The sequence below is a fragment of the Stomoxys calcitrans genome, chromosome 5 (assembly GCF_963082655.1).
Source record: "Stomoxys calcitrans chromosome 5, idStoCalc2.1, whole genome shotgun sequence".
NCBI classification, from domain to species: Eukaryota; Metazoa; Arthropoda; class Insecta; order Diptera; family Muscidae; genus Stomoxys; species Stomoxys calcitrans.
In genome coordinates this window covers 162,191,902-162,293,032 of record NC_081556.1, presented here as the reverse complement: position 1 = coordinate 162,293,032, position 101,131 = coordinate 162,191,902, and the positions used below count along the sequence as shown (strand labels likewise).

The 101,131-nt window shown below is 37.9% G+C and overlaps 4 protein-coding genes, 3 long non-coding RNA genes and 1 pseudogene across 15 annotated transcripts; 3 read left to right on the top strand and 5 right to left on the bottom strand.

Annotated features, from left to right (window-relative positions):
* Nucleotides 1-17,251: 17,251 nt before the first annotated feature.
* Nucleotides 17,252-22,812, bottom strand: LOC131998028 (eukaryotic initiation factor 4A-like). The gene is made up of 5 exons (XM_059369988.1): nucleotides 22,807-22,812; nucleotides 20,514-20,654; nucleotides 17,779-18,002; nucleotides 17,446-17,719; nucleotides 17,252-17,388 (listed from the first exon to the last, which is right to left on the bottom strand). The coding sequence occupies exons 1-4, from the start codon at nucleotides 22,810-22,812 to the stop codon at nucleotides 17,575-17,577; spliced, it is 516 nt and encodes a 171-aa protein (XP_059225971.1). The 3' UTR covers nucleotides 17,252-17,388; nucleotides 17,446-17,574.
* A 557-nt stretch (nucleotides 22,813-23,369) lies between these two features.
* LOC131998027 (long-chain-fatty-acid--CoA ligase 4-like) lies at nucleotides 23,370-33,313 on the bottom strand (annotated as a pseudogene).
* Nucleotides 33,314-33,406: 93 nt separating this feature from the next.
* Nucleotides 33,407-48,150, bottom strand: LOC106086152 (probable lysine-specific demethylase 4A). Of its 2 annotated transcripts, XR_009398307.1 has the most exons (6): nucleotides 47,817-48,150; nucleotides 46,890-47,750; nucleotides 39,188-39,510; nucleotides 38,848-38,972; nucleotides 38,617-38,748; nucleotides 33,407-33,541 (listed from the first exon to the last, which is right to left on the bottom strand). XR_009398307.1 is itself a non-coding variant. In XM_013250698.2 (3 exons), exons 1-3 carry the CDS (start codon nucleotides 48,053-48,055, stop codon nucleotides 39,120-39,122), a joined length of 1,491 nt encoding a protein of 496 aa, XP_013106152.1. In that variant the 5' UTR covers nucleotides 48,056-48,150; the 3' UTR covers nucleotides 39,012-39,119. The 2 variants fall into 2 exon arrangements, 1 of the variants encoding a protein (XP_013106152.1); XM_013250698.2 differs by lacking the exons at nucleotides 33,407-33,541; nucleotides 38,617-38,748; nucleotides 38,848-38,972 and having other exon boundaries at nucleotides 39,012-39,510.
* Nucleotides 43,833-51,271, top strand: LOC106086154 (uncharacterized). 6 transcript variants are annotated; one of them, XM_013250699.2, is made up of 9 exons: nucleotides 43,833-44,076; nucleotides 49,037-49,182; nucleotides 49,481-49,830; nucleotides 49,919-50,110; nucleotides 50,167-50,318; nucleotides 50,404-50,502; nucleotides 50,565-50,683; nucleotides 50,799-50,993; nucleotides 51,070-51,271. In XM_013250699.2, exons 1-9 carry the CDS (start codon nucleotides 44,054-44,056, stop codon nucleotides 51,165-51,167), a joined length of 1,374 nt encoding a protein of 457 aa, XP_013106153.2. In that variant the 5' UTR covers nucleotides 43,833-44,053; the 3' UTR covers nucleotides 51,168-51,271. The 6 variants fall into 6 exon arrangements, with proteins under 6 accessions (XP_013106153.2, XP_059224642.1, XP_013106156.1 ...); XM_059368659.1 differs by having other exon boundaries at nucleotides 51,049-51,271; XM_013250702.2 differs by lacking the exon at nucleotides 43,833-44,076 and adding an exon at nucleotides 48,616-48,687 and having other exon boundaries at nucleotides 48,984-49,182; nucleotides 51,049-51,271.
* Nucleotides 44,086-47,171, top strand: LOC131997619 (uncharacterized). Its single transcript, XR_009398309.1, has 2 exons — nucleotides 44,086-44,193; nucleotides 46,658-47,171. It is a non-coding gene; the product is annotated as an uncharacterized LOC131997619 (long non-coding RNA).
* A 190-nt stretch (nucleotides 51,272-51,461) lies between the features above and the next one.
* On the top strand, nucleotides 51,462-56,596 carry LOC106086155 (uncharacterized). 2 transcript variants are annotated; one of them, XR_009398308.1, is made up of 5 exons: nucleotides 51,462-52,717; nucleotides 52,848-53,090; nucleotides 55,593-55,701; nucleotides 55,765-56,184; nucleotides 56,352-56,596. It is a non-coding gene; the product is annotated as an uncharacterized LOC106086155 (long non-coding RNA). The 2 variants fall into 2 exon arrangements; XR_001221091.2 differs by lacking the exon at nucleotides 52,848-53,090.
* A 5,750-nt stretch (nucleotides 56,597-62,346) lies between these two features.
* LOC106086142 (transcriptional coactivator yorkie) lies at nucleotides 62,347-90,898 on the bottom strand. 2 transcript variants are annotated; one of them, XM_013250687.2, is made up of 6 exons: nucleotides 89,569-90,894; nucleotides 78,653-78,726; nucleotides 78,407-78,586; nucleotides 78,244-78,347; nucleotides 62,812-62,980; nucleotides 62,347-62,732 (listed from the first exon to the last, which is right to left on the bottom strand). In XM_013250687.2, the coding sequence occupies exons 1-6, from the start codon at nucleotides 90,423-90,425 to the stop codon at nucleotides 62,605-62,607; spliced, it is 1,512 nt and encodes a 503-aa protein (XP_013106141.2). In that variant the 5' UTR covers nucleotides 90,426-90,894; the 3' UTR covers nucleotides 62,347-62,604. The 2 variants fall into 2 exon arrangements, with proteins under 2 accessions (XP_013106141.2, XP_059224870.1); XM_059368887.1 differs by lacking the exons at nucleotides 62,347-62,732; nucleotides 62,812-62,980 and adding an exon at nucleotides 74,595-74,814 and having other exon boundaries at nucleotides 89,569-90,898.
* LOC106086143 (uncharacterized) lies at nucleotides 88,756-89,319 on the bottom strand. The gene is made up of 2 exons (XR_001221087.2): nucleotides 89,155-89,319; nucleotides 88,756-89,088 (listed from the first exon to the last, which is right to left on the bottom strand). It is a non-coding gene; the product is annotated as an uncharacterized LOC106086143 (long non-coding RNA).
* Nucleotides 90,899-101,131: the final 10,233 nt, after the last annotated feature.

Below are 101,131 nucleotides of genomic sequence, written 5' to 3'. Positions count from 1 at the left end.
TTTTCATAGCAAAGGTTTTGCGCTTTGGCAAGACCTTATTGTTGTTATGAATATTGTTGCGGCTTTTGTTATTCTGATGGGGGTGACTGTTATCACATTTTTGTCCCCTTGTGGATGGTTGCGGATATTGTCAGGGCACAGGATTATGACAATTTTTGTTGTTCGATTCTTCGGGGGTACTGACTTCTGGTGCCAGTTTGAGGGACTTGATGATTTAGGGCGTTTGCTGTGACAGGGCTATTGTTGTCGTTGTTGGTGCGAACACTCTCACCGTTTGTGATGCAATTTGACAGCGAATGTTATTGCATTTTTACTACGGTATGGCTGCAGATGTTGCTGATATTTGTTGCCATTGATATTGCATTTTTTTTTGTCACTTTTTCTACTACTTTTTCGCTGCGGATGTTGTTACAATAGATATTGTGGCAACTTCTTGCTGCTGTGGATGCGGGGTGACCACCCGGAGGGCAATTTTGCGGGATTTGATGACGGGGGACGTTTATTTATTGCTGTTGTTGCTGCGGTTCTGATCTTCAGATGTCGTTGTTGCAATGCAACTGTGTGATTGGCGTTGCGGATTGGCATTGATGTTGCAGGCTTTTTGACTGTCGACATTGCGTCCGTTGACATTGCAATTTCTTGAAGTGAAGGTCCATGTTGCATTTTTCGGGCCGTTCCTGACACTGTTACGGTTTTCATTGCGGCTATGCTGCGGTATGCCATTGAGGGAGGGCTACTACAGGTGTCAATGCTGCTGTTTTCGGGATCTGTCAAGATGTTTTCGAGATCTGTCGGGATGTTCGCTGACGAATTGTACTCCGGCAGGTCTGTTGACATTGGTGGCCTTATCTACGAGTTTTGTTATTGGCAGTGTTTTGTTGCTATTGTTGCTACGATTGTTGTTACTGATGTTGCAGCGGTTCTGTCGTTTTAGATTGGTATGATTGGTTTTTTGCGAGATTACTGTGGATATTGCTGTGACTCGTTAGGGGTTTCATTGACATTGTTGTGACGGGCGGATATGGGGACGTTGACATTGCTACGGTGATTGATGCGACGATGGAGGATAGCGGCTGTTGATATTGTGGTCAGTCAGCCCATTTCTGAGATTGGAGCGACATCGCTGCTGTTGGATTGTCATGTGGAGACCACACGAGGGCCAGACTGTGATACGACAGCACATATTTCCACTTTTTGGAAGTCGATTATTGGACGGTCTCGACATTCAAGATTTTCGCCTTGTGGAAGACATGTTTTTCTTATGTTTTCTGTTTTGTTTTTCGTTGGAATATAGGAATTGACAAGACAGGCTGGTGGTGGAGGGCTTCTTGGGTACTGTTGCGGCTGGCGGACGACCTGGAATGCTGGTTGGTGCCACGATATACTGAAGGGTTTGTCCTGTTGGTGGCGGTTTGGTGTTTTTTTACGGATGTTGGGTCTTTAGGCTGGCAGGGTACTGCCATGCGGAGATGACAGCGATTGGGTCACTGATGTACGGTGCGTTGTCTGATGGCAATCGAGTCTGCGGATGGGTGTGACTGACTCATGGATTGCATGATTTTCATCTTTTGATGTTGTGGTTTTCAGAATGCTCACTCTTGATGGCAATATCCTGAATTTTCATAGCAAAGGTTTTGCGCTTTGGCAAGACCTTATTGTTGTTATGAATATTGTTGCGGCTTTTGTTATTCTGATGGGGGTGACTGTTATCACATTTTTGTCCCCTTGTGGATGGTTGCGGATATTGTCAGGGCACAGGATTATGACAATTTTTGTTGTTCGATTCTTCGGGGGTACTGACTTCTGGTGCCAGTTTGAGGGACTTGATGATTTAGGGCGTTTGCTGTGACAGGGCTATTGTTGTCGTTGTTGGTGCGAACACTCTCACCGTTTGTGATGCAATTTGACAGCGAATGTTATTGCATTTTTACTACGGTATGGCTGCAGATGTTGCTGATATTTGTTGCCATTGATATTGCATTTTTTTTTGTCACTTTTTCTACTACTTTTTCGCTGCGGATGTTGTTACAATAGATATTGTGGCAACTTCTTGCTGCTGTGGATGCGGGGTGACCACCCGGAGGGCAATTTTGCGGGATTTGATGACGGGGGACGTTTATTTATTGCTGTTGTTGCTGCGGTTCTGATCTTCAGATGTCGTTGTTGCAATGCAACTGTGTGATTGGCGTTGCGGATTGGCATTGATGTTGCAGGCTTTTTGACTGTCGACATTGCGTCCGTTGACATTGCAATTTCTTGAAGTGAAGGTCCATGTTGCATTTTTCGGGCCGTTCCTGACACTGTTACGGTTTTCATTGCGGCTATGCTGCGGTATGCCATTGAGGGAGGGCTACTACAGGTGTCAATGCTGCTGTTTTCGGGATCTGTCAAGATGTTTTCGAGATCTGTCGGGATGTTCGCTGACGAATTGTACTCCGGCAGGTCTGTTGACATTGGTGGCCTTATCTACGAGTTTTGTTATTGGCAGTGTTTTGTTGCTATTGTTGCTACGATTGTTGTTACTGATGTTGCAGCGGTTCTGTCGTTTTAGATTGGTATGATTGGTTTTTTGCGAGATTACTGTGGATATTGCTGTGACTCGTTAGGGGTTTCATTGACATTGTTGTGACGGGCGGATATGGGGACGTTGACATTGCTACGGTGATTGATGCGACGATGGAGGATAGCGGCTGTTGATATTGTGGTCAGTCAGCCCATTTCTGAGATTGGAGCGACATCGCTGCTGTTGGATTGTCATGTGGAGACCACACGAGGGCCAGACTGTGATACGACAGCACATATTTCCACTTTTTGGAAGTCGATTATTGGACGGTCTCGACATTCAAGATTTTCGCCTTGTGGAAGACATGTTTTTCTTATGTTTTCTGTTTTGTTTTTCGTTGGAATATAGGAATTGACAAGACAGGCTGGTGGTGGAGGGCTTCTTGGGTACTGTTGCGGCTGGCGGACGACCTGGAATGCTGGTTGGTGCCACGATATACTGAAGGGTTTGTCCTGTTGGTGGCGGTTTGGTGTTTTTTTACGGATGTTGGGTCTTTAGGCTGGCAGGGTACTGCCATGCGGAGATGACAGCGATTGGGTCACTGATGTACGGTGCGTTGTCTGATGGCAATCGAGTCTGCGGATGGGTGTGACTGACTCATGGATTGCATGATTTTCATCTTTTGATGTTGTGGTTTTCAGAATGCTCACTCTTGATGGCAATATCCTGAATTTTCATAGCAAAGGTTTTGCGCTTTGGCAAGACCTTATTGTTGTTATGAATATTGTTGCGGCTTTTGTTATTCTGATGGGGGTGACTGTTATCACATTTTTGTCCCCTTGTGGATGGTTGCGGATATTGTCAGGGCACAGGATTATGACAATTTTTGTTGTTCGATTCTTCGGGGGTACTGACTTCTGGTGCCAGTTTGAGGGACTTGATGATTTAGGGCGTTTGCTGTGACAGGGCTATTGTTGTCGTTGTTGGTGCGAACACTCTCACCGTTTGTGATGCAATTTGACAGCGAATGTTATTGCATTTTTACTACGGTATGGCTGCAGATGTTGCTGATATTTGTTGCCATTGATATTGCATTTTTTTTTGTCACTTTTTCTACTACTTTTTCGCTGCGGATGTTGTTACAATAGATATTGTGGCAACTTCTTGCTGCTGTGGATGCGGGGTGACCACCCGGAGGGCAATTTTGCGGGATTTGATGACGGGGGACGTTTATTTATTGCTGTTGTTGCTGCGGTTCTGATCTTCAGATGTCGTTGTTGCAATGCAACTGTGTGATTGGCGTTGCGGATTGGCATTGATGTTGCAGGCTTTTTGACTGTCGACATTGCGTCCGTTGACATTGCAATTTCTTGAAGTGAAGGTCCATGTTGCATTTTTCGGGCCGTTCCTGACACTGTTACGGTTTTCATTGCGGCTATGCTGCGGTATGCCATTGAGGGAGGGCTACTACAGGTGTCAATGCTGCTGTTTTCGGGATCTGTCAAGATGTTTTCGAGATCTGTCGGGATGTTCGCTGACGAATTGTACTCCGGCAGGTCTGTTGACATTGGTGGCCTTATCTACGAGTTTTGTTATTGGCAGTGTTTTGTTGCTATTGTTGCTACGATTGTTGTTACTGATGTTGCAGCGGTTCTGTCGTTTTAGATTGGTATGATTGGTTTTTTGCGAGATTACTGTGGATATTGCTGTGACTCGTTAGGGGTTTCATTGACATTGTTGTGACGGGCGGATATGGGGACGTTGACATTGCTACGGTGATTGATGCGACGATGGAGGATAGCGGCTGTTGATATTGTGGTCAGTCAGCCCATTTCTGAGATTGGAGCGACATCGCTGCTGTTGGATTGTCATGTGGAGACCACACGAGGGCCAGACTGTGATACGACAGCACATATTTCCACTTTTTGGAAGTCGATTATTGGACGGTCTCGACATTCAAGATTTTCGCCTTGTGGAAGACATGTTTTTCTTATGTTTTCTGTTTTGTTTTTCGTTGGAATATAGGAATTGACAAGACAGGCTGGTGGTGGAGGGCTTCTTGGGTACTGTTGCGGCTGGCGGACGACCTGGAATGCTGGTTGGTGCCACGATATACTGAAGGGTTTGTCCTGTTGGTGGCGGTTTGGTGTTTTTTTACGGATGTTGGGTCTTTAGGCTGGCAGGGTACTGCCATGCGGAGATGACAGCGATTGGGTCACTGATGTACGGTGCGTTGTCTGATGGCAATCGAGTCTGCGGATGGGTGTGACTGACTCATGGATTGCATGATTTTCATCTTTTGATGTTGTGGTTTTCAGAATGCTCACTCTTGATGGCAATATCCTGAATTTTCATAGCAAAGGTTTTGCGCTTTGGCAAGACCTTATTGTTGTTATGAATATTGTTGCGGCTTTTGTTATTCTGATGGGGGTGACTGTTATCACATTTTTGTCCCCTTGTGGATGGTTGCGGATATTGTCAGGGCACAGGATTATGACAATTTTTGTTGTTCGATTCTTCGGGGGTACTGACTTCTGGTGCCAGTTTGAGGGACTTGATGATTTAGGGCGTTTGCTGTGACAGGGCTATTGTTGTCGTTGTTGGTGCGAACACTCTCACCGTTTGTGATGCAATTTGACAGCGAATGTTATTGCATTTTTACTACGGTATGGCTGCAGATGTTGCTGATATTTGTTGCCATTGATATTGCATTTTTTTTTGTCACTTTTTCTACTACTTTTTCGCTGCGGATGTTGTTACAATAGATATTGTGGCAACTTCTTGCTGCTGTGGATGCGGGGTGACCACCCGGAGGGCAATTTTGCGGGATTTGATGACGGGGGACGTTTATTTATTGCTGTTGTTGCTGCGGTTCTGATCTTCAGATGTCGTTGTTGCAATGCAACTGTGTGATTGGCGTTGCGGATTGGCATTGATGTTGCAGGCTTTTTGACTGTCGACATTGCGTCCGTTGACATTGCAATTTCTTGAAGTGAAGGTCCATGTTGCATTTTTCGGGCCGTTCCTGACACTGTTACGGTTTTCATTGCGGCTATGCTGCGGTATGCCATTGAGGGAGGGCTACTACAGGTGTCAATGCTGCTGTTTTCGGGATCTGTCAAGATGTTTTCGAGATCTGTCGGGATGTTCGCTGACGAATTGTACTCCGGCAGGTCTGTTGACATTGGTGGCCTTATCTACGAGTTTTGTTATTGGCAGTGTTTTGTTGCTATTGTTGCTACGATTGTTGTTACTGATGTTGCAGCGGTTCTGTCGTTTTAGATTGGTATGATTGGTTTTTTGCGAGATTACTGTGGATATTGCTGTGACTCGTTAGGGGTTTCATTGACATTGTTGTGACGGGCGGATATGGGGACGTTGACATTGCTACGGTGATTGATGCGACGATGGAGGATAGCGGCTGTTGATATTGTGGTCAGTCAGCCCATTTCTGAGATTGGAGCGACATCGCTGCTGTTGGATTGTCATGTGGAGACCACACGAGGGCCAGACTGTGATACGACAGCACATATTTCCACTTTTTGGAAGTCGATTATTGGACGGTCTCGACATTCAAGATTTTCGCCTTGTGGAAGACATGTTTTTCTTATGTTTTCTGTTTTGTTTTTCGTTGGAATATAGGAATTGACAAGACAGGCTGGTGGTGGAGGGCTTCTTGGGTACTGTTGCGGCTGGCGGACGACCTGGAATGCTGGTTGGTGCCACGATATACTGAAGGGTTTGTCCTGTTGGTGGCGGTTTGGTGTTTTTTTACGGATGTTGGGTCTTTAGGCTGGCAGGGTACTGCCATGCGGAGATGACAGCGATTGGGTCACTGATGTACGGTGCGTTGTCTGATGGCAATCGAGTCTGCGGATGGGTGTGACTGACTCATGGATTGCATGATTTTCATCTTTTGATGTTGTGGTTTTCAGAATGCTCACTCTTGATGGCAATATCCTGAATTTTCATAGCAAAGGTTTTGCGCTTTGGCAAGACCTTATTGTTGTTATGAATATTGTTGCGGCTTTTGTTATTCTGATGGGGGTGACTGTTATCACATTTTTGTCCCCTTGTGGATGGTTGCGGATATTGTCAGGGCACAGGATTATGACAATTTTTGTTGTTCGATTCTTCGGGGGTACTGACTTCTGGTGCCAGTTTGAGGGACTTGATGATTTAGGGCGTTTGCTGTGACAGGGCTATTGTTGTCGTTGTTGGTGCGAACACTCTCACCGTTTGTGATGCAATTTGACAGCGAATGTTATTGCATTTTTACTACGGTATGGCTGCAGATGTTGCTGATATTTGTTGCCATTGATATTGCATTTTTTTTTGTCACTTTTTCTACTACTTTTTCGCTGCGGATGTTGTTACAATAGATATTGTGGCAACTTCTTGCTGCTGTGGATGCGGGGTGACCACCCGGAGGGCAATTTTGCGGGATTTGATGACGGGGGACGTTTATTTATTGCTGTTGTTGCTGCGGTTCTGATCTTCAGATGTCGTTGTTGCAATGCAACTGTGTGATTGGCGTTGCGGATTGGCATTGATGTTGCAGGCTTTTTGACTGTCGACATTGCGTCCGTTGACATTGCAATTTCTTGAAGTGAAGGTCCATGTTGCATTTTTCGGGCCGTTCCTGACACTGTTACGGTTTTCATTGCGGCTATGCTGCGGTATGCCATTGAGGGAGGGCTACTACAGGTGTCAATGCTGCTGTTTTCGGGATCTGTCAAGATGTTTTCGAGATCTGTCGGGATGTTCGCTGACGAATTGTACTCCGGCAGGTCTGTTGACATTGGTGGCCTTATCTACGAGTTTTGTTATTGGCAGTGTTTTGTTGCTATTGTTGCTACGATTGTTGTTACTGATGTTGCAGCGGTTCTGTCGTTTTAGATTGGTATGATTGGTTTTTTGCGAGATTACTGTGGATATTGCTGTGACTCGTTAGGGGTTTCATTGACATTGTTGTGACGGGCGGATATGGGGACGTTGACATTGCTACGGTGATTGATGCGACGATGGAGGATAGCGGCTGTTGATATTGTGGTCAGTCAGCCCATTTCTGAGATTGGAGCGACATCGCTGCTGTTGGATTGTCATGTGGAGACCACACGAGGGCCAGACTGTGATACGACAGCACATATTTCCACTTTTTGGAAGTCGATTATTGGACGGTCTCGACATTCAAGATTTTCGCCTTGTGGAAGACATGTTTTTCTTATGTTTTCTGTTTTGTTTTTCGTTGGAATATAGGAATTGACAAGACAGGCTGGTGGTGGAGGGCTTCTTGGGTACTGTTGCGGCTGGCGGACGACCTGGAATGCTGGTTGGTGCCACGATATACTGAAGGGTTTGTCCTGTTGGTGGCGGTTTGGTGTTTTTTTACGGATGTTGGGTCTTTAGGCTGGCAGGGTACTGCCATGCGGAGATGACAGCGATTGGGTCACTGATGTACGGTGCGTTGTCTGATGGCAATCGAGTCTGCGGATGGGTGTGACTGACTCATGGATTGCATGATTTTCATCTTTTGATGTTGTGGTTTTCAGAATGCTCACTCTTGATGGCAATATCCTGAATTTTCATAGCAAAGGTTTTGCGCTTTGGCAAGACCTTATTGTTGTTATGAATATTGTTGCGGCTTTTGTTATTCTGATGGGGGTGACTGTTATCACATTTTTGTCCCCTTGTGGATGGTTGCGGATATTGTCAGGGCACAGGATTATGACAATTTTTGTTGTTCGATTCTTCGGGGGTACTGACTTCTGGTGCCAGTTTGAGGGACTTGATGATTTAGGGCGTTTGCTGTGACAGGGCTATTGTTGTCGTTGTTGGTGCGAACACTCTCACCGTTTGTGATGCAATTTGACAGCGAATGTTATTGCATTTTTACTACGGTATGGCTGCAGATGTTGCTGATATTTGTTGCCATTGATATTGCATTTTTTTTTGTCACTTTTTCTACTACTTTTTCGCTGCGGATGTTGTTACAATAGATATTGTGGCAACTTCTTGCTGCTGTGGATGCGGGGTGACCACCCGGAGGGCAATTTTGCGGGATTTGATGACGGGGGACGTTTATTTATTGCTGTTGTTGCTGCGGTTCTGATCTTCAGATGTCGTTGTTGCAATGCAACTGTGTGATTGGCGTTGCGGATTGGCATTGATGTTGCAGGCTTTTTGACTGTCGACATTGCGTCCGTTGACATTGCAATTTCTTGAAGTGAAGGTCCATGTTGCATTTTTCGGGCCGTTCCTGACACTGTTACGGTTTTCATTGCGGCTATGCTGCGGTATGCCATTGAGGGAGGGCTACTACAGGTGTCAATGCTGCTGTTTTCGGGATCTGTCAAGATGTTTTCGAGATCTGTCGGGATGTTCGCTGACGAATTGTACTCCGGCAGGTCTGTTGACATTGGTGGCCTTATCTACGAGTTTTGTTATTGGCAGTGTTTTGTTGCTATTGTTGCTACGATTGTTGTTACTGATGTTGCAGCGGTTCTGTCGTTTTAGATTGGTATGATTGGTTTTTTGCGAGATTACTGTGGATATTGCTGTGACTCGTTAGGGGTTTCATTGACATTGTTGTGACGGGCGGATATGGGGACGTTGACATTGCTACGGTGATTGATGCGACGATGGAGGATAGCGGCTGTTGATATTGTGGTCAGTCAGCCCATTTCTGAGATTGGAGCGACATCGCTGCTGTTGGATTGTCATGTGGAGACCACACGAGGGCCAGACTGTGATACGACAGCACATATTTCCACTTTTTGGAAGTCGATTATTGGACGGTCTCGACATTCAAGATTTTCGCCTTGTGGAAGACATGTTTTTCTTATGTTTTCTGTTTTGTTTTTCGTTGGAATATAGGAATTGACAAGACAGGCTGGTGGTGGAGGGCTTCTTGGGTACTGTTGCGGCTGGCGGACGACCTGGAATGCTGGTTGGTGCCACGATATACTGAAGGGTTTGTCCTGTTGGTGGCGGTTTGGTGTTTTTTTACGGATGTTGGGTCTTTAGGCTGGCAGGGTACTGCCATGCGGAGATGACAGCGATTGGGTCACTGATGTACGGTGCGTTGTCTGATGGCAATCGAGTCTGCGGATGGGTGTGACTGACTCATGGATTGCATGATTTTCATCTTTTGATGTTGTGGTTTTCAGAATGCTCACTCTTGATGGCAATATCCTGAATTTTCATAGCAAAGGTTTTGCGCTTTGGCAAGACCTTATTGTTGTTATGAATATTGTTGCGGCTTTTGTTATTCTGATGGGGGTGACTGTTATCACATTTTTGTCCCCTTGTGGATGGTTGCGGATATTGTCAGGGCACAGGATTATGACAATTTTTGTTGTTCGATTCTTCGGGGGTACTGACTTCTGGTGCCAGTTTGAGGGACTTGATGATTTAGGGCGTTTGCTGTGACAGGGCTATTGTTGTCGTTGTTGGTGCGAACACTCTCACCGTTTGTGATGCAATTTGACAGCGAATGTTATTGCATTTTTACTACGGTATGGCTGCAGATGTTGCTGATATTTGTTGCCATTGATATTGCATTTTTTTTTGTCACTTTTTCTACTACTTTTTCGCTGCGGATGTTGTTACAATAGATATTGTGGCAACTTCTTGCTGCTGTGGATGCGGGGTGACCACCCGGAGGGCAATTTTGCGGGATTTGATGACGGGGGACGTTTATTTATTGCTGTTGTTGCTGCGGTTCTGATCTTCAGATGTCGTTGTTGCAATGCAACTGTGTGATTGGCGTTGCGGATTGGCATTGATGTTGCAGGCTTTTTGACTGTCGACATTGCGTCCGTTGACATTGCAATTTCTTGAAGTGAAGGTCCATGTTGCATTTTTCGGGCCGTTCCTGACACTGTTACGGTTTTCATTGCGGCTATGCTGCGGTATGCCATTGAGGGAGGGCTACTACAGGTGTCAATGCTGCTGTTTTCGGGATCTGTCAAGATGTTTTCGAGATCTGTCGGGATGTTCGCTGACGAATTGTACTCCGGCAGGTCTGTTGACATTGGTGGCCTTATCTACGAGTTTTGTTATTGGCAGTGTTTTGTTGCTATTGTTGCTACGATTGTTGTTACTGATGTTGCAGCGGTTCTGTCGTTTTAGATTGGTATGATTGGTTTTTTGCGAGATTACTGTGGATATTGCTGTGACTCGTTAGGGGTTTCATTGACATTGTTGTGACGGGCGGATATGGGGACGTTGACATTGCTACGGTGATTGATGCGACGATGGAGGATAGCGGCTGTTGATATTGTGGTCAGTCAGCCCATTTCTGAGATTGGAGCGACATCGCTGCTGTTGGATTGTCATGTGGAGACCACACGAGGGCCAGACTGTGATACGACAGCACATATTTCCACTTTTTGGAAGTCGATTATTGGACGGTCTCGACATTCAAGATTTTCGCCTTGTGGAAGACATGTTTTTCTTATGTTTTCTGTTTTGTTTTTCGTTGGAATATAGGAATTGACAAGACAGGCTGGTGGTGGAGGGCTTCTTGGGTACTGTTGCGGCTGGCGGACGACCTGGAATGCTGGTTGGTGCCACGATATACTGAAGGGTTTGTCCTGTTGGTGGCGGTTTGGTGTTTTTTTACGGATGTTGGGTCTTTAGGCTGGCAGGGTACTGCCATGCGGAGATGACAGCGATTGGGTCACTGATGTACGGTGCGTTGTCTGATGGCAATCGAGTCTGCGGATGGGTGTGACTGACTCATGGATTGCATGATTTTCATCTTTTGATGTTGTGGTTTTCAGAATGCTCACTCTTGATGGCAATATCCTGAATTTTCATAGCAAAGGTTTTGCGCTTTGGCAAGACCTTATTGTTGTTATGAATATTGTTGCGGCTTTTGTTATTCTGATGGGGGTGACTGTTATCACATTTTTGTCCCCTTGTGGATGGTTGCGGATATTGTCAGGGCACAGGATTATGACAATTTTTGTTGTTCGATTCTTCGGGGGTACTGACTTCTGGTGCCAGTTTGAGGGACTTGATGATTTAGGGCGTTTGCTGTGACAGGGCTATTGTTGTCGTTGTTGGTGCGAACACTCTCACCGTTTGTGATGCAATTTGACAGCGAATGTTATTGCATTTTTACTACGGTATGGCTGCAGATGTTGCTGATATTTGTTGCCATTGATATTGCATTTTTTTTTGTCACTTTTTCTACTACTTTTTCGCTGCGGATGTTGTTACAATAGATATTGTGGCAACTTCTTGCTGCTGTGGATGCGGGGTGACCACCCGGAGGGCAATTTTGCGGGATTTGATGACGGGGGACGTTTATTTATTGCTGTTGTTGCTGCGGTTCTGATCTTCAGATGTCGTTGTTGCAATGCAACTGTGTGATTGGCGTTGCGGATTGGCATTGATGTTGCAGGCTTTTTGACTGTCGACATTGCGTCCGTTGACATTGCAATTTCTTGAAGTGAAGGTCCATGTTGCATTTTTCGGGCCGTTCCTGACACTGTTACGGTTTTCATTGCGGCTATGCTGCGGTATGCCATTGAGGGAGGGCTACTACAGGTGTCAATGCTGCTGTTTTCGGGATCTGTCAAGATGTTTTCGAGATCTGTCGGGATGTTCGCTGACGAATTGTACTCCGGCAGGTCTGTTGACATTGGTGGCCTTATCTACGAGTTTTGTTATTGGCAGTGTTTTGTTGCTATTGTTGCTACGATTGTTGTTACTGATGTTGCAGCGGTTCTGTCGTTTTAGATTGGTATGATTGGTTTTTTGCGAGATTACTGTGGATATTGCTGTGACTCGTTAGGGGTTTCATTGACATTGTTGTGACGGGCGGATATGGGGACGTTGACATTGCTACGGTGATTGATGCGACGATGGAGGATAGCGGCTGTTGATATTGTGGTCAGTCAGCCCATTTCTGAGATTGGAGCGACATCGCTGCTGTTGGATTGTCATGTGGAGACCACACGAGGGCCAGACTGTGATACGACAGCACATATTTCCACTTTTTGGAAGTCGATTATTGGACGGTCTCGACATTCAAGATTTTCGCCTTGTGGAAGACATGTTTTTCTTATGTTTTCTGTTTTGTTTTTCGTTGGAATATAGGAATTGACAAGACAGGCTGGTGGTGGAGGGCTTCTTGGGTACTGTTGCGGCTGGCGGACGACCTGGAATGCTGGTTGGTGCCACGATATACTGAAGGGTTTGTCCTGTTGGTGGCGGTTTGGTGTTTTTTTACGGATGTTGGGTCTTTAGGCTGGCAGGGTACTGCCATGCGGAGATGACAGCGATTGGGTCACTGATGTACGGTGCGTTGTCTGATGGCAATCGAGTCTGCGGATGGGTGTGACTGACTCATGGATTGCATGATTTTCATCTTTTGATGTTGTGGTTTTCAGAATGCTCACTCTTGATGGCAATATCCTGAATTTTCATAGCAAAGGTTTTGCGCTTTGGCAAGACCTTATTGTTGTTATGAATATTGTTGCGGCTTTTGTTATTCTGATGGGGGTGACTGTTATCACATTTTTGTCCCCTTGTGGATGGTTGCGGATATTGTCAGGGCACAGGATTATGACAATTTTTGTTGTTCGATTCTTCGGGGGTACTGACTTCTGGTGCCAGTTTGAGGGACTTGATGATTTAGGGCGTTTGCTGTGACAGGGCTATTGTTGTCGTTGTTGGTGCGAACACTCTCACCGTTTGTGATGCAATTTGACAGCGAATGTTATTGCATTTTTACTACGGTATGGCTGCAGATGTTGCTGATATTTGTTGCCATTGATATTGCATTTTTTTTTGTCACTTTTTCTACTACTTTTTCGCTGCGGATGTTGTTACAATAGATATTGTGGCAACTTCTTGCTGCTGTGGATGCGGGGTGACCACCCGGAGGGCAATTTTGCGGGATTTGATGACGGGGGACGTTTATTTATTGCTGTTGTTGCTGCGGTTCTGATCTTCAGATGTCGTTGTTGCAATGCAACTGTGTGATTGGCGTTGCGGATTGGCATTGATGTTGCAGGCTTTTTGACTGTCGACATTGCGTCCGTTGACATTGCAATTTCTTGAAGTGAAGGTCCATGTTGCATTTTTCGGGCCGTTCCTGACACTGTTACGGTTTTCATTGCGGCTATGCTGCGGTATGCCATTGAGGGAGGGCTACTACAGGTGTCAATGCTGCTGTTTTCGGGATCTGTCAAGATGTTTTCGAGATCTGTCGGGATGTTCGCTGACGAATTGTACTCCGGCAGGTCTGTTGACATTGGTGGCCTTATCTACGAGTTTTGTTATTGGCAGTGTTTTGTTGCTATTGTTGCTACGATTGTTGTTACTGATGTTGCAGCGGTTCTGTCGTTTTAGATTGGTATGATTGGTTTTTTGCGAGATTACTGTGGATATTGCTGTGACTCGTTAGGGGTTTCATTGACATTGTTGTGACGGGCGGATATGGGGACGTTGACATTGCTACGGTGATTGATGCGACGATGGAGGATAGCGGCTGTTGATATTGTGGTCAGTCAGCCCATTTCTGAGATTGGAGCGACATCGCTGCTGTTGGATTGTGGTTTTCCGTTGGGGGACTTTTGCTGCAACTGTTGACGTTACAGTTTTTCGACATCTGTTTTGGGAATGCTGCAATTTACGAGGTTGCAGGTTGAAGGATTTTTGATGCATCTGTTGACATTGCGGTTTTTTCGACATCTGTTTTTGGAGATACTGCAATTTGGGATGTTGCCTGTAGGATCTCGTATATGGGGCTATCAGGTCTTTGGATTATTGCAATTTTTGCAATTTTTCACGGATGTCCAGACGGTTGTTTTACGAGTTAATGCGACGGTTGTGGGGATTTTTTCATTATTACAGCCGATAGGTCCCCTATCGATGGTATGGCCTGTTTTCGAGTACCTACGGCATTTGATTACTACAGTCTCTTAGAAAGGGTCCCTGGTTGTCACTTTATTTTCTTCGACCTGTGGTACTTACATCTTACTCCTAAGGAGGTTACGGCCGTTTGTTGTGACAGGTTTCGGAGCGACATTCTGCTGTTTACAGGTTTTTGATGGCCTTTTTTATTGTTGGGATTTCTAAGGATGTCCAGACGGGGACATTTTGATGTTACGACCTCCGACCTTGGGCTTTTACGGACCGCTGCCAATCGTTGTTGTTTTTATTGCGGCTTCCTATTTTTCGAGGATTCTAGATTGCCGTTGGCATCTTTGGTTACAGCTGGGAATTTTATTACTGTTGGATGTTGTTGCCGCTGCTACATTGCGAATTTTGTAACAGGAAGACTGATGGGCTGTTGAATCACAGCCTTGAGGTTGTGCTCTCAGAATGTTTGCCTGCTGTTTGAGGGATACCGGAGGGTTTATTACCTTAGTGGTTAAGATCTCGATTGTTACGATACTTTGGCCTTTAGTGCAGTATCAATTGCAAAGGGAAACCTTCTACTTACTCCATTTAGCCTTCTTCTTACCCTCTTTGATTTTATACTTACCCTAATGAACTTTTTTCAGTCTCTTTTTTGATTTCCTTTATGCTTCCATTGACTTTTCGATCTTCCGGATTATTTTCTCCTACTTTTCGTGATATCACGCTTGTTGGCTAGTTATGAAATAGGAGTCATTGGAGGAGGAAATAGAAGCTAGATTGAGGATGATAATTTGAATCAGAATTCAAATTGGAGATGGTCTGTTGAAGGGCTTTGAGAATCACCACGCGGTCCTTATGACCAACTGGAGATAGTTTTGTGATATGACGATAGGATAGGCGGGGAAAACCGTGGATAGGGGGGTTCTAGTTTACTAATGACTTAATAAGAAAGAGGGGTGGGAGCAGGAGTAGATGGCAGTGAGAACCACAAGAGGTCCGTGTAGTGGGTGGGTGTCTCCTAATCACACATGGAGACCCCCAGAAGGGGACCTCTCGTGGTTACACTGCCATCTACTCGTATTTCATTCCAATTCCTTCGCGCCCGTCTTCCTTTTTCCTACCTCCTGCCTATTTTAATCCTATCTCTCTTATGTACACTTTTGCCCGTCCATTTAATTAAGCCTACAATGCTAGTAATTGTTTCTTGTAAACCTAAGATATTTTAACTAAATCCTGATGCTATTTTTTCTCTGTCGCTAAATTCTAATCTTGTCTGCTTCACTATGTATTTATAGCACTGTTCTTTTCTCCTTCTTTCTACCAATTATCAACTTTCGCCTACAAACTATCCCTTTCACAACTCTGCCTATGGACATAAGGGATACTATACTTTCTTGAATGCTATTTGGAAATATCTGACGATACGACAGGCGGAAAACAATGGACAATCGGACGGACAAATTCTGCTGATGAAGATTCTGGCGAATCAGAAATCACGTTACAGATAGCCGGTTAAATGCTTTTAAGCAACATCACACATTTTGTCTCACTTTTGAAAATACTTACTGTGCTATTCTTTGAATAGAAAGCATTGGACGAAATGGTGTATATCCGGACAATATTCTGCAATAGAACCTAAATAAGATTTAAGTTCAAACAAAGAAAGCGCAGAGAAACCAAACAAAAGGCACGTCGCATTAAGTGTAGATATCACTGTCTATACACAAAAAAAGCACTGGCAGCATCAGTCGATGCCTGATCTCAGTGCAGAGAACAAATAAGTTCGGCGAAATTGTTGTTGTTGTAACAGTGTGTTGTACACTGAAGCGGCAGCCCTTGCCGATGAAGGACTTCATCAGGTCAATCCGGTACGTACAACGGCTGCCATGTGAATCAATTTTGTCGTTCGTTCGTTCAATGGATGGTTTCAATGGACTCGTTTTTTAAAGTATTTTTCCCGCCAAATTCCTTATTTCTACTCTGGGAGCCCCACTTTGTTGGCAAATTCGGACGGTCACTCTAACGATGACAACCTACTGTTGTTGTTGTTGTAGTCACATTTGCATGTGAAGGTGGCGACCCTCGTGAAGCTCCTATAGGCGAGCAAGCTCGTTCCGGCCTATACGACCGTTCGCCGAGGGAATATGATGGCGATTGGTTATTTAAACGCGCCAAAACCTCGCCTTGTCGTATCGAGCATCATTGGCACTCAGTATTTAAGAAAATCTCTGATCATTTAAGTCATGCATTTACTGTGAAATGCAGGTACTAATCTGGCAATGTGACTCAATATTAAAAAGATATAAACATGGAATTCGGAGACCAGGCTTCACGAATGAAAAACAAGGAATGAACTTACGGCCAGACTGACAGACGGGCGGAAACCACTTTATAGACTGAGAATGTGATGACGATCTGAAAGTGATTCTGAGTCGATCGGTATACAGACGGACGGACAGACGGACATAGCTAAATTGAATCAGAAAGTGATTCTCAGTCGATCGGTATTCTTATCAATGGGGATAACTCTTCTCCTTTTTAGCTTTGCAAACATTGCACAAACTTATAATACCCTGTTACACAGTGGTGGTGTAGGGTATAAAAATAATATTGTGGTTGTTGTTTTAGTAGCAGTGTGTTGTGCACTGCAGTGGCAGCCCGTTCAACGGCTGCTATGTGATACAATTTTGCTGTTAAAAGTTGTTGGTGCTTATTGTACATGGAAGGTTTCAAAGGACCCTTTTTTTTAAATAGTTTTCCTGCCAAATCCCTCATTTCTACTCTGGCACTACCTCTTTATTGGCAAATTCGGATGGTCACGCTAACGATGACTAAGATAAAGAGAAATAAAAAATGTATATATTTAGTGCAAATCGTTTTCAATTTAGCTGGTTTTTGTTCTATATTTTGTACACATATGCTCTCACTCATATACGTATTATTGGGAAAGAGGTGCCTTTAAGCAGCATTAAAACAAGTCAACCACTTAATTGGATCTAGAATATCTTAAAAACATGAAGGTTTTTATTATTTCTGATACTTTTAGATCCATGTTTTCTTACCTATTTATTTTCAACTCGTATTGTAGTAAATACCTGGTCATCAAAGTTGGTTTGTTTATATTGTTTTAAATATTTTCTGTTGCTGTTCTTTTTATGAGGAGTAAATTTGGATAACGGCAAAATTTTCGTTTAAATTAGATCAGCGATGTTAGCGGGCATCTCCTCAATAGTTCTTTGACAAAATTGTTCAGAACCTTTAAGAATTCTACGATCGTCGTCTGTAATGAAGTTGATGGCTACACCTTTACGGCCAAAACGACCGCCACGACCGATTCTATAATAAATTTAAACAGTCAAAAGTTGTCAGTTATTGTGATTATATTTTGTATTTACCTGTGAATGTATTTTTCTCTATTTGACGGCAAATCATAGTTAATAACCAATGATACTTGCTGGACATCAATTCCACGAGCCAATAAATCGGTTGTAATCAATATACGAGACGAGCCAGAACGAATTTGTTTCATAATCAATTGACGATCTCGTTGTTTCATATCATCATGCATTGCCGAAACAGTACAATTATGGGCTTTCATCTCTTCAATTAGTTGATCGACCTATATGCTGGGATGACATATTTATAAAAAAAAGTAATTTAATAGCATATAATCGTTCCCTTAGAATATGAATTTTTGTGCAAACTTGGTTCATAAAGGGCATAAAATTCTCCTATGTTGGTAAGAAACAAAAAATTTGGATGGCTCTAAACCACGCATATTTTCTTCTTAGATTTCTTACCTATAATCTTCTATAACGTAAACGTTAACAAAGATTTCAAATAACTTACCATGCGTCTGGTGTTGCAGAAAATCAATTGGAAGTGTGTCGTACAAATCACACAGTGCGACAGGTTTCCAATTTTCTTGCTTGACGTTATATAAAATTGTTTAATACTTTCAAGGGTAAGTTCTTCCTTTAAGACTGTACTTGTTTTCTATTGCGCTTGTGAATCAAGTCGTCTTTAAAAGCCCTGCTCAAATTCAGTTATGTGCTCTGCAAGCTACTGTTGCTGTTGTAGACACATTTGCAATTCTCGTCAAGTCTTATAGGGCAGCATACTCGTTCCGGTCTATATGACCGATTGCCGCGGGAATATGATGGCGATTAATTATTTAAAGGCACCAAAACTCGCCTTGTGGTATCGAGCATCATAGGTACTCAGTTTTTAAGCAAGAGCTGGTGCCACCCGGGCTCTCACTGAGACACTCCACTAGATACTTTTGATTGTCCGCGACCTCAGTGCAGAAGTTCGGTAAGTTCGGTAAAATTATTGTTGATGTAGCAGTGTCTTGTACACTGAAGCGTCAGCCCTTGCCGATGGAGGACTTCATCGGGTCAATCCGGTACGTACAACCGGCTGCCATGGGATTGTCGGCAAAATTGTGTTTCTTTGTTGCTTTTGGCATTGTTGGATAAATAGCATTTGAATAAGGGAAGTAAGATTTTACTTATTTTCTATTGCGCTTGTGAATCAAGCGCCCAGCTCTAGTTGGGTTGGTATATAAAGCACCATTCTTCATTTGACAAATTCTGCTGATAAAAATTCTGGCGAATTAGAAATCGCATTATAGATGGCCGGTTTTTTAAGCAACATCACACATTTTGCCTTACTTTTGAAAGTTCTTGCTGTGCTTTTAAGCAACATCACACATTTTGCCTTACTTTTGTCTTCGCACTGGTAGGATCTTTGTCTACTGATGGAGGTGGTTGTAATCAATATACGAGACGTGTCAGAACGAAATTGTTTCATAATCAATTCACGATCTCGTTGTTTTATATCACCATACATTGCTGAAACAGTAAAATTGTGGACTGTCATCTCTTCTGTTAATTGATCGACCTATATGCTGAGATGGCATATTTATAAAAAAAACAGTCATTTAAATAGGATATAATCGCTCACTAAGAACATGCATTTTTATGCTATTTGGTTCACAAAGGACATAAAATTCTCCTATGTTGGTAAGAAGCAGAAAATTTGGATGGCTCTTAACCACGCATATTTTCTTCTTAGGTATATAATTCAAAGTAAATAACTATAATGTAAAAGTAAACAAAAATCTATTATATACTATTGGATGGCTCTTAACAACGCATATTTTCTTCTTAGGTATATAACTCAAAGTAAATAACTATAACGTAAAAGTAAATAAAAATCTATTATAACTTACCTTGTGTCTGGTGGGTAATTGAAAGTTGAAATTGAAAGAAAGAAATCACACATTGTGACAAATTTCCAATTTTCTTGCTTGACGTTGACATAAAATTGTTTAATACCTACAAGGGTACGTCCATCCTTGGTTCATCCTGGTGCCACCCGGCCTTTCACTGAGACTCTCCACTCGATACTTCTGATTGTCCGCGTTTGCAGGCTGATCTCAGTGCAGAGAAGAAATATGTTCGGTAAAATTTTCGTTGTTGTATCAGTGTGTTGTACACTTAAGCGTCAGCCCATGCCGATGAAGGACTTCATCGGGTTAATTCGGTACGTACAACCGGCTGCCATGGGATTGATTCACATAGGGTATCTAACTCACAAGTTTCTACAACGTAAAAGTAAACAAAAATCTAAAATAACTTGCCATGCGTCTGGTGTTGCACAAAATCAGCGGTTGGGTAATTGAACGTGTGTCGTACAAATCACACAATGTGCAAAGTTTCGAATTTCGAAACATAAAATTGTTTAATACCTACAAGGGTATGTTCATCCTTGGTTCATCCTGGTGCCACCCGGCCTCTAACTGAGACTCTCCTCTCGATACTTCTGATTGTCCGCGATTGCAGGCTGATCTCAGTGCAGAGAAGAAATAAGTTCTGTAAAATTTTCGTTGTTGTATCCGTGTGTTGTACACTAAAGCGTCAGCCCATGCCGATGAAGGACTTTATCGGGTTAATTCGGTACGTACAACCGGCTGCCATGGGATTGATTCCCATAGGGCAAAAAATTCTCCTATGTTGGTAAGAAACAGAAAATGTGGATATCTCTTAACCACGCATATTTTCTTCTTAGGTATCTAACTCACAAGTTTCTACAACGTAAAAGTAAGCAAAAATCTAAAATTACTTACCATGCGTCTGGTGTTGCAGAAAATCAGCGATTGGGTAATTGAACGTGTGTCGTACAAATTACACAATGTGCAAAGTTTCGAATTTTCTTGCTTGACGTTGATATAAAATTGTTTAATACTTTCAAGGGTAAGTTCGTCCTTCTAAGACTGTACTTGTTTTCTATTGCGCTTGTGAATCAAGTCGTCTTTAACAGCCCTGTTCAAATTCAGATGTGTGCTCTGCAATCTACTGTTGTTGTTGTTATAGCAGTTTCTTGTGTTCTATCTTTCGTCTGCTTGGTTCTGTTGAGTGTCAAGATCCACGGTCTCTGCGACTAAGATGGGGTGCGTCCAGAGGGATCTAGGTTTGACTGAGTAGTTTAACTTGTGACGTGTATCGTGTTGTCCCTCGTCTTAATCGGGACATACATCTTGCACGTCGGTATCAATTTTTGCTCTCTGGGAGTTGAGGCGGCTGTATCTGCCGGAACGTAATTGAGCTAGAACTACTCTGGTTTTTTGCCGGGGAGGTCAATTTCTTCGGGTGCAATGGGAGGCGGTCGTTCTCCAAGGACTACATTCACCCGGTAGCTGTTTACCGCATCTGCTACCGTGTCCGCATTAATGTTGTCTAGACCTGCTTGATATGCCGCTCGATCTAGAGGTTCTCTCTTGTAGCGTTGAACCTCACGCTCTAGATAATGTAGATCTATCTTAAGGCTTCTGGGCGGTGAGTATCTATCCATAAGATGATGGTTTGGATAGTCTCTTCGATAACAGCCCAAAAGGTATTGCTCAGACAGCATGTAGTTATGTCTTCGCACTGGTAGGATCTTTGTCTACTGATGGAAGTGGTTCACAGAGAACTATGGAGACAGCCCGTCGCAGTTCGGAGGGCGGCATTCTGACAGATCTGAATATTATTCCACTGCGTGTCACAGAGCTGACGAGACCACACTGGCGCTGCATAATTTACCACAGATCGGCCAACTGCTTTTTACGTGGTTAACAAGGTTTTTTTGTCCGCATCCTAAATGCTGCTGTCAAGTGACTTGAGGACATTGTTTCTTTGCGCTATCGAGAGATGACTTATGCATTTTTATGAACCGAGTCTGATGGTATTGATCTGGACATTGTTTACCTTCAGCAAGACGGCATTATGTGGCACACAAGCAACGACACCATTGCTTTTTTACGGGAAAAGTTTCCGGGCCGTGTTATCTCAGGAAGAGATGATCACAATTGACCACCAGATCTTGTGATTTAACACGTTGCGACTTTTTCCTTTTGGGGAAAACAGCCCAGGGTCAACACCACAAAGATAGGATTAGTGAGGCTCTCGAGGACATAGGTCAGCCATTTTGCGATTTGGTTATGGCAAATGGCATGGAAGGTATGGTCCGGTAAGCGTGGTAGTGGTGCCCATTTTACTGAATTTCTTCTTCATTATGAAATGTGTACCTTTCTCGTTGTTATGAAATAAACATCCGATCAATTATCCCAAAAATTCCATTTTTCTTTGAATATCAAAATAACATATCTTATTGGAAAATCCTTTATTAATTGACGACAATTAAATAGTACTTCAAGCTCATTTCCGACATGGACCCACAATGCCTTGATAAAAACGATTTTTTTTTGGATATTTAGCAAAAAATAAACCATTCTAAAATCCGGTAACGAGTACTTTTACTACTACTACTACTGAATTTTCCATGAACATTTCATTTATGGACAGGGGATACTTCTAAAATCCGTTAACGAGTACCTTTGCAATCTATAAAACAAATAGTCAGTTTTGTCGAGGAAATTTGTATTTTCTATTTTTTTCTTTTTCCTACAAACTGAGAATTGCAGCATGTAAATAAGCGAAATTTTTCATTTATTATATTTATGTAATATTGTGTATTTTGCTATAACTGGCTTTTCTTAAGTCTCCTCTTCTTTAAACAAAAAAAAAAAAAGAAATCCATCAAATGTTTCAGCACTAACCTTAAACTTAAATTTACTATGTTAATACACTTAATTTTATAACAAATTATAACTACAAACTAGTATCCAAAATGTGTTCAAGAACAAAATTTACAAAAGTCGTTTAAATCAAAAATGTTCAGCCGATACTAAATAAGATAGTAAAAATGTAATGAAAGCTTGAAGCAACTCCAAGATGTCTTTATCAAGTAGGATAATTTATGTAAATATTATTTTATTTGTTTAGTTTCTTATCAAACAATAAATCATTTAACAAAAAACATAATACTTAATAAAACATTCGTCACCTATTTTAATCCTGGAATCAATAAAATGTTAATACAAGCATTGTTCTATGGAGGTCTTTCTAATCAAAGCAAATTTTACGACGGCAATATTGAAATTATAATACCATTATTGTGCTTTTATTGCCAAAAAAACAGTATACTCATTATTTCAGTACGCCGTAGGTAGTACTATGATTACAGGATCTGTAAGATTTTTGAGGCATTCTTGAATAAAATAGCTTTGCTGAATAATTTAAATTATATACAATATGTCGGCTCACAAATAAGTATTACAAAACAATAAAAAAAAATCTATTTTTATTATATGTATGCCTCTGACCTACGGCAATTGCAAATTAGATTCTCTATCCCACGACGTACGAATAGATCTTTTTAGTCTGACTATAAATTTGTTACTATCCAGTCCATAATCAATGCTTATATTCAAGTTTTAACATATTTCCAGCCTGTTATTTAAAGTTGCTTTTTAAATCATTAAATTTGCTCTTAATAGGAGATTAGCTACAATATTTAACATATGAATTTTTTTCTGATTAATAAATAATTTGTCTTCCCAATAATGCTTTACTAAGTTATTGGTGAAATAAAGAGCATGATATCAGGACTCTAAAAAGTAAATGATTTATTATTTTTTGCAGACTCTTTTTTTTTTTTGTTTTGTGTGTAATCTAGATCTAATTGTTAAGCCAATTTCATGGGGCGTACATTCGATTAATATCATGCTGATATTTGTCTTGAATGTCTTTGCGTTTGAGCTTGAATGCAGCAGTAACAAGCCCCATGTCGGGCGACCAAACTTCTTTACACAATGTTATAGCGGCGGGTACTTCATACTTTTGTAGTTTGCCTATTAAAAAACAACGCACATTAGACATTGAAAATTAATTACCTTGTGCGTTTGCTTACATTTTCTAGCATGCTCCGCTATTTCCTTAATCACCGCTTTTTCAATCACAGGATTGGAGCAGAGTTCTTCAAATGACTTCCCTTCCAACCCGTGGCGAATAGACAATTCTTCCAAATGCTTTTGATTTGGTACAACTAGAGCTACAGTAAATTGCTTGGTTGGGTCGCCGTACACACATATATTTCCCACCAATGGACATGTTTTCAATTCCGATTCTACTTTGCCCAATGAAACATACTCGCCTGCTTGTAATTTCACCAAGTCCTTCTTACGATCTAAAAATAAAGAATTAAATAAGTAAAATTTTCCATGTCAAAAATAAATCTCCAGAGAAATTTACCTATTATTTTAAGTACGCCGTCAGGATGCATTTCTCCAACATCTCCAGTTTTGAACCAGCGCTTACCATCCTCGTCAAAGAAATCATCAGCGGTTTTATTTGGTAGCTTATAATATCCCATTGAAACGCATTCGCCACCAACAAGAACTTCACCCTAGTTGAGAATAAAATCGATATGGAACCCAGTTTAATGAATCATAAACCAGCTTAAGCTTACTTGCGGATAAGGTTAGGGCTACGGTTTAAGTGAAGAAAAATAAAGAAAAACTTTTCCGCAGGGTACTACAGAATTTTTCGACAAAACAATTTATCCGAATGTAGGTTTAATAGTTAAATATAAATGACACTGTCTCAAAAACAAATATTAATATAATTATTTCTTCTGGAAAACTTGATTTTTTTTGGTTTCCCTGCCACATACAATAATGCACATTTTTAATTTATCGCTACAACAAAACGTATGTAGGTTTTTAGGATTATGTTTCATGGGTAGCCGAACTTGACAAGTGGGCTCACTCGGAGGCCAATCTGACCTATTGGCGGCACATCAGTAGGAAAAGAAGTGTAAATGAGAAGGTAACGGAAAAGTGTGAAATATAAGAAACATAAGAAAAAATAGATAAAGAGAGCGTACTCGGTAAGAGCCAGCAAGTGATCACCTTGCTTCCATGTACATAAACGCGTATTTGAGACACCGTTACCGTTTGACACTTTTTTTTCGACGACTGCCAACTGTGCGACACTTTTTTATTGAACACTATTCGCCATACTTTATAGGGTTTTGGCCAATTTTTCTACTCGACAAGAGCCTGCAAGAGGTCTCCTTGCTTCTTTATACATAAACGCGTATTTGGGACACCGTTACCGTTTGACATTTTTTTCGACGACTGCCAATTGTGCGACACTTTTTATTGAACACTATTCGCCATACTTTATAGGGTTTTGACTCATTTTTCCACTCTTGTATGCTACTTTGCTAAAATTCTTCTTTTATGATGTTTTTACACCTATATAACAGCGCCGAATATGTTAGCACGGTTGCCTATGATAATGAACGCCTTTGTTCGAGTTCGAGCGAGGGCATCAAAAATATTATCAGTGGGTGGTAAACACCTTAGTAACGCTGGAAACTTCTCTCCGAAGATACATCGCTCAACGGCACTCGTATAGGACTTAAGATTGTCCGTTATTCCTTGATTCGATGTTCAAAGAAAAATTTGCAGTTAAATCATTTTATACCCTCCACCATGGCATTGGAGTTTTCTAAACTCATGATTCTCCTTATAATATACCCATTTTTGTTGGCCATCTTATCATTCTGAGTCAACAGTTCGTCTATATTTCGAAGCGCATGTAAGGTTATAGCTTTAAAAAAGATCTATCTATTGATTGGACTAATTTCACCGATGAGAAAACAACTCCTATGCGATTTGGCTTAAATTTTGCATAAAACATTTACGTATATACTCTTGCGGAGTGTGGTCCAAATGGCTTCATTAATTTTGCATCTGGAACGAGTTCTTTCAAATAGCTTTTGCTAAAAGAAAATCATGTTCGATTCGATCAGGATAAACATTGTTTTTCTATCTTTCACCATAGGAAGACTAGGCTTTCGGCTTTCGTCATGCCGTTTGTAACATTTCGATCTTAGAACCCTATAAAGTTTATATATTCCTCATGTCTTTAACATTCAACCTCCTCTTCCATGAAAGTACGCTAATATTGGTATATTTAACTAGAACTTTTGCTGTAGAAGCAAATGCTTTCGGGGCTTGTAGACAATATAAATGTAAACAAAACAAATATCACATAGCTGTAATTTCTAGTTCGGCAGACATACCAATGTGAACTTGGTAACACTTTGCATCAGCTACCCTGTATGTTAATATTACAGCTAGATGTTAGTCTTATATCATGATTTAAAACAGTTATCGATTTGCACGTGTACAGAAAGCATTGAATTGAGATATTTGAGGTGAAACTTCATTTAATTTTATTTTTTTAATAAATTTAAATTTTACTTCCACACATTTTTGTCATTTGAACAAATAAAAAATATTTTCACACATAAAAGTGGTCGTTTGAATTGGTACCACTTCGTATCAGCTTTCCGGTATATCTATTGGAGCAGGGGAGAGCAGGTTTATGCAAAAAAAACTTGCCTGTAAATTAAGTAAGCCAACTTTTTGAATACCGAGCAGCTGAAGAAAGGGAGTTAACGGCGACATAAAATGGACTTTTACTTGTAAGGAAATATAAAGAAAATATTTAACGTAAAACTTAGTCTAGCAGCACCTTAAATGAAATTTAAAATGGGTATTCAGGAAATTTCATAACTCAGCTGAAGAAAGGGAGTTAACGGCAACATAAAATGGACTTTTACTTGTAAGGAAATATAAAGAAAATATTTAACGTAAAAGTTCAGTAGCTCCTTAAATAAAATTTAAAATGGGTATTCAGGAATTTCATAACTCTTTGTCTTTTTTCGTTGATCTACTTTGTTTGTTTGTTCACATTTCTCTCATTGCCGGACGTAATAAAAATTTTTATTTTGTTTGCATTGTCAGACGGTAACTTAACTGCACGAAAAATTGGGGAAGAACTTTCTTTGATATGGCCAGTAACTTTGTCGACCTGGATGCCACACAGAAAGGACGAGTCTTTGATGGAAATCGAAAATCACCCCCTTCACCTTTACACTTGATTTCAATATATTCATCTGACTTACTCTACTAAGTTAAAATATAAAACTAGACAAAAGGTTCTGTGCGAAACCCACGAAAGTAATAATTGCTCAAAAATGCCATGAATAAAACAAACAATCATTTCGGTATATAATCTGCTATTTCTACAGAAAGGACGAGTCTTTGATGGAAATTGAAAATCACCCCTTCACCTTTACACTTGAAATCAATACATTTTCTGACTTACACTACTAAGTTAAAATATAAAACTAGCAAATGGTTCTGTGCGAAACCCACGAAAGTAATAATTGCTCAAAAATGCCATGAATAAAACAAACAATCATTTCGGTATATAATCTTCTATCTCTACAGATTTTCAAGCCCAAAACCACCAAGACCTACATAATATATAGTAAGAAATTGATACTATTAAATTCCAACTTACCAAACTTGCTGTCTTGGCCTAGTCGTGTTACTTGTGAAATTGGAATAATCTTGACTCCATCTTTAAAGCCTGATATATCGGTTTTGTGCAATTGGTCCTCCATAAAGATAATCGTATTAACGAGAGGACATTTTTCCAATAGCTGCTTGAATTTTGGTAGTAGATCATGAGATGTTATAACAGTTGTCACCTCCGTTTCACTTATGCAATGAGCAACGCCCTCGTCTCCCAACGTTGCGTAAACAGTAACTATGGACTAGACTGTTTAAAACAGCCATGAGCCGCTATCATCCACTCAGCGCGAGTTTCCGCAAATATAACAATATTCTTGCGAGGTTCCTGACCGCATTCGCGAAGACCGCGTCCAAATGCTGCAGCCATACGTTCTGATTCGATAAAATTTTTCCATTTATAATCTCCCATATTATACTTTTTAAAGACACGTCCATTAGGCTGTACCTCATCTTCTTCACTTAAGATTTGGCGTGTGCCCAGGCAACGCTTAGACGAATGTGTTTTTGCGACGTAATTAAAAACTTTTTCAAGTGTGTCTATGTTGTCCTGCAACATTTTAATGTGGACATCTCGGGGCGGTTCTATAGTCCGATAAGCTAAAGTTGATTCGTCATTGGACACAATTTTAGCCTGAAATTAAATAATACAAATATACATGTTATGTTAATTAGACTTGTTGTAGTTAAATTCACACAAATAGTTTCACTTTTTAGCTAGGAGCCACCGGGGCCAGCATGACATGCAGGTTAGCATGCCCACATAAGACGGTATTATAGACAAATCCTGACGAGAGTGTAAACAAAATTTTGAAAGAAGGGGTATCCCCAAACTTATGCTGTTGATATTTGTAATGCCTGTAGCCGCGTAAAACTTCTCCACACGGAGAAGTCGCACGCAATTAAAGCAATAGCTTTCTTGCAATGAAACAAGGAAAAACAAACGACAATTTAGCCGTTGATCGATTTCAATAGTCGAATAGCAACTTAAGAGATTTCCCATAACCATCACAGATTTCCCATATCCATGACTTCCACCCGACTTATGTTTTAGCTCAATGATAAGGGCATTAAAAACTATTTTTTTTTCATTAATAACTTCAAGATTTGGTCGTGCACTAAATAATTGCATACTATCAACCTTATTTTTAAGAGCTGAATTCTTTCGAAACCAATTTCGCGCGGCTACCGGCATAACAAATATCAACAGCATAAGTTTGGGGATATCCCTTCCTTCAAAATTTTGTTTACGCTCTCGCCAGGATTTGTCTATAATACCGTCTTATGTGGACATGCTAACCTATATGTCATGCTGGCCCCGGTGGCTCCTAGCTGAAAAGTGAAACTATTTGTGTGAACTTTACTACCTATAGTTTTGTATACCTACGTTGATATTTAGCTTTATCTTGTTCTGATATAACTTTGTGATTGATTCGCATCATGAATATTTTTATACTGACCTTAACACGCTTGGCCTCGTGCCTCCTTTTCCATGGTCTTTGTAGCACCAAATAAACCGGTAAAGTTATTATGTCACAGACAAATGCAATTGCCTTAATTGCACCAATGGCGCTCTGTATCCAGAAGCTCTCCATCCTATATAAAAGAAATAGAAAAAACCACACGTTCTAAGTTAGAGATTAAGTAGTATCTCACAAAACTGTAGTGAATAGTTTTTGCAGTTCGCTCTATTTCTTAAACAACTTAAAATTAGTATTCAAAATAAATTAATAATTGAACATTGGGGAACATAATAAATAACAAAAAGGATTGATGCTCTAATTGCACCGGTTCTAACGATCTGAGGCTATAATTCCTCAGCTACATTAATGCGACATAATTTATATATTTAAAACACACAAAATATGATATACTCGTAGACACTTGTTTATGCAATATATGTGAAATTCTACCATCTGGAACACATAAATACAATAGACGAAACATGTATAGTAGAGATTAAGCTGGAATTCCGTTTTGAAAATAAGAAGACCACATAAACGAGGGAATTAGGGAGATCACTCTATGTTGGTGTTTTTCTAGATGGACTATCATCCTCGAATTTAACTTAATTTTATGGTGTTTATAACAGACATACTCTCGGACAGACAAGTTCAAGGACATTGCCTGATCGTTTTACATTTTTTTTACGGAAAATGTATATGATAATATAACAAGTACATACCGCTGTATGGCCATATAGTTAGCGACACCGTATTTAATAGGTTTTCGGGTTGTTCTTAAGGTTCTAAATGCCGTTTAACCGTAATATTTAGTTGGGTAAACCTTTCGTGCTCTTCAGTCTTGCAACTAAAATGTTAAACGAACCTTGGAGATATTTCGCATTGGTGTAGCTAGGGTGATCTTAAGGGGCCTAGCCACCCCCAGAGAATCTGTAGCCCTGCAAAACTGCAAAGTTTGAATTAGGGAAATTTTTTTCGAAAAATGGGACAAAATTTTTTAATTGTACTTGGCGGCCACCTTAGCGCAGAGGTTAACATGTCCGCCTATGACGCTGAAGGCCCGGGTTCGAATTCTGGCAAGAACATTAGAAACAATTTTCAATAGTGGTTATCCGTTCTAATGCTGGAAACATTTGTGAAATACAATGGAATATTCATGGACAAATTTACATTACTTGGCGATTTGATGTAGGCAATTTTTTGGAATGGAAAATGGTCTTAAGGGGCCTGGCCACCCCCAGAGAATCTGTAGCCCTGCAAAACTGCAAAGTTTGAATTAGGGAAATTTTTTTCGAAAAATGGGACAAAATTTTTTAATTGTACTTGGCGGCCACCTTAGCGCAGAGGTTAACATGTCCGCCTATGACGCTGAAGGCCCGGGTTCGAATTCTGGCAAGAACATTAGAAACAATTTTCAATAGTGGTTATCCGTTCTAATGCTGGAAACATTTGTGAAATACAATGGAATATTCATGGACAAATTTACATTACTTGGCGATTTGATGTAGGCAATTTTTTGGAATGGAAAATGGTCTTAAGGGGCCTGGCCACCCCCAGAGAATCTGTAGCCTTGCAAAACTGCAAAGTTTGAATTAGCGAAATTTTTTTTCGAAAAATGGGACAACATTTTTTTTATTTTACTTGGCGGCCACCTTAGCGCAGAGATTAACATGTCCGCCTATGACGCTGAAGGCCCGGATTCGAATTCTGGCAAGACCATTAGAAACAATTTTCAGTAGTGGTTATCCGTTTTAATGTGGGAAACATTTGTGAAATACAATGGAATATTCATGGACAAATTTACATTACTTGGCGATTTGATGTAGGCAATTTTTTTGGAATGGAAGTTTGAACTCAGAGTTATTGTATTTGGACAAATTTATTTTTTGCCTCAATTACAAAACTTGTTAAATGTTTCCCTAACAAATGGGATTTTAGAAGCTCCGAATTACTCGATCTTCGGCATTCCGTTTGTTACACCTCAAAATATTGATGTAAGACCCTAGTGCATTCTCAATCGCCATGACATTTTAAATGTCCGTATATCTGTTGAAATCGCACAATCTTTTTATCAATTACAGCAAGCAGCTCCAAATATTGCCCAGAGTACTTTTTATTGAAGCGAATCAGTTTGAATTGCAAATGAGTCAAATCCGAATCAATCTTAAGTACAATCTCAAGTACAAAGACTTCTGTTATGACTTTCAATTCATAAAACCAGATCTCTAGATTTGACTCGTTGAGAACCTGCAATGAGCTTGAGTGAGCCTTTAATTTCAGCTTACAAATATATTAGTACAAAGAACATAACAGATGCTATCCTTGGTGGGAGGTATGAACATAAGATTAGGCCAAGCTAAACATAATCCGATTTTACTTCAAAGAACTATTTCTTCTGATAGAAAATGAGAATGTGGTACAATTGTTCAAATCAAAATCAATTTTGGCGCAGGGAAATTGTATTAAATACGCCATCCGTCCTAACGATCTGCAAATCTACCAACTATTTCTGATGCGAAGAAGTCTAGGCCGAGTATACAAATTAAAATAGGAATCTGAATTTCTAAATCTAAATCTTCTGATTTATGCCGACGTTCATTTAAGTGGTTGTTTGACAACGCAACCAAAATAAATTATTTTTCATTTAAAGTCCTGTTGAACTATCTTATTTATTTATTAGCGTCTAAAACATCATCGCTGTTTGCTGCTCTTTCCAATGGTTTTCATTAGCTGCTCCAAACCCAATATTTTTCCAATACTTAAGTGCTCGCCTACTGCATTTATAGCCAAGTCAGCAAAAAAAAAAAATAAATTTCCTTTTAACTTCGCTGCTTATTTGCTAATAAAAACCACAGAACAACTACAAAAAGGTGGTTGCCAAAAAATACCATTTTTAGCAACTGGCATTGAAAACTTCAGTTGAAAGTTGTCATTCCCAAAACCAATTTTTCAACTGACAACGCAATTGCACTAAGGTTCCAAAATCGACCCATAAACTTTTTGTTGTTGTTGAGACAGCAACAAATGAACACACGCACGCCTGGGTGTGCGCTCAAATTTGGAACAAGCATTTTCTTGAGCCTAGAGAGGAAGCCTATTGAAATAGGAAAAATCGGTTCAGATTTGGATATAAGTCCCATATACACGCTCGTCCGATTTGGACTTAAATTGCAATTATATCGTCATTTGTTAACCGATTCTCACGAAATGTTGCACAAAGGGCTCTCTTAAAAGTCGCGACATTATCTGCGAATTTAATAAAAATCGGTTCAGTTGTAGATATATCTCCCATATGTTCGTCCAATTTGAACTAAAATTGCAATTATATCGTCATTTGTAAACCGATTCTCACGGAATTTGGCACGAGGGATTCTCTTCGACTTTATTGGTAAATTGCATATAAATCGATTCAGATTTAGATATAGCTCGCATAATTTGGTCTTTTGTTAATCGATTCACGCGAAAATTGGCACAAAGGATTCCCTTATGACTTTCGGTGTTGCTATTGAATTTAATAGAAATCGGTTCAGGTTTAGATATAGCTCCAATATATATTTTCGTCCAATTTTGAATAGTACTCAATAATTTAGTAGTTTGTTAACTGATCTCCAGAAAATTTGCCACGAGGATTTCTCTTATTACTCTTTTGATGACTGATGAATTTCATAGAAATTTGTTCAGTTTTAGATATAGCTTTCATATACATGTATCTCCCTATTTTCACTTAAGGCCTTTTATAACCCATTTATTAACCGATCTTCCCAAAAATTTACACAACGATCTACTCTATGGCTCCTACAATGTGTACGGAGGTTTAGATATAGCTCCAATATATATTTTCGTCCAATTTTGAATAGTACTCTATAATTTAGTAATTTGTTAACTGATCTCCAGAAAATTTGCCACGAGGATTTCTCTTATAACTCTCCTAATGACCGATGAGTTTCATAGAAATTTGTTCAGTTTTAGATATACACTATGGCTTCTACAATGTGTACGGATATTTATCGAAATTCTGCACATCAAATTTAAGCAAATTTATATATTAGGTTTAGTGAGTCTTAAGAACCTTGTAAATAAATCGAAAATCCTATTTGAGTCACACAAATTGTACGCTTTTTTTTACTAATTAGCTGTCTATTTGCTTTCCTATCTTTTTTGTATATACATGGTCCCAATCACAATATAACTTATGAAAAATAATATTTTTATCATTTAATTCCAGCAAATAGTAAATTTTTTTAACTTAAACACGATGTGCCTAATTATATGGCAACCATTGTATAAGCAAACACCACACAATATGCAAAAGCACCAAATGATCAAATATTAAACTAAGAAAATGGGATACTAGCGGATATTGAAATATCTTAATGCTACACCATAAATTTTTTACGATTTGAAGCGATCCAGAAATGCATTTCTATAAACATAAAAATCTGCTATTTTCTGATTATTGAACCGCTTTGTGAAAAACATGCAAAAATTAAAATTGCACAAATTACTTGTTGGTCAGTCTCATCTGTTCGGTCCTAAAGACGATTTATGTTTTTAAGTAAATTTGCTTCAAATTAAGTTTAGCATTTTTTAAGTATACTCACTGCGCACTATCTTCGATAAACATCGTGTTTGCTTCGAAACTATATTCTTTCAAGTTATATGGTCAATATTATATTTGAGTTCGGCAGCCCGCAGCTTCTCGCTATTCCGGATTTTCTATTGTTAACGTATTATATAATTTTTGTTATCCGTGAAACACATGCACACTTTTGTCCTTTGGTCAAGAATATGGACGTCACAATTGGATGTGGGTGTTATTTCCTTATGTATGATTTATGACTTCTATGCGTTATTTAATGATTAGTGATAGAAATGCATTTTCTCTTCGCCTTACAGATGAGGCGTGGTCCAACTATTATACTGTATACAAATGTAAACAAGAAAAACAAAACATACGTTATAGTTACAAATGATCGTGTGAAATTAATGATTCAAACCTTTAAATACTACATCGAGTTTTTCAAAATATATGGTCAATATTATATTTGACTTCGGCAGCCCGCAGCTTCTCGCTATTCCGCATTGTCTATTGTTAACGTATTATATGATTTTTGTTATCCGTGAAACACATGCACACTTTTGTCTTTGGGTCAAGTAGATAGACGTCACAATTGGATCAGGGTATTATTTCCTTATGTAGGATTTGTGATTTCTACGCGTTATTTAATGATTGAACACATTGTGTTTCGAAATTTAAAACGGTTTACACGTACCATAAGCAAATAAATGCATAGATAAGACAACATTCGTGTGATCGGACGTAGATGCACTTTGCAGTGTATACATACATAACTACAAGGTCTGAATGTAAACAGTAAACAAAAGTGAATCGCTGAATCGGCATTCTCCAATTACGCCATTTAGATACTACCGTTGTATAGCATCAGTACCACTGTATATATTTACAGCTACGACTAATTTAATCACAAAACCTTCAAAGACATCGAAAGCTGACAGTTATGTGATGATTATCTAAATAATACGTTGATACATGATTTTTACAATTTTTATTACTCTTCTTCTTGTGCTCAGTAAAAGTAAATGCATATGAAATCCCTTGCCAGCATATTATTTATGCATTGAATATTATTACAATAAAACCTCCGCAGATTAGATATCGATAGCTTAAGTCGGTAGTGCTTAGTTTTTTAATGCTTATTCCCATTTCTAATTATAATACATAAAAACAAGTAAAAGCGTGCTAAGCTAAGCCGGGTCGAATCTTATATAACCTAACCCAAATACCATAGATCGTATTTGTTAAGTTATTTGTCCGGTACCTCATTATAGTGAAACAAAGAATAAAGGATAAAACAGATTCGGAGCTATATCAGGTTGTAAACCGGTTTAGACCATACTTGGCAAAGTTGATTGAAGCCAAAACAAAGCACTTCTTGCAAAATTTCTGCTAAATCGGATAATAATTGTGCACTCTATGGCAGCTATATCAGGCTACGAACCGATTTAGACCATACTTGGCACAATTGTTGGAAGTCGTAGCAAAATACCTTGAGCAAAATTTCAGCCACATTGGAGGAGAATTGCGCACTATAAAGGCTCAAAAAATCAAGATCCTAGATCGGTTTATATGGCAGCTATATAAAATTATGAACCGATTTGAACTATTAGCACAGTTGTTTGGAGTCATAGCATGAACGAAGATTGGTTTATATGGCAGCTGTACCAAAATATTGGCTCATTTATAATCCCAACTAACTGGCACTAAAAAGAAGTATTTGTGCAAAATTTTAAGCGCCTACCATTACTAATTTGAAAGTTAGCGTGTTTTCGACAGACGGACGGGCATTGCTACATAGACTATGAACGTGAAGACGTTCAAGAATATATATATATACTTTATTAGGTATCAGATCAATATTTTGATGAGTTACAAACGGAATGGCGAAATTAGTATACCCCTATCCTATGATGGAGGGTATAAATGATAGGCTGTCCTGGCTGGCTCTAAGTTGGTCCACAACAGTGTGTCAGTATTTGTAGGCCATGAAAGTCCGATGTTGGGAAGGGAAACACTTCAGAGTCTTGTCGCCTTCCCCTTTTACGCTGTCACTTGCAGCACCTAATCTGTATAAGTGTCTCCTTAGTACTATGTGTCCTATAGTTGTCCTGAAGGCTTTAAGGGTCAGAAATTTTGATTTCGATGTGTTGCAGACAAAATGACAAAATGATCCAATATATAGTAGTTGGTATTGCGGCAATACCATTAGTTGTCTGCAACATGATGAAACAAAAGTTAGCCGACAAGCAATTTTTTGCGTTTGTGGACAACGCTTCTTTATATTTATAATTGTAATTCGCTTTTAGCCCATGTATAGGAAAAATGGTTTATTTGCTGCCGGTCATTTAAAGCAAACAAAGACGGTTTAAGCTCAATGATAAAGGGCCCCCTTTTTATAACAGAGCCCGTGTATAGGAAAATGGCTCAATTGCTACTGGCTGTTTGCAATTAGCTTTAAGCCCGAGTATGGGAAAATGGCTCATTTGCTACTGGCTGTTTGGCTATCTATGACTGCAAATTTGCCCATGAGCATTCCATTAAGGAACAAGGGCCAACTTCTCAAATATCAATGAATACTGTCCGGTTCAAGTTTAAGTTTAAGCTCAATGAAAAGGGGCCTACTTTTTATAGTCGAGTCCGAACGAGGTGCCGCATTGCGACATCTCTTTGTGGAGAAGTTTTTGCGTGGCTGCAATACCAAATTATACAATACCTCACAAATGTCGCCTGCATTAGGAGGGGATTAACACCGCTGAAAATTGTTTCAGATGTTCTCACCAGGATTCGAACCCAGGCGTTCAGCGTCATAGACGGACACGCTTACCTTTACGCTACGGTGGCCTCTGTCCTTTTATGACAATTTGCTTAATTATCACAACGCATTCAGTGTTTTTTTTTCTCTTAGAAGTTCGAACATGTTGCCTTCAAATGTCAATTCCTTGACATTTCTATGTGTGTCTAAATTTGCTTTGACTAGTTAGTGGAACAGAGTTGTATCCCAATTTGTTGTTGTTGGGCATCGGCTACACCTTTTATATGATTCTACGGTGGTCATATATCTCTTTGTCACTACTCTTTTTCTATCGATATTGGTACGAATTCAAATGTCAATGTATTTTCTTTCGATTGAGAAGTAGTTTTCAGTTAAAAAAAATTGTTTCAATGTTTTTCTATAGACTAAATTGCAATAATTTTGAAAATATAGTAATTTCTAATTTTTTTATGCTAACCCTATGCCCTATGTTAAATCTCAATACGCATTTATATTGATTGGAGTACACTTTGTCTGTAGTAGCGCGTGGTCAAATGTGTTTAATTTCAATACGCGTTTATATTGGTTGGGGTGCACTTTGTCAGTAGTAGAGTAGCGGTCAAATGCCACCAAAAAAATCACTTCTCGAAAAGAACTACATAGTCAGTAGTGTCATTGTCTACTGGCAGTTTTCAATGGGGTACACTTCGTCGGTAGTGGTGTAGACAATGTCACTAAAAAAGACTAAAATTTTGATATTGACGCTCGCTGCAGGGAAGTTTTTCAATATTTATAAATACATTTTCCCCATGCAAATTCAATTAAGGATGTCTTTCTCATATCAATAAGTTCAGTCCGATTAATGTTTTAACCTAATGATTAGGGATCTCTTTTTTTATGCAGAGTCTGAACGGTGACATTGTTTAGTGGTGATATTGGGCAAGATTTCCGTAATTTTTTTTATTTGATAATTTTTAAAAATAAAGCTTTTTGCTAAAGTTGCCGACATTTGTAAGATGTCTTGCTATGTTAAAACTTCTCTAGTGAGTGGTGTCACTCTGGGGCACGCCGTTTTGACTAGGCATAAAAAAGGAGGCCTCGTATAATAAGAAAATAAGTACCTATAATATTTAAAATGCAAATAAATACATTTTCCCCATGCAAATTCAATTAAGGATGTCTTTCGCTCTGCGGCACGCCGTTTTGACTAGGCATAAAAAAGGAGGCCTCTTATAATAAGAAAATAAGTACCTATAATATTTAAAACGCAAATAAAATAGTCAAAAACAAGTTTACAACTGCAAGAACATAGATATCTCTATTTAAAATTTCGATTTTCGGTTCTAACACTTTATGTTTTCTACAAAAATTAGCATAACTTATAAAAACATTATGCAAATTATGAGATTATTTAAGATTAAATTAAGATTAGCGCAAAATATTTTTTTATATATTTAACAAAAATAAAAAATCGTCATCAAAGTACTAAAGTGGATTAGCCGAAGTTTTTAACAAAATTATTCAATAGCCCATAACTTAGTGCACTAAAACTAAGGCATTTATTCGGAAAGCACATTAAGAAGATTTTAAGAACATCTTAATTACCTGTAAATAGTGGTTTGGCAAGCAAGGCAAAGTTTGCTTGCCAAACCATGTTTGCCGATTATGGAAATATGAGGTTCAAATTAAAGGTATTTGGGAGTAGACCACGTATCTGATATCAACATTACGGCCCAACTGTCTAGGGAAAGTCCCACCACCATAACAACCTCCAAATAGGACGTATTTGCTCACCAAGACAATTTGGGTCCTAAAGAGAGTAGAACTATATATTTATAGTTTTTAGGGCCAATACCCCAAACCGGACATATTTGCTGACTTTTGCAATAAAGAGTTTAAATGAGATTAGAAAACGAATTTGATATCCAATTTTGAGGCCAATGGTCATATGGGGTTCAAATAAATGATATATAGATATATGACAATAGAGCACGTTGCTGATATATTTTCCGGGTTTAGCGTTTGGGGGATCACTAAAATCCCCAAAACACCCCTAAATCGGGCAAAATTACCGACCATGTCAATGTGGATCTTAAATAAAAGGTATTGGGGGGTAGATCAAGAATTGATACCCACTTTTGGGACCAATTTTCTGGGGTCTACCCCTTTCCGAAAATACTCTAAGAAAAGAAAAATACTCTCAAGACCCTAAGACACCCCTAAATCAGATATCATGAAAATATCGGGCTGAAATAAAGTCTTTTAAGAATGGAGTACACCTTAGGTTGGGAAATATTGGTCTTAAGACACTAAGTGGTCAAGGTCCCGACATATAGGGTAAACTAATTTCGTCATTTTATTTGTAACACTCGAAATATTGGTCTCAAGACCCTAAGATTTTTTTCTGATCTGTGCTCGACACGCACAATTTTGATGAAATTTTGGATGAAGTTAAGCATTCACTAGGATACAGTAGTGCAAGCGGTGAACAGCTACCAGGTGAATGTCGCTTTTGGACACCATCCGCAGCCACCAGAATATTACTGGCTTAAATACGTTTGTAACTGGGCTGGGATTAATGCACGCTTGCAATCAAAAAGCATTTGTAAAAAGGGTAAAATTTTCTAGAAAAAATAGTTACAAATTTTTAAAAATTTTACATACCTTAAAATTATTTGAGAGAAGTATATCCTGTTCTTTTATGGAATGTTTGTGGGAAATTTAAAAAACGTTGATAGATGAAATAGACTTCTCTAAAGCTCGCCGTGGCAAAACTCGACAGTAAAATTGGGATTCCTATAAAAGAAAGTTCAAAGTGGCAAAAATAGTAATAGCACTAACTAAAAATATAATATAGTTCACTTAGTGCCTTTTTCGTTTGGCCCTATGTGGTACCTTTTCGGGTTTTGCGTGTCCTTAAAAGGACCAAATCTAGTGCGAAAAGCGCTAAGTTGGCATCCCTGCTCCGGACGCACCCCGTCAAAGTCGCAGAGTTCCTAGATCTGGATGTCGAACAGAACCTAGCAAACGAATGAAGGATGAATACACCAATACTGAACTAGTTTTTAAAGTTTATTTTTTTAGTTTAGTATAATTTATTGTTTTGTTTAAAAGTAGTATTTTGTATTGTATTTGTGTGGATATTTATAATTCAAAAACAATATTTTCTAATCGTCATCATCTAATATTATAGTTTTAGTTTGAAAACGCATACGTTTTGTGTTTTTTATAATACCATCTGTAAGAAGATTTTCTCCAGGATTGGGACATGGCAGGTCTTTCCAAATTTGTTGTAATTGTTCTGCTATAACGTTGCTAAAGTCCATTTGTTTTTGTAGACCCAATTCACTTGTATCAAGTTTGTGAAGTTTCAAAGTTGGAACTTTTTTCAAAAAAAGATGCTTCGCTGTCAAACTACATGATATAAAGACGTTGCTTTGTAATTCTTCGTTTGGTGTTAAGGAGTCTTCTCCTAGAGCTAACGAACAACCGCGTTTTTGTGGATGGGTTTTCTTACAACACGAATTTTGGGATAACTCGGAACTTTCAGAAGATTTTCTAAAAATAAATAAACAAAAAAAATTAAATGAATTACACCGTCGGTATTTCTTTTAATTTAAATAGTAAAATTAAATGAAGAAATCCATGAAATAAACATAAACTCTATACTCGAACTTACAAATATGCCCTAAATCCTATTATAAGCTTAAGGAGAGTAATTGATAAAAGTGAAGTTAAAAAATTGCCGTTTTGAACAAAAAATGATTTCATACTGTGAAGAAGAAAATGTCTTTATTTAATGATTCAAACTGGTTCGATCAATCTTAACAGTTTTAATAATTACTGAAAATAGTACACGTACTATTCATAACCTCTGAGCGCCGGACGTTCATCAATTACAAGAAGGCCAATTGGACTGGCTTCAGAGAGTATACCAATCGCCGCTTCAATGAACTGCCACCCCCCTCTGATGTGCTTGTGGCCGAGAGGAAATTCCGAGACATCATCAACGCAGCAGCCGCTCGCTTTATACCAGCCGGTCGAATACCGCAAGTGCGACCCAATTTCCCGGCGCAAGCAGTGGTACTCGCAGACGAGCGTGATGGTATTCGTGCTATGGACCCCGCTAACCCCAGAATCAGCGAGCTGAATCTGGAAATAAACAGGGTAGACAACGAACATAAACGGAATTTGTGGCTGGAACACTTGGAGCAATGTAACTTAGGCACCGGTGCAGGCAAATTGTGGGCCACTGTTAAGTCTCTCTCGAACCCCGGTAGACGGGATTTCGGAGACTGCACAGCACAACAACAGCTTTGCATGCCATCACCACACACATTTGCCGTGGCTTCAATCAACCCAGGCCATGTGATAGGACGGTCCTCGTGGCACTGGACCTATCGAAGGCATTCGACACGGTCAGCCATGCCAAATTATTTGAGGACATCGCCAAAACGTCCCTCCAGCCAGGCCTGAAACGTTGGGTCGCGAATTATCTGTGTGGCCGCCAGTCATTTGTGGAATTTAGGGATAAGAAGTCAAAACACCGTAGAGTGAAACAGGGAGTTCCCCAAGGTGGGGTGATATCTCCGGCTCTGTTTAACCTCTACCTATCCTCCATCCCACCTCCTCCAGACGGCATAGAGATCGTATCATATGCGGACGACTGTACGATCATGGCATCAGGCCCCCCACCCATTGATGACATCTGCGATAGGTTGAACGTCTACCTCAACGAGCTTGCCTCATATTTCGCTGCAAGAAATCTGAAGATATCCGCCACCAAATCTTCAGCCACACTGTTCACTACAAATACGCGTGAGGTGAATTCTGAGCTGACTGTGATGGTCGATGGAGAAATGATTCCGACCATCAAGTGTCCCAAAATACTTGGCGTCACATTTGACAGCTCCTACACTTTCTCCCCACATGCCACAGCAATCTGCAATAAAGTCAAAAGTAGAAACAAGGTCCTCAAGTCACTCGCTGACAGCACTTGGGGTGCAGACAAAGAAACCTTGTTGACCACGTACAAAGCAATTGGCCGGTCTGTGGTAAGTTATGCAGCGCCAGTGTGGTCACGTCAACTTTGTGACACGCAGTGGAATAATATTCAGATCTGTCAGAATGCCGCCCTCCGAACTGCGACGGGCTGTCTCCTTAGTTCTCATGTGGACCACCTCCATCAGGAGACAAAGATCCTACCAGTGCGAAGACATAACTACATGCTGTCTAAGCAATACCTTTTGGGCTGTTATCGCAGAAATCATCCAAATCATCATCTTGTGGATAGATACCCACCGCCCAGAAGCCTTAAGGTTGATCTACACGATCTAGAGCGTGAGGTCCAGCGCTACAAGAGAGAACCTCTAGATCAAGCGGCATATCAAGCGGGTCTGAACAACATTCATGCAGACACGGTAGCAGACGCGTTAATTGGCTACCGGGTGAATGTAGTCCTTGGAGAACGACCGCCACCCATTGCACCCGAAGAAATCGACCTCCCCCGGCAAACCAGAGTGGTTCTGGCTCAATTACGTTCCGGCAGATGCAGCCGCCTCAATTCCCACAGAGCTAGGATTGATGCCGACGTGCAAAATGTATGTCCCGATTGTAACCAGGGACCGCACGATACACGTCACCTGTTTAACTGCCCGGCCAGACCCACTCGACTCAGACCCAGATCCCTGTGGACGCATCCCATCTTAGTCGCGGAGTTCCTGGATCTTGACACTCAACAGAATCAAGCAGACGAAAGATAGTACACAATAAACTGCTACAACAACAACAACTGAAAATAGTGAAATAATAAAGCAATTAAAAATTATAATAAACTATTACTCCCACACACTGTTTATTTTGTACTAAAATAGTTGTTTTTGTTGTAACCACATTTTCTTGTGGAGTTAGCGATCCTCGTTAAGCTCCCGCAGTTAAGCAAGCTCGTTCCGGTTCAAAAGACCGATCTTCGCGGTAACAGGGTGACCATTGGTTATTAAATGGCGCCTCTCTCTCTCTCTCTGATCGATACCGCTGGTAGAGAATTCTACTATCAGCAACATGTGGACGCGCCACCGACTCTTGCCTAAACACTGAGTGCGTATGATACTCTTCGATATGACAATGCGAATTATTTGTGCCTTCAAATAACAAATGGCAATAACGATCCCGTGGCAATCGGTTCCATGGACCGGAATGAGCTTGACGAGGATCGCTACCTTCACATATGGAAATATGGCTACAACATCAACAATATTATTCATTTTATTTACGGCTGTTCGTAGCAAAGAGAAATTCCAACCGAACCCCAAGTGTAGAAAACTCTCAAATAGCATTAATGGTATGATTCATTCTGAGCAATTCTATAATATGATCTCCTTTTTATACCCTCCACCATAGAATGGGGGTATACTAATTTCGTCATTCCTTTTGTAACACCTCGAAATAATCTTCTAAGACCACATAAAGTATATATATTCTTGATCGTCATGACATTTTAAGTTGATCTAGCCACGTCCGTCCGTCTGTCGAAAGCATTATAACTTTCGAAGGATTAAAGCTAGGCGCTTGAAATTTTGCACAAGTACTTTTTATTATTGTAAGTTCCGTCCGTCCGCCTGTCGAAAAAACGCTAACTTTCGACTTAGTAAATCTAGGCGCTAGAAAGTTTAGACAAGTTCTTCTTATTATATTAGGCTGGTGGCGATTGTAAATGGGCCAAATCGGCCCTTGTTTTGATATTGTTGTCATATAAAGCGATCTTGGGTCTTGACTTTTTGAGCTTCTAGAGGGCGCAATTCTCATCCGATTTGGCTGAAATTGTTCATGAATTGTTTTGTTATGGTTTCCAATAACTGCCCTAGGTATGGTCTTAATCAGTCCATAACCTGATATAGAAGGTATATAAACCGATCTTTCGATTATACTTCTTGAGCTCTATAGTGCGCAATTGTTATCCAATTTGGTTGATATTTTTGTATATGTCGTTTTGGTATGACTTCCAACAAATCAGTCCATAACCTGATAAAGCTGCTCCTTTTTTAACTTCTTCAGCCCTAGACGGCGCAATTCTTATCCAATCTTGCTGAAATTTTGCATATGAAGTTTTTGTATGACTTCCAATTGTGCCAGGTATGATCTTAATCGGTTCATAATCGGCCATATAAACGTATCTCCCAATTTGATTTTTTTAACCCCTTGAGGGCGCAATCATTATTAAATTTTCCCGAAATTTTCGAGATGATATTTTTCATTGACATGTACGGCATGACAATTAAGGTCCATATCGGTCAATAACTTCATATAGCTCATATATATTTGACAAAATATTTCAAAGAACTTGACAAATACGATCAATGGTAGAGGGCATATAAGATTCGGCCCGGCTGAACTTAGCACGATTTTACATGTTCTTTTTCTAGTTATATTCACATAGACTATTTCGGACTGTGCAACATAGCAAAACATTTTTCTATTTCATCTTCTACGTCCCAGATTGACCCGGTACCAGGTACGTAGACTTGGTATGACTTCAAAAAACTGCGCAAGTATGATCTAAATAAGTCCATAGCCTGATATAGCTGACATATAAACCGATCTCCTGATTAGACTTCTTAAGCTTCTAGAGGGAGCAATTCTTATCCAATTTGGCTGAAATTCTGCTATGACTTCCAACAGCTGTGTTAAGTATGGTCTTGTGGTGTATCCACATTTGACATTCTCAATCGTTTAAATTATTTATTTTTTAACAAAGTAGGTTCAGTTTTCATTTTCTTTGTTAGTTTATATAACACTTTTGAGTTTTAAAAAATATGTTAGATTGAGTAGGCATTGGATTGTCATTTTCTTTTCTTTTCATTGTACAGAAAAAATTGATAGATTCGAAAAATATAAGTGACGTGTCAGGAAGCAAAATTAAAAATATTCATAAATTTGTTAATTGTTTGCGTTTTATTTCGTTTTGCACCCTTAACAACGTCAGTCTAAATCGGTCCATATCCTGATATAGCTCCCGTAGAAACCGGATTCCATTTTTGACTTCTTGAGCCCTAGACGCAATTCTTATCTAATTTCGCTGAAATTTTGCATATGACGTTTTGATATGACTTTCAACAAATGTGCCAAGTATGATCTAAATCGGTTCATAATCTGATATAGCTGCCAAATAAACCAAACTCCCAATTTGACTTTCTGAGCCTATTGAGGGCGCAATTTTTATACAACTTGCCCGAAATTTTAGAGGTATTATTTTTCAATGACTTGTACGGCATGACAAGTAAGGTCCATATAGGTCAACAACTTCATATAGCTCATTTATATATTTGACAAAGTATTTCAAAGATCTTGACAAATGCGATCAATGGTGGAGGGCATATAAGATTCGGCCCGGCTGAACTTAGTCAACGAACATAGTCGGAATTCGTGGCTGAAACACTTTGAGCAATGTAACTAAGGCACAGGTTTAGGCAAGCTGTGGTCTACTTTTAAGTCACTCTCGAACCCCGTCAGACGGGATGACAGGACCTCAGTCACTTTTGGCGACGAAGAGATGCGCCAGGTTGTTCAACCGTCAATTTATTGTGCATCACGAGGGTGACAGGGCAAGGAGGAGAGCCATTCGTCGTATCAGTGGTCTTCGAGCCGATGGACAACAACCACAATTTACCGTGGGCGAAGTTACGAATGTCATCCGTGGCGCCAATTCATCTAAGGCGTTGGGCCCCGATGAAATCTCTACTCTGATGCTGAAGAATCTAGATATACCTTGAGTTGAGTACTTTACTACTGTCCTCAAGCTGTCTTTGAACACTCTTATAGTTTCCTGTGTGGAAGATGGGCAGAATGATCCCGCTACTGAAGCCTGGAAAGGACCCAAGTTTGAGGGAGTCGTACAGATCAATCTCTCTTCTCTCACCAGGCATTGCTCCTCCCGAGCCTCGTAGGAGAATTTCCATTCGCCGAGCATCAACATGTCTTTCGAATACTGCATAGCACAACAACTGCTTTGCACACCATCACCGCACACATTTGCCGTGGCTTCAATCAGCCCAGGCCATGTAATAGGACGGTCCTCGTGGCACTGGACCTTTCGAAGGCACTCGACACGGTCAGCCATGCCAAACTATTTGAGGACATCGCCAACACGTCCCTCCAGCGAGGGCTGAAACGCTGGGTCGCGAAATATCTGTGTGGTTGCCAGTAGCACCGTAGAGTGAAACAGGGAGTTTCCCAAGTCGTGGTAATATCTTTGGCTCTGTTTAACCTCTACTTATCCTTCATTCCACCCCCTCCAGACGGCATACAGATAGTATCATATGCAGACGCATTGTTGACATCTGGGATAGGTTGAACGTCTACCTCAACGAACTTGCCTCATATTTCGCCGCAAGAAATCTGAAGATATCTGCCACCAAATCTTCAGCCCCATTGTTTACTACAAATACGCGTGAGGTGAATGCCGAGTTGACTGTGATGGTCGATGGAGAAATGATTCCGACTATCAAGTGTCCCAAAATATTTGGCGTCACATTTGACAGCTCTTACACATTCTTCTCACATGCCACAGCAATTTGCGATAAAGTCAAAAGTAGAAACAAGGTCCTCAAGTCATTTGCCGGCAGCACTTGGGGTGCAGACAAAGAAACCTTGTTGACATCGTACAAAGCAATTGGCCGGTTTGTTATAAGTTATGCAGCGCCATTGTCGTCTCGTCAGCTCTGTGACACGCAGTGCAACAATATTCAGATCTGTCAGAATGTTAGTTATGCAGCGCCAGTGTCGTCTCGTCAGCTCTGTGACACGCAGTGCAACAATATTCAGATCTGTCAGAATGCCACCCACCGAACGGCGACGGGCTGTCTCCTCAACGCTACAAAAGAGAAACTCTAGATCAAGCGGTTCTAGACAACATTCATGCAAGCACATCATCATCTTGTGGATAGATATTCACCGCCCAGAAGCAAGTCTACAAGAGAGAACCTCTACATTAAGCGGGTCTAGACAACATTCATGCAGACACGGTACCAGATGCGGTACATAGCTACCAGGTGAATGTAGTCCTTGGAGAACGACCGCCTCCAGTTGCACCTGAAAAAATGGACCTCCCCCGGCAAACCAGAGTAGTTCTGGCTCAATTACGTTCGGGCAGATGCAGCCGCCTCAACACCTACAGACCAAAGATTCGGACAGTGCTTCATAACAAATCATTTTTCTATTTCATCTTCTACGTACCGGATTGACCCGATGGGGTCCTTCATCGCCAAGGGCTGCCGCATGGGTATACAATACACTGCTACAACAGCAACAGTATAAGAATACTTTTTTATTTTCCAAAACCATATATGCCTAACGATTTTGGTAATAGCAATTGTTGCTGGAATTGCAGTCGCGTGAAACTCCTCGATATGACAAGGCGAGTTATTGGCGCCTTTAAATATACAATAGCCATAACGTTCCCGTGGCGATCGGTCCCCTGGACCGGAATGAGCTTGCTCACCTTGGAGCTTGACGAGAATCGCTACCTCCACATAAGGAAATATGGCCACAACATTTTTCATTTTTTTACGGCTGTTCGTAGCAAAGAGAATTTCCAACCGACCGATAAGTATGAAAAATATATGACCATTGATAGAAAACTCTCTAATAACAATAATAGTATGATTCATTCTAAGCAATTCTATAATTGATTTCCTTTTTGTTTTTCCAGTTGTATTCACAGACTATTTCGGAATGCGCTACATAGCAAAACGTTTTTCTATTTCATCTCTATCCATGGCAGTCGGTTGTACGTACCGGTTTGACCCGATCATTCATCGCCAAGGACTGACGCCTCAGTTTTACAATATACTGCTACAACAACAACAGTATAGGAATGCTTTTCCGTTTTCCAAAACCATATATACCTAATGTGGATTGGAACAAAATGTGACGATAATTACCTTTTCAAATATGTATACTTGTTAATGGTTGGAGGAGGTGCAGCATAAATTTTATCTGGTTCTTCAGGGTGACATCCGTAATCAACTCCATTTAACCAGCTTTCGTAACGATCAGGTTGAAACCTTTTCACAAATGTTTCCATAGATATCTTCACCATGTCTTTGCGACAATGACATATTGAAGCCCTTTTGCCATATTCTATCCATCGCTTAGAAGCAAAGTTTGTCGATTCAGCTCCGTTAAACCCATGATTAAAACCAGCATGATATCCATATGGAAAAGTTATCATAATTTCTCCTGCTTCCTGAGTGATACGATTATAGGGAATTTTATATTGCTTTAAAACCTGAGGACTAATAAGTGTCATTTTATGCCGCAAATGAGAATTGCAGTTCTGATAGTTTTCGTAAAAAATTCGATTGGCCAATTTCTCCAGATTACGTCCATAAGCAGGTGGAATTGCATACCATGTTTTGGGAGCTCCAAAATGAAGATAGTTAATTGAGTATAAATCCATGTCCTCAGTATGCCAAGCAAATGAACTCTTCCACATGCCAAAATATAAATAGGCGGTATTTACACCATCTATTTCAATACCGTAGTCTTTGTTCACATAGTCTAGTATTGTTTCCAAACGATCGATATTCCACACCTTTAAATCGTCGTCGCTTAAAGAACCTTTTATGTCAGCAGCATAAAGCGGAGCAATATAGGTGACATTTTTCCAATATTTACGTTCTAAATCGTCGTAGTCGAAATGCTTTGGTGTCTGATACCGTTCCGATTCGGCAAGTTCCTTAAATTGGCGCAACGTCATGGATCTTTTTAGGACATTTATTTGCTGATACTCTCCCTGTTTCCTGAAAGAAAAACACACCTCGCATGAATCTTCGTACCAACTATATTATAATAAATTTTCATCTCACCCTGACACAACCTGAGATATCGGAGCTGGAATGGTCATATTTATATGATCTATATCGTATCCACCTTTTCTTGGGCGCCATTCGGGAGGTGGTATTATTTTTGCAAGACCTGCCCGATGTGCGCCCCTAGATTCTATGTAATCAATGTAAGATGAAAAGTTTTTGAATTCATCATACGATGGCCGGAAAGTTAAAATTCTTGGTATTTTTTTAATACTATCGCCGGATTTGCTAGACATATTGTTTTCTAAATTTGTTTCAAAAACAAAACCAGCTGATTACGATTTTCACTACCATGTTTAGAAGCCTTAATTTAATTTGACATTATTATATTTAAAAGTTGGCTGCGCAGATCTGTTGTCAGATTTATTAGAAATATTTATTTTTCAGTCAAATCACTATTTACGTTATATCAAATGAAATTTTTATGAGGCCGTCGAAAACAAGATTGACTCTCGGTATATATAAATCACACGCATTTTTCGCTGTTACACACAAAGAATACAGTTCTTTGTGTCATTTTAAAAGTAGAAATTGTCAAGCAAATCCGCATAGCACAATGAATATTGCTTGTGAGTGGTTGGATTAAATACTTTCAGTTGTATTCACAAAACCTAATGCAACCTTAAAGTCTATTCGACAGATTTCATTTATAGAACTGTCATTAAAGCAGCATTAAGTTTTATGAACACGGTCGTTTATTATTAGATTTCCTCTTTTCGTATCGTGTAAACTGCCCATACCGTGCCTGTTTCTACGCTGTCTGATTTTAAGTAGCGTTCAACTAATTCGAAAGAATTCTTTAAGTGCTACCAACATTTAAAATTAAGCAGCATTTAAACATTTCAGACTTGAAGTTTTGAATCACAAAGTAAGTTTTGAAGTAATCAACAAAAGATTGACATATAGGTATACAAAATTGACATATATGTCTGTCAAAATATTGGCGCAAATATATTAATAATAATGTATAAGTTATAAACAAATTAATTTGACTGCTATTGATACCATAAAATTAATATTAAAACACTTTGCCAATATTGCCGTAGGAAGAAAAAAGTTATTTGCAGTGGTGGTGGTAGTGATTTAGAGTTACGAGCGTGTATAGAAGGCGTTGAAAAACAATTTAATAGTCTAACAGAAACGTCTCTTATTTTATCCGTATAGGGACGGATTTGCTGGATTCACTTAACATTGTAGTTTCACTTATTTTCGGATAGATCGATACATTGCAAGCAAATGTTGTCTCCAGATACTTTACATCACCAGGAGGAAGTTAACTCTGCCCTAGATCGCCAGATACGTCAAGATATACAAGACATGGCTCAAGAGGCACAAATTCAAGCACAAATTATTTCACATGAAGGTATGTTGTCTCGGTTTGTATTGCTGATGTGCTAAAATGACTTCTCCAAAGTTTCTTCATTTGACGGATGATAACGTCCGTCATCTACCTGCCATAATATTTTTCAACAATATGTCAGATTACGTAATTTGACGTATGCAAACGACAAAAGTACAAAAACAAGGGGCCCGTCGTGTCATGATTTCTTATGCTAAAATCCAGTTGGAGATGTCATTTTCACCAAAAGATAATAAAACTGTTTTGGTAATTTTTTTCGCAATGCATTTGAAAGAATGGTGTTTCTTAATAATATTTTTAGCTAGGGACCGATTCCAGTCTACATCAAGTGTTGAAGACGATGGACATGATGTGGCACATGATGGAAGCGTTACAGTGTTGGGAGTGGTGGAAGAAGATGACCATCATGAAACTATTGTCGAGGAAGATATTTCAGAACATGATATATCTGATATGCACGATACGAAAGATTTCAAAGACATAATGATGGACTCCCAGGATGGTAGCATGCTTCGGAAAAGACGTGGGAATCTGCCAAAGCACTCCGTAAAAATACTCAAGAGGTGGTTGTATGAACACCGATATAATGCCTATCCAAGCGATGCAGAAAAATTTACACTTTCGCAAGAAGCTAATTTGACTGTTTTACAGGTCAGCAGTTAATTCATTAACCTTGTATTTGCTTTGTCACTGCATAGATGTAGAGTATGACGGAATTTAAAGCGATCATCTTTTTTAGGTATGCAACTGGTTTATAAATGCGCGCCGTCGAATTTTACCCGAAATGATAAGGCGGGAAGGAAACGACCCACTACATTTTACAATATCGCGCCGGGGCAAAAAGCTCAACTCATCAACAAATTCCACTGGAAGTATTAATGTTTCAGGAAATGGCCCAAATCCAATAACAGGAAGCCCGGCGTCAGAAGTGGTATATACTTTGCTACTTTATTTTTCTGTTATTGCTAGTGATTTCATCTATATTAGATAGTTGGAGCCACCGAGGAAGTCGAAGGTGAAGAAGTTCATGATGGCGTGGCTAATGTGTTAACAGCTCTTGGTCATTTTGTCCAAACCCCAGGTGGGCAGATGGTAAAAGTTGAACCGGAAATCGAATATGACGACAGTGTTATATATAGGTAACTAAAATGACTATGATATAATTGGTTTCGCTAGTACACAAAACATACACTCTTATATTTCAATGAGTTTTGCTAATCCTAGGTCAGAAGATGATAGTGTCAATGAATACGATACCTGTGATGCAGCCAGTGAAGAAGAAGGCAAATTTGGGAATTCTGATGCCTGGCAATCTGTTATGAAGTAAGTTATAAAAAAATTCCTTTAAACAATTGTGTAAAAACAATTATATGAACATATTTTAGCACCGAAGAAGTCACTACGACTAGTCCAAACACAGCCCATAATACATTTTGGTCTTCGTCACACCCTCAGATGTCGCGTGCTTCACATTCTCTTAGTGAAAGATCCTCACAAGCTACGGGTATGTCCAAGTTATGCCTTATTTCTACCCATTTTATTGTTGAAATTAAAGAGAAATTGCTTTATTCCTCACACGCTATAATTGTTTGCATTAATCGAAATAATTTTTTATAAAGCTGTTCCTTCAACACAACATCAGTCTTCTAACATCATTTTGTCTGGTGAAGAAACTATCAACCCTGAAGAAGCTATTGTTGGAGCGGAAGCTACAGTAGTCACGTCTAATAATTTTGCCCGGAATGCAAATAATAACATTATATTCAGCAACAACGACATAGTAGCAAGTAATACGAGAGGCCATTTAATTAAGGGTAAGTTAATTTATTTGCTGCTAATAAAAATTGAACACATCTTTCATAATTCCAGGTTTTGGTTGTTGTGCTAAAGATAAATTTAAATGTCTGTACTTGCTAGTGGAAACTGCAGTGGCTGTGCGTCAAAAGCAAAAGGACCATGACGACGATATCCATGTGCTAGGAGATTGAATCGAACATCTGAAACAACTAATTTAACATAGATATAAATTCGAATTTATCATCTTTAACCTTTTTTTCTTAACATTAAATTAATTTTTGTTTTTTCACATCAATGTTTAAAACGTTTTAGTTTCAATTTTGAACGAAGATCTCATACTCATTTGACATGTATAACTTAATGCACTCCAAAATTAAATGAAGATTTTCCAGGAAATTTTAGTTTTATAGCTATCGTAGCGCAGAAGTTGGCATGTTCGCCTAAGACGCTGAACGCATGGATTTGAATCATGGTGAGAACATAAGAAAAAAATTTTCAGCGATAGTTTTCCCCTCCTAATACTGGCAAATTTTGTGAGGAACTATGCCATGTAAAAACTTCTCTCCCAAGAGGTGTCGCACTGCGGCAGCGGTGGTTTTGCCCTCCTAATGCTGGCAAAATTTGTGAAGAACTATGCCATATAAAAACTTCTCTCCAAATAGGTGTCGCACTGCGGCACGTCGTTCGGGCTCGGCTGTGAAAAGAAGGTCCTTTTCATTGAACTTAAAACTTGAATCGGACTGCACTCATTGATAAGTGAGAAGTTTGCCCCTGTTCCTCAGTGGAATGTTCATGGGCAAAATTTGCAATTTACAGCTAGTTATACTAATTTAAATTACCAAAAATTGTCTCGACACGGGTTAACTATGAGCATCACGCAGGCTGAAATTTTGAGCTCCAATCTGTGTGGTGCTCTTCGTTATCACGAGAAGCTTAGCTGGGAGCTACCGGGCGCGTTCCGAGGTTGAGGATAGTGGAATGCTCCATACGGAGTTGCTGCAACTACAGTCGCGGACAATCAGCAGGCCGGGTGATCCCGGCTGTTGCGATTTCCATATGGTAAAATCAGTAACAGAACAATCTGTGCCAAATTTTGTGCTGATCGGTTGATCGGTCGAGTGGAGAGTCAGTGAGAGGCCGGGTAGTCCCAGGTCGTTTAAAAATTGTTGCTACTATGGCCATATAAGTGGAAATCCGGCGATAAATAATTATGGACGCAATATCCAAATTTGAACCGATTTTGATGAAATCTCGCAGATCTCGCCACATTGTCCACTATATACACACTGGAGATAAATGATAAGCTGGATGTGAGAGTCGATGGAGTAAAGATTTTAACCAACAAGTGACCCATAATACTTGGTGTCATATTTAACATCTCTTTCATAATCTCTTCACCAAGGCCGCAAAGCAACGTTACCATTGGAAACCATTTATTGAAAGTTTTTAAAAAGGAGACACAACAGATTTGTTCCAATAAAAAAATTTGCAGGAGAATAAGAACAGCATTTACACTTCTGCTATTTATTTTAATTAAACGCTGGTTTTCATAAAACAAAAAACGTCAAATACTTGTATGAAATGCATAAAAGGCATATCGTTGTTTTCGATTTATTGTTGTTGCTATAGTTCCTTTTTTCATAATTTTTAATTTGATAAACAAGTTTTTATTTTAAACCTATAATCGGATATTCACAAATGCCGCCAATAACTATTAGTGAGAAAGAATAACAGTAAAAAGGTAGTAAGGGAAGGCAAAAGTCGGGCGGAGCCGACTATATAAGACCCTACAATTATAAATTCGGGCAATATATAATTATATGTATATGTATATGAGTGTTATATCTAAATCTCAACTGACTTTTAAACAGATCGTTTAAAAATTGTTGCTACTATGGCCATATAAGTGGAAATCCGGCGATAAATATGTATGCCACATCCAAATTTGAACCGATTTTGATGAAATCTCGCAGATATATTAAGATCAGTAACAAAATAATCCGTGCCAAATTTTGTGCACATCGGTTACAAATTGTGTTTATTACAACCTTATAAGAGTAAATCGGGCGAAATATATATATGGGAGCTATATCCAAATCTGAGCCGATTTTGAGGTAATTTAGCTGATATATTAAAAACAGTAACAAAACAATCCAAAATTTTGTGCAGATCGGTTGAAAATTGCAGCTACTACGACCATTTAAGTGCAAATCGGGCGATACATATATAAGAGAGCTATATCTAAATATAGACTGATTTTGACGAAATTTTGCAGATATGTTAAAATCAAACAAACAAAACAGTCCGTGCCAAATTTTGTGCAGTTCGGTTGAAAATTGTAGTTACTAAGGCTATTTTAGTGCAAGTCCGGCGGTACATATATATGGGAGCAATATCTAAATCTGAACCGATTTTTACCAAAAATTTCTTGGGTCGAAAAAGCGATTTGTGCAAAATTTCGTGATGATTGGACAGCAAATACGACCCGCGCTTTGATTTCAAGACCACATGGACTCACAAATGGATATGGCTAAATCGAATCAGAAAGTGATTCTGAGTCGATTGGTATACTTAACAATGGGTGTAGCTCTTCTCCTTCTTAGCGTTGCAACAAATTATAATACCCCGTACCGCAGTGGTGGTGTAGGGAATAAAAAGGCGTTTATATTTTCGACAGGATTGGAAGTCAGATGTTTTCTGTTATAGGAGCACGTTCTATCATATTCATTAAATATCAATTGTAAAAAATATGCAATGCAATACAAAAATGGAGATTTATATACAAAATTATCCTTTGACAACGCAACTGAAGTTGGATTGCAATCCTAATCGATCACTTAAATCGGAGTTTAGAGTTAAATAATTGGAAGTCAGATGTTTTCTGTTATAGGAGCACGTTCTAACATATTCATTCAATATCAATTGTAAAAAATATGCAATGCAATACAAAAATGGAGATTTATATACAAAATTATCCTTTGACAACGCAACTGAAGTTGGATTGCAATCCTTATCGATCACTTAAATCGGAGTTTAGAGTTAAATAAATAAGGCGTATTCAACTAAATCAATTAAAATATCTTTCGATAGATGTAATTAGCATGGCATAACGAAAGTTCCAATGGACCCAAACTTCATGAAGAAAGCGAGGGCGAACTTTTCGCATAACTTGCCTTGCCGGGCTTGGGTATAAATACCACCAATGTCTCGTGCCAGGCTATCGAAGTGTATGCATGTCCTAGTCATGCTGTGACAATAGTGGCTAGATGAGGCGCAAAAAAGTCGGAAATATTCCATCAGGTTCGGATAATTCAAGCTCCTCAAGGCTTCCTTGACCATAAATTCCGTTATGATAAGCCATCGATCAACCTCATTATTTCAAGATTCCGGTGTCTCCGTGAGTCCCGTCGTATCCTGTGGAAAATACGTTGTCATCAAAAGCCTCCGTTGTCTCTCACACCCATGACGTATGCTATCGTATCAGTTTGGACATGGGTTTTTGAGGGAAACTTTTTCATCTTGACGGCGTCATTAACGCTATCGACCGTGTGTAATACACATCCTAATATACTTCCGCTTTTGTAATGTTGAGGATCTCCCGGCCACCCAGGGTTTTTCTTGGGCTGATTTCTCGAAGAGGACAACTGTCTTCGAAAGACTCCACTAGTGCAGTCGTAATCCTCTTGACATATTGTTACATCTAACACCTTCATTCAATCCTATTAACAAAGATAGCGGTGTTACCAATATTAAGTGTTATAAGGTTGTTAGTATTAAAGAATTATACCAGGGCTTGGCCCCGCTTATTAATATTGGTACATCCCCACGAAATTGATGTGAGTTCGCATCGCTCCCTATTAGTACCTCATTTCCTGTCTGTTTTGCTTTCCTCACCAACCGTTGCAGCTCCGACGTAGGTGGCGGTGTCGGAGAGTCGAAGGCAGATAAAGTGATACCAGGTATGCGACTCCCTGTCTCATCACTGTTGCATCCGACGTTGACAACTCTGTGGAAAATATATTATTTCAATTTTTATGACAAATAACGCAGGTCCTTGGCCGAGTACATGTGTTAGCATAGAATAATTGGTATTTGATATAGTTCAGTCCAGAAACTTTGTTCCGGCTGCTGATATTAGAAATATAAAATTGTCATCTCATCACTGTTGCATCCGACATTGACAACTCTGACCTTTCCTTTCAAAACAGACCTTTCCTCTCGAGACTGACCGCGCCGCATTTGCAGATACACCGCATATATACGATGCTTTCCACTATCCGTAACCTGCACTCAAAAAAGTATCCCAATGGTTGAGTTAAAATAAACTACTTTCGAATAATGTTGAACTTCATATAGCGCTAAAAACATTTTTATTGGTTTTTAGTTAATGCAGATGTAAAATATAATTACATCACAACGAAGTTATGGTACCAAATTGTTCTTTATTCAACACAACTTATGGAATAAAATGTTCGAAATTTTTATTGTGTTAATACATCTGTACAAACTTTTTGCAAAATCTCTGCTTCTATTTCGTTCAGTTTATCAAGAAAATTAAAAGTGTAGTTTTTATCTCTACATAAAATGTAATTTTTTTTTTTCATTATTATTTTAAGGTAAAACAAATTTATTGTGAAAAATGTTTCGTTGAAATAGCGTTATGCAGAAAAATTGCTGTTGTTAACTAACGCAACAAACTAGATGACATTGTAAAATGTAAAAGTGGTATTTATAAAGACATATATAATTAGTGCAATCTTATGTCAATATTTTATTATTCATATATAGATTTTATTGACTTGGGTACTGAGGATGGAAGGCAATACATGTGAATCTATATTTCATGATATTGCACGCAAAATGCTAAAATTGGTATTTATAACTGACGGAAATATACCAAAAGCTCCGTTCCAAGTTGTCCCAAAAGGTTAGAGAAAATTCAATATTGCGATTTCAGAGAAAAACAGTTTTTTTGATTCATTTACTTTGTGATAATGACATAAAAACAAATTGTTATCGATATCATTAATCATGAGATGTTTTGCATACAATTAATGAACAGTGATGTCCATTATCAAGAATTTACTATGTGTGTCATAGGTTTGCGTTTACCACCATGTTTACCTTCAAAAGACTTCATTGCTGGAGCTTCTTCATCCATTCTGACAACATGCCCCAGCCAACGCAGCCGTTGTATTTTTTAAATATGTATGTATGTATATAAATTATTGCTTATAATACTCTTTTTTTTACCTTTAAAAGACTTCATTGCTGGAGCTTCTTCATCTATCCTGACAACATGGGCTAGCCAACGCAGCCGTTGTTTTTTAATTGTGTATGTATATAAATTATATTGTTTATAATATTCTTTACAGACGGTGTCGCAGAAAACGAAGAGAGACTCAAAATGGAATCGACAATTCGTTTTTTTAGAACCATGGGACCATTAAGAAAAAATATAAACATTTTAAGCAATATATTTCATGTTTTATTCGCAATTAAATCCAATGAAAAATATTTCTGTGAAAAATATCAACTATTTATTTTTATTAAAACAGTAAAAACATTATTTAAAAGTTATGGTAAATTTGAAATAAATAGTTCTCTGAGTTAATAACAACTTTAATTGTTTTTTTAGCTTGTCATAAATTCAAATTGCAAAATTGTTAATCAATAATACAAATTCCTTAATAGGTCGGATTTCAGCAACATTTTTTATTGAATGTACAAATAGAAATTCATACTTTTAGTTTTATTTATTATTATTATTAGTGCACATATTGAACCAGGCTTTCGCTTATATACGTAGGTAGTTGCCGTCTTTCAAAAATATTAGGGACAATTTATTCTTATTGAAATATTATGCGCAGCTCAGGTCTCCCATAGACACAAGAAAAAGCGGATTTTGCTTATTTCATAAAAATTTGGATCGATAATAAAATTTTGTTTGCAGTACAAGGCTGAAAATTAATTCGTAAGGCCATGCAATTTAGGGTTTCTAACATAAGGTTTCTTTAACTATTTTTCACGACTTTTAATTTAAATTTAAAATCATCTTTATAATTGGATTAAATCTAGGCTTGGTATAACAGAGAAACTAATCGATCTGGTCTGTTACAAATTCTTTCAACCATGTCAATTTTTTACAACATTTTATATTAAATACTACTCAAATTTGAAAAGTTCGTTAACTATTTTTAACGTATTTTAATTTGGTTTGAAGAAAATTGGTTTGTAGCAAGTGTTAAACTCAAAATAACAACTTGTTTGCTTTGGGTAAGTAAAAATGTTGTTTGCTATTGGAATATTAAACTTGTTAAATGAAAATTGGTTAAGTAAAATGACTTCCTAAACCCAAGTATATGAACTATTTTTGTATATAGTGTTGTTTAATTCAAAATTGAAATTTCAAGCTATACCATATTATTATGCTCCATTCGAAAGAGAGCGCCCGAAAAACACATGGATCCCTAGAAACAAACACAAAACCTATTAGTCTAATCTGGACATAAGATAAAACTTCAAAGTCTTTTCGTAAGACAACATTATATTCAATTTTTTTTTCTAAAGACTAAATTTCGATGAAATTTTCTGTAACAAAATTTGAATACATTTTTTTCATAATGTAAATAACATTTATTCTTAAGACGAAAGGTTGGCTCGGGCCTAGCCCACCGAAATTATTTTTTTCTAAAAGAATGATTTTAATAAATTTCAAATGCATCTTATCAAACGACAAAAAATTTCTAAAATTTTTTCCAAGGACAAATTTCAATAAATATTTTGAAAGACAAAATTTTAATGAACTTTTCATTAAAGACCGAATCGAAATGTATTTTTCTTAAAGCCAAAATCGTCATGGACATTTCCACAAAAAAAATTCAATTAAAATGTTCCGGTGATAAATCTCATTTGATAAATCTCTTTCTTCAAAACATAATTCTCATGAATTTACTCTTGATTCTAGTTTGTTTGTTTATTTCTTTTTAGTTTCACATACAACAAGATTTTGCATTTTTAATTATAGTATGTGAAATGTTATAGGAAAAAATAATCGTTAGAAAAGCTGATTTAATAAATAAATAAATAAAATTCCACTAACAGAAATCATAAAAAGAAAAGATAGGAAAATTTAAGTAAATGGGTTTTTTGACTTTAGTGGACATTTTGAGCATTAATGCAAAAATAGAAAAAGAAATATTAAAAATGGTCATATTAAGCTTTTATTTTAAATTTATTTACATTGCCAATAAATTGAGTTTATTACTATCAGGGTGTGCCAATCGGTAGCAATCTCCTGTGGTGAGTTGTAAAAATGGGTTTTTTTGCACTGGTGAGAAAAAATTTACATTTTGCTGTGCCAAAGAGTAACTTTCTCACCAAAGCATATTTATAAATTGGCCGCATCGGCGATTTGCTACAACAAATGATTTTTTGGGAACTTGATATGTCAAAATTTTTAAACAAAACGAAAAAAAAATCGATTTGCTGTGACATTTAAAATTTACGGCAAATTATCTTTAATCAATCAGATCAAGAAGAAAGAAGTTTCTTAATATTTGAGTGTCAAGCAAGAAAATGCATATTATAAAACGTTAAAAATTTTCATTAGCTCCAATGGCTTTACCCACAAAACCACCAAGATTGCAGGTTATTGTAGCGATAAAATAGCTACCAAGTGCAGATCGGGGTAGTTCTGGCTCAATTCCAATTGGGCTGAAATTGTTTCCAACTTTATGGGGGTATGTCTCGATTATAACCAGGGACCACACATCACAAATGTCAAATGGATGGTGGATAGAAAGGAACTTCTCCAGCCCGCCTGGTTTCCATTGTTGTCATGTTTGTTGGCTCCATATCTTCTACATTCTAATATCTGGCATTGTATTGCCGTAAATTTTGTCTGTGTTCTTCAGCGCTTTTTGAATCTTTTTGGGGGCGACAAAATGATTAAGGTTGTTAGACGCGTACCATTATATAACCTAAGTTTAACCATAGCAGCAGCAAACACAACGATCAATTTAGAGAATTTTTATTTTGAAGTCGATATTTTTGATAAGGCGAATTCTAAAATTAATTGACATACCAAGTTCCATCAGCTGTGCTTATGCGGCCCCCTTTTTAAATACGCCTTGTTTCTCACTATACAAATGTTTGACATTTCTGTCTGAGCAAAAACAAGCCAAGCTATTTTAAATAATCAAAGTTTATTGATAATTACTCATGACTTGCTTAAAAACGATTGTTTAGTAAACTTGCAATAAGAACAATTAATTACTTGGGCATTGTACACAGATAAAAGTCTCTTTGGATTAATGATTTTATTGTACTAAGATTTTATTCACATGTAAAAGCCAAATGATTGCTGATGCTGTCGCCGTCCAACAAACATTTCACAAAGAGGTTGCAAATGTTTCAAATAAAAACATTGTGTTTCGCCAATTTCTTTCAACAGTGTACCATTTTTCATAAATTTTCAAATGGCAATGTGAAAATATAATGTTTTTAACAAAATCATCAATAAATCATAAACAAATAAATACGTATAAAAATCTTTTTACAATGATAAGATTTTGCGAATAATGATAACTGAAGTTGTTTAATGATTTAAATGATGAAAGATTTAATAAAATTTAACTAGTCAAATTCCACGTTTTCAAAACATTCCAAACTCGCTAAGTAAGGAAATGTGTAAAAATAGGAAAGATTTTTTTAAATCCTATTAGTCAGTGGACTTTTTTCTAAGAGAGCAAGTTTTATATTACAGTTACGTTTTCCGCTAGGACATTTAACATCAATTAGTGGCCATCTTGGGCTAATTGAATGGAAAGCTTTCTAGAGAATTTGCTTTTTGAGAATATGTAAAAATAATTTTCTTGCTAAAAATTATAATTTTTTAGGAGGATATAAATTATTTATTAGTCTAACGAAAATAAATCAAATAAAATTTTAAAACTTAAGAAAGAATAACTTATTGAAATTTTAAAAATAGTTTGAGAGCAAATTAAAATGAGGAAAAAAATCAAAAAAAAAAATCTTCAAAATACTTAAAGTTATTCGCCGAAACTTTCACTATAAAACTAAGATATACGCAAAGACAAGCGCATTTTGAAGGATTTGAAGATTAAGAACGGCCTGTTAATAGTGTGTTGGCAAGCAGTACAAAATGTAGCTCTGACTTTATGGCCAATGTCACCGCCGATGGGGCAGTTCCTGCACCCAGCAGCAACCACAATTTATTTTTGAAACATTTACAACTGTAGCTGCTTAACGTTTTCAGTTTGCGTAAAATTTTATGGAAACAGGAGCCATTTAAAACCAATTGACCGACACAAACAATAACCTATTGAGATCTTAAAAATATTTTGATTGCAAATTCAAATGAGCGCAAAAGAAAAAAAAGTATCAAAATACTAAAAGTGATGGCCGAAACTTTCACCATAAAACTAAGATGTACGCAGGCACAAGCGCATTTTGAAGGATTTGAATATTAGGAACGGCCTATTAATAGTGTGGTGGCTAGCAGTACAAAATTTAGCTCTGACCTGCACCCAGCAGGTTTGTTTGTGTAAAATTTGCGTTTATCTATGTAATCGCTCGTGGTTCAAGCGACACCTATATTTTCATTATTTACCAATATTTTTGATATTTCAGCCCACTTAGTTGTTAAATGTGGAGCAATAGCATTTAGAAAAAATCCCTAAAACTATATCTAAACAATACCCAAATTTGAAACGTGTGTTTAACTATACATTCGCTCGTTGTCTATGCGACGGCATAATTTCCATTAACGCAGATACCCATGCTTCGGATCTATACAACAGCACGGGTAGTATCAGTGTCTTGAACAGTGCAATTTTCGTCAGACAAGTGATATCGTCCACTTTGTCTTATCTATTCTATTGTGATTTTAGGAACAGTAAAAGCCGCTTTGATTGGTTTAGTTTATGATTTATTCGGTAAGAAAAACTTTGTTTGCTAACGTTGCTATACGGCGATAAAATCGATATCATATCGAGTGGTTTTTCTGTAGGGATGCCCCCAGCAATACCATTAATGGACAGTGGCAAACTTCTCACATATCAATGAGTGCTGTCTGATTCAAGTTAAGAGGCCTCCTTTTTATAGCCTGGTCCGAACGGTGTGGTGCGACACCTCTTAGGAAATAAGTTTTACACGGCCTCTATGCATAGCCACCGTAGCGCAAAGGTTAGCAGGTCCGTCTATGACGCTGAACGCCTGGCCTCGAATCATGGCAAAAAGATCAGACAAATTTTCAGTGGCATTTATGCTCTCCTAATGCTAATGTTTCGCAATGCAGGATGCCCTTCAGACTCGGTTATAAAACCCAAATTTGAAACGTGTGTTTAACTATATAATCGCTCGTGGTTCATGCGACGCCTATAATTTCCATTAACGCAGATACCCATGCTTCGGATCTATACTACAGCACGGGTAGTATCAATGTCTTGAACAGTGCAATTTTCGTCAGACAAGTGATATCATCCACTTTGTCTTATCTATTCTATTGTGATTTTAGGAACAGTAAAAGCCGCTTTGATTGGTTTAGTTTATGATTTATTCGGTAAGAAAAACTTTGTTTGCTAACGTTGCTATACGGCGATAAAATCGATATCATATCGAGTGGTTTTTCTGTAGGGATGCCCCCAGCAATACCATTAATGGACAGTGGCAAACTTCTCACATATCAATGAGTGCTGTCTGATTCAAGTTAAGAGGCCTCCTTTTTATAGCCTGGTCCGAACGGTGTGGTGCGACACCTCTTAGGAAATAAGTTTTACACGGCCTCTATGCATAGCCACCGTAGCGCAAAGGTTAGCAGGTCCGTCTATGACGCTGAACGCCTGGCCTCGAATCATGGCAAAAAGATCAGACAAATTTTCAGTGGCATTTATGCTCTCCTAATGCTAATGTTTCGCAATGCAGGATGCCCTTCAGACTCGGTTATAAAAAGGATGCCCCTTATCATTGAGCTAAAAATTTGAATCGGACAGCACTCATTGGTATGTGAGAAGTTTGGGTCGTGTTTCATTATTGTTTGGAGTGTTTTTCATTCCATGCCAGCCTTATTTCCTCTTTACTTAGGGTCTTATTTTATTATTAAAAAATAGGGCTTTACCAATTTTAGACTTTCTTTAATTTTCTGTTTGGGGAATTACTGCTTTAGGGCCTTATTTAATCCTTTTATTTTTGTTATAAAATGTGCATGTATATGCTATTGCATGTTGTTACAAAATTTGTTTGCGACAATGTCGAATACGATAAAACAAACCCAGAAATAGGTTTTTAGCCATTTAAACAATAGCTTTGTAGAAAATAAAATTTTCTTTATTGAAACTTTCGTGTAAATGTAGTTTAATGTTATATTGAGAAAAATAGATCGTGCTTTACAATTTTATTGATTTGATTGTTTAAAATTTTTTGCTTGCAAAAAATAATGATAATTAAATCTACGATAAATGGAAATACTTTTACTCTTAGAAGTTGAGTGGACATACAAATGTTGATATAATAATGTATACGCGCGTTTTTTCTTCTATATAAAATCATATGTATGGATGTATACATATATATATGTATAATATAGTTGGTGATATTACAAATAAATTAATTTAATTTATACCATTCCAAATTATCGGGTTTATTCGATGGAGAATTGAGCACGTCGTTGATCATTATAATATTATCATTTAACTGCAAAGTTGTATCCAAGTTGTCAATTATGCTGCCATTTTCTGAAAATGCAAATAATCAATTATTATCTCTTAAAGATGTAATGACAAAACATCAACATAAATCTTAAACACGAATTACCACTTATACAATCCATGCTATTATCCATATGAGTTATGAAGTCCGGGTTTACGGCAAATGAATTCGATGATAAACTCAATCCACTGTCACTCGATTCCTGTCGAGCGTGGTTGTCACCAGATAGGAACGGATCCATGTGCAAGCTAATATTGGGTTTGTTTAACGACTTCTGTAGGGAAAATAAAAAATATCCTCAGTACAATCAACTATTTCTATATAAAATTCTTTACGGTTCTTAGAATGTATTATTATTTAGGGATTTTCTTTTCCCGGGAAATCGAAAAATATTTTCCAATCTCGGGAATTCCCGTTCCTCACATATTATCCGGTTAACGAATTCCCATAACGTAAAATTTTCTTCGCATATTTTGCAAAGCTTAATATATCGTTGTTTGAAAGCATGTTGTAATCAAATTTCAGCATAGTAAAAGGAACGTCAAGCGATCCCAAACCGTCAAGGTAAAAAGCGAAGTAGGTATAGGACAAACAAATTTTCGCTTTGTACTTCATAACCCGCAACAAGGGGATATGTCATATTTATTATGCATTTTGTATTTTCATCATAAGTAGTAGTTACAACTACTAGCAGAATTATCTTTATTCATAAATTCATTAAAAAATATAAATCGTACTTTAAATATAAGATTATGAAATAAGATATACAGCCTTGACTTTGTCGTCAGCCGGAAAATATAATTCAAACATTTCAGATTTAGTAAAGAGAACATTATGTTTAAATTTCATGTGAATTCGGTTATTTGTAATTTTCTTTACTTCAGTGCATTTTTTAAATATGCCACTAAGTTCATCCAATTGAACGCTCCCCTCCCGTCTAGCACATCTGTGATTTCTCTTTCATTTAAAATAGTTTTAACAAAAAAAAAATGCATCTGGTATCCTTGCAGTATTGGACATACTCCTAGGAAATGCTGAATGTTTTCTTTTGCTCACAGATTACATAATGTGCATTCGGTCAGAATTTGCAGTGCATTGGCTTCCATTGGGGTATATCAAATCACATCTCGGTTTGAAAATTCCATTCCATGTAGTTTCATTGATGTTTGTATCTATAACGTGAATGTCAAATTGATTTAATTCTCCAACCTAGAACAATTGTTTACTAGGTCGAATTTTAGATAGCTATGTGGTAGTTGCTCTCGATTATATTTAAACATAGTTCTGCTACGTATTTTATATGCAATTGTAGCGTATATATATGACCATTTTCTATCCAAGTTACCAGAGCGATAAAACGTTGTAGCTTTTCTATTTCTTCGAAATTTCCAAATCCCCAGACTTGCGCGGAGTACGACTTTATGGATCTGTATATCGCCAGATATAAATTCCATTGTTGGCCCAAGGTAATTTGCTTCTTTTGAAGAAAGTTCTTCCAAGTCATGCTTATTGCACTCTTTGCTTGAGTATTAATACTTTTGAAATTTTCGACCACCGTTTCGACAAATAATTATTTTGGATTTCTCAATGTTAATCTCAAGATTCCCTTTTGGGCAATAGTACTCGAAGTTGGATATCATGTTTTGTAGTATCGTTTTATCGACGGGCAGAATTACAATGTCGTCCGCATATAATTGTTGTTGTTGTTGTAGCAGTGTTATACACTGAGGCGACAGCCCTTGCCGATGAAGAGCTCTATCGGATCAATCCGGTAAGTGCAACCGGCTGCCATGGGATTGGTCCCCATATAGTAATACTCTTATGTTCAGTCATTCTATATTTAAGCCTCCTCTCAGTCTATCATGTAGGTGGTTAATGTGAAGGGCAAACAGTAGTGGAGATAAAAGGCAGCCTTGTTTTACTCCCGAGGTGGTATGAAAATAATCCGATAACTCTTCTCCTGTCCATATAGCTGATTGAGTATTTTGTAACAAATTTATTTGATACGCCCATTTCGTGCAATTTGTAGATAGGTAGGCTTTGGGATATCTTGTCAAATGCGGTTTTGAAGTCCACGAAAAATTCTTATACAAACAAACAAATACAAGGACTTGGCGATACCAGGAATGACAACGACGACAGATTGGTTGATTTCTGCCAAGAAAGAGGCTCTTAATTGGAGGCACAGAATTCCCCCATAAAAATATACACAAATATATCTGGAATCACCAGATGGAAACGCCCGTAATCAAATCGACCACGTAATCATCAGTAAACTTTTTCTGGGTTCGCTGATGGATGTGATAACTAGACGAGGAGCCGACATCGATAGTGCCAAATGGTCTTAGTGGCTACTCTACGTCTACGCACAGCCGTCGGGAAAAAGACTCAACAAAAAGCACAAAGTTCAACCTCAGCATGTACGGAGACGGCCACCTCTAGTTCGCTTGTCTACGAGTCAGTAAAACAAATGAGCGGCAACAATATAAAACCAACGGCAATAATAAAAGATGAGGACGGATCGGAATTAACAACACCCGAACAGCAAATAGATTTTTTCTAAGTTTCGAAGAACCAGCAACCGGGGACGCAATCTCCGACCTTCTTAATCCCCCTGTGCGCCGAAACCCACGCAGGGATATATCTACGGCCCCACCCACATGCGAAGAAATTGAGGCTGTTCTGGTCATCAAAAACGCCAAATCAGCCGGCCCTGATAATATAACTGCTGCACTGTTGCTTTATGAGGCATGCCCAATAGCTCAAGCGACCAACCCAATAGTCAGGGAGGCCTGGGATACAAACGCTGTCCTCAATGGAAGAAGGGGATCATGGTCACAATCCCAAAGAAGGTTGACCTCACCCAGTGTAAACGCAAACAATAAAGTGATCGCCTGCACTTGACAGCATTTTGAGGAAGGAACAGGCAGGTTTTCGGCCAGGACGTTCTTGTGCCGACCACATTAACTCCCTGCGCAAAATCATTGAATAGTCTGCAGAACTTATACACACCTATACCTTTTATTTATCGACTTCGAGCGTGCTTTTCAATTTCAATGTGGAGCATGCTATTGAATAAGGGCATGTCTAAAAAAATCGTGACACTAATTAGAGAGTTGTATAGGAATGCTGAAGTTTCAGTCCGTTTCAATGGAAAAGACAGACGACCTTTCGGGGTCGACAAAGGAGTGAAGCAGTGAAGGGTTGCATCCTGTTATTTAAATTTTATTAGACTCCGTATTAGAAGCAACTAATGCTGAGGCACCCTATGGTATACGCTGGGGTATAAACGACTTCCTCGGAGACTAATTGCTAATAGGAACAAAAACTTCCCCTGTCGATATAGGAAAGAGAAGAGAAAATGGACTTGGTTGGGTCATATCCTACGCCAACTACGCGATGATATAGCGAGAAATGCCCTGGACTGGAACCTGCAAGAACAGCGAGGGAGGGGACGCCCGCAAAATACATGGTTCCGCTGTACGCAAAGAGAGCTGGAATCAACAATAGAGCTCGGTTTTCTTAAATTTTCTCAACCTTTGAAAAACTTTCTCCTTTTCAAATGCAATGCAAATTTTCCCATGAACAATCTATTCTCCCCAAGTTTCGAACCCAGGCGTTCGCATCATAGGCGGACATGCTTACCTCTGTGCTACTGTTTAAAAAAACGAAGAAGATTAAAAACGGCCTAGGTTGACGACCCCCGCAAACGTTTTAAGGACCATGATTTGCGTATCTGCTCCGAGAATGTCCGCAGTCCTTATAGAGAGGACGCAGTATACGCACAGAACAGACATCACTGTCATACAGACTCTGTCATGTAAACTTTAGACTATAATAAAAGGTATTCGGGAGCTGAATCTTGTATTTACTTTAAAGGCCAAGTGTCTGGAAGGACACCCCACCCCCGAAATGCCCCCTGAATTGGAAATATTTACCAATATGGCAATATTGGACTCAAAAGAAAGGCATTTGGGAGTAGAGTACAAATTTGCCCAGGAACCGAGCAGGAGCAAACTTCTCACACATCAATGAGTGATTTCCGATTTAAGTGTAAACTCAATGGTAAGTTTATTTTATAGCCGAGTTCGAACGGCGTGCCGCAGTGCGATACCTCTTTGGGGAGAATTTTCTATATGATCATGCATGGCATGCTACTTCGCATTACAAGGCGATAACCACCGCTTTAAATTTTGTCCGATGTTCTCGCCAGGCAGGCAGCATCATAAGCGGACATAGGCACGAATACGATATCCACATCCATTCAAGGCGAAGTGTCCCCACCCTAAAAAGATATTAAAGAGTTAAAGAAGGCGCAGCGGAGCGGGCCCTATTCCTGCAACGCCAAAACTGCTCACTCTCTTACAACTGATAGCAACACAAGTAATACAAATAATAAAGTATATATCATCTAGTACTACCACAACAAAATCAAATACCAACCAACCCAACTAGAAATATATTAAATACAAACAGAAATGAAAACGAAAAACAGAACTCACAAAACTATACTGGTTGTAATTAATAAACCTCACCAAATTCCCAAACCAACAACAAAACGGCAACAAGTGAATTTCTCAACTAGGGTCCCTTGTCCTAAAATTTCCAATCGTTTGTCCCCAAAAACCCCCAATTTAAAATTAATATCCCCAATAAAGATCCCCAAACAATTTTGATATGCTTTTTATAAAAAAAATTAATTAATTTCTTGGACAACATTTTTTTACTGACGGCCAAACCGACTAAGTATGTGTGTCACGTGAAGGCATGGATATACAATTTTTGAAGTTATGAAAAATAGATGTAGGGTCTGTTTGTTAGCATTATACATTCAATGCAAGTCAGGTGTACTAGAAAGATAACCAATGCCAAGTTAAACTGGATAGATTATTATCGTTATCATGTCGATAACACGTGCTTTCTACTGTATTGTATAAAAAACAGACTCGAGATACGCTCCTGGAAGAAATACTATAGATACTCCACCTGAGAGTATGGAGGACTAATGCCGTTTCTTAACTCCTTTTTACAAAATACTGTAAAGAAACATGAACTGATAATTAAATAAACTCCATGAACTTCAGATATTAATTCAGGATTTTTCACCTGATATTATCTCTTTACAAGAAACGCACCACTATTGCAATATAACATGTGGGTTCGAGCCGGGGTGGATCTGCAACATTTATTAAAACAAATCTAAAATATGGATGCTCAATAGTAGCCAATAACTTTTCTGTCTTGATAGAGATTTTTGCGGGAATGAATTTAAGGATTGTATACTTATACATTAATCCATCGGAAGACCTACCAACTAATTTTTTATCACCGATTTTTGCACAGTATGACCAAAAAGCTATTATCCTAGGTGACTTAAACTCACACTCTACCTCATGGGGTCTCCTGGTACTTCAACGAATGGCCGCATACTAGAGGATTTAATAATCCAATCAAATTTTATAATTCCATATGATGGCTCCCCACACATTTTCCATGAAGTAAACTTTACCCTCATTGAGCTCTCTTTGGCATCCTCTGATATAGCTTCGCTCGTTACATGGAACATTGATAAATAATTACATGGCAGTGATCACTTCCCCATACTTATTGAGCTTAAAATACCTGGGTTTAAAATAACTTGTCAGAACTATTACCGGCAAACAAAGTTTAGCATTAGCAAAGCCGATTGGTCCAAATTTAAATCAGTGCTAAGCTCTTTTAATCTCTACATCGGTTCATCCAATCATCCAAGCACTGATTTAAATTTGGTCCAAATTTAAATCAGTGCTAAGCTCTTTTAATCTCTACATCGGTTCATCCAATCATCCAATGTAAACCTTTATACGGCAAAGCTACAAAAAATCATAATACGAGGGTTGCCTTTTATGTATCGGGATTGGACAACCCTTGTGTTGCAATCTGCCAACTGACAGGTCTATCGTAAAACTTGACATTTTTGAGGTTATACATACTCAGAACTTTTTGATATATGAGCGCTATTTGTGTTGTTTACAGTAACTTAAAAGATTCATATCACCCAAAAAATGAACTTTCGACGTGGATTAACTCAACAACAGTGCATCGATGAACTTAATTCAATTTTTGGCGAATAAGGACCAGTGTTTATCGATGTTATGGTGAATTCAACCGAGGTCGTAGTTCGCTCCAAGACTAATTTCGTGAAGGTCGTCAAATCAGTTGTTGTTCCAAAAACCCTTGATGCTGTGCGCCAACTGATATTGCAAGATCGGCATGTGACCTATCGCGAAATCGATACAACCTTAGGTATAAGTGGCACCAGAATACATTCAATATTGCATGAAAATTTGACTGTCAAAAAATTTCATTTCATTTCATTTCATTTATTAACCAAATATGTAATATAAAGCCAATAAGGCCCATAAAATAATTACATACAAACATTTCAGTAACCTGAGTATAACAGATAATTAAATTCATTTCTTAACATAATGAGGTACTTTATTATATTAACCTAATATTTGGCTCCCCAGCCATTAAAAATAAAGAATATAAAAGAAATCCAAATGGAAGAGAGCGATAAATAGAATAGAATAGAAATAATAGAATAGAATAGAAAGAATTTGTCCGCTCAAAGGTGGCTTGGTCGAAATAAATTATCAAAAACTAAGAAACAACTACATTTTTGAGCACTCAAAACATCGATTTGATGAGTCATCCGCCGTATAGTCCTGACTTGGCACCGAATGAATTCTTTTTATTCCCGTACGTAAAAAATAAAATTAGACGTCAACGTTTTTCGACACCTGAAGAAGCGGTTGATGCGTTCACAATGCATGTTTTTGAGATCTCTCAATCGGAGTGGCAAAAGTGTTTCGACAATTAGTTCAAACGCATGCAAAAGTGTATAGATCTCTATGGGGAATATTTTGAAAAACAATAAAGCGATTTTCGATTATTAATATTTGTTTTTGTGTTCTCTAATCCTGATATATAAAAGGCAACCCTCGTAGCAGCTGCTAATTCCTCTCTGCCACATAATAAAAGAAATAAAAATTGTCAATATACACAATGGTGGAGCCAACATTTAAATACATTGCGTGAGGAAAAAAAAGCTTTTAAATACGTTTAAAAGCATCCGACTTCGGATAATCGGAAAGCATAGAAAAATGCTGATAGAATATTAAAATTTCATAGCAAAAAAAAACTAAGCATGATTCATTTTTCGCCTTCACCATTCAAATGAATTCAATACTCCTATTTCTAAAAGGTGGAGCTACATTTGCAAACTACGGGGTTGCCAAAATGCTAACTTTATTCGATTTATTGAAGCTGATAATAACCAAAACTTCAACGAACTTCACGATATAGCAAATTTTTTCGAAGAATCCTGGTCAAGATAGTTTGAGGCAAAAAAAAAACTAAGCATGATTCATTTTTTGCCTTCACCATTCAAATGATTTCAATACTCTCATTTCTAAAAGGTGGAGGTACATTTGCAAACTACGGGGTTGCCAAAATGCTAACTTTATTCGATTTATTGAAGCTGATAATAACCAAAACTTCAACGAACTTCACGATATAGGAAATTTTTTCGAAGAAATCTGGTCAAGATAGTCTGAGGACCAAAACTTTGCTCGCACTTCTATGGAAAACAAAAGGGATTTTAACCTTCCTACTTCGTATTCTACAACTCTTCGTTCGCTCAAAGAAAAGACACCGGGTTTTGACAAAATATCGTACCCCATGCTACAAAACTTACCACCCAACATACTACAAAGCATGCTACACTTATACAAAAACATTTTCACTTCCGTCATAATTCCACAACAATGGAAAATCCCTACCATTAACCCAATCTAAGGGTACAGTTGAAGGATACCGGCCATTTTAACTTATTCCTTGCGTATGGAAACTACTAGAAAAAGCATAGCATCCAAACTATCATGGTTCCTTTTAAAAAATAAACTCCTGAGTAACCACCAAGTGGCCTTTAAACCTAAAAAAGGCAAACAGATGTATATCGATCACTTATCTGCATCCAGTGTTGCCAGTATTTTTCAGTCTCTTATCCCCAAATGTCTAATCTTTTGTCCTCAAAAATCCCTTATTAAAAGTTAATTTCCCCAAACAATTTTGAAGGGCTTTTATTAAAGTACAACAAAGTATTTTTTTATTTGTATATTAGAATTAATTTCTAGGACAAAAATATGCGTTATAAAATTTTTTACTGGCTGCCAAAACCAACTAAAGGCGCTATTACACGGCATGTAGATGTCTTATGACATGTCACTTTCTCTATTCAGATGTCACAAATCTGTTTTTTTATGCGTAATAACTGTTAAAGTTGTGAGAAAGCTGGTTAAATTTAAAATTTGTGAAAACAATTTAATTTGGGGTTGCTTTCATTCGACTGACAACAAAAACAGATAATTTTTTTTGTGTTTTTGTCAGAAGGAATAGAGCACGCTCTAATTGAAAAAAATTACATGTGCTACTTTGAAAAGTGATTTTCATATGTTAGTTTCGTTTGTATCACACGACATGTACAACTCAACATGTGGTAAATTTGACATGTCATAAGACAACAACATGCCGTGTAATAGAGCCTTAAAGTTGTGTGTCACGTGAAGACATGGATATAAAAAATGGATAGCGATGTAGGGTCTGTTTTTTAGAATTTTTGATTCAACGCATGTCAGTTGTACTGCAGAGATGCGGAGTGTCAAGTTGGACTGAATAGATAGTTATCGGTATCAAGTCAATAAATAAAAAATTTCATCCCCTTTTAGAAAATAAATACCCAATTTGGGGCAACACTGGCTGCAACTACCATGTCTAATAGAGGCCATCTATCAATTGATTTTGAAAAAGCTTTTGATCGCTTTGGATTTCACACAATCATTTCCCAACTAATAGTATATATGCTTACGTAGCCAATAGGAAAATAAGGGTAAGAGTCAACAATACCTTTTCATCTACAAATCCTCAATCCAATGGCAGCCGGTTGTACTTATCGGATTGGCCTGATGTAGTCCTTCATCGGCAAGGGCTGACGCCTCAGTGTACAACACACTGCTACAATAATAACAATGATTCTTGGCTAAGTATTTGATAAAAAATTTCCCCGGTCATCCATATAAAACATTAAAAACAATCATTACAGCTTTGTATCAACCTTATAAATGTCTCGAAGCTAAGAAAAACGTAATGCGCACCAAAACTCAACCTTAAATGTTGTACGGAGTCTTTTCCTATCAAAATTGGACTTTGGGTTAGTAATATATGGTAAAGCTCCCAAATCGGTACTTGGCAAGTTAAACCCCTCCTTTTAATTAGCTATTAGAATAGAATTGGGCGTTTTCAAAACTACGCCAATTAAAAACCTATTGGCTTCTTTGAAGTCCATATTCCAGAAACTTAGGGCGAATACGATTACGCACATTATGTTTCCAGACGAAGAACATCTCACCTAACGGATAGATTGTAATCAAAGCCTTTCAACGCTCAGACGCCCTTCTTCTTTATTCTTAATTTATTTATTTAACAGTACATCTTTTGATTTTACTTATGGAAACGGAAATTATTTTTTCGGATGGATCCAAAACGTGCTCTACTCCTCATTTGCAGTTATTAAGGATGAACTTAAACCAGATGTCATTTAAACCCTTGATGAAAATACCTCTATATTCACCGCCGAATCCGCAGCTATATAGTGGGCCCCGTTTACCCAAGTACAGTTCCTAGTATGTTGATAAGATAATACATTCCTATCTCACCAACATCTTTTTAAACGAGAAGTATCCAATGCACACTGCCCTGTTTGAAAAAACGAAACATTTCTTTGTGCATTTTGGAGCTTAGTGTCTCTAAAACCACAAAAATAAAGTATACCCAATTTTTTTACAATAATCCCCAAAATATATCTTTCGGACAAAGATTGTTTCGAAATCGGCATTTTATAGTAAATTTGATCTGGAGACTACAAATATTGTTAAGTGTTTGCATGGTTTTAGGGGACATATTTTTGGGCTTTGGAATTTTTGAACTCGAGGGGTTTTTCCAATTTTTTTAATAAAAAATTTCCTTTTTTGAAGTTCATACAGCACCCATTTAAGTTGTTATATCCTGTTAATATTTCACTTGAAAAGCATTTACAATATATCCTCTTTATAGGAAAAAAGAGACAATTAAGGTATTTAAGCAAGTTTTTTCAATAAAGACTAATCAAAGAAAATACTGTTTTTGTCCAAAAAATGCACTAGTACCAGTTTTTTCGATATTCTCTCACTGTGTGATGTGACAAGACATACTTATATATAGGTTATACATTTACTGCTCTAATATACATAATTGTTTTACTGTTTTATAGTTTTATATAATTGTTTTATTGTTTTTATTTGTAAATTTTACCAATATTTTGACCACCGCCGGTGATCTTCATCAGGGTTTTAAATTTTGAAACAAAACAATCGATTTTCCTTTACAGTCGAACTTGTGCGATGTAAAGGAATGTTTTTATATAATTGTTCTATTTGTAATTTTTACCAAATTACAAAATTTAAAACCCAGATGAAGATTACCGGCGGTAGTCGAAATATTGGTAAAAATTACAAATAAAACTATTATATAAAACACCAACACCTGTTTTTGTAAATTTTTGTTGTATTTATCTCGAAACAATTGCGAAAGTACCTCTATAAAAAACAACACTAAGTTCGACACTAGCTGTCTCTTTACCAATGCATGTTTTTGTTGTAGTGATGGATTTCTTATCCATAAACCTATAATTGCTTACAGGGTATACACAAAGTTTAGAGTTTTGAAATTGTGTTGGTGGCTTTGGACTATAAGACTGCGGTAACTGTTTATTGCTGCTCTCACGTACCTGGTTCGCCGACCCACTATGCACTAGTACCAGTTTTTTCGATATTCTCTCACTGTGTGATGTGACAAGACATACTTATATATAGGTTATACATTTACTGCTCTAATATACATAATTGTTTTACTGTTTTATAGTTTTATATAATTGTTTTATTGTTTTTATTTGTAAATTTTACCAATATTTTGACCACCGCCGGTGATCTTCATCAGGGTTTTAAATTTTGAAACAAAACAATCGATTTTCCTTTACAGTCGAACTTGTGCGATGTAAAGGAATGTTTTTATATAATTGTTCTATTTGTAATTTTTACCAAATTACAAAATTTAAAACCCAGATGAAGATTACCGGCGGTAGTCGAAATATTGGTAAAAATTACAAATAAAACTATTATATAAAACACCAACACCTGTTTTTGTAAATTTTTGTTGTATTTATCTCGAAACAATTGCGAAAGTACCTCTATAAAAAACAACACTAAGTTCGACACTAGCTGTCTCTTTACCAATGCATGTTTTTGTTGTAGTGATGGATTTCTTATCCATAAACCTATAATTGCTTACAGGGTATACACAAAGTTTAGAGTTTTGAAATTGTGTTGGTGGCTTTGGACTATAAGACTGCGGTAACTGTTTATTGCTGCTCTCACGTACCTGGTTCGCCGACCCAGGCCGTAAGTCAGTCCAATTTTTATACCCTCCACTATAGGATAGATTGGTTTGTAGCTCATCGAAATATTGATCTGATACCCAACATATAATATACACAGTCAGTCAAATGAATTTACGTACACATGTGTCTAGCAAATAAAATGGTTGAATTTTCTCCCTTAATATACACATACATTTTTTTGTTGCACTAAACTTCAACGGGGTAATAGATCGTCAGATAGCTTATCGGATTCCGCGACGTTAAATTTATAAGTGGATACAAATATACCGAAAACCCCGAAAATATTGAAAATTCATATAAAAATATTTTACTTACATAAAGATGCATATTATATTTTGAAGTAGGAAAAAGGTTTTACACGACTTTTATATTTTGTGGGTCCTCCATTAGTTGCGGTAATTGCTCCCCATCGTCAACCCACACTTCCAACTAGAATGAAGGTGTCCATTTCCCCTGTATTGGTCCACTATTCTCGTACAGTAGGTTTTAGGCTTTCTTTAGTTAAAATCTTGTGCTAGTAAATACTCCTTTCGAGTAATTCTTCAATTTGGTTCTTGGATTAACTCCAGATGCTTTTACAGATGTTGTTAAGAATTGTTAAGAATTATTTTAAAATCATTTTCGATGTATATGTATTAGGTTTTGTTGAAAATAAAATTTGCTTAAATTATGTCATGTTTTTTACACACATGGTGCCAAATTATAACTGAATATGTTAGATTAGGTACTAATGAATTTGTTTATCCATATTTTCCGTGATAAGAGCAACTTAATAACATTTGTCATTCCCAAATTTTTATGGCATTATCCGACCCACAAATTTTGTATTTTGACCCATCGCTAAATCCTAAATTTTTTGAAAAGGGGATAGACGCTTTGAAGTGTTTTGTGTGTTGTGGTTTTTGTACGTATTGACTAGATGCAAATGTGATTCAATAGAGCGGAAAGAGTAGTGTTAAGAAATTTTACATTTTAAGCACTTTTATCCGGATTTAAATTCAATAAGCTTTGAGTACGTGAATTTATTTGTCTGTCGAAAGCTTCCAGAGGGCGAAAATCTTATCCGATTTGTTATAGTCCAAATTGGTCCATAACCTGAAATAGTTTCCATATATACCGATTTGACTTCTAGGGCCTCAAGAGGGCGACATTTTTACTAGGCGTTTAATTATGACTTCCAACAACAGTGACGGGTATAGTGTTAATGGGTCTGTACGCTGATGTAGCTCCCATGTAAATCTACAGTCAATTTTTTTTAAATAAAATTAAAATGATCTAATTCCATTTTCCATTCATGCGAATAAAATATTAGGCCAAGTATTTAAATTTTTGGTATTTTAAGATTTAGTTTTGTTATAAGATTATGCCAGATACATTAGATTGGTCACCACCAAGTTCAGATCTAAAAATTTTATGGGCCTAACTCAACAAAAATGCTGTATTTCATTGACAATGGCTTAAAAAGACTCAATGTCGGAAATTGAAGCTTTTCGATAAAATATCCCAATTGATTTTAGTAAAACTATGGTGAAACTCATTCCAAACTATCGCCAAAAGTCACGATCACTCTCCTCAGCTCTATTTTCCATTTTCCATTCATGTGATCATAAAATTAATAATATTTTATTTATTCTTATAATAAAATTAAATGCCAAAAAACTTATGCCAGCAATGGCAGCCGTTTGTCTCAACAAAAATGCTGTATTTCATTGACAATGGCTTAAAAAGACTCAATGTCGGAAATTGAAGCTTTTCGATAAAATATCCCAATTGATTTTAGTAAAACTATGGTGAATCTCATTCCAAGCTATCGCCAAAAGTCACGATCACTCTCCTCAGCTCTATTTTCCATTTTCCATTCATGTGATCATAAAATTAATAATATTTTATTTATTCTTATAATAAAATTAAATGCCAAAAAACTTATGCCAGCAATGGCAGCCGTTTGTCTGATCAAAAAAATAACCGTTATTCTAAATTTTTCCAATACTTATATATTTACTCATCAATAACTATCTTGTCCCCTTCAAAGTAATGTCCCTCAGATATTTGTTTCCATTTTTTTCCAATCCTCGAATCACTTCTAAAACTCGCTTTTTGGTTACACAAAACCCAAAATGGACCAAACCAGTTTTTCGAATAGTAAAAAATCGAAGAGCACAACAAAACACGACTAACCTTTTTATACCCTCCACCATAGGATGGGGGTATACTACAATAATTTCGTTATTCTGTTTGTAACACCTCGAAATATGCATCTAAGACCCCATAAAGTATATATATTCTTGATCGCCGTGACATTTTATGTGGAACTAGCCATGTCCGTCCGTCCGTCTGTCTGTCGAAAGCACGGTAACGTTTGAAAGAGTAAAGCTAGCCGCTTGAAATTTTGCACAAATACTTCTTATTAGTGTAGGTCGGTTGGGATTGTAAATGGGCCAAATCGGTTCATGTTTTGATATAGCTGCTATATAACCCGACATCATATATCAGTATCATGATATCACTGACATAACTTTGTGCGAAGTATGGTACAAATCGGTCCATAACCTGATATAGCTGCCATATAAAGCGATCTTGGGTCTTGACTTCTTGAGTCTCTAGAGTGCGCAATTCTCGTCCGATTTGACTGAAATTTTGCACGTGGTGTTTTGATATCACTTCCAACATTTGGGCCTTGTGTGGTCCAAATCGGTCCATAACCTGATATAGCTGCCATATAAACCGACTTGGGTTCTTGACTTCTTGAGCCTCTAGAGAGCGCAATTCTCATCCGATTTGGTACAAATTTTGTACAACGGCTTCTACCATGGCCTTCAACATACCTGTGCAATATGGTCTGAATCGATCTATAACTTGATACATCTTCCATATAAACCGATCTCCCGATTTTACTTCTTAAACCCCGAATCGGACTATAACATGATATAGCTCCTAATCCGTCCTCATTCATTATTCTTTGTTTGCCTAAAAAGAGAGACGAGAACGGTTATTTTTCTGATCAGACCTCGTACATACCGGTTTAACCCAACGAAGCCCTTAATTGCCAAGGGCTGCCGCCTCAGTGCACAAGAACATTTTAAATTTCTGTATGCTAAACTGTTTGAAAATTTCTAAGTTTTTTGCCTGTTAGGGCGAACTTAACTTCCTTCCACAATTTTTCTTTTGTTTAATGATCAGAGTTTTTTGCAATGGAAATGCAAAGCCAGAGATCACAACATAGCTCAGACCAACTACTATGAGACGTGCTTCGTCTTTGGTTAGAAGACTTTTCAACCATATGAGGTGTGGAGGCTTCAAGGTCCATACATTGGTATGTCGTACTTATATCGAATATACTTCGAAAACGTGTCTACGATGTAAAATCGACACCTTTCACTATCCGCATGTTTTCTCTGTAGTGATAGACTTATTTTCTACACCACTACATAGCTTCCATTGTATATACACATGCCATTTGTGCAATTTTTGGAAGTTGTATTGATGGTTTCGAGCGACAACGGCTCTCGCTGTTGCACTTCTTATCCAGATATATAAAAAAAATGGAATTTATTACTTGACATAAAATTCTCTTTTTTTGTTTCTGGCTTTTAAGAAAAACCGTGGAAAGAACTTCACACATGCGATCCATGGTGATGGGTTTAACTTAGCCAATTTTTACTTGTTCATTTTGAATTTTTTTGCCTGTCAGGGCGAGGATCATTTTTCTATTTTTCGGCTGCAGCGAATACGCCAACGATAAATAATTTTCTTTGAATTCTTTACAGCTATATGTGAACAGTATGCGTTAAGCCATCTAGCATTAGGAGGTTTATTTAAAGCAGTACATTAATTTGTTCCGAGTTATTTTTTTTATTCTGAGACGGTATCAACTCTATCCCTTTTAGACTAGACAAATTTAAAAAGTTAAAAAAATGTCAAGTATTTCTGCAAAGTTTTATGAGCCTTTTCCATCGGGAATTAATGTAATATAGAACGTAGATTGTTGCGCTCATACATACCTGTCGCGATTTTTGCTTAAATATATCAGAATCTTTGTCAATATCAGTTGCATTTACCCAACTCATTTCCGTCTTAGGTTTTAATTCTTTTTGAATCAACAGAGCTGAAAAGAATGACATGAGTAACAAATATCAGAGTAAAATACAAAATTCTAATACTCACGAAACCTTGGGTCATTCAACCTCGGATCATTCCATGAAGTAGTCCGATCAATATGGTTAATAAAATAAACTTCCCCTGTTTCGGTCAAGGCTTGTTCCCATCCTTCTGGCAATGGCCCCAAATTACTCGAAGCTAATATATTGTCTGTCCCGTTGACTTTAGCAGTAGCCCTGGTATTAGCTATAACAATAAAATACAGAAGAAGATAAATACATATATTTAAGATTCAGTATCACATTCACATACAAACTGCATTTAATGCCTGTTGTTGCTTAAACTGTGTTCTGGGATCCTCCCATTGTGTTGTTTTCGTTGTATGGCTAAAATTCAATAGATTTTAGAATATTATTTACTTCTGTATGGATATAACTTCAAATTAAGATGAAACGATATTATAATACAGAAAGAGTGATTAATATTTAATAGCAATTGCTTAGTTCTAGGTAGTTGGAAGTGTTGGGTACAAAAACCAAAGTTGAAATTCTGATCCTAAACGACAGGACAAAGACAGTGGAAATAGGAAACTCAATAAATACACGACGGACAGACATTATTAAAATAAGAGATTTATTTATATTTTATCTCTATGTATAAAAGAGCCGCTTCATTAGCGGAGAGACTGATTGTTTACTGCACAGCGCAAACGGGTACAGCTACTATCATGAAATTTAGGTTCAAAATAGTACTATCTTCGCGGATTGAACTAGAGTTCTGCAATTTGGGATCAGGTACACCTTTGTCGAATACATAAAACTTTTGAGTACAATGTCAAGAAGAGAAAATGACAATCTAAAGCCTATTAAATCTAACATTATTTTTAAAATAAAAAAATATTATGTTTAAACTAACAAAGAAAATGAAAACTTAACCTACTTAGTTAAAAAATAAATATATTAAATGATTGGGTGTTATAATTGTGGAATCTCCCTAGTGTCAACGTAATTTACACTCCAGGAGCAAATGAAGCTTTTTTCCGGATCGTTATTTCATTGTTGACATCGCTTGCGAATTGCTTGGAGTATCCGGAACTTGAATAAGTTCTGATTCGTTGGAGCAAGTTTGAGTCGGTTGATAACCTTTTCATCTTGCCCTTGTCTTATTTTGAATATTTTACTATTCTGTGAAAATACTTGAAATGGACCTTTGTAGGAAGGTTCTAGAGGTTTTCGGACTGCGACATTTCTTACCAAAACATATGAACATGTCGCCAGCATAAGGAGGGGATAACCACCGCAGAAAAAAATGTTATAATATTCTCGCCAGGACAGAAACGTACATTTACGTACAAAATATATTTTCTTTACAGATTGGGTAGAAACTCCCAAAATTGATATACAATTTGAGCTTGACTGTATATAGTAGGTGATTAGAAGGTTTATCTGAAATTCGTGCATTGCAATTTGCAAATTTTCCAATGAATATTGCATTAAGGAACATTAAGGGGCCCTCTTTTTATAGCCGAGTCCGAACGGCTTACCGCAGGGCGACACCTCTTTGGGGAGAAGTTTTTACATGGCATAGTACCACACAAATGTCGCCAGCATAAGGAGGGGATAACCACCGCAGAAAAAAAATGTTATGATATTCTCGCCAGAATTCGAGACCAAGCGTTCATCGTCACAGGCGGACATGCTAACCTCTGCGCTACGGTGGCCACCTGAATGAAATTCGTATATTCAAGTACTAAAAATTACATAATGAAACTGTTGAACTAGAGCTCTGTAATTTGGGAGCTGGTAGACAATGGCAGTGTATATTTGTGATCATTTTATTTAATACGGAATGAATGTTTACTGCACAGACTGCTACAACTAAAATCATTAAGTGTAGGTACTGAAGCCTGCAAATGTCGCAAGCAAATGCATTGCTTAGACATGCGATCATTAACGCAACGACAACAAAAATACCAAGTCTGAGATTGCTATGCGGAGGCAAGCACGATGCCATAATCTGTTTTGGCGGCAACGCCTGTTACTTACAAGGGTTCGCTCAATTCGACTTATGCAGCTTTTTATTAGGTACAAAATGGAGGTTAGGATGACCGCCTATGACGCCGAACACCTGGGTTCAACTCCCGCCTTAAACATTAGAAACATTTTCAGCGTTGGTTATCCCCTTACTAATTCTCGCTATATTTGTGAGGTATCCACAAAACCCATGCGGTTGGGGCGCTGGGCCAGTACCCGCCCCCGGAAAACATAGAACTACTATGAAAAACAAAGGAATAGTAAAAACGGACACCCCAACGTTGACGACCCACGCAAACGAAAAAAGGACCATGATTTGCGGATCTGCACCTGGAATGTCCGCACTCTTTATAGAGAAGGTGCAGTATACGCGCTGGTGGATGTATTAAAGAAGTACAAGGCAGATATAACCGCCTTACAGGAAGTGCGATGGACTGGGAATGGCGTCACTACAACACCAAACGGTAACGAACTATACTATAGCTGCCATAACAAGAGGCATGAATTTGGCTGCGGATTTGTGGTTAGTCGGAGACTGAAACACCTTGTTTCCAGCTTTACTCCGGTGGATGAGAGGCTAGCCACAATCCGCATAAAAGCCAAATTCTTCAACATCAGACTTATTTGTGCCCATGCGCCGACGGAAGACAAAGACGAGCAGACCAAGAATATTTTCTACGAGCGCTTAGAGAGAGAATATGACCGCTGCCCCGCCCATGATATTAAAATCGTTTTGGGAGATTTTAATGCGATAATAGGGAAGACATTTTTGGTTCAACAGCCGGAAAGTTTAGCCTCCACGAGATAACGTCCAGTAATGGGTAGTTAGTAGCACCAGATTTCAACATAAAAATATTCACAAAGCCACATGGGTGTCACCCGATCAAAACACGAGAAACAAAATTGATCACGTTGTGATAGATGGAAGGCATTCATCCAGCGTGTTAGATGTACGATCGATCCGTGGAGCGAATATAGATTCGGATCATTACCTTGTTGCAGCTAAGGTTCGCACCCGTTTGAACATGGCGAGGAAAGTACGATCTGACACTGCACGGAAGCTGGACATTGAAAAGCTGCATACTCCACTCGACTGACCCAATTGCTTCATGAAAGCACTCCTTGTTCCAATGATATAATGGCGCAGTGGCAAACTATTGCCCACTCCATGGAAAATGCCGCGAAATCCGTACGACCAAGAGTGTCGAGATGCTACTGAAGCCAAGAATGCGGCATATAGAGCAACCCTGCAATCAGTAGCAAAGCGCCAGATGAAGGAGAGGTATCGGGAGAAAAGGAGAGAGGAGAAACGTCTATTCCGCAGAAAAAATAGGAAATGGAAAGACGTTAGTGCGAGCGAATTGAGATGTACAGGAGTCAGAATGAAGTCCGGAAATTCTACCAAAGAATTAAACACCAAACCGATGGCTTTATTGCAGGCACATCCTCCTGCAGAGAAATCTGGTAACTGACACAGACAACATGCTGAGGATATGAAAAGAACATTTTACCCAACTGCTAGTGTCCGATGTTGGCGGCGAAGAGGATACCGCAGAACCAATCCCTGATTATGGTATAGAATGTTTACCTCCTAGTCAGAATGAAGTCCAAGTAGCAGTAACCCGACTAAAGAACAACAAGGCAGCAGGAGCCGACGGGTTACCCGCTGAACTATTTAAGACCGGAGGCGAAACGCTGATAAGGCGTATGCATCAGCTTATCTGCGCAATCTGGCCAGAAGAACGCATACCCGATGATTGGAACCTCAGCATACTATGTCCCGTACACAAGAAAGGAGACAAGATGGAATGTGCCAACTACAGAGGAATAAGTCTCCTCCCCATCGCATACAAGATACTCTCGAGCGAGATAATTGGGCCCTATCAATGCGGCTTTAGACCAGGTAAATCCACCCTAGACCAGATATTCACACTGCGCCAAACCCTGGAAAAGACCCGAAAAGGACAAATTAACACCTACCATCTCTTTGTTGACTACTAAGCCGCCTTCGATACTCCTTTACGTTCAAAGGTATTTCAAGCCATGTCTGAGTTTGGTATCCCTGCAAAATCAAAAAGACTCTGTAGGATGACACTTGCTGATACGCGTTCCTCAGTAAGAATAGGAAAGAATCTCTCCGAACCATTTAATACCAAACGAGGTTTCAGACAAGGAGACAGCCTATCGTGTGATCTCTTTAATATCCTGCTGGAGAAGATTATACGAGATGCAGATGTGAATAGATATGGCACACTTATCACAAAAGAGCACATGCTACTCGCCTATGCCGACGATATCGATATCATAGGTCGGTCATAGGAAGTAGTAACTGCAGCCTTTGAAAGAATCGAAAGAGAGTCAGTGAAAATGGTCTGGCTGTAAATGGAGATAAGACGAAAGGGATGGTTTCAACTCCAAAAAGCCTTCCACAACCGAGCAGATAAAGAAAATGGAGAAAGTTGGGAACCACAACTTTGAGATAGTCAGTAACTTTATCTACATCGGTACCGCCGTAACCGAAACGAATGACACCAGTTTTGAGATAAAGCGAAGAATAATACTGGCAAACAGATGCTACTTTGGACTAAGTAAGCAGTTTAGAAACAAGGCCACCTCTCGACAGACGAAGACTACACTTTAGAAGATACTGATACTACCCGTGCTGTTATATGGTTCTGAAGCATGGGTACTTGTAAAAGCAGATGAGGCAGTGCTTGGAGTATTTGAGAGAAAGATTCTTCGTAAAATATATGGACCAGTTTGCGTTAAGGGAGAATATTGGCGACGTATGAACCACGAGCTGTATGACGACGATAGCATAGTTACACGCATCAAAATACAACGGCTGCGTTGGCTAGGTCATGTTGTCAAAATGGATAAAGAAGCTCCAGCAAAGAAGTCTTTTGAAGGCAAACACGGTGGTACACGCAAACCGGGAAGACCAAAAGCCCGATAGAAAGATCAAGTTGTGGGAGACACCTCGAAACTTTGTGTCAGAGATTTTAGAATGAGTGCAGAAGATCAAGGCGCTTGGAACGCTATTCTACGTTCGGTTAGTGGAACAAATATTCTGTCATGGCCAATTAAAGTAAAGTAAATAAGTAAGTAAACTTTATATATAAACATAAATTCGAAAAAGTTTGCAAAACAGGTACACATAAGTTTACTTAATTAAATAAGCCAACGTTATTCTACCATTATGAAGTAAACCCCATTAAGGGTATGAGAACAAATAAAAATATTACAGTTCTTAGATTTGATTCAATAAAATATGGCTGAAAAAAAGTAGTGAACGAAGTATCTGATTAAAAAAAAATTATTTAATAAAAATAAAAATGTGGCCAAAAAAAATGGTGTTCATGATAATCAACTTTCAAATAAAGAAAAATGCAGAAGAAAAATCGAAGCTTTAAAAAATTTAATTATATAATTACACAGTCCCATGTTGCAGCAATGGATTGTTGCGGTAAGTGTGGCTAGGGTTATTAAACACTCTAAGAGTTCTAGGAAGCATATTAAGCAACCTGGCTATTCTAACTATGTAAGATTCCGTCATATATGAAACACCCATTGGCAGCAGAAGTTGAATGGAACGAGTTGAATGAGTTGAAAGCGAGAGCAATCAAAAACAAACTTTGGAGACTGGTAGTTAAAAACTTTATAAAACATAATCAACATTCTAAACAACATTCAACAAGCAACCCAAAAAAAAGGTTTACCGAGGGCGATATATGCTCAAAACATCTGCGGGAATATAAACAGCGCACTACTCTATTTAAAGGTAAACTAACTTTCGTCATGATAGTATTGGTGGAACCCGAATAAACTTCTATGCAATACAATATGTTAGGCGTTACAAGTGCATGGACCAAAAACTCCTTGAGCGGCCGAGGTAAAACCAACACGTGTTATATAACGCTCCAAACGCCAAGTGAGACAACACTATATACATGGGACTCAAGGGATAGCCGTGAGCACCACATAGGCTGGAACATTGAGGTCCGACCTGTGTGATGTTCATTGCTGTCAATAGAAGCTTGACTGCGAGCTATAGGGAGTGCCCGCAGGTTGCGGATCATGGAATGCTCCATACAGAGTAACTCGAGCGCAACGGCTCTTGCACAAATTCTGAGTGCCTATGATGCTCGATGTGACAAAGTAGGTTATTGGCGCCTTTAAATAATCAATAGCTACCCTGTTCCCGCGGCGATCGGTCCTTTGAAGCGGAACGAGCTTGCTCACCTACAGGAGCTTGACGAGGATCGCTAACTCCACATGAATATGTGGCTACAACAACATCAATTGAAACACCTTATCATTTCATACACTTAACAAATTCAATATTGGCTCCATCATCCGATAGATGAAGTCCATAAAAATTCCTCGTGGAAAACACTAATGTCTTAGTCTTTGAAGCATTTACACTTAACTTATTGGAATTCCTTTAAAAAGACGTTGAAAATCGTCTGCATATGCATTGACCATGCATTGCAATCATTGACCTCAACGAACAAGTCATTTAAAAACATAATAAACAATAGTGGTCCCAACAAGGAACCTTGTGGAACGTGACTTTTCATAAACAACACATTTGACTTTACACCATTAACACTGACATACTGGCAGCTATTAGCTAGATAGGAGTACAACAATTTACACGCACTATTACCCAATTCTAGAATTCTATTATTTAAAAATAAGCTTCAAATTGTCCACCCTATCAAATGCTTTCTCAAGGTCCAACGAAATAAGTACACATAACTGATGATTGGATAGACATAATCTTACTGTATCTGTTAATCCTAGCAGAAGTGAACATGTACTTCTGCGGCAGCTAAAACCACATTGAGCATCGATTATTAATCCCCGACTATCCAAATGATAAAGTATCGGGCCAATCGACCCGACAATCTGTCCCATTCTATATGCTCCTATTGTTGTTGTAGCAGTGTGTTGTACACTGAGGCGGCACCCCTTGCTGATGGAGATCCGGTAAGTACAACCGGGTCAATCCGGTAAGTACAACCGGCTGCCATGGGATTGTATAATCTTATTATCGTGATACTCGACAAATTCCACCTGAGTTTCGAGACTTACATCAAAAATGGCAAATACTAACCAATGATCCGAACTCGATGGTTATATCACCTGATCAGTATTACGAGCCATTGCGCAATTACTAACCAACACAATGTCAAGTAATGTGGAAGAACCGTGCACGGTATCATAGTGAGCAGGCTTAGAGTTGTGTAAAAATGACAACCCTAAACGAGAAACCATAACTCGAAGTAGACACGCCTTAGATATATCAAACATGTTACAATTGAAATCGCCGACTGCTAAAGGGTGATTTTTTAGATTTTATTTTTTTGGCAACAATGGTTTATACAGCTCACGCACGTTTCGTGTTTTGTTCCACTATCAACCATCTTCAGTTTTGTCTATAATTTAACCATGAATCGTCTTACAAACGAAAAACGCTGGCAAATTATTGAATTTTATTATCAAAACGCGTGCTCTGTTAAGAAAGCTCATCGCGCGCTTCTTCCATTTTATGGACGGAGCTCATTTTAGCTCAATGAGTAAGTAAATAATCAGAATTGTAAGTAAATAATCAGATTTTGGAGTGAAGGTCAGCCAGAAGCATTGCAAGAGCTACCAATGCATCCAGAAAAAGTAACAGTTTGGTGCGGTTTATGGGCTGATGGCATCATTGGACCGTACTTGTTCAAAGATAATGCGAATTGTAACGTAACTGAGCTCATTTTAGCTCAATGAGTAAGTAAATAATCAGAATTGTAAGTAAATAATCAGATTTTGGAGTGAAGGTCAGCCAGAAGCATTGCAAGAGCTACCAATGCATCCAGAAAAAGTAACAGTTTGGTGCGGTTTATGGTACTTGTTCAAAGATAATGCGAATTGTAACGTAACTATGAATGTTGAGCGCTATCGTGAAATGATATCCAACTTATTTTGGCCAAAATGCAAGAGTTTGACTTAGTTTCAACAAAGACGGTGTTGTATGATATTAGACCGATTTTCATTGCATCTTCATGTGCAACGTTATCGCTTACTATCATCACTGACCTAGTTAATTTCTTTTGGCAAGTATACTTCAAGTATGTTCATTTGGATTTTGTCGCTTACACAATTTTTGCGGGAAGGGCGGGATTGGGCCTAGCTTTATAATCGATACGAAAAACGAACTATTTTGGTAAAGTTGTTCCTAGCATGGTGAAAAGCATGCATTTTTCAATTTCAATTCAATGTATTTCGCACTACCAAAGCCTAGCAAAAAAAAATGTATTACATAGCATGTTGGGATAATCGTTTCAAAAGTGGTGAAACGAACATTTAGTCCGTAACTGCATACTATTGGTAAATTCTTTCTTTCAAGAAAATCGGATCAAAAATGCAATCTATATTTTAATGCTTTATGATATTAGACCGATTTTCATTGCATCTTCATGTACAACTTGATCGCTTACTATCATCACGGACCTAGTCAATTTCTTTTGGCAAGTATACTTCAATTATGTTCATTTGGATTCTTACACAATTTTCGCGGGAAGGGAGGGATCGGGCCTAGCTTTATAATAGCTACGAAAAACGAACTATTTTAATAAAGTTGTTCCTAGCATGGAAAAAAAAGCATGCATTTTTTCAATTTCAGTGAAACGAACATTTAGTGCGTAACTATATACTAATGGTACATTCTTTACTGATAGGACTAAAGTCTGAATTATTTCTTACAGATAAACTATGATATTTTTTTTAATTTAGCGCCACAAGCGATCGATTACAATCACAATATTTAGCATGTATAACGACCATTCCATAAAAAAATTAATAAGAACAAGTTCGAGCCTTTCGTGGATGACATTTGGACACGACCATTTTCAAAATCAGTCCCATGGCAGCCGGTTGTACGTACCGGATTGACCCGATGGAGTTCTTCATCGGCAAGGGCTGCCGCCTCAGTGTGTAACACACTGCTACAACAAAAACTACCATTTTCAAAATATTTAAAAATGTATTTTGTTTACCCATAGCGAACGGAAAGGGTTAACTAAATGGAAATCGGAAACTAAATATAGTATAAAAAGAAAAGGAGAAAAAAAACTCTGTCACAGAGTGGAAGAAAACGTACACTTAAAACCGTCTTTCGTACACATGAACTGCAACGATCAGAAAATTAAATATAGCTAATGTGATATTATTTTTAAAGTTTTTAGCGATAAGTGAATTCTTGCTCCACCTAATGGCATTGCATTACATGTGTTGAATATATTAAATTAAATTTTCAAATAAAATGAGTTAAAAAGCTAAAGCTCAGTAGCACTTTTTATAAAAGTCAGTTAGTCAATAGCGAAATGATTATGTGTTGAATATATTAAATTAAATTTTCAAATAAAGTGAGTTAAAAAGCTAATGCTCAGTAGCACTTTTTATAAAAGTCAGTTAGTCAATAGCGAAATGATTATATGACGCGAATTCTTTAATTTCCAAATATATTCCAATTTCATATTTCATTTATGCGATTTTATATCGAAGGTTCATATCATATGCGGACGATTGTACAGTCATGGCTTTGGGCCATCTCGTGTATGACATCTGTGATAGGTTGAACGTCTTACTCACCGATCTTGTCGCTAATTTCGCTGCAAAAAAACTTGAAAATATCCGCCACGATATTTATAAGCAATCCTTTTACTCCATGATCAGCGGCAATGCAGCAAAATAAGCGACAAGATCAATATGAGAGTCGAAGGCGTAAGTATTCTGATTTGCTTAATCTAGCATTACTTTCTCCTAAGTTATAGCGTATCCCTGATGTCTATTACTTCATTTTTGGACCTATACATTTGTATAAAAATCTTCAAGTATCAGAACTTTTGTCCCATATTTGCTATATATTTTGTATTGGGTAGACCAGCAGAAGTCTTTCTAGACCCTGTTTCACCAAAAAATACATGAATTTTACATACGCCAGCCCACAGTATTTTCCTCCATTTTTCAATTGGCTAATGTGATCTGAAATTGTGCAACTGTATACTTCTTGGTCAGCAAAGGTACCATTCTTGAATTTTTGAGAATAATTTATTTTTTAACAATCGTTTACAAATATTGTAACCAATTACAATCAGATTTAGTCCCACTTTAATCTTTTTTGATTCTCGCCATTCTTTGGAACAGTATTTCTACGCCCCACTATTGCAGAAATTATTGTTTAACATTTATTAAAAAAAAAAACATTTGCCATAGCTTTAACTTCACTTTTATGTACTTAGTTTTCACTTCATTTATTTAATTTTATAACAAATCATTCATATTATTTTTTGGATCAACTCGATTTAAAACCAAACAAGAAAACAATCAATGTCATCAAAAATGTAATATTTATTTTGAGCTAATGAATGTGACTTTACTTCTAACATCCAAATGCAAATTTTGCCCATGAACATTCCACTAACAGGGGCAATTTGTGAAAATATGAGGTGGTACCACTCCTATTATTAAAATCTGTGGTGGTACCACACATATTATTCAAAACTGAGCCGATCCGATTTCGAGCAAATTTAGGAGAAATGGTGATGGACAAAGAAGAAGCATAGTGCATAATTTTAGAACGATAGGTTGATATGAGCTTGAGTTTGGTTTTCGTTATCCTGTGCCGGCAGAACCACTGTATCCATTCCGACTATATTGAAAAATCTTTAAATAAACTTATTATCGTTAATGTCACTAAAAATTAATTGTTGTTATTCATATGTATATTACCACGTTAATTATTTTACATTTTATATATCAAACTTTGTGGAACTATGTTAAATTTCATTGATATCTCGCATACTATAATTATAAGATTATTGTTATCTTGTTGTCTGACAGAACAAACAAAAATAAATGTATGTGATTTTCTACTTTCAAATCAAAGCAAGTGTAGAAAATAAATATGAAATTAAAATTTAACCAACTTATACACAAATCGATGCAAATAGCGAAGAGGCCATTAAAGAAATGTCAAAACAAAGAAAATTAAATTGAGGAGAGTATGGCAGAAATTTACCTTACATTGGAGCTATTTTAATTCTTCATGGTATACATATTAGCAGCATGTGGAAAGATTACAATGCACATAATGATTTTAACCATAAACTAATTTGTTATATTGAATTTTTTTACAGTACTCACTTCAAGTAATAAATTTGACCGTCGTTGGTTTTTGCTTGCTCCCATCCGGGAGGAAGTGGGCCCAATTCATTCTGCAGTTGTATGGGACTAATAACATCATATGATCTCTGCTTCATGTGATATGTTTGCAAAGGAACCGAAGCTCCTGCACCAGACAATCCTAAAATATTACTGGCATTGAGACCAGCGGCAGCGGCGACGGCAGCGGCTGCCGCATTATACCCTATCAAATTATTGGGAAATCCTGGAGCAGCCGACGTCGACGTACTGCTACCTCCACGATCACCCTGCTGTTGAAGGAAAGGAGGAGCAGCATCGTCTGCAACATTACCATGAATATATGTTTGTTGAAGGGAAGCGGGGCTACTATGAGCACGTGAATGACAGATTTGTAAACGTGGAGGTTCTGCTTGTGCGGCGGTGGTAGAGGGAGCAGTTGGTTGTGTGTTAATTGCGTTTGTGGATTGCTGTTGGGCCTGCACAGCCGCAGGTGTTTGCAAATCGGAAAGTGATGATGCCACGGAAGTTTGGTTAATATTTGGTTGAGAACCACAGTCGTAGGCCGAATCGACGCTATTAGCCCTTGAATGTGACACGGTTGGCGATTTGGGACTTGCTGCAGGAGGAGTAAAAAATGAGTTCGGCAACTTGCGCATCCGAAAAGGCACCTGCAGTGGGCGATTCGATTCGCTGGGATTTAAAACACTATCAAACAGCGCCTGTAAATTCTCATCAGAATTTTGATAATTGCGTACAACCAGATTAATCGACGATTTTGACGCAGCTGACGTCGACTCATCCGTTTTAACGCTGCATTTGTTTGCGTCGTCACTCGCGCTGGACTTACTCAACGACATTCTTGTGTGTATTTATACAAGAAAAAACAGGTCGAAATATCGAAAATGACAAAATGTGTATACTCCTCTTCGTGATGTTAATTACGTCAAATTAATAAAAGCTGGAACAACATTTCCAATTGCAAGAAAATCGTTCAACGATATTAAGGCACTTAACAAATTTATCAACGCAGTCTTCTTCAGCACTTCTTTTTTACTTATTCATATGCACAAAGAATAAAATAAAATAATAAAATTTAAAATTATTTTCACAACACTGACATTCTACAAGAAAAGAAGGGTGTAAGTATTTTGCTGATTTAGAGTTGCCAAGTCGGAGATTCATTTTTCAACAAATATTACACTTCCTTTTTACTCATTGTTTTTCTAGTATGATGCAAATCTTTCACCTATATCAAAATCGTTTAAACATCACTTAATCTCTGACTTTATTATACTAACTCACATTGTAAAAACTAATAGGAATTGATTGCCAATTCGATAAGTTATGGCAACTCTTCAGACCTGTTGAACTGGTCTCAGCAGAGAAAGATGTCATACACAACTACAATAAAAGACGTCAAAATAAAGTAGAGGTAGCTCTAAAGAAGGTTAGTCCAGTGATTGTTGATTGCAGTTTTTTTCCTTCAAAAAAAACAGAAGTATCGATTTCCTTTCCTTTCAATAAGCTTAATACAAACTTCATTCATGCGCAAATTACCTATTAATTTGGACATTTAATTACATTTGCAATTTTTTGTAGCGAAATTTGTAATGGCGCTACATGTCGCTATTAGTTTGCTCATAGAACTCAGTACCACCTCTGCGGAACGTATTTCCATTTTCTTCGCCATTGTTGGAGAAATATGCCGCATACTATTAGACGACACACTATTGGATGACTCAGTTCGTGGGCATTTACATTTGCAATTAATTGAAGTGAAATTTGCATTGGCGCAGCGACATGTCACTGGTATTTTACTCAAACAACACAGTACTACTTCTGCGGAATGTGTTCGCATTTTCTTCCTTACCATTTTTTTATAATGCGTTTTGACATTTGTTCGGATGAAAAGTCGAAGTCAGTACTAGGCTTAATGAATTATGTTCGGGCGAAAAGTAGAATCCAATACTAGGCTTTTATTATAAAACTGGTGTCATTCGTTTCGGTTACGGCGGCGCCTAGGTAAAAAAAGTTGCTGACTATTTCAAAGTGGTTGTTCCCAACCATACCATCCATTTTGTTTTATCTCCATTTATTGCCAAGACGATGACGGCTTGTTTGCAGTGGGTGACATTTGAAAGTGTCGCCAATCACGCGTTTTTGTACTCCAAATTTAAGGTGCTATCAGACGTAACGTATTTGTCATATGATATGTCACTTTCCGTATCCATACGACGATAATAATGCGAACACATTCCGTAGGATTGCTGCTATATACATATCTGGATTAAGCCTGGTACTCTCGGACTCTTCTTTGTCAGAACACAAACAAAAGTTAAAGTTCGCCATAAACACACGCAAAGAAATTTATGTGCGTGTGTGTATACATGAGCAGAGAATATGCGAGAGAGAAGATTACAAAAAAGGGAATACAAACAAAAATCTGTCATCTTAATACCGTCAAACCTGGCCGGCTGTTAACAGCTGTTCGCATGAGACCACCTTTTTAAATCCGCATTGCAAATCAAATTCAATTGTCTTCTAAAATAAATAAAATGTAAATGTTTCTTTCATAACAAGCTATTGCAATAAATCTGTACAAAGTCATAACGACTTTGAATGTAAGTATTGTGCTTTTGGTCTTGCTTTTATGACAACATTATACAAGTGGAAGATTCTGGCAAAGTCTTTTAATTATTTTCACAAAAAAAACCGAATTTGTTTCTTTTTTAATAGATTTGTGTTTCATTATACCCTCCACCATAGGATGGAAGTATATTAATTTCGTCATTATGTTTGTATCTATTCGAAATATTCGTCTGAGACCCCATAAAGTATATATATGCTTGATCGTCGTGACATTTTATATCGATTTAGCCATGTCCGTCCGTCCGTCTGATTGTCGAAAGCACGCTAATTTTCGAAGGAGTAAAGCTAGCCGCTAGAAAATTTTGCACAAATACTTCTTATTAGTGTAGGGATTGTAAATGGGCCATATTGCTCCATGTTACATATAGCTGCCATTTAAACCGATCTTGGGTCTTGACTTCTTGAGCCTCTAGAGGACGCAATTCTTATCCGATTGGAATAAAATTTTACATGACGTGTTTCGCTATGACTTCCAACAACTGTGCTTAGTTAGGTTCAAATCGGTCAATAACCTGATTTAGCTGACATATAAACCGATCTTGAATATTGACTTCTTGAGCCACTAGAGGGCGCAATAATAATCCGACTTGTATGCAATTTGCAAGAAGTATTTTGTGATGATATCCAACAACTGTGCCAAGTATGGCTCAAATCGGTTCATAATCTGCTATATAAACAGATATGGGGACTTGACTTCTTGAGCTTCTAGAGGGCGCAATTCCTATCCGATTTTGCTGAAATTTTCCATGACGTATTTTATGACTCTCAACAACTGTGCCAAATAAGGTCCAAATCGGTTCATAACCTGATATAGCTGCCATATAAACCGATCTGGGAACTTGACTTCTTGAGCCTCAACAGGTCGCAGTTATTATCCGATTTGCCTGAAATTTTGTACGACGGTTACTCTCATGACCATCAACATACGTGTTTATTATGGTTTCAATCGGTCTATAGGCTGATACAGCTTCCATATAAATCGATCTCTCTATTTTACTTCCTGAGCCCCCAAAGAGCGCAATTCATATTCGAATTTCTGGCATTTTACACAGGTCTCCAACATATAATTTAATTGTGATCCGAACCGGATCACATCTTGATATCGCTCTGATCAGAGCAAATCTTTTCTTTTACCTTTTTTGTGTAAAAAGAGATGCCAGGAAAAGAACTCGACAAATGCGATCCATGGTGAAGGGTATATAAGATTCAGCCCGGTTGAACTTAGCACGCTTTTACTTGTTATTTATTAATTTCGAAGGGGTGGTTATTGGCAAGATATATTCCATTACAGGTAGTGGCAAAACAACAAAATATTAAGTACACTTTCTGTCAAAATCAGTGATTAGTGCAACTCTGATTTTGTATATGTTATTAGTTTGCGTCATTTTTCGTTGTTTGTGTGTGTGTGTCATGGTTCTTAGCTATAATACGCACGCTCAACCAAAACTGGTTGATAGATAGTGCACTTCGCGAGAAAAAATGTTACTCAACTGTTTACGGTACACTGCCTGGTCATGTCATGGGTATTGGTTGAAATTGCAACAACATGTGTGAATTTGAGTACGGTCCACACACTCACATTTGTGTGTAAAGACTGGTTGAAAGATAGTGCACTTCGCGAGAAAAAATTTTACTCAACTGTTTGCGGTACACTGCCTGTTCATGTCATGGGTATTGGTTGAAATTGCAACAACATATATGAATTTTAGTACGGTCCACACACTCACATTTGTGTGTAAACATGTACGTAAGCAGCTGATAAATTGGTTGGAGCCATATAATTTTTTATATGTAAATGGCAACATTTTGGCCAAAGAACCCAAAAAAAAATAAAATGTGGTAACCATGTCAAACCACTGAGAGAACGATTTAGGGAAATTTTCCCCCTAAAAAACGTAATATCAGCTTTAAGGTAGGTATTACGATCGTTCACTGTGGAAAGTTTTCACAGAATATTGTTTCTTTAAGGATGGTACTACGTTCGCTTTTCGAGGTGAAAATCCATATCAAAAAAAATTCCCGAAATTTTTTAACTATTGGAAATTTGCCATTTAGTGACGCCCAAGGAGAGCACAATCACAGCCGGTGTGAAACTCTCGCAAAAAAACACGATCGATGAGGACATCATTGTAACTTAACGTTATTAGCATTGATGACTATAACAAAATATTGAGTGCACTATCTGTCAAAATCAGTGATTAGTGCAACTCTGATTTTGGGTATGTTGTTAGTTTGCGCCATTTTTCGTTGTTTGTGTGAGTAATGGTTCTTAACTATAATAGACACACACAACCAAAACTCGTTGACAGATAGCGCACTTCGCGAGAAAAAATTTTACTCAGCTGTTTACGGTACAATGCCTGTTAAATTTGTCAAGACCATAAACATGCATAAGCTGAGTATTCGGTCCAGCTTTTTAGGCGGAATGCTGTCAAACTCCATATAAAAAAAACGTCGGCGGAATGTTGGCTAAAAATAGACGGAAAAGTAGTACTCTGCTTCTAGTGATTAAAATTTCAAAAAATTATTATAGTGACAACGCTTGAAACTATTCAGTGGTTCGTTTTCTTTGGTATGGAAACAAAAACATTTGTTTGCTGCCAATTTAAACGAACAATTTCAGCGGCTATTCTGAAAGCAGTTTGGAATACCAACCCATGTGTGGTAATTTATTGGGTTGCCCAAAAAGTAATTGTCGGTAATATAGTAGTAATATAGTCGGCGTTGACAAATTTCTTCAACGGCTTGTGACTCTGTAATTGCATTCTTTCTTTTGTCAGTTATCAGCTGTTACTTTTAGCTTTCTTTAGAAAAAAGTGCACGAAAATTTGTTTACATTTGTTTGTTTGGCGTCAATTTTAATATGGGTACCGCATGTATTGAAAGAAATTCATTTAACAAACCGAATCAACGCTTGTGATATGCACCTTAAACGCAATGAATTCGATCCGTTTTTAAATGAATCATAACTGGAGATGAAAAATGGATTGTTTACAACAACGTTAGTCGAAAACGATCATGGTCCAAGCATGGTGAACCAGCTCAAACCACTTCAAAGGCTGATATCCACCAAAAGAAGGTTATGCTGTCTGTTTGGTGGGATTGGAAGGGTGTGGTATATTTTGAGCTGCTTCCAAGGAACCAAACGATTAATTCGGATGTTTACTGTCAACAATTGGACAAATTGAATGCAGCCATCAAGGAGAAGCGATCAGAATTGATCAATCGTAAAGGTGTCATATTCCACCAGGACAACGCTAGACCGCACACATCTTTGGTCACTCGCCAAAAACTGAGTGAGCTTGGCTGGGAACTTTTGATGCATACACCATATAGCCCTGACCTTGCACCATCAGACTACCATTTATTTCGATCTTTGCAGAACTCCTTAAATGGTAAAACTTTCGGCAATGATGAGGCTTTAAAATCGCACTTGATTCAGTTTTTGCAGATAAAGGCTAGAAGTTCTATGATCGTGGAATGCTAAATTTGCCAGGAAGATGGCAAAAGGTTATCGAACAAAATGGCAATTATATATTTGATTAAAGTTTATTCTAAGTTTTATTAAAAATGCATTTACTTTCTTTTAAAAAATCCGCAATTACTTTTTAGGCAACCCAATATAAATCTTGTTTATTTGTTTTTTTTATAAAGTTTAATGCATCGTTAATTGAAGAAATGTGGACACACCAATAACTTGCGCCCTAGAAAGTTGTTAAAGTACATAGAATATTACAGTAGCTATGGTTTAACTGCCAAAACAACTTTTGCACACATTTTATGGCAGCAAATCGATTTTGACATGAGTGATATACATAACGCAAAATATATATTTTTTTGAGTTATGCCATGTCTACACTGACCCAATTTGCTTTTACTGTTTTCGAAAACTTCCCACCAGTTGAGATGTTTTGCAGATTTCATTTTTTAACACTTCAACACAAATTTCATAATGCATTGTTGTTAAGGTTTATTGTCTCTTGCTTCTGCTGCAAAATTTTATTTGTTTAATAAATTTATAGGGATAAATTTGATTTTTTTCACATTATTCAGGGCTGTGTTTTTTTTTTTTGACACAATTTAGGCATTTATTTGGACTCTCATGCCTTGAATGAATTGTTTTTGTGGCAAACGATTCATTTTTCCATTATAAATTGTAAAGGAAACCCGACACGTTTTCAGAGCATTATAAAGGGAAAACAAGCCGTTTTCCGAAAACAGTTTTGGTCTGAACATAATATTACTGATTTATATATCGTAAAATTTTGAAACTTTAAAATGCGTTTTCTGCAAATTTAATTTTTTTTTTTGGGTTATGTCACCCTTGAAGTACATGAGCTTTATTTATGTTTCTTTAGGAACAAACTCACCTTATTAGAGCAAATGAATATAATAGTTTTGTTGCGTTCAAGTCCAACTTTCGCAGATTGATCACTTGTCGTTGATATGAAAGAAGACTTCAATCAACATTTTTATCCTGACGCTGGGGCGTAGTAGTGGTCTACACTTCAGTCACTTAGTATTTTCTCTCAAGCCTAGTACTGACTTCATTCGTATTGAGAGTGCCTTTTAAATTGTTGCGAAATCCGACGAACTCTATTTTTTGCCAGAACAACAACATCATTGTAACAGAGTCGATAGGCGCCCATTTACATGTGAGAATTTAATTACATTGGCAATTAATTGAAGCGAAATTTGTATTGGGGCAGCGACATATCGCTAATATTTTGCTTATAGATACTACTTCTACGGAATGTGTTCGCATTTTCTTCGTCCCCACTTTTTTATAATGCATTTTTACAGTTGTTGGACTGAGAAGTCGAAGTCAGTACAAGGCTTCCGAGCGAGATTTTTGCTAACCATTTGTCGTCAGTAGTTTTATCGGCACCGATTTCCCTACGTACAATAAAGCCCATAATCTTGATCTGTGGCAGTAGCGCAGCAACTTCAGTGGACTCCTATGTACAAAATATAAAAATTAAAATTTGGAAAGTATTAATCTAAAACCCTACTTACCTTTGGTAATGTGTACGATACTCTTTCAAGCTTCGGATGTTTGGGTCATTTGCTCGACTTCAGCTATGGCTTTTGAGGCAATGGCAAAGCTTCGCTGCGAAGGTTGAACTACAGCAAAAGGCATTTTAATATGAAAACCATCAAAACTTAAGGTAGGTATTAAGATCGTTCACTGTGGAAAGTTTTCACAAAACATTGTTTCCTTATTGTAGAAATCCTCAAGAGAAGTGTTTTTTCCAATAAAAAGACTTGTAGGCAACACTCCCATCATATGTTTTACCACCAACACTATTTGGAAAATTGTGTTTTTGCGTAGTGTTTGGCTGGTACCATGGTATGTTAAGGTAGTGTACCGTAAGCAGCTGAGTACAATTTTTTCTCGCAAAGTGCACTATCTGTCAACGAGTTTTGGTTGTGTTTGCGCATTCTAGTTAAGAACCATACACACACAAACAACGAAAAATGGCGCGAACTGGTTACAAACTCAAAATCAGAGTTGCACTAATCACTGATTTTGACGGATATTGCACTCAATATTTTGTTGTTGGGTAACTGCCACTACCTGAATATATCTTGGCTGGTACTAAGTTCGTTTTTCACGACAGTTTATCGTGATTTCTTTTTTTAGATAATAGATTTTGAAGCAAAAAATTTGCTGATTTCATTCAGTAGGACAATCCCTCATTACTTATGAAAAATTTTCATAAAAGTAATATGTTTCATTGAGATTTTTGTTGTGTTCAAATAAGTAACCGTGAAAAATTTGGCTTTTCTACTGTGGAAAACGAATATAGTACCTGCCTTTACACGAAAAATAAGAGTAAATCAGCCAGCAATTTTTATTTATATAAAAGAAAATGAACGAAATTTCAACGCGAGTGCTGCGATTTTTTTTTTGTTATGATAGCCCAAGTTGAAAAACGTTTCGTCCACGCTTTTAATGAATGTCAAATTTCCACACAAATAGAACTTAGTACCACAAATGAAATTGTTTTCACAGATTTCTTTTCACTATTTTTTTATGTAGTTTTACTGCGAAAACTGAGGTTAATACCCACCTTTATAAGAGAATCATGTTTTTTATGTACATACCATTCCAGCTATTGCCTTTCATTATTGCTCAGCAGATTTATTTATTTTGTAGTAATTAATGTAGGCTTTACCATGGTTAAAATCCCCACAAATCAATAATTGTTGATGTTAGAAAAAACAGGGGCAAACCCAAATGCAGCCCAAGTTGTACATCTTAGCGTACTTCCGAAGAATAGTTGACAATGTGAAAAGATTCTAAAACAAAGAAAAACTTAAGCTGGCGGGTAATAAAATAAGAAAAAAAAATGTATCACTAGCTGTCAACCATCGCCAGGTGTGGACGGCAGCAGATTTATTCCAAATTATTTGATATGAATATGTTGATATGATATGTTGAAAAAATATTGAGTTGGGAGCAACTAAAGAAAACCATTGAGAATAGCAGCAAACGGCGGAATAAAATAATCTTTTAAGACTGGTACTATATTAGTTTTCGGGATATTTTCGGCGATTACTTTTTTTAAATAATAGATTTTAAAGCAAAAAACTTGTTGATTTCATACAGAAGCACATTTCCTCATTAATTTTAATAAAATGTTAATAAAATTGTTATTTTATCATTGAGATTTTTGTATTATTTCGCGGAAAACAGGAATTTCAACGGTCGCGAAAAACATGGGTTTCAAAGGCAAAAAACAAACAGAGTACCAGCCATTACACGTTAATAAATAAAAGGATAGTTCAACAGTGCTTTCAATTCAAAATAAAATGTTAAATTATGGTATTTCAGCAATTTTTGTGGTGGTTTTATTATTTGCTTACAAATTTTCTTGGTGCGGGACTGCAATGCACTTACCTGCATCAATTGTCAAAAATTGCCATACATAATACAAATTTATATTTTGTTGTGTTGTCAGCCAACCACTTAACTGAACGTCGACCCATTAATTGGACAGTTACCAATGCTGCCAGGTACATTTGAATTTCCAATATTTTGGTAAACTGTGTTCCTTGCGTAGTGTTATCACGAAAAATAAAAGCGAAAATAATAATTTGCTAGCAATTATTATTTATTTAAAAGAGAATGGAGGAAAAAGCCACGCGAATGCGACGAAATTTCCTTTTTTATCATATTGGCCCAAGTCCAAAAACGTTTCGTCCAAACTTTTAATGAATGCCAAATTTCCATTCAATAAAGAACTTAGTACCACAAATGAATTTTTTTATATGGAGTTTCACTGTGGAAACTGAAGTAATACCACCCTTTATGGTAAAATTTTAATAAAATTGTTATTTTATCATTGGCATTTGTGTAGTGTGCCAAAAATTAATCGCGAAAAACATTGATATTCTGCGATTAAAAGCGAACGTAGTACCGTTAGATCTGGTACCATACCATATTATATCATTGTTCTTCGTAATGTTTCAAAAAAATAATCGTGAAATCGTTTTCAACGGTGAAAAACTAACATAGTACTAACTACAATATAAGCCACAAAACAGTGTTATAATGATGAAAATACAAATATAAAACACATTTAAAGAAGATATGTTGTAAAACAAGTGGGAATTTCTACCTTAATCCCACAATGTTTATCGTTGTTGTTGAAGTTTTGACTACCTCCTCAAATCTATCTAGAATGTTTGTGTTCTGGCAAAAAGTGTTCGAAATCCGACGGTATCTATTTTACACCAGACACAAACAAAAGTCACCCAACAACGCACAACACAGGATCCACTGAATAACGTTAAGCCAAGCGATCAACCGACATAAAACTTTTTTTTAATTGTTTGCAGTACTTGATCTTTTTACATTCATTCTTTGTTTACGGTTCTCCTATATGACACTTTCAACCGGCAGATTTGACTTCCTTAATGATGTTCATGGGGCTATCCACTTTATGTTTTCACAAATGACTTAATCTTCTATAAGTGAATCCTGCGCACAACATAGACAACAGCATGTGCTCGCATTTTTGTCGGCACCATTTTTTTTAATGCGCTTTGAGAGTTGTTTGGGTGAGAAGCCGAAATCAGTTGTTGTTGTAGACGTGTGTTGTACACTGAGACGGCAACCCTTCCCGGTGAAAGACTCCATCGGGCCAATCCGGAACGTACAAACCGGCTAAAATGCGATTGTTCGGTCGAGAAGCCGAATCAGTACTAAGCTTAATGCGCTATTACACGGCACGGGATAGCTGTGAGCACCACACAAGCTGGAACATTGAGGTCCGATCTGTGTGGTCTTCATTGCTGTCACGAGAAGCTTAAAAGCGAGCTACCAGGCGCGTCCACAGGTTGCGGATAGTGGAATGCTCCATCCGGAGTAGCTGTAACTACAGTCGCGGACAATCAGCGGTATCGAATGGAGAGTCTCAGTGAGAAGTCGGGTGACACGGGCTTTTGCACAAATATGTGAGTAAAATCTGATTTTTATGCCCACAAATTGTCCAAGTTGTAAGAAAGCTGGTTAAATCACGAAGTTGTGGATATACATTCGGCTTACATACATTCGGCTTACAAAAAAAACAGCTGTTTTCTTCGTGTATTTATCAGAAGGAATAGAGCACGCTCTAATCGAAGAAATAACATTTGCTATTTTGAAAAGTGAATTTAATATATTAATTTCATTTGTATCACACGACATCATGGCGAAACAATTAAAGGTGGTCTCATTTGTACAACAACCACAAGTCATATGGTGCAATCCGCCATCTTGCAACCAAGCTGATCGTCTTTTTGCCAACACACGCAAACAAGTTTGTGTGTGTGTGTGTATTAGTGAGCGCACATGAGCTGAAAATATGTGAGAAAGAAGATAACAATAAAGAATGTGACATCTTTATACTGCCGAACCTGGTCGGCT

Coding starts and splice junctions, on each gene's coding strand:
- LOC131998028 (XM_059369988.1), bottom strand. Junction 18,003..20,513: donor TCTGCAACACCAGACGCATG/GTAAGTAATTTT, acceptor CCCAGCATATAG/GTCGATCAACTAATTGAAGA. Junction 17,720..17,778: donor AGAGAAAAATACATTCACAG/GTAAATACAAAA, acceptor AATTTATTATAG/AATCGGTCGTGGCGGTCGTT.
- LOC106086152 (XM_013250698.2), bottom strand. CDS start 48,055: ATGTCTAGCAAATCCGGCGATAGTATTAAAAAAATACCAAGAATTTTA. Junction 47,751..47,816: donor ATATCTCAGGTTGTGTCAGG/GTGAGATGAAAA, acceptor TTTTTCTTTCAG/GAAACAGGGAGAGTATCAGC. Junction 39,511..46,889: donor AAGTATACATATTTGAAAAG/GTAATTATCGTC, acceptor ATTTATTTTTAG/AAAATCTTCTGAAAGTTCCG.
- LOC106086142 (XM_013250687.2), bottom strand. CDS start 90,425: ATGTCGTTGAGTAAGTCCAGCGCGAGTGACGACGCAAACAAATGCAGC. Junction 62,981..78,243: donor TTAAGCAAAAATCGCGACAG/GTATGTATGAGC, acceptor TTTTCCCTACAG/AAGTCGTTAAACAAACCCAA. Junction 62,733..62,811: donor TAGCATGGATTGTATAAGTG/GTAATTCGTGTT, acceptor TTGCATTTTCAG/AAAATGGCAGCATAATTGAC.
- LOC106086154 (XM_059368659.1), top strand. CDS start 44,054: ATGACTTTCAACAAATGTGCCAA. Junction 50,319..50,403: donor GACGACAGTGTTATATATAG/GTAACTAAAATG, acceptor TGCTAATCCTAG/GTCAGAAGATGATAGTGTCA. Junction 50,503..50,564: donor GCCTGGCAATCTGTTATGAA/GTAAGTTATAAA, acceptor AACATATTTTAG/CACCGAAGAAGTCACTACGA.